General features: G+C 46.8%; 2 protein-coding genes across 3 annotated transcripts; both read right to left on the reverse strand.

Moving 5' to 3' along the window:
- Positions 1-18,410: 18,410 nt before the first annotated feature.
- Positions 18,411-91,136, reverse strand: JADE2 (jade family PHD finger 2). 2 transcript variants are annotated; one of them, XM_056502206.1, is made up of 12 exons: positions 90,746-91,136; positions 84,318-84,375; positions 81,844-81,929; positions 70,898-71,055; positions 53,842-54,011; positions 44,644-44,855; positions 40,152-40,319; positions 39,517-39,633; positions 33,642-34,103; positions 29,153-29,270; positions 25,111-25,239; positions 18,411-22,917 (listed from the first exon to the last, which is right to left on the reverse strand). In XM_056502206.1, the coding sequence occupies exons 2-12, from the start codon at positions 84,373-84,375 to the stop codon at positions 22,061-22,063; spliced, it is 2,535 nt and encodes an 844-aa protein (XP_056358181.1). In that variant the 5' UTR covers positions 90,746-91,136; the 3' UTR covers positions 18,411-22,060. The 2 variants fall into 2 exon arrangements, with proteins under 2 accessions (XP_056358181.1, XP_056358182.1); XM_056502207.1 differs by lacking the exon at positions 25,111-25,239 and having other exon boundaries at positions 90,746-91,128.
- Positions 91,137-136,557: 45,421 nt separating this feature from the next.
- On the reverse strand, positions 136,558-144,113 carry UBE2B (ubiquitin conjugating enzyme E2 B). The gene is made up of 6 exons (XM_056502332.1): positions 143,973-144,113; positions 140,992-141,072; positions 140,256-140,281; positions 139,150-139,239; positions 137,908-137,996; positions 136,558-137,123 (listed from the first exon to the last, which is right to left on the reverse strand). The coding sequence occupies exons 1-6, from the start codon at positions 144,014-144,016 to the stop codon at positions 136,995-136,997; spliced, it is 459 nt and encodes a 152-aa protein (XP_056358307.1). The 5' UTR covers positions 144,017-144,113; the 3' UTR covers positions 136,558-136,994.
- Between the last annotated feature and the right edge of the window lie 66 nt (positions 144,114-144,179).

The raw sequence follows: 144,179 nt of genomic DNA on the forward strand, positions 1-144,179 counted from the left end.
CTACTAAATTGTATTTATTTTAGGATTTTCCATAGCAAAGGAAAAATCTACTGTGATGCCCTTATAATTACCACAAGTACAAATAGTGTAAATTAGTCGTGCCAAAGTGAATCTCAAACTAATGACAGAAGTGGTCTTAATCTACTGGTCTCTTGAATTAAACCCCTGATGTGATACAAGAAATACAGCTTTGTGTTGAAGACATTAAGAATACCACTGCACTAAATATCCTGTTTTCAATTTCATTCATATTTGGGTCTGCCAGAAGACTTGCCCATGAAATTTCCAGGAAAAAAATGAGTTGACATTGCTGCTTTTGAAAACTTACCAGCTCATACCTATTGGCCAGTTTTAGTTTTGGTATTTTGAACTGGGACAAGATGGATTCTTTTATATGGTTTTGCTTTGAAACCTGGCCAATATGGCAGCTGCTGGCTGCCCAGGGCACTTACTTCTGGGATAAAATTCAGTCCCTCTTACCAGTTTCTGACTGCTTTTCCCCGCTTTAGAGTGTTAATTCCCCAAGGAGAAAGCAGATAATCTTTGAAGAAAGAGTGTTGCAGCACATTTTACTGATCCTGACTGGGAGCTGTAGTTGGTGCTTTCTTGTGCTGGGCAAGTTTTGCTCCTAATTTGCTAAATGAAGGTGGGGTTTCAGCCCTGTAGTCACCATTTCACTATGATGGGTTTGAGTTTCACTGTGTAGTTTGTTTTGTCCTTGTACAAATACAAACTGCTGCAAGTTGTACTGAATCCGTTTTACTTCCTGTTGTATATCTTCTTCAAAATATTTTAGGCCTTATGTTTCCAATATCCATGGCAGAAAATATATTTCTAACTGTTTTCATTTCACAAATAACTTTCTCTTGACCTGTGGGCTTGAATCTCAGATTTAAAGGCTGTAGGCACAAAGCAAATAAATGAGACTTATTCCTTGCCCAAACCTGAACTGGTATGATTGAATATTGATGATCAGTTCCCCACAGTCCTAGGTTGTGCATCTGAATAATTCAGAGACTAATTAATATAAATTGTAAATGAAGTTTATTACTGTAGAATCACATGCAAAGCACTAAGCCCAGTTTCTGTGTGGTGCAGTTCAGTGTGAGGGCATTGGATGACTTTTCCAAATGACCAGCATAGAGAATTCTGCATTTAAACTCGTGCTCAGCTGTAGAATGGTGTCTCTGCTGCATAAATCCAAACTGGAGGCAAGAAGTGGCCTCTCACCACTGTGGTGGTCCAGGACTGTGGAACAGTCCTACATGCCTCTTGTTTTTTTTCCTCTAGCTTTTTTCTGATGATGGTTATAATGCAGAGAACCACAGCTAAATCACTAGATGGTGTAAATATTAAAAGTACTACTTGCAGAGTCACATTGTGGTGTTGATGTGAGAGACTGGGGACTGTTGCCTGTGCTTATGGAAATGAAGCTGGAGGTGGAGATTTTCTGCTGCACTTCCACAGGCTGATCCATTGCATGGACTTGGAGGGGTCCTCTTCACCTGCTCTTCCAACCAAGTGTGAACAACAGCACTAAAGAAGGGGGTTAATCCTATTAAAAAATTCATAAGGAAGGGAGGTGATGGTGCATAAAAGTGTGTGTTAAGAATAATTCCCAGTGTTGTGGAAACTCTTGATTTCGTGGTTTCTGCTGTGAGATGGTGGCTGAAATGTGATTGTAATAAGGGCACGAAGAAACCTGGACCTTGTGTTATCCACCTGGGTATGTTGTTGGAATAGGTGATCAGTGCTCAGAGGAAGGACCTTTCTTCTGTAGTTTACATTCTGTTGTGCACATGAATGTGAATGCGTGTTGTGTGTTTTGTGTGAAGACTTCATTAATAGACGAATATACTGATGAGAATTTTCCTGGTGGTTCTCATCCCCACCACCTCCATATCTCCCTGGCCAATTATTTCTGGTTTTGACTGTGAGCAGTCTTGCTTCAAAAACATAGTGTTCATATTTGGGTCTGACCTTTTTTTTTTTTTTTTTTTTTTTTCACTCTTGACTATGCAGATTTCAATTGAACATCACTTTAAAACAATGTGAAAAAGAAAACTCATTAATAAAGATGTTATTTATGAATCGGTCTTTTTTTTTTTTACATTGCAACAGTTCCTTAAGAGAAATGAATGCAGATTTTTAAGATCCTAATCACTACTTTTGACAGTGGCCTGTATTTCACAGCAGTGACCCCAGCTGCTAGCATCTCTGGGTTGAATAAGATTTCTTTTGATTGGATGTAATTAAAATTGTGGTCTAGTATGTATTGTATAACTGAGAGGTGATTGCTGTATTTCAGTCTTGGTTTAATACATTTTTCAGCAACAATTATTGGCATTGGAGATGGGAAAGCTCTCCAAGCTTTCTCATTTATTCTCTGCCAGATCAGGATTATTTCTGTGTTCAGGTCCTGACTGATGTGCCAAAGGTGACTTGTGGCATTCACTGGAGTACAATACCTACATGCATGGGAGCTTTATTGTGTTTTGATAATTGGATTTGAGCATCAAATAGAACATTTGGCATTACTTATTATAAATAATGTCAGTTCAGGAAAATGATGGAGATGGTCTCCAATCCCAGTGAATTCACAGGTCTGCTGGAGGTCAGATTGTTTTTCTCTTGTTTGTCCTGTCAAAGTATTTGGTTGTTGCCAACCAAAGTCCAGTGTTTCTGTTGACTACAACGTGCTCACATTTAGGTCACACTATTGTTAGTTGTGAATTAAGGAGTTACATTTGAGCTTCATCCACTGGTGTCAGTGGGGACATGTAACTTCCTTGCACTAGGACAAACCACTCTTTGCACTGGTGTTTCTATTCTGAAATGTGAGTGCTCTAAATGTTGAAAAGCATAATTTATATAATAAACTGCAGAAGAAAAGCTAAAGATGAAAGTGTTCTTTAACATGTTGTCTGTGCATTTGTTATTGTGTTGTCCCATCCTGTGCTGGAAATACAAGCATTTGGAATAGAAAATAAAATTTTGCTTGAAATTTGAAGGAGTTTTAAATAGGTAGTTCTTGTCAAATTTCATCAAAATCAGGAAAAAAGTGTGCTCAGTACATGGTCTAGGAGTGAGTTTGGGTTTTCTTGGGTGGGTATAGTAATAGTTCTGTCTCATTTTTGCTCAACTTCTATTCATGGGTATATGGAAAAAAATTCTCAATCTGGAAAACTCTCTGAACATGGAAAAAATTGCATTTCCTTTGCTGCAGTTCTAAAATAAGATGGAAAGTTATGATCTTAGAGGTGACTGATGCTTCCTTAGAATCCAACTGCGCTCTAGGATTGGCCCTGTTGGTAGAATTGCCACCAACATGGAGTGGGGATTGCCACTGAGTTCAAACTTACCAAACTGAGTGTAGCCCACAGGGGAGTGTGCTAACCTGCTGCTAGAGAACTATTTTCCAACCCTAAGCATACGTTCTCCTTAGTATACATTATTTAAATTATTCTTTGTATGCATTTGAATTACAATTAAAAATTTGATGAGCAAGTATGGTAAAATAATAATTAAAAAAATATATTCCTTGTTTTTCTTATGACCCTGTTTATTACTGCACATGTTGCATCATAGTAAGAAGTCTTATAGTAATATTTTGGAGCCTTTGATGCCTTTCATTTCAGGCCCTCAGCTTTCAATCTGCTAATGCTGCCTTATCATCCTTGTGAGTAGAAGAGCTTTTGTCCTTGTTTTACCTCTGGTGACAGTGATGGCTGGAGGGATTGGGTTATGCTTGGTGTCTGCCTGAAGAAGAACTCTCACAGCAGCCTTTACTACAAGTCTGCACCCATAGTAGGTTTTAAAGGATAAAAAAACCCAGGAGTCTGTAGGAGAGAAAATTAAGAGCTTTCGCTTTACTGGCAAATAAATAATTACAGGAGATAGTGTGGGAGAAATTGAGATGTACAGCTACAGTAGGGATAGCAGCTGGAGCTCTGGATGCTGCCTGGAGAAACAGTGGTTAGGCAGAGCTAGTAATGTAGCTTTCCCTTTTTTAGAACTTATGTTTTGTTGCTGGCATTAGAGAGAAGCTTTTAGCATTGGTGTAAAGAAGGATGGGCGTTCCTTCAAAATAAGAGCTTTACTCAAGCATGTTTTTTGGAAGTGTGTCCTATCCACTGCTCTAACTCACTGCCTTGTCAGTGACAGCTGTCTCTGGGGAGCTCTGATGAACATCCCCAGAAGAAGGTTATGTATGATTTGACACCTGTAGATTTGTTCATGAAGAAAACTTCTTTTTGATGTATAGTATGTTTTTTTCAGTTCCCCTCTAGCCCTCCTATCTGCTATTAGCACTTCTGTAATAGCCTTTTGTTTCCAAATCTGTAATTTAAATTGCCTCCCAACTTTAAAAAAATCTGATTCTTTTTGTCCTAGGCTCTTTTTGGGGAGGGGCACTTTTTCCCAACACTTTGATGCTTAAAAATCTTGAGAAAGCGAGACCTCCACCAAAGAAGAAATTCTGCTTGTGTTTTCAGAGCCATTGTCAGGCACAATGCAAGAAAGAAGCAGTAGGAAGCTTATATGTGTTGTTTGCTATTATTATTTTGTGAGAAACAAGGAAAACCCAAAAAGTTAGTCTCTAGCTGAAGTTAACTGAGCTGCTATGAGTCTGCAGCAAAGAATGTGTAACAGATCCTCACACATGTGACTGTGGGATGAGTCTATTTATGTCTCAGTAAACATGAAATTATGAAATACACACCATGGAGATGGGTCTGGTGAAGTCCTTGGCTGACCTGGTCAACTGTCATTCGGCTTGCACCTCTCTGGGAGAACAAAGTGAATTTAAACTTGCTGCAGAACACTGTGCTGCTGAAAGATGTTTAGTGAAAAGGAAGCAGGTTCATGCAATAAAGCAAAGAAACCATCCTGTGTGTTATACCAGATAAGAGGGAAAATGCTGGGAGTTTCTGTAATAATATCTTAGACACCTTGTGGGCATAAGAGCACTTCACAAAAACAGCATCTAGAAAAAAAATCACAAAAAATAATTTTTCTTTTCTATGTTCCAGATCTGAAATAAACAGATGACTGAGACTTGGATCCTTTCTGCAAAATATTTTAAAAGTGCAAATCTCAAGATTGCAAAAGAAGGAAAAAAATACGTGAGAAAAATGGGTCATGGAGACTGCTTTTGCACTCATTAGATGGTACCAGTGGTGACCTGCACAGTACAAAGCTGTGGTGGGGAAGGAGCTGGTCCTACCCTGAATCCTTGGTTGGAGCCTTCTGGGATCCAGCCCATTGCCAGAGGGAGTGAGTAGGAGGCACTGGGCAGGCACTTGCTGGGACAAGGAGCAGCCTGTCTGTGCAGGCACAGGAGTCCTGGAGGTGGGAGGAGACCCAAAGCCTGCCCTGGGAACTGGGTGAAAAAGTCATACAAGGAGGGAGAGCAGAACTCCATCCAACCTGGCCCTGAACAGGGATGGGGCAGCCACAGCTTCTCTGGGCAGCCTGTGCCAGGGCCTTGCCATCCTCACAGGGAAGAATTTCTCCCTAATATCCATTCTACCCTACCCTCTGTTAGTCTGAAGCCATTCCCCTTTATCCTGGCACTCCATGCCCTTGTCAAAGTCCCTCTCCAGGTCTCCTGGAGTCCCTTATGAATAACTCCAGCTCTGTCAGCCTGTCTCCAGACCAGAGATGCTCCAGCCCTCAGAACATCTTTGTGGCCTTCCCTGGAGTTGCTCCAACAAATCTGTGTCCTTTTTATTTACTCCATTTTTTTATTTTCTCATTTTGCAAAAGAGGCAATCCAACTCCCACCTGCTTTTCAGCAAATGCCTGAGCACAGCTTGTTCAAAAACAGCTGGTGACCCTCTATTCACACACAACAACCCCCAAATTCTTGGAGCAACATATGCCTTCATCTCCCTCCTGTGCAATGCAGCCTAAAGGGCATGTGTTGCAACACTGCATCTGATGAATCTCAGCCCAACTGGACCGTGGCAAGGGTTTGCTGGTGCACTCAACTCATCTCAGCTGCAGAAGATTTGAGCCACGATTTGATTTATGTCCCACAGGGAAGTTCAGCATCAGGTATTTCGGGTAAGGTACTGAGTATAATTCAATCCTGACAGCTATGGGGTTAGAAGGACAAATGCTGCCAAAAATCTTAGTTTCTTTTCTTTATTGGCACTTATTCAGTTGCAGAAGGACAGGAGGAGAATTATTCAGGTCTTGGTGCATAGGAAAAGCAGGATCAAGCCTTTCATTTTGCACCTTTAAACTCTCAAGGTTCGATTTTGCTCACACAAAATTTGTTCATCCCTCACATGCTGCTGGTGCTGCATTTGCTGGACAGGAATGATATTCCTCTGAGTCACAGAGGAGATTCTAGCTCCAAAAGAGCTCCTTTGATTCAAATTTTTAAAATATATAGTTAGGATCTGTGTAAGACCTTCAGCGAAGTGGATAATTTGGATGGTGGCCTCCTTTCTCCAATGAATTCCTTTAATCAGAGGTGTCTCAGTAACCAACAGTTGTGTTTTCTGCCTTGTGGCAGTTTACGGAAATTGGATACAGGTATTTCAGCTCTATCATTTAGATACTTGACTCTCCTTGCAAGCATTTGTATTTAAACTGCAGACAGATTGTCAGTGAGATGTGATTCATGTGAATGCTCCTCATAAAAAACTATTACAAAAGCAAACAGAACTCCAGGTTCACTGAGGAATATGAATAAAACAAGGCTTAACCAGCAATGAGTCAATGCAGAAATGAAGTGCCTGTTTATTGGTAAATAAAGGCTGGTTGCCATTCCCTGCTTCTAAGCCCACGTGCCCCCAAGAGGTTTGGAAAGTGGTGATGCAAACTGATGAGTCACGTTTAGAACAATAGTTTCTTCATGTGAAATGACTCAGGATGAAAGGAAAACAGGTTTTTCAAGAAGCTGATGAAATTACCAAAAAAAAATTAATAATAGAACATCTTTAACCCTGAGTTAAAGTATATCTGTTTTTAAAGGGTAAGGTGGTGGGTGCCTGAGATCAGGGAATCAGGTTGTACCTGATTGCAGCTCATTTTCTACTTCCAGAGCATGCATGGGGATAACCAGAGCAAAAAACAATGAATACCATGTGTATGAACACCATGCATCTAACAATATCTCATTTAAGTCACCACACTGAAGTGTGGTCATTTGTCTGCACCGCAGCCCCTGCCCTCTCCTCTTTGCCCAGTGTGAGGTAAAGCTTTGGTCCTGCTGGGCAGAGGGCAGCAGGGCTCCCTGTGAGGTCTGGGGATTCTCTTGGGATGGGAGATGTCCCCTGCCATGGACCAAAGAGCCTCTTCATGAACCAAGGGCTCTGCTAGGGACAGTGCTATAAAAATAGCACACCTACATTATAGATGTGTTGTTATCTATATTATCTATATTAGAGATATCCCTGTTTCCTCCAGTGAGGGTGGAATATGCTGCTCTGTAGTTTTCATGGCCTCACAAATATCCATTCCATGTGTTTTGTAGAGTATTATTGCAGAAATTACTACCTTCCAAATATGAATGCAAGTATGTACTATTTTTTAAAGGATTTGATTAGAACAAATAGGTAAAGGGGAAGGCAAGCTACAGTCTGTCAATGAAAACACCATAATCAGATTAATCCAGCAAGCCAAACACCAGGCTTATTTCCTCTCTGTATTACATGTATCACATGATGGGTAGCAAATTTCCCAATACCTTTCTTCAGCCCTTTGTGTCCTGCACGTTGTGGGGTTTGTCTGAAGAAGGAGAAAGCTCCTGTCTTTCTGGGCTGCTGGCATCTCCCCACTGCATAGCACTTCATCCACAGTCCAGGTCTCCTTCCAGTCAGGCGTGCTCCCGGAAGGGTTCCTGCTCTCATTGCTTTCCTTCCATCCATAGGTGGCAGCAGGCTTTAAAATCTTTAACCTTTCAACACTGATGTTTTTTAAGAGTTCAGGGAGTTGTGCAACGATCTCCAGAACGGATTCTTTTCAAGGAGTGAAACATCCTTTGCAGCTGTTTACTGAATTGCGAAGACAAACACCAGAAAGTCAAACTCGGGAGATAGAAAGGGCAACCAGAGACCTATTTGGGGCCAAGATACCTTGCAAAAGGCAGCAATTTCATCAGATAAGCAGCTCAGGAAGACTAATGTGGTTAGCAGCTTTCCCCTGCAAAAGTATGTGGATGCAAAAAGCCGTGATGTGGATTTTAGCAGCTCTGCTCTAATTTCCTTCAGTGTGCCTCTGCCTGCACAGATCTGGGCATCTCTCCTCTCTGCCGTGGTGCTGCCTGGCTGCTGTCTGGGTCAGCTCCAGTTGGCAGGGCCAGCTCTGCATGCTGGGGACACAGGGACAGCAAAGACAGACTGCCTGCCCCTGCTCCAGCAGCACATGAATCACAATCTGCTCCATGGTGGTGGTAACTCCAGCTCCAAAGGCTGCTCAGGATCTCCAGGGTCTGGGCTCTCCACCCTGATGCCTTCACCTGCCACAGCGTCTCAATGACTGCCCTGGGCTGGGCAGTGCTGTGAGCCAGCCCTCCTCCAGCCTGCCACCCCAGCTCCTTCTGAGGATGGAGCAGGTGGAGGAAGAAGGTCAGCATCACTGTCTCTACTCACATTCATTTTAGGTTGTGGGTCCCTGCTTGAACTGCTCAGCACACCCTGGGAACCGTGGTGCCACGTGCCAAGCATACTCCAGTGGCTGACTGTAGTTTGCCTTTTATTCCCATGCGTGTCGTGCCAGGCTCACACAAATAAATCAGATTGTGTTGACAAGGACCAGCCAAAAGCCACGTGGGCTGGAGGCAGGGCTGAGAGGTTCCCAGAGCCAGGGCTCCCTAGAATGGGGCAGGGCTTGCTTGGAGGAGGCAATGAGTCAGGGCCACCTCCCAGGGTGATTAGCTGGGAATTGTTAAAGCATGGAGAAAGAAAAGCTCAGCAGCAGGTGCACTGGCCAAGGGTGAGGGAAATCCTCGACAGAAGTCATTATACTTCTGCAAAAATTAATCACTGCTTCAATTGAAGGAGGTATTCTTTTCCACCTGCCCAGTAGCTGATGGGGTGTTGCTGGAAGAATGGTAATGACTCACTTGGAAACCACAAAGGTGACAGGAGTTTTGACAGTCAATCCTAAGTAAAACTTTGCAAGCTTTACATGGTGCTTGTAAGATTAAATGATAATAAAATGGTAGTTACAGTAGTGCCTCTATGCATAGGGAGCTCTGTGACTTGGCCTGGAGGGGAGACATCCAAAGGAGAAGAAAGCCTGGGTTTGTGGATGGATGTCTTGAAGCGGTGAGGAAGCAGGATCAGGCCTTGTGAGCAGAAAGGCTGGGAGGGGACATGGTTGCCTTGCTGCCTCCTTCAGCAGAGACAGAGCCTATCCAGCTTTCCTCATGTGCTGCAGTTGCTGGGGCTGTGCTCAGCTGAACCTCAGGGAAAGGCATCTTCCCCACATTCATATCCTCAGCCTCATTTTCTGATCCTGTACAGAAAAGTACGCGCTGACTTAAATTTAACTTTTCCTAATAACATGATTGAATACAAGTTTTACACATCTGGCTCACAAAAGGCAAGGAGGTGATTTCATGTGGGGGTGCAATGCTGGTACCAGTGCTGGGATGTGGGGACAGAGGCTGCCACATTCCCTGGGCGATCATTACTCCACACCACTGGCAAGGGGATGTCCACAGCCCCTGCTCCACTGCAGAGCTCTGAAGTGAAGCACAACTGCTTGTTTACAGCCACGAGCTGGCTCTGCAGGCAAAATTACCCCTATTTTGACACCTCTCAGAAGCACTGAGTGATGGCTCTTGGAGAGAAGCAGCAGCTCCACTCACGCTGCCGTTGGCAGTTCCAGATGACAGGAATATGAAGGCTTAATTATGATATAATTAAGTTGAAGTGATCATCTCATGTCTGTTTAGTGTCTAACATAAAATGATCTGGTGATCTTGCTCTAGTTTGCAGTGGCCTTTGGTTGGAAACCAGCAGCGGGGGGGTGGGAGTGGGTGCTGAAATCCTGGGAGGACAGGGGGTCAGGGAGAGGAGCCCTGCCTGGCCAGTGCAGGCTGCTCAGGAAACTGGGCTTCTGCAGTCTTCTGCCTGTATTTGGGTGGCTTTTTACTTTCCCTCCTCCAGGAACTTCCCAGAGAATGATTTCTATGTCAGTCAGCTGTGAGAAGAGCAGTTCTTCATCTGCTGTAGCATAAAATACAGATTTGTGCATGACACGCAGTGGCTGACCAGTGCTGCTGCCTGGCCTGGGCTGGGAAAGGGGGAAGCCCTCAGCCTGGATCACCCTCCATGGTTCTGAGCACCCATCTGCCATGCTCCCAATACCAGGAGCACCAAAAAAAAAGAAAAGTATTTTCAAGAAAACCACTATTCAAACCCCTGATGTATACGCCAGCTTCTTGGTAGCTAACAATGTCATATTTCCTTGGAGGCAAAGTTCAGAGGATGGATCCTATCCAGGATGAGCACCTGCCATGGGCTGCAGGGAACCCCCTGTGCTGTGAGCACCCCAAAACTGAGCCTTGGTGGTGGCTGGTGCCACACAGAATCATGCAGGATCAGAGATTATTCTGAGTTGAAAGAGACCTACAAGTATCATTGAGTACAGCTCAGCTCACAAGTAAAGACTTCTCTCTCTTTCCATGTGGAACTGGATTTTTTAGCCTTAAATTCTAGGAACACAGTTTGTAATTTATAGATATTCAAGATATATTGATTATCTGAAGACGAAAAACTATATTTATAGAGCTATCTATCTATAGGTATCTATCCATATAGATTTTCATATATAAATACCTCAAGATATTCATTATAGATGTGCCTGTAATATACTTTTATAAGACTAAAAACGTTTATAATTTCAGGAAGGTGTGGATGCTGGCATTGGTGGGTTGCTCAGCTGCAATGCCTGAGTAGCTTCTGTGCCCGTGGGTGGGAGCTGACTAAGGAGAAGCTCTTTAACCCCACAGCTTCTGCACAGATTTGTTCCTTGCTGGTTGCTGGTGCCATCCAGCCTGGGTTGGTTGTTGTTCTCTCAGCAAGAGCAGCATAGGAAACATTAGGACAGGTGTTAGGCCATGTTTGTGTTTTAAAGGTATTTCATATTGGGGTTCACATCTGCCTTGGGAAAACCTAGAGAGGAATTGCAGGTGAGTGGGTGACATTTACAGTTTCAGCATCACACTCAGTAGAAGCCCATCCTGCTCAGGCTGGGCTCTGATCTATTACTCCCAGCCTCCATCTGTCCTGCTGCTCCAACACACCAAGGGCGTGCAACTACTTCCAGAAGATGTTTAGCTGTTCCCCTCTGGCTCAAGCAGTCCATGTCTTTATCCAAAGAGATGTCCAAGTGCTTTTTGACTCTGAGCTGGTGATACAGCAGCTTCTGGGCAGGTGAAACAGGGGCTCTGTCCCTGTCAGGTGGATTCTGCTCCATCACTACAGTAAATGCTGCTTTTTTTTTTTATTTTCACCATTTGTTTGCATTAATCACATGGGAAGTAACTGCTGTACAGCCAAGCAGTGTTTGTATCTGACAAGAGACCACAATTTCAGACTCTCCACCCTTCCCCTGTGGCTTTGCTGCATTGTTTGCTGCTCTAGTGATTCATGTGGAGTTCACTAAAAGTGCCAAAGGTGGGAGCCATAGCAGAGTTGTCCCTCCATGGGCACAGCAAGTGCCACTGAAGGCAGCAGGACAGTTTCTTCAGCTGCTCCTGGGCTATCCCAGGGGATGAAATTGCTCTGCAGGCACGCAGTGGAGTCCACGAGGCAATTCAAACCAGCCCAGTGGCACTGCACTCCCAAAAACACTTTCCCCAGCACTGGGATGCCTGCCCGGAGTCAGCAGTGTCCAGACTGAAGCAGGCAGAAGTTCATCATTCGGATCAAGCAGTGGCTTGCTGGGGCCTCATATTCCTGCAGGAAAGAGTAATTCCCTGTGCTGCTACCACAAAAGCTGTTCCTTCATGCACAGCCCTGTGTCACTCTGGGTCACCTCTGCTCCCTGTTCCTGAGACTGGTCTGGGAGAGCTGGAGTGGGCTAGGGAAAACCCTGTCTGCAGCAGGCTGAGTGCTGTTCCTCTATGAAGGTTTTATTTATTTATGGATTTATTTTGCCAGGTCCAGCCTAGTTCCCACCCACCAGCCTGTTGGGTGATGAGCCACCAGGACAAGCACACGGGGACAGCCTGATGTCATTTGAAAGAGCAGCGATGGCTCTGGTGAGTTCTGCAGCATAATCACCACCCATGAGTCTGAAGTGCAAATTTGCCATCAAACTAGAATTGAAAAGTCATAAAATTATTGTGGTAACATATTCACCCTGTATATATCACTAAGCAAAAACTCTTCATGCACAGACATAAGGAGGCCGGTGGTCCTCAGGCTGCAGTGGTGCTGAGCATCCTGGCATCCCTGGGGGTCCATGTCCTTATCCCTGTCCCCATCCCCGCTGCCGGAGTGGGAAGGTGCTCAGCAGGGCTGTGCTGCCAGCGCAGCAGCAGTGAGGGCAAGCTCTCCTGGAGCAAAGCCCCTTTCCACTGCAGCAGACCCAGCACGAACTGCATGGAGAGCTGCGTCAGGGAGGGGACATCAACCCTGGTTTATCTTCCTGAAGCCAGCTGGCCCAGATCGACCGCAAAAAAAACCCCATCCTTCCGAAAAGCAGCAAAGTGCCGCTCGAGCAGGGCTGGTGGATGCGAGGCCGGAAGGAAGCCAAAGCGGGGAAGCCAAAGGCGCTCGGCTCGGCCGGCTGTGCCCGGCCCGTGTGGGATCCTGCGGTTCTGCTCGTCTCTGCCCGGCCCGTGTGGGATCCTGCGGCTCTGCCGGCTCTGCCCGGCCCGTGTGGGATCCTGCGGCTCTGCCGGCTGTGCCCGGTCCGTGTGGGATCCTGCGGCTCGGCCGGTTCTGCCCGGCCCGTGTGGGATCCTGCGGCTCGGGCTCGGCTCTGCCCGGCCCGTGTGGGATCCTGCGGCTCTGCCGGCTCTGCCCGGCCCGTGTGGGATCCTGCGGCTCTGCCGGCTCTGCCCGGCCCGTGTGGGATCCTGCGGCTCGGCCGGTTCTGCCCGGCCCGTGTGGGATCCTGCGGCTCGGGCTCGGCTCTGCCCGGCCCGTGTGGGATCCTGCGGCTCTGCTCGGCTCTGCCCGGCCCGTGTTGGACCGTGGGGATCCTGCGGCTCTGCCCGGCCCGTGTGGGATCCTGCGGCTGGGCTGACCCCGGCTGCTGCTGTGGAATTGACTCGTGTTTCGCAGCAATGATAATGCTCTCGATGTCGCCAAGTGATGCCTTTGCTTTCCTCCCCTCCCCAGGTGAAGGTGCCAAAAGCCTTCCAGTACCTGATGGGCCTGCAATAATCCTGGAGAGGGACTTTTCACAAGGACATGGAGTGACAGGGGAAATGGGAGTGGCTTTAAGCTGAAGAAGGGTAGATTTATATTCGATACTAAAAGGAAATGCTTCCCTGTGAGGGTGGTGGGGCACTGTCACAGATTTCCTATAGAAGCCATATCTTCCCCATCCCTGGAAGTGTTCAAGGCCAGGCTGGATGGGGCTTGGAGCCACCTGGGATAGTGGAAGCTGTCCCTGCCCATCCCTGGAGTGGGATCCCTGGAGTGGGATCAAATCATCAAGAGATGAAAATCCTTAGCCAAGCCAAAGACTTTATGAAACTATAAAAAAGCACCAGCGAGCAGTCTCAGAAGCCAGTAATGGCATCCTATGTTCCCCAATTAAGAAGCAGAGAGTTACATTGAGTTTCAGGTCTCAGGTCATGTTTTCCAACAGGCAGCTGTGAGCCAGGGGCAGCAGTAACATCTCCCTTGGTGTCAGGTCAGCTGTTACTTCATCATCACTGAATATCCTCTAATGCTTGGGATGGAAAACACTGCAGATGCCTGTCAGGGGGGCTGGTGTGATGCTGGCTGGGAGCTGTTGTTGATGCCAGTTCCATGGCATGCCCTTGCTGCTCACAGCCTGTACTCCTGGAGCTCAGCTATTTACTCCTTTATTTGTACTCCTTCTTCCTGGTGTGTTTGTATGAGCCCGTTTTGGAGCTAATGTGCACCACACACAGAGCACTGGGGAGAACCTCACAGGCTTCAGATCAGAGCAGTGACCTAAGTCCTTATGGCTCAGCAAACATCTGGCTCTTGCTGTGCCAATAAATGTACCTTGTGCTTTGGCATCCTTGTGACTCAGCATAAAATATCAGCCATGGGTCCTTTTGCTGCTAGGGGAGAACTGGTGCTGAACAGATGATGCTCATGGCACAGGGATAAGTGTTCCCAACCTGCCTCTGTGATGCTGTGATGGATGTAGTGATGCTGTGATGGATGTAGTGATGCTCCTTGGCCCTGTGCTGCTCTGGAGCTATTCCCTGTGTAGTGGATTTAAAAACCTGACTGGAACCAACTCGTTCCTCATGGCTCTCCAGAGCAGTCCTTCAGGGGTGTTGGACCATGCCAGGTCTGTGTGCTGGTCAGAGTGACAACAGAGAGTGTGTTGAGGACTCCTGTGTCCCCAGCATGGCAGCTGGCTCAAGATGGCTTTGGGAATGCAGAGCACAAGGACTGGCATCCCTGCTGCTGTGCTTTATCGATCAAACTTACTGATTTTAAAGCTGAAGCTGCAAAAGTTGCTGGTATGCCTCTTTTAGAAATGCTTTATTTATCCTGCTTTCTTATTAAGGGCAGGAATTCATCCCTCGCCTGCCAGTTGCTCTGTGGAGTGTCAGTGTTATTGTGGTATCCCATACAACAAAAACCTATTTATAGCTGAGCTATAAATAATGGAACGGGTTTTGGTACCTTGTTTTCTGCAGGGAATTTTCTCTCTTGCAGGGTATTGCACTACAGCCTCCACAGGGAGATGTTTGGATGGATGCAGAGCATGTGCCATCCATTCCCACATGGATGGCTGGTGTCCTCAGCATCTCTCTCCTGAGAATAATTTTCCTCGGAATGATGGCTGCAGATGTGTTATTTTGCTTTCTTGACCGGCCTCTATTTTTTTTTCCCTGGAAAAACTCCATTTCATTGATCTAACACTCATGCTCAGTGTCAGCATTATAAAGTACCACTTAAAATATACACACAGGCAGTCAATTACTTTAATCTTTATTACATCTGGATGTACAGCAGCTACTCCTGAGGAAAAATACTGCATCTGATACTCAGCAGTGTGTGTTTAGCTGGGAAACACCACCCCAGCGCTTCAGGAAATGCCAAAATCCCACCATTTTGGGAAACTTCATCCCAGCACTTCACATACTAGCAGAGCTCAGACTCCCCTAGGGCTCATTCCTCAGGGCACCCACAGCACAAATAGCACCACCAGCACCTGACTTCTGATTTTGGAGTTGCATTCCTCTTACCACTTAATTCCCTTGTAAACTCTGCTGTTTCCATGATTTACACCCAATGGCTGACAAGGTCCAGGATCTGTGCCCATAGCACTCTCTCATGGATGAGGGATAGATATGGGCAAAGCTGTGGGCCCACCCTGTGCCCCAAAACTTGGCTGGGGGCTGGGCATCTCCCCACCATGACTTCATGGTGGATCTCTGGCATATTGGGCCATCTCAGGAGAAGAAAGAGCTCCTGCAACCCATATCAGTCCCAACTCATCCCCAAACTAAGCTGCTATTGGAAAATGTACCTGCTTAAACCCCCCACAAGTCTAGTTTTCACTTGTGAATTAAACAGTCATGGAATGAGTTTGTCAAATAGAGTTTTGGATGGGCAAGATGGCAGAGGCAGTGTTTGTGAAACCCTCTGGATCAGCCAGGGTCAACACTAGTTACAGAGGGATTTTTCCCTTGTTTTGTGGGTTAGTCATAGGTTTGTTTATTTTTTTAGAGATTTTTTTTCTTATTCATCTGTTGCAATCACAGCAGACACATCATTTCACAGCCCTACATGGAAATCCAAGACAAAGAAACTATTTTTAGTGCACAAAATGTCTCCTCTAAATGTATTAACTTTGGAAGAGTAAATATTAAATATGGTCTCATCACATCAGAGACATTTATGCAGAAGTACAGCACCGGCAGTTTTAATGGTTAGGGGAAATTATGTTATACCACCAGCACTTAATCAAACACAATAAAACAAGGTCTTACTGCAATTCTTTCAGCATAAGCTGAAGGAAAATTAATTCCTTTTCACATCTGTTGCTGATGATTTACTGACACTGGGGTGTATTTGACCCATTAGTATTTATGGTGGCACTTGCAATCAGTATGCAAAACATACAGGGACTAGCCTAACATTTATTTTGCAATTAAATTGAAATGATTCTTTGTCTTTTTGCTCCAAACCAAGGTATTCAGCACCATCTGTGATGAGGATACTATAGGCAAGCCCTGAGTGAGCAGCATAGTGAAGCCCTATGTGCTCTAACTGCCTACAAATTTATGTTTAGTAATCGTCTTTGGTGACTTTATTGAGGAATCATTTCTCAGGTTGGGCTGCAGGACGGTGTGGTGCTGCTGGTGGAGCCCTGTGTCCCAGGTCTGCCTGTCCCTGCTCTGTCAGCAGTGCCCCTTGTGGCTGGTGGCTCTCCTCTGATGATGGGCAGCAGGGTTGCTGCCTGGGTTTGGTACTCAGGATTTGGGTCCTGGCCTTGTGAACTCCCTCCTGCACCTCACTCCTTCAAAGCCAGCATGGGGTTTAGAAGGTGTCTTTCTAAACAGAAAGATGTCAGATATGAGCTGCTGGGCTATTCTTGGTGAGTTGGTTTTGTTGTCAGCTTGGTTATTTTATCTCCTGTGAAATGGGGTCTCTGGGAGAGGAGGCAACATACAGAAGTGATGCAGTCTTTTTAGCAGCCCCAAATTCTCTCTTCCTTTGCTTGCAGGCATTTCTGTTCCATTCCCCATGCCCATTTCCACAATACATCCAGCTAGACCATCCCAGACATCTCTGGTCTAATGCAGGTGCCAGAAGGCAGGGATACATATTCCTAGGAATGTGGCTAGCTCTCTCTTCCATAAGCCTTAAAATATTTTGCAGACAAAATCCTTATCAGTTTGTAAAGATGATGCCTCATGTCCCCCAGCATCAGATCTCTGAGATCCATCTGGGCTTGGCACCATCTCCTTGGATATTTTGGGGCTGGGAAAGGGGTTGCTGTTTCAGGTTAAACAGTTAACAGTCAGACTGGCCATGCTCTTTGCTTTATGGAATTGAACTCCTGAGTATCTCCCTGACTAGAACAGGTAAAAACCTTGCTACAGAAGGCAACTCTTGAACTGGCTTTTGGACAGGTTCATGCACGTTGCTGCGGGCATCACACCTGCACCAAGGGGCTCTGGGGACTAGACTGGAGTTTGAGTTAATCACTGGGGTGCCTGGAGAGCTGTGAGCAAGAACACAGCCCAGTAATAAAGTCCTTAGCTTGCAATAAACCAATCCTTTGCCTTTTCATTGAAGAGCTAAATGTAAGGCCATGGTAGTGGCCTCCACCTGCCAGAAGACCCATCTCAGATGAATAGTTTTGCTCTGTCTTCACTGTGCACTATGACCTGCCCAATAATCACTTCAACAAATTAAATGAAGTATGTTTACTAAATAGCTCATTTTCCTTCAGCAGTCTGGGCACTTGGGCAATTTTACACAACAAAAATGTGCCAGTAAAGGCCAAAAAAGGTTGAAGAGCCATTCCTTGATAACTCGAATATTTGCTGAAGCCAGCACCCTTGCCTGTGGCCTCCAAACCAGCTAAGCATGCACAAGATTTGGATCCCATTCAAACTTTTAGAGCTGTGTGATGAGCCCTGTGCTCCTACCACACTCCAGGTGGAGGGTCAGACCGTCAACCACAGCCTGTATCAGCAGAGTCACAGAATGGTTTGGGCTGGAAGGACATTAGAGATAATTTAGTTCCAATCCCCTTCCACATGCTGGGATGCCGCTCACTAGATGGTTGCTGGTTGATATCGGCAGGATACAAGGAGTGTCTTACAAACAGGAACACATTGCTGGAGTATTTTTGATTTCACAGCTTGCTTTTGCTCCCATGAATAGCAAATCTAGCAGTGTTTCCCTGCCTGTTAAACCAGCTCCTGGTGCAAGAAGCTGCTCCTCTGAGCATCCTGTCTCACAGCAGGACTTCCTCTGCGGGTTTTGCTCCAAGTCTGCAAAACAAGACTTAAATCTCTACGAGAAAGGTGGCTACCTTGAATAACAGAAACTTCCAGCCATGGGGAACTGTGAACATCCTCTTGCTTGGGCTTGCCCTTCCAGCTGTGACAAACATCTCCAGCTATGTTTCCCAAGAGCTGGCTAAGATTTGGCAATGGAAATGCAATGGAAGTTCAAAAATTTGCTACTCACAGGCAGAGTGGCTGCAGCTGCATCTCTGGGATGAGTTTGCTCTGTGACCACGCTCACTACACCGACAGCAGGTACACAGAAAACACTGCTTTATTGACTGCATTTGCCAACACATTGAGGAATGCAAAGGGGTTTTTTTCGTAAGCAATGGGCCATGGTCCCAATGTGTATTACAGCATACACTGTATCTAAACAGGATGAAAATAACGGCAGACAGAGCTATTCCAAGGCAACACAAATAGCATGCATAATACAGTCTCACACAGAACGAGTTTGGTAACATTATATTGCTTTAAGGATTAACTAACATGGGAAATGTACAAAAAGGAGAAATAGGTTTTTGCATTAATGAAAAATACATTTTTTCTCTACAAAGGAATTTCTAATACAAGAAAATAAATATTGCAACATAAGCCAAAAATAATTTAAAATTGCTCTTTTCAATATATTTTCAATATTTCTCTTTTGTATTAACAAATGGCACATCACGTTCTTTGAAACAAAGAAAACAGAAGGGTTTTTCTCCTCCTGTGACATTCATATCGTTTCCTGTAACTGATGTGAAGTGGGTTGTTTTGAATGTGGAATGGTGCAAACTGCAGGGGATTTCCTTAAAGAACAACCAAACCTCAAGCCCTGCCCTGTAGCAGCATCTTCCTGCAGCCTGCATCCATCCTAGCTCCATTCTGCATCCAACCTTGGGGTGAGCTCCATGGGACACCCCCATAAAACAGGTGCAAGGGGAAAAAAAAATAAAAAGGAATAAATCAAAAGTTGAGTGTGGGGAAAATGGGTGTGGAATGGGAGCTGTCCTGGGGAAACTCCCTCAACCATCAGGGTTGGGGCTGGTGTGAGGCTGTGCTCCATCAGGGAATGATGCTTTCTGCATCTTCATCTCAATAGTGGCTGCTTCTCCAAGAAAACAGGTGCTCTTACAGTGCAAATGTCGATTCCTGCAGTTTATACATCTTAAAAGATAACTTTTCTGTACTAAAATAAACTTTTTTTTTTTTTCTTCTCTTTCTATCCATTTCAAAATACATTTACATTAACATCAAAAATATTTTCCTTGTGCATTTTCTCTCAGAACACCAGACTCCCCTGCTCCGAGGACACTCCAGGCAGGGGACGCTCTGGGGTGGCTGCAGCTATCCTGCCATGGTCCAGCCCTTGCTCAGCCCCACAGCTCACCCGAGCCCTTTTCCTCCTCTCTATTCCTGCCATCCCGTTCTTCTCCCTGTGCCCCACCAGCACCCTTAGCTTGTCCCCCATCTCCTAATGGCAAAATGATGCCTGATGTTTTGGGAGTGTTTCAAACTGTTATTGCCCAATGCTGGAGGTTGGTTGTTCTTTAAAGTTTCCCCCTTTTTGCTTTCCTGTACTGAGAAGACAAGTAGTGCAGAAGCTGATGAATGGGAACTGTGTACAGTGAAATTTGTGGATTGCTTTTTTTTACCATAATTGAGTGAAGCACACGGAAGCAAGATTCATTAAAAGGCAGCATATTGATTATTGTTATGACTCGTATACTAGGATACTGGAGCTAAAGCTAGCAAGCCTGATAAGATAAACTAAGTCCTATTTACGGTATTTAACATTATCTGAACATACTGAGCCTTAATTAATGACATTTCCAACCTCAATGGATTATGCTAATTTATAACAAAGGTGGTTCCTGTTTTGTTGGTATTTTGCTGTTTTTTTTCTTTTTTTTGTTTTCCCCACTAATAACTTGTGTCACATTTTTCCTATGTGAGGATGATTCCTCCCCAGGCACGGTCAGTCTCAGCCAGGTTGGGCTTAGGCAGGGCTGGGCATCCCACCCGAAGCCCCCACTGGTCGCCGTGTCTGGAATCAGCTGGGCTGTCATCGCTGATCTTTGCTGCAATTTTATCAACAATAAGGACTTTGGAAGGCTGATAAAGATGATGACCTACTCTAAAATATCAATCGAAATAGTCTCAGAGTTTCAAAAAGAAAGCTCACAGTGAAATGAGCAAAAAGCATCGGAAACCAAAATGGCAGGATGCGGTCTTGGAGCAGCAGCATCCCTCGGAGCAAGCTTGGAACCTAACGCCGCAGCAGTGTGGTATGAGTGTGTCTTTAGTCCTTGGTTGCTAAATAACTTCCAATTTTTTTTTCATAATGACAAGTTTCCGGTTTCTGGCTGTGCTGCTTGACTGTCAATATATTTCTTTGGCATCCACAAAATTCTTTGACTGATTGGTTTGACAATTGCAAGGTTTTTTTGTTTAGTGATGGATTTAACCGGTTGCAGAAGTGTCCCAGGTTTGGGTTGGTTTTGTTTTTTTGTTTTTTTGTTTTTTTTTTTTTGTTTTTTTTTTAGTTTTTTTTAAACATTTTTAAAAAACAACAACAACAAAAGTTTCAGTGAATTCCTTTTTTTTTTTTTTTTGTTCCCTGAGCTCACACTGGGGTCACTCCAATAAAACACGTAGCATGACTTAACTGTGACCTTTGAAGCCAAAACCGAAGTAATGGTGCAATTAAGTGCAAACATGGAAATTCGCCTGACTTATAGGTAACATGGGCTTTTAAACAACATTTAAGGCTTACTGGGGACATTTTATGCATTAAATTACTGTAATACTTATAATGTCAGCTTCTGTGAATCACCCCTCCACAATGAGTCAACAGCTTGTAACCAGGATTTAAGGTTAAAAAAAAACCCAAACCAAAACAAAGGATGGAGAGGAATAAATTCACCATTTCCATTGTAGCATTTAGTAGGAAAACACAATGGTGGTGGCAAAAGTTGCCATTTCCCCTCAGTGACGGCACATTTGGCCTTGGGGCCATGGTTTTGGTTTGCAAGGGGGATTTCAAATGTGCTGCCCTGGCATGGTGGGACCATGGCAGCATTGGAGAGAAGCATGGGCAAAAAAAATTGCTCAACCTCCCAGGTTACACCAACCCTGACTCCCCATGGTGGTTTAAAAGGACGCTTTCTTCCTCCATCCTGCCCCACATTTCCATTTTCCATTTGCTGATCTATTCAACTGAGTAAATCACTTCAGAGTTTCTAAGAACCTCAGTGGGGACATGGGCAGAGAGGACTTTTGCATCCTAGCCCCTGGACGGATCCCAACCAGATGGAAAGGTGAGGGGAAAAATAATGACCAAGGGGTTTTTTTTTCCCTAAAAATAGAAATGTAACATTGCTCTCTTCCACCCCAAGCGTTTTCCTCCAACAAGCTTTTTGTGCTTTAGTCATTATTTATTTTAGAATCGCTTATTTCGCTTCCTTCTCTCTGCACACACAGGTGGGAATTTCCCCTCCCACAGCTGGCCACTGCTGGACCCTCTGCTCGCTCCCTGCTCTGAGGGCAACCATCCCAGGCAGAGATCTGCCCCTCATTAAATAATGCCCATTAATTGAACTGTCATCCCTGCAGAACGCATGGGTACCGGCACCCTCCACCCTTTCAGCATCCTCGACATCAGTCCTGGCGGGTGCCGGCTCGCGTTCCCAGGAAGTGGGGTCTGGCAGGGAGCTGGGGAGGGACCACTGCTGCCACAGTCATCGATGTTGGTGAAGCTGAAGCTGTATCTCAGGCGTTTCGAGAAGAGAAAGACAACAGTGCCGAATTTCCAACTATATACACATATTAAAAACCCCCCTCGTCGTGCTACCAGGCAGAAATCGGACATGGCAGTTGGAACTGGGTTGAGGCCTCATCCAGCCAGCGTGGTGGGAGGAGTTAGGATGCCAGGATGCTCATCCTGACAATGTCCTCGCCAGCCGTGTCCAGCTGGCCCCGCTGTGCCCGGCCGCCGCGGGACTCCCCGTCCGAGTCGCTCATCTCGGCGTCCGAGAAGTATCCGTCCGTGTCGGCGTCGAAGCGGCGCAGGGCAGCTCCAGCAGCGCTGTCAGCCTTGGGGGGCTGCGACCGCCGCGCCCCCCGGCTCTCCTTTGGTAATTTGAACCGCACGATGGTTTTGGGGCTACCTATGGAGTCAGGCACTTTGGCTGCGGGGCTGGGCTCCGTCTGAGCGCAGTGCGCTGTCTCCTCCTCCTCCTCCTTGCTGACGCAGCCCCGTGGCCCAGCAGGGGGATGAGGCTCGCTGCCTTTCTGCAGAGAGCCCTTCTTGGCCACCTTTTTGGCCTCGCCCGTCCCTTTGCGGTCAGTGGGAAGCTTTGCTGCCCCTTTTTCCGACTTGCTTGGTCTGGAATCCGGAGCGAAGGGCTTGGTGGGATCATCTGAAAAGTGACTGGCATTGTTAGTCCAGGGCTCCGAGCCCTCTGGGTGGCCCTCACCCACTGCAGAGGGGCTGCTCCTTGGCAGCTTTTTCTTAGTGTTCGTTCTCGTTCTGCTTTTCACTTTCTTTGTGGCCTCACTCTGCCTGAATGGGGACCTGAGGGAATGGTCCATCATGAAGCTCAGCAAGGTCTCCTCATCCTGGAGGAGCTCCTCAGAGAGGCCAGGGGTGCTGTCCTCATGGTGGGCGTTGTTGAGTGACCACTCGCTCATGGCCATGTTCTCCGCGGTGATCTGCACTGACTGTGCCAACCAGCTGTTGAAGAAGGTCCCATCAATGGGGAAGGAGGTTGACAAGCCTGGGAAAAACAAAAGTGGGAAATTGCCTCAGAAAGCAGAACAGCCATATTGCCCTCTATCACCATCACCAACTCCACCAAAACTCCCTGGCACTGGAGAAACACTCAAAGACCAACTACAACACACCACACCGGCCACAGAGCAGGGTTTAGTCCAGCACTAGTGCTGAACTTGGGGCTCACTGAGGTCACAGCACAACAATCCAAGCAGTCCCTCACATCCAACTCTCCACAGATCTCCCTGCATCCAAAACAAGCTTCTTCCTTCAGCAAAGATGACAAGCAATGACACATCCCAGCACAGGTGGAAACATTCTTGTGCAAAGGCAAAAGACAAACAATTCAAGTGTAAGTTTCAAAATATGGTGACAGAGCAGGACCTGTACCCAAGGTATGACAGGCTTTCCAAGACCAGCTGCTGCCAGGCCACCACCAGAGCCAAGCAGCCAGCATGGTGATGGGACCACTGTGACATCTGCAGGTCTGAGAGCATCTCTAAAGGCGTGGAAACTGAAGAAGAGGAGCAGAGATGAAAGCTGGAATGAAAAAAGCTGAAAGATTTCCTGATAATGATCATTGAGAGCAAGAGTGAGCACTGTGGGATGGGCTAATTGGGTCCAATTAGCAATGAGAAATGTGCACACCTACACAGGCACAGGCAATTTTAATCTCAAACAGAAACCCACAGGTTCAACAACTGATTTGGTTTTATGGATGGAGGAAAAATGAGATTTGATTTTGGATTTCATGAAGAGCTTTCCTTTGAAGGGTGACTCACACCCACAGTGTTTGCTGGTAGCAGTGACAGCTTTACATCACCCTCACCTGTGAGCAGCAACACAGGCTATGACCCTGCACCTCCTGCAACTCACCACAGCCTTTTTGGAGAGGACAGCAGCCCACCCTGACACCAGCTCAAGGCAGGGAAGGTGAAGCAGGAGCAAGGATGAACTTTGGGCACTGCGTGGTACCCGAACACAAAAAGCCCTAGTTTTGTGGGCAAGAGCACTGCCCAGCTCACCTTCCCCAGCCCTTCTCTGATGACAGCAGCCCCAAGGGATGCTTCAAACCCCACAGAAAATTCAGCAGGTTACAAGACCTTGCTGAAGCTCTGGGTCAAGCTGCCTGGCTTCCCAAGGTCATAGCCATGCAGCTTTCCTCTGAGATTCTCCAGCCTCCATTGTTTGCTGAAATTTCCCCCAGTAAATCCAAAACTTCTTTAGCAAAGAACAGAGCAGAGACAGATTGAGTGCAAAAGCTCCATTTCCAAAGGTCCTAAAACCCAGATGGAGATGACCAGAAAGCAGTGTAGTCAGACAAGCAATATGAAAAGCCGAGCAAGGCAGGGTGGTCGAGACTGCCAGACCTCCCACAGAAATGCTCTGTACCCCCTGGAGGGCTTTTTACAGCATCTCCAGACTAGCTGAGAGCCTCATAGGACCAGCACACCCCTGTGCCCCTGTGTGACAGCTAGGCACACATGAACTCATCACCTTCTGCCTCTGCTGGTGGAGGTGGCAGCACCCAAGGAAGTCAAGCAACAACCCAATTCCATGTAAAAACCACATGCATTTGTCAAGGACCTTGTCCAAAACAACCTTTTAGTTTTGTTTCTTTTTCTCCCCCAGCCCAGCCTGCAGCTGTAGCTGATGGGGATGAGCTAGAGGTGGTTGAAACATCCATGGGGTCAGGCTCCTCACTGAGCAAATTCAAGAGATGAATGTGCCTGGATCCTAATGTTCCTGCACCACTGGCACCACCAGCATGGCCATGTATATGTGCCATGGACAGTCCATGAAACCTCACAGCCCACGAGCTGCACTCACCATCGCTGCACAGCACAGGAGGCACGGGGGAGCAGCCCTGCCATGGGGTGGGTAAGTCTGATTTTATCACCTGAAAGTGAAATCTCGCTCCAGCAGCACATCACAGGTTTTGTAACACATTCTCCCAATCCTGGAGCTACAGGGGGAAATTTTAAATCCCCTGACCCTGCCAGTGAGCATGTTTCTGACCCAGTCTCTCTAGCAGGACCTGGATAATTCAGGCTGATTCCCACAAAGGAGAGATGGAAGGTGTGACTCCACTGTGTTACGTGCAGGAGGGATCAGGGGCTGGGACTCAACCCTGCTCCCCAAAAACAGGGAACCTCCAGCATCGCGGCTCAACTCTGCGCCATAAAATCAGACTTACCCAGCTGTCCCAAAACAGTTTCGTTGACCGATTTCCTTTTCTCTGTCTTCTCAGGACTATTTTTTCTACCATCTCTTCCTTTCCTTCTTGGGTCACTTTTCTTACCCTTTGTCTTCTTCCCAGTTTGTTCTGGCATTTTTTAGAAAAAAAGCAAAACGCCGTGTGAGATGAGGCATCAGGGATGCTGTGGTGAGCAAGTTCCCCTGGGGCACACCCCTGCAGTGGAGACCTGGAGCAGACCTGCAAACAACTCCAAGCCAAAGGGAGATCAAGGCCATTCTTTGGCCAGCTATAGGCTAAGGTCTCTACATGTTAAGAAAATCTGAATCCTGTAGGTTATTAAAAAAAAGGAGATTTTAGCCTTGGAGAGGAGTGGCCAAAGGAGCAGCCCCACAGAAGGCAGGTGACTTGCTGGAGACTCTACAGCCACAGATCTGGACCAGGACTTTGGGGTGAGGACCTACTAGGGAGTAACTCCAAATCCTGCTCAAAACCTTGCAGGAGCCATGGCAACCTACAAACCCGGTGCTGTGTCACCCACCACCAAGAGCATCTCCAGAAAGAGATTCAGTGGCACAGCCAGACTGACAGAGCAAAGGTACCAGCAGTTTTAAAGATAACCTTGATTTGATCTTTTGGCAAAACTGTGCAGGAGTGAAAAAAATCCCAAGTGATATAGGTACATGAAGAAGGAAAGATGACCAGGATTGCTTATGGAAAGTTAGGGATGCAACTCTTAGCTATATAGACATTCAGCTAAAAATCAGCATTTCCTAAATAGCTATGAACTTCTACTGGATTTATTCCTCTTGGGTAAACAGGACAAATACCCTATAAAAGTATAACTTGTATTCCCATATACTTTCAACAGTTTTTACTTACTCTGTTATGCCATTCTCCCCCAGAAAGTCCATGCTAAAACTTCTATTAATTTTCAGAGAGGGAAGGATATTGCCCTTAAACCAAATTGTGGGTGGCTCATGGAAATGGGAGGAGAGACAGGCAGTTTTTCAGAGTCTGGCCTATAGGCTAAAAAATTATCTAAGGAAGAAATCAGTTTATTGTGTCAGCCAGCAGCAAATCCTCAGCAGAGAGGCCATGGGGTGGACAGGTCAGAGGGAATAACCTCTGCCAGCAGCAGTGGAAATGTACTGGGTGAGCAGGGGAGGGAATTTGCATTGCACCTGCCTGAGTCTGAATTAACAGAGGATTTACAGTCCTGGAGTTGCCAGCCAGGAACCCCTCCTGACCAAAGGACTTACAGAAAGAAAGAAATGCAAAAGCAAATTTGGTATTTGCTACGTTCCTGCCAAGTAAAGGGAGGAAAGCATTTTTCACTTTGCTTACAAAATCAAAAATCTAACTTTGTTTAGACAGCACAATGGGGCTAAAGAGAAACCCGAGCAGCACTTTTTGAAGAGGAACCTGTCAAAATAGTAGCCATGTTTCAAAGCCAGACAGTGTTTACTTTCCACTCTGTGCAAGAAAAACACAGGGAAGAGAGGAGGGTTCATTTTACACAGGCAGTTCTCAGCAATTTTATTAAGAATCTCCTGCTTAAATGATCATTTGACAGCAGGAAAAATAAACCCCTCCTGTTCTGAGTTTTGTGTGGGAGACAGTCCAAAAAAGCTTTGTGCCAAAACCATCTTTGGAACAACCCCAACAGATCTCGACTGATGGCTACCATAACAGCAGTTAAAAACTGTCCTCATCCTGGTGAAATAATGGAGACTTCTTCCTTTCTCTCAGGAAACCCAGCTATGGAGAGCATCCTGGTCAGGAGCTGTGGGGGAGGATGCCAATGGAACCATTCCCCACTTCCAAAGCAGTAAGTGCTTTGTAATGCTGGAAAAGGCAGCAGTGAGTTATCCAAAGCTCTGGCTCCAATGGATGCTGAATATCTGAAGCTCCTGGTGTGGTCACTTGGCAAAGGAACTCCTCCTGAGCTCAGGACACTCTACAGACTGATGCCAAAAGGCACACAGGTCCCTAATGTCCCCCTGGCATGGGAAGAACGCAGATGCCCAAATCACCTGGAGATTCCAGGACCAAATTCCTGGAGCTGAGCTGTTTCCCTGGCAGCAGGGACTCAGAGGAGCTGGGTTTCAGAGGAAGCAGCCAGTCCCTGCTCAGGCTCAACCAGTAAGTCCATCCCAGGAGAGACAAAGCAGCTCAGCTTGGTCAGTTCAGAGTGGAAAAGGAAAGTGCAAATACCAGCCAGGTAGGGCAGGAGAGAAGAGCATCTGCATCACAAGATCTGAAGTGATCCTGCACACCAATCCCCACCCAAGCCACCCTCCCACTGGGTGTTTGTCTCTGATCAGTCACCTTTAGGCAGAACAAACATCATGGGAACAGCAGCCATGCTTTTCTTAAGTACACCCATAACATTTTTGGGATGGGCAATTGCACAGCACCAGCACTGGGCAGTGCAGACAACCCCAAAACACCATCTGCAGAGCTCCAACACAGCTCCCCACCAGTGGCTGGCATCTGCACCCCACTGTGAGGCTCCCAGCTCACCTACTCCAGCTCTCCCTGGGAGGAACAGACAGCTCCCATCCCACTGCTGCATCAGAGAGAGGATTGGGCACGTACCCCCAAGGCATTTTGGGGATACAGGTCCCCAAGGGCATTTCCAGTTATCTAACACCTTGTCTGCAAGAGAGGTGAGTTTAACAACCTGTCCTGGCAAACTACCCTGTGCCTATCTCCTTCTGAGAGTTGCAAATGTTGGGCTGGGTTTGCCCAGCTGAGCTAAAGAGCATCCTGAAGTCCCCTGTGATGCCTCCAACACCCACAGAACCTGGCAGTGACAGCACATGGCAGGTGGTGCTCCTGGCAGGAATGCTGCTGGCTGGGGTGCTGAGGTAGGGATCCAGCTCAGGAACAACACCTGCATAATACCCTGGGTGCAGGGAATGGATGTGCAATGTGAGGTCTCCATTGGTGGGAACACGTTTGTGTGTGCTCTGTACCTCTGGTCCAGTAAGGATGTGCAGAGAACGCAGAGTATGACAGGGACTGGGATTGACAGGACCCACATCACCCCAGGGCACACCCTGGGGTCCCAGCCACTCCTGTGCCCCACTGCTGCCTGGCTTTGGCTATCAAGAGGAATTTGCATGGGCCTGAGTCACAGACATCTCAACACACACATTCCTCAGCCTCCAAAACTTTAGTCAAAGGAGACTTTTGTCAAGGAAAACTCTGCCCAGACAGTTCCTGAAGAAACCCCAACCATGTGATGGCTTCAAACACAACTCCAAAGCCACAAACACAACAACCGTCAGAAGCAGCTGCCAAAGCACCAGATGCTGCTGCTGGAAAAACTGTTCTGCAGCCACAGGGTCTGGTCTGCACTGCCACCGGAGGCAAAGGAGGAGGAGGGAGCAGGAGCTGTGGGCTCCAGCACTGCTTGTGGAAAAAAAAAAAAAAAAAAAAAAAAAAAAAAAAAAAAAAAAGTAGGACAAAAGGAAACCAGCTTTATTTCAGCTCCTTACAGAAGTTGGCAGAGTCTTTGCAGTCAGCAGCATGATCTCCACTAATGGGTGTGTGAAGTGGGGAGCTGCAGCTGACCAGAGCTAAAGGAGCTGCTCTCCTGGAGCAACAGATCCCCCCAGCAGCTTAACCCTTGATTCCTGACAGAATGCTCAAAAGCATCTGCAAAAGAACCTGTAGCAGGGCTTCCACCCTGTGCCACGGAGACAGCTGCAGAATGGTGCTATCTCCTCCCAAACAGTCCCAGCTCACTCAAGTCACCAAATACTGTCTTAGCATCCCCACCTAAGCAATGCTTGGTCCTTCTGACTGATTCCCCTGGAAGGGGAGGATCAAGAGGGATCTGTGAAAACCAATAGCTCCAGCACTCCAATCACCCAGAGTCTGGCTTTACTGAGTGTTTCTGAGTCAATATATGAACAGTGCCAAAATAATGTATCAGGGGAGGGGGCAGCTCTGCCTTCCATGGTGAGGGGAGCTGGGGCACACAACTTGGCTTCAGTGAGGACAGTGTGAGAACAAGCTCTGTGGTACTGACCTGGGTAAAGATCGTTCTCAATAAGCTTCATCTGGAGATGGAAGATCTGCTCCTGCAGTTTACAAATGGTGTGTTTCATTTTCTCCCGTCTCGTCACCATGTAACAGAGATTTCTAACCTACAGAAACACAATGAACAGTGTCTGGTTTAGGCAGGGTCAAAGCAGGTCCCTTCAAGTTTTGTTGCTGCTCCTGCTGCCCAGGGAAATCCCCACTCCCTGGGATTTGATGCTTTTCACCCCACTGTCATCTGTGCTGCACTCCCACCATGGCCCCCTGGGTGACCAGGGCTAGCAGTGAGGACTCTTGATCCAAACTGTGTGATGCAGATGGAAAAAACCACACAGTGAATAATTCCAAGCCTAAAAGTCTCTGTCCTAGCTCCAAACAGCCAGGACCCCATGATGGGGAAGGAAGGCTGGCTGCCTTCTTCAGCATGGGCACTGGAAGTCTGGGAAGATGCTGCAGAAGGAGCATTAATTACACAGTCATGCAAAGGTACAGCACCAACCACTGTGCTTGGCCCAGCAGCTGCATCAGCCATGTCCTGTTCACACCTAACATGGTCCCCTGCACCAAAAATATGCCAAATTCTATCAAGCAGCTTGGTGCCCTGAGTCAATGCACTGGTTCTCATCCACACATTGCACCCCTTGCAAGGAGGGATAAACCCTCTTCCCACAGCCAGTGCAGGGAAGGGGCTGAGATGGGATGGGGATGTCAGAGCCTTACAGAACTGCCCTAAAGCAGGTACCAGGAAAAATCATAGAAAATACAGCAAAATACCCTGGTGATGCTGATGCAGGCCAGCAGCAGAAGCAGTCCTCTACCTCAAATATGGCCCTCCACATCTACCTGCAAATCACTGGTGCATTTTGTCCCAGTTCAAGAACTTTCATTAACTGGGCCAATGGGAGTCGGAAAATGTTCTTTTAAAGTCCCTTCCAACCCAACTCAACCCATTCTATGACTATCTGAAGCTCTAAACATAAACAGCAAAGCACAAAATATAACTGCTCATGTGAGCCAGTGCAGCAGCAGCTAAACCCTGCTGGTGATAAACATCCCCAGCAGCACAAGATGACAGAGCTGTTGCTGGTAACTCCTAGCACCAGGCACTTGATGAATTTCAGTGCCATGCTTCTGCCAGCCCCATGTAAGGGTGGCTGGAGAGCCAGGTTTTGGCAGTGCTGCCACAATGGACATCAAGGCTTTTGGAGCAAGCAGAGGCTTTCAGCTGCAGAGCAGAAAATGCTAATAGCAGCTAACATGATTTGACAGCATTTACTCAGCTTTCTGATGCTCTGACAGAGCAAAGCTGCCTGTAAGAGGTAGGGAGGAGTTAGCCTGAACAGAGGAACATGCACACAGCTGTGTCCTCACTCACGTGTGACCCTGATGTCTCACATTCCTGCCCCTCCTCATGCTCAAACCCTTCTCTGCAGAGAGTATTTCCAGGCTTTGAGGACAGGAGCCTTTGTGCCTCTCACAATGACAGAGCAAGCCAGGACATCATCCCACACTTACTTTGTACAGCCACCAAAGGCTGTACAGCCACCAGTTGTCCTGCAGCCAACCCCTAATACTGTCTCACTTCAGACATTTGGGAATGTTCAGGAAAAAAGGAGGAAAAGATGCTCTTTTTTTTATTGTTGAATCCCTAGCTGTAAATACAAGGCAGGTAGTTATATAGTGTATTTTACTATGCTCACTTTTTTTTCTTTCTGGATTGGAGAAAACATCAAACTATTTCTTTATGAAGAGAACAACTGCTTCTGGCAACCTGACTCTCCAAAAGTTTGGCTGTATCTCTTCTCTATGATTTGATATTCCTGGAAGAAAACATTACTTTAGCTTTGCTTAGAGACTGCTGGTATTTACCCACACTTACACAGCTCAACACTACCCAGTGCTGCTTCCCCAAGCCAAGTTTAGATGCTGGTGTGAAAGTCTGGAAACCACAGCTTTTTGTTAAAGCTAATTTAAACACACAGTCCTTGGAAAAAGCTTTTTTAAAAGGCAAAGATGGTTAAAAAAGGCCAAAAATAAAATGGGGAGACTGTATTAGGATTCCCAGGTAAAACCAGGTAATAGCTTTAATTTGCTGACACTGTGAAGTGCAGAAGTGTCAGGGATTAAGAAATGACAGAGGGAAACACCATTACTCTGGCTGTGCCCATGTCATCTGCTCTTGGTTTCTCCCTCCCAGCTCCTGGATTCCTATAACATTATCAGCCCCAAAATCACTTCTGCCAGATTAATTGGTGAAATTGCTAAAATCCAGGATGACGTCCTGTGGACATCCTCTGGAAGCCTTCAGAGCCTTTCAGGCTGCTCATCTCTGATCCCAATTCGATGTGATTCCTCACTATTTGCAAGTGAAACAGGGTGGCTGTGACCTGCAGGTGCAGGATCAGATACCTGGGATGCTCTGCCCACAATTGGATTTAACCCTCCATCACCCATCTGAGCACTGGACTTTGATCCAGCTGGTGTTTATTGTTCCACTCCTGGAAGCAGAACAAACAAACAGCTCTTCCAGGGCCAGGCAGTGAACTCTCCTGGCAGGGAGTTGCTAAGCAGAGGCTGAATGCTGATGGGCACACCCCATAAAGCCTGGAGGCAACTCTGGTAAATGAGAAATCTGGTAAAACACGTAGTTTTGACACAAAGAAATCAAAGAGAAGCTGCCGTGGGCAAAGCATGGTATCCAGGGATGCACAGTGGTTCAGTGCTGCTGGAAAAGCCAAGCTGGGAACAAGAGGAAGCAGCAGGGGGCAAAGCAGCCTGGCTTAGATTTACAATATAGAGCAGATGAGGGGAAAAAGTGAGTTGAACTTGTCACCCTCGGACCAGGCAGATGCAGCCTGTTGCTGGATGCACTAAAGGTCCCACTAATGGTAGCACCAGCCCAGCCCAACACAGAGATGGAAATGTGATAAGTAAAGGCAGAAAAAAGGGGGGGACAGACTAGCAGAGGGATGACAATGATGACCACAGGATCACAGGAAACAGACCAATAGGTTCAAACCCAACTACTTTCACACATAAGAAGGTTCTCAGGCTCAAGATCCACACAGGACGTGGGTGCAGCAAGGGACCAGGGCAGGCTGGTCCAAAGCTGAACCCCCACCTGGACATGAACACAGTGCCCACCCACACTGCCTTTCTCCCCACAGCTTCAGTTATGCCACAGATCCAGAGCAGCTTGAAGAGGGGGTTCAGGAACATGCAGGGGCAGCATCCCCACCACCTTCACCTCCCAGGGAACAGCACATCACCTACAGCACCCTCAGCCCCTGCTCAGGAAACTGCAGCAGCACTTCCACCAGCTCAGAGCAATCCTACTTTCCTGCTTTCTCCCTTGTTCCTAGAGACTCTCTAAGCCTTTCCATGGTTTTTGCACTGTGGGTGGGGGGTCTAAGAGGGACCTGGACAAGGGCAATGGATTCACCCCTGTGGAAGGAACAGGAGAGAGGGGACCAGGCAGGGCTTGGGTCTTAAGCAAAGGAGGAGAAGGAGTTTGGGCTGTGCATGCCAAGCATCCCTGCCCTGCCTGTCCCTGTCCCACTGCTGCTGTGTGCTGTGCCCATGTGCCTCCCCAGCAGCAGCACTACTGCACCTGTCCCCTCTCTGCCATCTCCCCTCAGGTTCTATGTGTTCTTCTTCCCCTGTGCTTCTTCCTCTCACAGCTTCCCACCTTCACAGCTGCTCCTCCTCTCCAGCCTCTGCCCCATCCCTGCTCATGCCCCCTGTGCAGCCATGACAGCCAAACCCACAGGCAGCTGCACGGAGTGGCAGCAAGCCCTGCCCAGGGAGCTCTGGCACCATCTGGGCACTGCTGCTCCACCAATGCTCCCTCTCACCCAAAAAGCTGCTGTGGAGGCTGCTGCTTCCTCTGCTGTGGTTGGGAGCATCATGTCCTGCACCACTGGGAGCATCAGGTGCCTGCATCCTCTGTCTGCATCCTCTGGCCTGGCACTCTCTGCCAGCTCCCTGAGGAGCTGACCCACTTTTGGCTGCAGCAGGGCAGGGGATGCTCAGTCCCACTGGCCCTGCTCTCACTCTGCCTTTCACTCATCTTTGATGTTTAATGTAAGTAAATAATGATGTGTTCCCACGCCTTGCTGCTGCAAAGCATCTGAGAGGCAACACAGGATAATTTTGTGGTTTGAAGCTATTTAGTGGACATAAGCTGCAGCATCCTCTGCCTCCCATCCACCCAGCCCTGCCAAGGCACCTCTCCCTGCAGACATTTGTTCTTTTGAACCCCTGGCTGAGATGAACACCAACTTATTCCATCAATGTCAGTGTTTTGGCAGTGATGATGTACACACACCGAGCACTGCTGTGTTTCTGAATGAAGATGAAAGAACAAAACAGTCAGGGGAGTCAAACTGAGTCAGGAGGAACAGGGCTTGTGCTGTCTGTGGTGCCAGCAGCCCTGCTGGAGCATACAGGGGCACCACTGAAGGAGAAGCTGTACTCACCCTCTCCAGGTCTTGCCTGAGGTGCATGAAGAGCTTTAAGCGTCGGTAGAGAACATCCTGCTCTTGCTGAGCCAAGTTGTCCACTTCATCCGTTTTTGGTGTCAGCAGCGGTTTGTTGGAGTTTGCTTTCCTCTTCAGCTTCCAGTACTGGTAGACAAAATCCACCAGAGATTCACTTAAGTCAAGGTTCTCTGCCACCTCTGAAGGCTTCACGAGCTCATAGAAGTCCTCCTCCAGCTGCTGGAGCTTCTGCTTCCGCAGCGTGACCTTCTCCAAGTCCAGCTGGGCTTGGTCGGGCTCTGTCCGTGCCTCCTCGGGCAGTTTGGTGGCCCCGGTGCTGTGCTCGAGGCAGAAGGACTTGAACTTGACCTCGTCGTTGTCTGCCAGGATGGTCCGCATGTCCAGGTTGTGGTCGAAGGCGCAGGTGACGTGGAACGCGGTGACGCAGGCGGGCATGGAGCACTGCAGGACAAGGACAGGGCTCAGGACACAGCAGGCCAGGGACAGCCAGCAGCACTGCGGGCACAGGGCACGCACAAACCCGGGACACCAGCAGGGAGACGCTGCCACGGAGCGACGCAAGCTCCACAACAGGAATTCCTGACGGAGGAACTCCTACACTGCCCCAGAGACCCAATGGCCCAACACCCAAACACAAGCAGAAGAATCCCAGGGTTCAACAGGTGACATTTTCCCACCTGCCCTTTTTTAATCCACCTCTGGAATGAGCCTTGCTCATCTCTCACCTACCGTAACCAGAAGCTTCCAACGGCTCTTCCAACAAGACGTGTCAAAAGCTAAAGAACAGCACAGGACAATGGGATGCTCCCAGACTGCCAGTGGACTTCTCCTGATGGAGAAATGCTCACCTGTATTTCACCCTCAAGCTACTCCCCCTCTGTTACCCATCTAAAGCCAATATGTCATTTTTACTGGAAGCATACAGAATGTGGCAAGGTTTAGGAGTGAACATGGGATCTAAGAAGCAGCCAATGCTCCTAAATGCCTTCCTCCTCAGGAAATTACACAGCCTCTAACTTGCTCCATTTAAAAAAGAAAGAAAAATGCAACTGGAGCAGAACATACAAAATGAATGCTTTAGAACTTGTACAGTGGCTATGATGCTGTCAACTTGCATCAGATCAATTTTTAAAATTATTTTCCTAACTTATCTCAGGCTTAAATTACTTTGGATCCCACAGGCAACAAATCTCAGCCTGGTGTCCCACAGAGGAACTCCCACCAGTCAGCACTGTGCTCATGTCCATGTCAGCACCTTCTCCCCCTCTATTCATTAACTGCTTTTAATGGCTCAAAGTATCAGGTAATTATTTCAACCACAATCCATTAGAAATCAGTCTATTCCAGACGCTAGTGACCAGTTAAACTGCAATCATGAGACATTTTAAGTGGGCTATTACTGCAAGCACTACTTTGACATTAACAGAAGAATAGTTCTTGTGGGGGATGAAGATGCACTTGTGGCCTGAAGGACCAGGTGGAGGCATGTGAAATTTCCTGAATGTTGATAACAAACCATTCAGTTTTACTGGGGCTCTGCTGCACCTTAATTCTCAAAAAGAAAAATATATTCTGATAGTAGTTGAGCAACAGAAGTTTTACAGCTTTTTATCATCATCCCATCCCAGGGCTGATGGACCCCAGGATTAATCAGCCCTGAATCCTGCTCAGGCACCAAGGGGTAACTTTTGACGTTGCTGCTTTTAGATATTCTTCCTTCACTTTTTTTATGAGTCTGCTGGTGATCAAGAAGCTGCCAGGACCAAGAAAGGCATAAGCAAGCATTGTCCAAATCCTACACTTCCAAAACTCTCCAGGCCCTGCTCCAAAGCCTCAGAAAGCAGTGGGAAGGGCTGGTTGCAGCTCTGGCTGTACCAGCATGGCTCTGGCAGCAGTGCTGGGCACTAACTGGCAGACACCACAAGCAAGTGGATTTTGAACTCTGACATCGTGCTTATCCTGTTTAAAAATGGCCATTTGGTCCTAATTTCAGTCTGAAATTCACAAAAATATCTGGTAACTTGCAAAACTCCACTCCTGCTATGCTGCTGGCACTTGCTTGTGGCATTATGAGGGACCTACTGATGCTCCCTGTGCCAGCTCTCACCACCATCACGGGCAGAGGGTGCCTGCTCTGCCACCCTGGCCATCCCCTGGGACAAGCCCTGTCACAGCCACACATGCAGCTGAAGCACCATCTCCATTCCCAAGTGTTTATTTTTGGAAAGGAAGGAGGGACAGAGGGAGCCCAGCCTGATTTGCAGCTTCCAGATTTACTCGGGGTAGTCAGCATATCACACGCTGGCTTTTAAAGCACACACGGTGCTGTCCCTTCCCTTCTGTTTCTGCCATCAGTGCTAAAACAGCATTAAAAACACGCCCCTGTCTTCTGCCAGGACAGTATCCTGTTAACAGGAATGACCATCACACCACCTTAGGAATAAAGCAAATCCAGTGACACTCATCCTGGATCTCTCTACTCCAACAGATGGCAAGCAGCACTTGTCAGAAACCGTGCCCAAAACACAAACAGAAAATAATTAGGCAGCTCAGCTGACAGGGCAACAAAGAAAGATACCTGGTCAGCCACAGTCACTGAGGGACCCTGGACAAACTAACAATAAAAACATATTGATCCATCCCAGAATGGTGCTGGAATGAAGCCACTTGTGGCGGAAGGGAGGGATCAGCCACACAGAATAAACCAGCCTCAAAAAACTGGAGCAGTCCCTGCTCTGCTATTGATTGTGCTTCAGTAACTTACAGCACCTTTCATTCAAGAATTTCAGCACACTTTGCTTATCCAGGCAAATCCATTTCCAAACAAAATTCTGAGAGAGAGAGTAAAAACTGCCCCAGAGATTTAATGTGGGCTCTTAGTCCTAAAATCACTCTTACTGGGAAGAAACAGAGAGATGATTTTGGTTGCCAAGGGCATTCAAACAGAAGCTGAGCAGCCTGCAGTGGTGCTGGGCTGCAGTTTGGGCTGAGCGGAAGGAAGCGGCTCCTCCAGCAGACCTGCCAGGGGAGCTCAGGAAGGAAAAATTAATTACCGGTGCTGAACACCTGCCAAGCCATCAGACACAACACTTCTGCATCCTTAACAAACTACCATGTGATTTCTCGTGACCACAGATGGTCTGGAGCCTGGTAGAGCTTCTCAGCTAAAAAAGGCAATTTCAGCCTCACAGGCTCCTTGGAGAATGTGGGACAGAGGATGGATGGGACTGGGCAACACACTCTGCTCTTATCCCTGATGCCACATGCTGCATTTTCAGGACTACAGGCAGAAGACAGCTTTGGGAACCACCAGTAACCCCAGTGGATGAGGACCAGTGGCACTGCTTGCTTAATGCAAGCAGGCAGCAGCTGGCAGAGAAGTGATGATGAATGGGGGAGTGATGGAAGGACAGCTCCAAGGACTTTTTCTACAAAAAGCAACAACAAAAGGAAAGCTGGAAGATGATGACAGCAAAGATTGTGCCCTTTGGAGAAGCTTGCCAGCAACTAAGAGAGCCCTGGCATTCTGTGCTGCCTCAGTGAGCTCTTCCAGTTGCTCTGAGAAGCAAGGAGGGAGCAGAGTTCCAAAAACACATGGTCAGGACTCAGGCTGCACCACAGCCTGGCTCCTGGCACTCTCTTTTTCATCTCAGAAATGCAAACAAGAAAATTCCTCCTGCATTCTTGAGCTCTCTGGCATCTCCTGATGTCTGACCACAAGAACCACCATGAAGCAATGACCTCCCCTTAACAGGAGTCAGGCAAAGGGTGTCTCCAGAGCTGCATCCCTACACAGCATCCAGTAGTTTAGGCTCAGTTCCAGTCCCACCAAGTGACACTGGGCTCACAACTCTGTACCAGAAAGCAAGGGCTGAGTTACATGCAGCAGCAAGGGCAAAGGCATGGACAGCAGTTGGGAGCCTCTCCTCAGGCTTTTCTAAGTTTCTCCCTTTTAATGGTCAAATTTGGATGGGGAAAAACACTTCCACACACAGAGCTCCCTACAAAGACTTCTTGTGTTTGTCTCTGCAAATGTGGCTGAGGTGGGTGTTTTCTCAAGCTGCCTCTGAGATGCCCTGCTGGGATGACAGTCTTCTACTTCCCCAGCTTTCATAAAACCCTCCTGGCCACTTGGAAAACCCCCTCCTGGAAGCAACTTCCTTCCTTCTGCAGATCTGCCCACCTGCAGCACCTGATTGCTGCTGCCAGGAACAAACACCCAGTGCTTTTGCAGAAAACAACATCCTCCTTTCAGAGCTGGGCCACAAACCCAAAATGCTGACAAGGGTAGATCCCACCTGTATAAACAGGCACTAGCAAAAATATGTTCATAAAATATGCTCCACAAAATATGCTCCATAAACATAAGCTTTTCAAACAGAGCTCTGTACCATGGATGAGTACAAAGTGTATTTATTTACCTATGGGTGTTAATTTACCCCATAAATTTTTAAATAAAGGCACTGCCTGCTTTTTTATCACTTCTCCCCCTTTTCCTTGAAGCAAAACCATCCTGCACATGGCAGGGTGGCCTCGGCAAATGCTCCAGTGGCAATCTCATGAGGACTTACAAACCATGAGCTGCCAGCACATGAGGCAGCAAGGCTCCTGTTCCATCTCAAGTGACCTTTAATGCAAATCCATTCAGTTCCTGGGATCTCACAGCTCCCATGTCATGATGGCACTAAGAGGATGAAGCCTGAGACACACTGAATTCTTTTTGATGCTGCCAAGCCTGTTTGCTTCCTTCCCTGCCCCTTTGTTCTTTGAAAGCAGTTGCCATTCTGACACAGTATCTCCATCTGGCAGGGTGAATAAGCACCCAGAGCCATCAAAAAAATGAGTCAATACGACAGATTTAAAGAAGTATTGTGAGATTTCATTTCAAACTATGAGGATTACTTTTAAATAGCTGCCTTTAAGGTATTAAATCCAAGATGACAGCACAAACACAGGAGAGCCTGCAGAGCTCCTATCCCTGCTATTCTTCTGCCACCAGCCAGCAGCTCCTGGTCCATGGTCACTGCTGCAAACACTGACCTCCACCATGCAGCTCCTGCTGAGGTTAGGAGCTGATCACTTAGGACAGGGACACATTCCTAAATTTCTCTCAATTTTTCAAAGCTGTCTATCCTCTGGGACCACCAGGACATCACACTGGACAAGCAGGTGGAAGGAGGGGTTCAGCAGGGCTCCCCAAATGCCCTCACACCAAGAGTGCTACATTTTAGATGTTCCCCAAGAACAGAGATCATGGCGTGGGAAGCTATGTCCCACTTTTGCAATGGAAAAGCCTGGAGAATCCTGCTGTCTATCTGCAAAGGCAATGTCTGTCTCTCCTGCTGTGGGGAGGGCAGGCAATCAGGCATCTGCAGTGGTTTGTATAGGTGTGGCAAAACAGAAAATGTGGAAATGTAATATGTGATAAGTACTTTATCTTCTGAGCCAGCAGGTCACTGAGGACTATCCAACCCTGATATCCCCACAACTGAAAGGCTGTCCTAAGGTTTGTGAAATACTTGCATTATGTATCCCATGAGCATCTCACCTTCCTGGCAGCCTCACAAAGCCCTTCTCCTGGAGGTTTCTGATCTAAAGCAAGGTCATTTGCAGTCCCAGCAATCAGCGTCACTACAGCAACACCACCGTGTTATACAAAGAAAGTTCATCTAGATTTCTAGCACTCAGTGTATTAAATGATTGCAAACATCTGATATGCCTGACAGGCTCTTGTCATTAAGTTTACTCAGAACAGAAATAAGTGTCATTCAGACCATGTCCTTTAGCATCTTAAGACTCTCCAGTGGCTAATACAGGTACAACCCTGGAGGTCTGAATTTCTTCAGTTACATACCTGAATGCATGTCCCAGTGCACTCCTTGCAGAGGCTGCAGGACAAAGCCCATCTGCTTGCTGGGATATGGGAGATCTTCGTAATGGGTTCCATTTTTTCAGGACATCCAATGCTAACCTGGCCACAAGATAGAAGACAAGTTGTAAATATAGGCTATGGTCCCAAATCTCTTGTAAGGAGGTGTCTGTGGAAGTCTGAATGAGGGATGGATTATATTTCTTATCCCTCTGGATCAGGTGTAATTTGGAAGAAAACCCAAACCCCCAAAACCAGAAAAAAATCTGGAAGATACAGAAGGAAAAATTTATGTTGGTTTTTTCCTCTGCATTAATTCCTCATCTGAGGCGTATCTCAGATGGGCATATGAAATCAGCTTTACTCTGCTCAAAGGTATGTCCCCTACCTCCTTGCACCCCAATTGACCTTGCACCCCAATTCTCTGTTCTCCCTTAACTGGGTGCCCCTTGGCTGCTAATTAAACACACGGTGTGATAATGCTGGCATTGCAGCTCTGGCACAGCTTGACGAGCCAAACTGCATTTGTTCTTTACACCACTAAGGAACACCCTGGGCCAAGACCTGAAACCAGGACTGTGCCCACCCACATGCCAGGAGGAGGATGGAAAACATCTTACTTCAGGTATCCATAAGGCACAGCTAACGTGGACCCATTTCGTCCCGCTCCGGGTGGGCTTCAGCGCTCCCCCCCTCTTGGGGCACAGCAGACACTTGGGCTGCACCCCGAGGGCACAGGTCCGGCACAGCCAGCTCCCAATGGGCACCTTCAGGATGCCATAGCACGCCTGGGGAGACACAGGGACAAGGGTGTCTTGGCTTGCAAAGCAGAATGTAACACAAGTTATGTATTCCATCACCATCTGTTAAAAACCAGGGGCAGCAGTGTTCTTTATCTTTTCCACAGCCTATCCTTCCTGCAGGGAGATATCTCCTGTTAATGGGCCATTGAGTCCCAGTGCATGACTGATAAAATTACATCATCCCATTGGGAGATGCTCCAGCCAGGGAGAGGAGCCAAGCCTTTCCTACCTAGATAAAAACTGAGATTTGGAACTTTTCCCCCTGGATTCCAGAGGAAAACCAGACCCTTCTACATCATTGCTGGACCTCTGAAAGAAAACTGCCCCTTCTACAGGAGCACTGCTTCAGCTGCACCACATCTGTCACTGCAGGAAGATGCAGCCACCATTTAATCAGACTGCTACCAATACCCTGACTGATTAGGTGTCAGGTTGTATTCTGACTCTGTCACTGTTTTAGGTTTTTTTTGTTGTTGTTGTTTTGGTTTTTTTGTTTGTTTTTTTTTTATTACTGTAGTTTTATTTTTTTTCCTAGTAAAGAACTGTTATTCCTATCCCCATATCTTTGCCTGAGAGCTCCTTAATTTCAAAATTATAGTAATTTGGAGGGAGGGAGTTTACATTGTCCATTTCAAGAGAGGCTCCTGCATTTCTTAACAAACACCTGTCTTTCAAACCAAGACAAAGGGTTAATCCAGCAGTGCAGGATGAGCATCCTCCCAGATCTCCTCTGTCACTCCCACCTTTATCACTGCCACTGCACCCCAATAAACAGCAGACTCAACACTAAAGCCACACACAGGGAGCTTAAGTTCTTCCTTACTACCTTCCCTGTTTTCACATGGATGCTCATGGCAGATCAGTGTGTCCTGGGTTTTAATTAAAATCTAAGTACAAAAACGTGCTATGCATCATGCCAAGCACCTGTCTGGCTCCAGGCTGGGGGTGGGCAGAGCCCTCACCAGCAGCAGATCCTCAGTGCAGACATCTGCCTGCTCATGCCCTGCCCACTCCTGACCCACGATGACTCGGACAAGAAATGCTGTGCAGAGACATCTTCTGAGGTTACTGAGGGCTGAAAAGCCACAAGCCCATGATTGAGAAAGTTCTGTCTGTAACCACACTGGTTACAGACCCAGCACAACCCAAGGGGGAAGCAAAAATAACTATGGGAAGGTAAAAAGGGGAAGCCAATAGTCAAAAATGTAAATGAGACAGGAGGAACCAAAAAGGGTAATAAATCTTAGGACAACACATCTAAAGAGGGCACAGACAAGTCTCCAGCCAAGAGTGAGAAATGAAGGTCTCAGGCTGCATATGGAGCTCCCTGACCTGCTGTGGTTATGCAGGACACCAAGAAGCCAAAGTGTTCCATAAATATTTCCCTTCCGTACTTGGGGAAGAGCCAAATGATAAGCCATATCATATAATGATAAATACTTTCCACTTTGACCATAATTTATGACTGTATTAAACAGCTACTACTAAAACCAGACAGGTTTTAACTGGAAGGTCCTGATAACTCACATTTAAAGGGTTTTCAGAGGGCGACACACTGCCTTGGGCACTAACACAGGGCTGTGTCCCTGTTTAAAGTGAGGAGATGTAATTAATTCTGCATCTGGCTGCTCTGACATCCCTGCAGAAGGCAAACAGCCAGTGCTGACAAGAACCCCCAGCACTCAGGCTGCAAATTGAGCCCAGGCATTCACCAGCTCCACTTGTTGAAGTTTACCCCCAAAAAGAACAGCTTTTTCTCCTACTGCTGCAGGTCACTGTCACCACAAGTGAGAGTGCTGGGGTGGGGACAGGAACACAGGGGGCACATGGAGATGTGTGAGTGTGGCAGAAGTACATCATCAGTCTTTAGTGGCCCAGAACAGACTACAGTGCGACTTTAGGTTGCCCCAAATCACAAACTGACTCTGATAGTGGTTTCCAAGTGGAAAAAGCCACTTTGTGAACAGGTTATTGAGATAACAAGGAATTAAGAGAGGAAATATTATTGCTTTGAGACTACACAGTTCAAAGAGACTTAACTGTGTGTTTGACAGTGCCTCCAAATCTCATAGATAAATAATTTCTGGAACACAGTTTTATAAAACATGTGATTGAGTACCAGTCAAGAATCAGTCTGGTATGTACTAGCAGCAGAATGAACTGGCAGGCTCATCTCAAAATCCAGGGGAAAGCAGGAATTATGACCAGGTGCCCATCTCTAGCAGACCCTTGGATCTTGGTTATTTATTTCTAGTGATTTTAGAGCAGCTGAAGGTGCAATTCTGCTCCTGAGAAGCAAATACAGGGCTTCTGTGCCAGACAAGGAGCAGCTCTAGAATCAAGGTGCATTATCAGCTAAACACACTCTTCCAAGTCCAGTACCAAGCAGAAGCTGCTCCAGAAACATGAAGCCAGAGGAATGCTGCATAGGAGCAGCATAGCTATTTTTATTGCTACATCTATCTGGGGTGCAACATCACTGAGAACAAGATGCCAAAAAATCAGGGAGGATGCCAAGCCATAGACAAGCTTGGTGTGGTGCATGGAACAGAGGGCGGGTTCAGCCACGTGCCCACACCAGGGAAAGGGAATTCAGTGATGACAGGCCCATGGCATGGTGGCTGGAAACTAGGTGGGTCATTCCCATGCTAAACAGAAGTGTGATGTTGTCACTGTGAGAGCAATGAACTGTGATTTAGCAGCGGGGAGCACAGTTCCACCTTGCTGACAACTTTAAAAGGACAAATGCATGTGCTTTCTGAAAGTTTCACTTCCTAAGAATTAAATAATAGCAAGCCTCATGTCTTGTGTTATGCAGATGAAGTGAGTACCTGGCACCATAACCCACCACCATGTGTCTTGAGCCCCTTCCCAATGGGATGCAGGAGGACAAAGCATGGCTCTGGAGGATCCCATGGCACCAGTACCTATATGCCCCCAGGAAAGTGTCATTCCCAGCAGGTTTTGGACCTGGTGCAGGTTAGATAACCATGATGCCACGTAACACCCTGCACTGTGTCTCTGGACTTTGTGGCTCAGGGTGTAAATTGGGGCAGAGATTAAATCACAGGCAGCTTATGGGCTGGCACAGGGCTTAGGGCTGGACTTTGCTCCCTAAAAACAAGTGAAAATCCCTCTTTTCTTTCAAAAGCCTTGAAATCCAGGCTGCTACATCCCCTTCTGCAGCACTGGGGCTGCTGCTTAAAGTGGAGCCCACAGCTCCCCCTGAGTCCCTGCTGTGGCTCATGTCAGCTCACAGCCTGACATTGCCACTTGGGCTTGTTAAAAAAGAACCCAACCCTGAATCATTCTGGTATTTTGTGGAATCTGATTCACTGATGGAAACCATTCAAAACACCCACCTCCCACAACTATAGATATCTCCAGTGCTCTCCCACCTCCAGGAAGCACTGATGGAAAAGCTGCCCAAAAGATGAGCAAATGGCTCTCTTTAGAACTTAAAAAAACCCAAAATCGTTTGCACAGAGGGTGAAGCCCAGGTGCTGCTGCTGCCATCCCAGCACCATACAGCACTTTCCCTTGAAGCACGACCAGTAAAACCTCCCTGGGTCCACAAGGGACTCGGGAGACCCTCACCTGGCTGCCTTCCCCTTTTCAAGGTTTCCCCAAAAGCAGAAGGCCCACAGACTCCCCCCAGCAAGAGCCTGAAACATTTGCATTCAATTCTAAAAATAAAATTATTTTCCTCCAGGCAGCAAAATAAAATGAAATCCCACGCTCACAGAGTGGGGAAGCTGGGACAGAAACCCTGTGATGGGAGACTGCAGTGGTGGAGCTGGAAGGTCCAACCACTCCCCAAATAAAGCAGAGGAGGAGGAAGCTGGGGGGCCTGTGCAAGCCTACCCATCTGGTGAGCACAGGACTGCAGACCCACATCCCACCCAGCCACCAGCCAAGGCTGGCACACAGTGCTGGTCACTTGAGGGTGCTAAAGATCCCACTGGAGCTCAATACATGGGGTAAAGAAGAATAAGCGTATTAAAGGATGAGGAGATATAAAACACCACAGAGACCAGAGAATAAGGAGGAGAGGGCGCTGCAGCCTCTGGCTGTGTGTTTCTGTGGGCCTTTATAAATGGCTGGGGGTAAGAGAGTAAGAAAAGCAAGTTTGCTGTCTGCCAGCTATCCAAGAGCCCACTGCTATCCCCACTCCTCTGGAGCTTCACTTGAGATCCACAAGGACAGAGTGATGAGCAGCCCAGGGGAAGGGAGGCACCCAGAGTGGGAGGGCACCAGAGTGTGATGAGCAGAGCCAAGCACTGGCAGCCCACCCCGCAGCCAGGCTCACCTGGTGCACGCAGACGTTGCACTTGTCACAGAACACCATCTCGTTGCCGTCCTCGCCCTCCGGCGAGCGGCACACGTCGCACACCACGTCCTCGTCGTACTCGATGCCCAAGCCCTCCTCGGTCTCGATGGCCATGTTCATGTTCTCGTAGCACATGGTCTCCAGCTCCTCCAGCACTCGCTCCAGGGTGATCTCGTCCAGCTCAGGCTTCTCTGCAAGGCAGAAGGCAGAGCATGAAGGCAGAGGCACCGATGCAGCTCCCACTCACCTTCGGGGAGCGCTTTGCCAAGGGCTGAGCATCTCAATGGCAGCTCGAGAGGCAAATCCACAGCGACGGCAAAAGCGGCGCTTTGGAAAACGGCTGCTCCTAACTCGGGATGCAGTTTGTATTTCAGAGACAGTAACAAAATATTGCTGCTGGCTGGGAGGAAGGAAACCCATTCAGCTGAAGCAATGCGGATAATTGGGGCTGACAGTTTCAATGTTCAAGGAGACAAGTTCTGCAAAGATGCTTTCTGCAGCGAGGGCTCAGACAAGCTTTGGCAACACAAAGTCTGTGCTTTAATTGTTAAAACTGAAAATTGACCATTTTAAGGCCAATTAACCATAATGTAAAACTGAAGCCAAAGGTAGAAACTGAGGATAAATGAGGGGGTGTTTTTGTGTTTGGGTTTAGTGAAATCAGGAGGTCAGACCCAAGTGGGTCTTTTACTCTACCCATACCAGAATCTTTAATGGAGAGAGGTGGCAGAGATGCTTTACCAGAGCTTTCTCCATAGAGACAACCAGGAATAAAAAGTCAGTAACTAAGAGACATTTTTTAGAGCAGCAACCTCTAGGAGTGGGATACCCAGTTGCCTTTAGACGGGGCATGCTGCTGCCAGGAGCTCTGCAGCCCCAAAATGGTGCCACACTGAAGGCTGGCCCCAGAAGTGCTGCCTCCCACCTGCACACAAAAATCCTTGTATGACAAATGCAACGTGAGGTCACTCCAGGCAAGGAAAAAAATCTGTCAGGAGCAGGAGTGAGGTTCTCAGTGACGGGTTAGAGGCAGAGGTAAGCCCCCATCACACTCCCAATGAGCACTATTTCATCACAGAAGGCACAGGGACAACAGAAGTACCAGCAGGATGCAATATAAAACAATTAAACTTTGTAGTTCGTAAGTGTGAAATACCCACAATAGGTCAGACAGTGGAGGAGCCTGACTGACAGCCAAACTGCTGTCCACCCTCCTTGATGCAAAGCACTGGAAGAAAATACCTTATTTATGAGCAGGGATGGAGAAAAAAGGCTTGAGGAAGAACCCATAAGCAGCAGTTACTAATTAAATGTTCAGTGAAAAATCTGGCATCCTGGTCATCTCTCAAACTACAGTGTGATGTCCCTATTCTGGGCTGAACCCCAGGGTTGGGTTGCAGGGGTCCCAGCACCTCTGCTGGATGGGGCTGGCAGAGGCTGCATCTTTCTCCCCATAGCCACTTATCAACCAAAAAAACTCTGTCAAGGGGGAAGCACCATGTAGGCGAGCTCGGCGTGCAAACACACCATTGTCTGCCTTTTTAAGCTCTTCCCCAATGTTTCACTGGCACGGTTTCCCTTGGCTTGACAAGTCCCTGCAAACATCCAGCCTGGCATTTTACATGTCTATGTTGAGTCTGAGATACCATCTAAAACAGACAACACTGCTCCCTATCACAGCCCTTTCAAGAGCTGGAGCTGCTGCTGCAGCATGCCAAGGAACCTGCTGGTACCTGCTGGATTCCGGAGAAGCTCCGCGAGGGGCGCGGGATCTCAGCCCCAGGCTGGCACAGGCTGCCTGCCGCCTCTGGAGCTCTGCAGTGGGAAACATCCTGCAGCAGCACAGCGAGTTCTGAGCACCAGGGCTGGGATGGAGCCACCATCTTGCTCTTGGTATAGTTCCAGCTGGATGTCGTGGAAACATGGAATGGTTTGGACTGGAAGGAGACTTAAAGATTTTCTCATTCCAAATCCCCTCCATGGGCAGGGACAACTTCCACTATCCCAGGTTGCCCAAAGCCCTGTCCAAGTGCTCCCCTGAACACTCCCAGGGCAGCCACAGCTTCTCTGGGTAACCTGTGCCAGGGCCTCACCTCCCTCACAGGGAAAAATTTCTTCCCAATATGTAATCTAAAAATCAATCCTCTTGCAACTCAAAGGCATTCCCCCTTGTCCTATCGCTGCCCACATGTTACAAAGAAAGCCAGACATTATTTTTGCCTTAAAGGAGTCCCTTTACAAACACACCACCTGAGCTGCACCTCCTCAACATGACTTTATGTGAGTACCAAACCAGTCCAGCAAAAATGTTCTCCTCCTGGTCAGGGTTTCAACTCCCCATCTGTGACTGTGAGCCTGGGCACCAGAGTGCCAGTCTGGAGTTACTCCATTCGTCCCAACAGTTTGAGCTCCACTCTTCTGGAAAGCAAAATGATCATCAAGGTGCTCCCAGTGCCTTTTCTCCACACACTTTCCAGAGCCACCCTGTGCTCATGGGAGAGGGCAAGCAGAGAGCTGGCAGCTGCAGGCAGCATGAGGAAGGAAAGGGAGGGGGTTTTCCACAGGAATCATGAACCCGACCTTGCCCAGGGTCAGGGTCATGCTGGCATTGCCACCGTTCCACTTCACCTCCTGGAAGGAGTGCAAAGGAGCAGCACCCATCCCACCTCCTGAATTTTCCACGATCACCTGCTTAACCCTGGGAAGAAAGCTCACAAAAAAGTTCAGAAAGTTCATGTTGATTCCAAAACTCCTGTGCCAGAGGCAGGCCAGAGCCCAAAGGAGAGCAGCACCTCGGCGGGGTTCCCTTACCAGCTCTGTGCCACGCAGCTGTTACAGCACTGCATGGGGAGCGTGGATCCATCCCTCACACACACACACACACACACACACACACACACACACACACACACACTCAGGCACTCTCACACCCCATTTAGGTGTCATTACATCAGCAATGCCTTTGCCAAGCGCCATCCCGAATACCTCGGAGCTGATTGAATCGACAATTGCCCTTGATGGGGATGAAGCGATTAATCGTTTATGAAACACTAAACAGTGGGGCCTGGGGGTGAAGTGCTTTTTCCGTTTGTGCTCCATTTATCTCCTTCTGTATCACATCAAGTTTGTGCTACTAAACTCCATTCATAAATTTGTCATCTTTTTGGCGGCAAAAACTCTCTCTTTATTGATCACGGCCAGCTAAACAGCAAACAAAAAAATTCTCCGCCAAAACTCCCTTGTGTATGTGCACAATTGACACTATTATTGTCCCTAGAGAAGGAAAGTTAAGATGCAGACAACTGATCTTGGCTACAATGAACAAATCCAGGGATGTCCACATTTGGGACCAGCACCAGGTCAGTGGACTCTACCTGCTGACCAAGAGAACAGTATTTTCACCTGGTTAAGGTGTGCCAAGGTCTTAGGCAAAATAATAAAGCTTTTCTGAGCCTCCACAGAAGACAGCAGTGACAGCCATAAACTTCTTCAGAGTTTCAGTCTGGAGGGACACAGGAGAGGTGAGGCTTCAATCCTGCGCCAATATAATCCCCAGGTATCTGGAGCCATGTTCAAAACACTGACACAGCAGGGATATGCCCATCACCCTTCCAGAAGGCCACCACATCCTTCCCTTCTCCATTAACACTGAGAGCATTAACAATGATGGGTTTTGATGTGGCCACCCATCCTCCCTGGGACACCCCAGTATTGCCCCACAATGGGAAGGGCTGTGATCCAGGGAATGTGCCTCCCATGGCACCTCACATGAGAAAAACTCTTCCCTCTTTACACAGGATGCTGCAGGGTAGCACCTTCCCAGCTAAAGGAAGCACTAGAATATGTGACATGCCTCAGAAATGGAGAAGCAACAGATGATGATGCACTATAGGAGGTCTCCAAATCTGATTCATGGAAACAAAACATGAAGGAACTTTGGTCCAAACAAAAAAGTTTTCCTTGTGTGTCTGTGTCAGGGTGTGCCATGATCCCTGCAGCCCCAGCATCCCCATCACCTCACAGGGCTCCCAAGGGGCCAGCCCAGCTTGACATAACTCAGCCCTTACAACTGGCCATCCAGCATCTGAAACACAGCACTTTAACCCTCTGTGCCAAAGGAACTGGGATTACTGGGCTGGCACTGCAGCACAGCCTGGGAGAAGCACCGGGCACATTCCTTTACACAACGCCGCCCTCCGTCACAATTATTCCTGTAATATCGTAATTTATGTGGCATGAAGGAGCAATATTCTTCTGCTAAATGAATTCTCAGCTACTCCTTCTCGTGGTGTGAGCCAACTCACTGCACAAGAGGAGGAAAAAAAATAGCTGGAGAGCCACCTTTCACAAAATAAAGACCTATTTCTAACTGAACTGTGCTCCACTAATATCAATTTACTGAAACAATAAATCCTTTCCCCCTGTGGAGAATACCTGGAGATAGAAACAGCTCATGAACAAACAGCTATCAGGACTGCAGGCTGTGCCATTTGCTGATTCACAGACTATAAACCTGGGAGTCTACTTTTCAGGAAATACATATATATAAACATAAGCAAAATTAATGCTTTTTACAATTATAATGAAAAAGGGAAGCAATAGTGAGATGATGTAGGCTTGTCTCTGACTATGTTAGAAAACCTGAGGTGAAAGAATGACAGGTCCCTGATGGGATGGGGTGTTCACACATGACACAGGGACTACAGATTCCAGACATCTCCTTCCAGCTCACTGGCCCTCCAGCTTGCCCAGGGCAAGCAACTTCAAACCTGCCTGCTTTGGCACTTGTGGGGACACAGCCACCCTGCCCCAGGCTGACTGCCCCCCTGGGCATCCTTCAGGGACATCAGGGGATGACAGCCAACCACCTGAACACCACACCAGATTACCTGGGACTCTCACAGCCACCTCCAGCCCACCACCTGCAGACACCCAGCCCTTGGAAGATGCAGCAATTGTGCATTAATCTTTTATCAATGCTATTTACAAACAGATCCTGCATGTAAAGCGTGACCAGCACACATACTGAGCATCCACAGTGAAACCTCCAGACATTTTGTTACAAACACAGCCTGCTAATGCACTTAAAAGATTTACATGGACCAATTATCACCCTTTCTGCCACCCACCGACATCAATTATTGCTCAAATTTAAGATGATGACAAAATGTTTCAGAAGCCACTTTAGAAGCTGCTGCCTCTCTGCAGCGATGCTTGGCTCTGACAGGGCTGTCCCAGAGCCCTCCAGATGAAAGCCTCCTCACCCCATCAGCAGCAAAACTGGAGTATTGCTGGAAGCTTCCACAATTACTACCAGGAGTTTATGGAAACAGCAAAACAGTCACTTGATGTAAAACCTGATTGTGCTGACAATGTGGAGGAAAAATGCCTTAAGACTCTCCCACTGATCTCCAATCCTGCTAATCTATGTATTAATACACCACATACAAACAATTAATACATTCATTTATACATTGATTATTTATATCTGTGAAGAGCTAAATAAGCTCAGCTCCAAGGCTTTGTTTTAGAGGGAATGGCTTCAAACTGACAGAGGGCAGGGTGAGATTGGATTTTAGGAATAAATTCTTCCCTGTGAGGGTGGTGAGGCCCTGGCACAGGCTACCCAGAGAAGCTGTGGCTGCCCCATCCCTGGCAGTGCTCAAGGCCAGGTTGGATGGGGCTTGGAGAAACCTGGGATAGTGGAAATTGTCCCTGCCCATGGCAAGGGGCTTGGAATGGGATGAGCTTTAAGGTCCCTTCCAAACCACACCATTCTAGGATTCTGTCATGGGGCAGCTCTGCACAGTGGGACATGGACACATGGTGGTGGGTGGCAGCTGCTGGGAAACAGGCTCTGCCTGGGGAGTGCCAGCTTGCTGCCTCAGGGTGAGAAAGGGGCTCCCAGAAGCCCAGAAGGATACACAGTGGGATGGGAGCAGCTCAGAGTGTGACACCCAGGACTGCCAGAGAGGGAAGCAGAACTGACAGCAGCCTCTGCTCCACTGAGCACATCTTGCCCGGGGTGCTCCACTGACTCCAGCTTATTTCACATCTACTTGACCAATCTCACCTCTGCCAAGGGAGGTATCATCTCATTAGTGCACAGACAGATCTCAAGTATGCAGCGATGAATTCCCCCCAGAGCTTCAAAAACAATCCATGTGACCTTTGCATGTTCCTGCCATAAAATACCAGGAACACCTCCAGCTCCCAAGATAGAAGCTGTGGTGGGCATATGTGAGCAGAATACACCATATGGATTAAGTCAAGGGAATACTTAGAAACTTTGACTCTCTGCCTTCAGCAGAATTGATTCCGACAACAATTTTAGCAATTTCTTGAGGATTTTCTGTGTGTTTATGAAGTGCTGATCACTGCAAAAGGATCTTTCAGCCTTGGTCTTTGAAGTCTCTCTAGCTGCACTCTTACAATAGCTTTGAATTTAGTAGAGATCACAAAATATAGCATAAAATGTTAATATAAAAGTGAAGACTTATGGCATGGTTCCTGTCTAAAAGGACAGGCCTGAGCTGCCTGGAGTGGCATGGACATTAATCTGGCTCCATTCAGTCTTCTTCAGATCCACTTTTTTTACAATCTCATATTGCAGCAGCAACAAATAAAACACTTAGGCATGCCTAAATACTGACTTCATCTGTAGCACACAAAGGTGCTTTAAACAGCACATTTCCATTGAGTACAGCAACAGCTACTGAGGCATCTTACTGGGGGGTTTAAAACTATTTAAAGCTGTTTCACGTTTAAAACTATTGCTTTTCAAGTAAAACCTTTGTTTTCTGGAGTAATTCCACTTAACTGGGAGAGGAGTCAGCAGGCAGAATGCAGAGAGCTGGAGCTATCTGGAGGTTTATCTGATCTTGGTGATAAAATTCCATCCCTGGGGTGACCTAAAAAGGACTGGAAGAGGCATGTGCTGTGTGCTGTGTGGACCCACGAAAGGCGAGCTGGATGATCTCATAGGTGTTTTCCAGCTCTCCTCCCTGAACATCCTCAGGAGCCAGTCAGAGATCAGGATCCTTCTCTGTCATTAAATATTTTGGGAATGACATATTGTGCCCCTGCACAGCCCAGTAACAACAGTTCAGCCAAACACCCATGAGGAATTTAAACTTCTGCCTGCCTCCTAAATTAATACTGGGAGATAACTCCTGACTCCTCTGAATGGGAGGAGAGGCTGCTGTTCTCTAGTTAAGTCATGTTAATGATCTTGGAGATTAGCAAAGCAGGTTTGGAAATCTCAGCGAGTCATTAACAGTGTCATTAATGTCAAGGGCTTCCGGGAGAAAGTGCTATTTATGGACTGCCTTGGGACCAACCCAGCCAGCAGCAATCAGCCCTGGGTGCTGAAGGGCACCCAAATCCCACCCTGGATTTCCCATCTGGGAAGCAGAGGGAGCTAAGCCCCTGTTCTGGACAAGCCTAAGCTAAGCAGCAACAGATCTGCTACAACAGCTTTCCTGTATGAGCACCCAAACCCATCACCTCCACTGGCAGGAAGATGCATCCCCTCAAAGAAGCCTGATGACCTCCATGCCATCCATGCCATGGATGATGTGACCACAGTCCTGCAGCCAGGAGCATCAGCTCCCATCTCCCTGCTCACCTGCCAAACCCCCAGCTCCCTGCAGCATCAGGGATGGGGTATTAATCAAAGCCACATCCTTTCCAAGTCACTGGAAAAAATGTACTAGCACTTGCACTGCTAGAGAAGTTGGGAGGACTGGGGGAGGGGGCAAAATACCAGAATCTATTGGGCTGAAGCTGTGTCCACGGTGGATTTCACATGCCAAACACTGGTTTTCAAAGGCAGTCTCTCCCCAGCATATTTAAGGCTCAGCCAGTAACGCCAGTGCTCCCTCAGTGACAGGACAGGCTGGAGAAGCAGGGGATGGGCAGGGGTGCTCTCTGCACTGCCACTGCTGAGATCACCTTGGTCCTTATCACCATCTAGAGCTGGTGATGGCAGGAAGGCTCAAGGGCTTCCTCAGATTCTATGGTTTCATCCAGCTGAGCCCTGGACAAATGTCTCCTAAGGACACTCCTTGGAAAAGGTGACTGGCTGATAAATGATGAGATGGAGGGAACAAACCACAGCTTGCTCAGAATGGCTGAGGGTCAGCAGCAAAGCACTGCCTGTCTCCTGACCTGGGATGCTGAGGTTCCAGCCCACTCACATGCCTGCACAGAGCAGGGGTATGGCTGGGATGAAGCCCAAGTGCCCCTCCTAAACCCAACTCACTCCCAAGGCAGTGCTGCTGGAGAAGGCACCACTCCACCCCAGCACCTGCAGGTTTGGCACATGCCAGCCCAAAGGTGACATGGGGACAGCCAGCAGCCAGCTCCTGTCTGGCCTGGGGCAGGGAGCTTCCAGTTATCTCAACCTTCCATCACAGGAGCTCCACAGGAGCTCTGCCCACTTCATTTGTAGAGGCTTATGAAACACACACAAGGGGTAGTGGAAATAGAAACAACCCTTCTCTGGAGCCTAGAGACAGTTCTGATGGCCATGCAGCTGTGGAGATGGCAAGGGAAATGTAGCAGGGGATACAGGGAAGGCACAGTGAGGTCAGAATGATGCTGGCTCTCAGCACAACCCTCCTGCTCTGCAGTGCACTATCCCATCTGCTCAAGCACCTGATAAAATCCTTTTTCCCACTCTTGAAAGGCCTTTGCCACCCGAGACTAACCCTTCATGCAGGCATGCTTGAGCCTTCACTGACCTCACAGGGTGAATGCTTTATTGAGTGCTTACTCTTACCTGCAGAGCAGTAGCCAGACCACAGCAGCTCCTCCCTAACAAGGACTGGAAAATCCCTCCACTGTCTGACAGGACTATACACCCATGGGTCTCTGCCAACAAATCTGCCCATCAGACCATGCTAAGCACTAGTGCCAATGGTCAAATTCCAAGCTCAGGTACTTGCACTCAACCAAAATCCACTAAAGGTTTTGAAGAATGTGCAGTGATATAACAGCAGTGATGAGGGCAATGTTATGCTGTGGTATTTAGAGATGCCTGGAACAGGAAACAATCAGGACCAGCATTTCTGACAATTCTTCTTCAAGGCCTTTAGTTCCACATGCTGAACATCCACTGTGGGACACCCAGGCCAGAAAGAAAAAACAAAAACAAACAAAAAGAGCAACACTCACCCATCTCCTTAAGCTCCATGTTAACCAGTTCCAACCAGCAGGCATCGAGCTCGTCCAGGTCATAGCGGCTCATTCCTTGCAAGTAAGTCCTTGTAGCTTCTGAGATCTCAGAGCCAGGCAGGCTGCTCGGTGAAACCTGGGAGAGTGAGCTCTCCAGCTGGGGGATGATCCTGGAAGAAAAGAAGGGGAGGCTGAGGAAGAGCTACAACTCAGAAAAACACTCTTTCTTGCCATGGAGGGTGAGACCACACTGGGTACACGACTCTGTGAAGGAAAGCAAAGCCAATGCACCTGAAGTCAGCTCATAGGCTGGCACTGACAGCCCCAGCAGAGCAGCTCCAGCAAGTGTGTTCCCATTCATCTACAGAAATTAAATCTTTACATGAGAAAAATGAGGTGCAAAGGAGATGATCCAAGTCCCCCAGCCATTAACTCCTCCACGGACAGTTCCAGTGTGCTGTACACTGCAGTGCCACAGCCACACCGTGCTGGGCAGCACTTTGGCACACTTGGTATTGGAGAACATCCCATGGTATCCTGTGAGATTTGTTCTGAATGCTCTCTAATCACAACCACAGGGATGGGGAGAGGAGCTGCCTCATCTGCTGACAGAGAACGACCAGGCACTGGCTGTCAGCTCTTCTGCTTTTCCTTGGCAACTCTGCAGCAATATGCATGATACTTGCCATGCACATGTCAGCAGTGTCATGCCTAATGACATGCAAGCAGAGGACAAGCTGGAAATGAGAAGCAGGCTGTGGTGCCAGCTGACAGATCTTGGCGAAGTTGGGAACTGGAGCTTGCTGAAGTATTTGCACAGATATTCTTCCCCTGAAATCCAAAGGCACTTGACTTTTGCCAGAAAGATGCTGCAAAGAAACAGCAACCAAACATGAACTCGCTGCAGCACCTCAGCCCCCTCCAAACAGCTTCTCCCCATGCAAAGCTGGAGGACCCAGCCCTGCTCTTGCACCAGTGCCCACCAGGAAGGCAATGATCCCCAGATCATTTCATCAGCCTTCTGTCCTGCTGTGTAAGCTCATGTCAGAGCATCGAGTGCCTTGTGCTCTGTCATGTGTCTGGGGCAAAGCCATGGTGTCCATCACATAACCAGATGAACTGTGGTACCAGATGCTCCAAGATCTGCATGTGCCAAGGAGAGGCACTCGAGCCCAGCTGTCCTTGGGAATGAGATCCTACCTGCCTTGAGCAAGCTCAGGAAGGAAATCCATGGCAGGGCAGGAAAATGAACCTGAAGTTTCTACAGACCCAGACATGTAGTTTAATTACTGTCCTCTGTGGTCACAAACACTGGAGGTACTTCCAGAGCCACCAGCAGGAGAAGCAACAATTTATGGCTCAGAGGGAAAACGTCAAGAAATGGGTTCTTATTATCTCTTCTGCTTTACTTTCCCTACCAGTAAATTGCAAATAAAGATGTGACCCAATGTCCTGTGTCCCAATCTCCAAATTTAAGTTCAAGAACTAAAAAGAGCCACATGAAAGGGCAGCTCTAGTCCCCACACTTTAAAATAATCTCACAGGAATCTAGGACAGGACTTGGGGATTCACTGACGTGTCTAATGCAGACAGCAGTAATTAACACTGAAACTAGGCATGCTCCAGTCACAGCTTCAGGACTGGCATCTAAAGATGCCTAAAATCAGAGAACCACAGAATAGAAGGGTTTGGAGGGAGCCTTGAAGATCATCCAGTTCCTCCTCCCTGCCATGGGCAGGGACAACTTCCACTATTCCAGGTTGCTCCAAGCCCCATCCAGCTTGGACATGTCCAGGGATGGAGCAGTCAACAGCTTCTCTGGGCAGTCTGTGCCAGGGCCTCACCACTCTCACAGGGAAGAATTTCTTGCTAATATCTAATCTAAATCTGCCCTCTGCCAGTTCAAAGCTATTCTCCCCTGTCTAGTCACTACACACCCATCTAAAAAGTCCCTGTCCAGCCTTTCTTGTAGCCCCTTTAGCCACTGGAAGATGCTATTAACAAAAAGATAAAGCAGGAGCTGCTGGTGCAACATGCATTGGTTCATGTCAGACCAAACCTCTCCTTCCCATGAACCCAAGTCCAAGGTCATCCCTGCACAGAAACAGAACCTTGGGGTGGGATCAGACAGGCTGGGCACAGCCTTGTTACAGCAGAGAAAAAACCAGCCCTCCACCTGCAATGAACACTGTGGTTGGGAGAGCTGCCTGAGCAGGCAGGAGGTCAGGGCCATAAGCCTTCATTAAGCTGAGTTACACAAGCTGCTCAGCCAACAGCCCCTGCAACAGGTGATGCTCTGACAGCGAGCCAGCCCGGCGCTCGGCATGGCAGGAGCAAAGAGCTGCTATTTTTACCCTGGCACAAAACTGCAAAGATTTATGCTCTGTGTACATACCACAGGAGGATCCTGAGCAGGTCACTTGCTGTACTGACAGCACTGAAATGCACTGGGTGTGATAAGGATGCTGGTGTGACTGCAGCAATCCCACGGGGTTATCTCACACACTGCCCACCAAGAGCATGTGTGGGGCACAGCTCCTGCCTGAGCCTGGGCTCCTCCACTCCCACCTGGCCACACAGCCTCCACCCCCTTTCTGCAGGTATCTTATGGAGAAGTTTTGCTGAACCTGATGCTCAGAGGCAGGAGAAAAGTGACTCTCCCCTTGAGTCATATACCCACCTGCCCAGTGCACCCCCCACCAAAACCTGGATTCATGTTTAGACTCTCAGGCCCTGGCTCTGCACAATCCCTGGGGATGCAGAGATCACAGGGAGCCTGGGGGCTCACTGATGACAGCAGCTCCAGCAGCACCCAACGTCCAGCTTTTTCTGACACTGTAATTAAATACAGTTTGCTTTGGTTTAATGGGAACTGGCACTTAAAGAGTGACATTTTGCCTCTCACCACATCACTGATGATGAAGATCAGGGTAATGAAGATATAAACATCTAACAAGCTCACCAGCACTCTGTTAAAAGGTTTGAAAAGTGCCAGTGCAGTGATGGCAGGTGCCTCTCCCCATCTGGGAACACAGGGATCAAGGAGGGATGATCAGGTGCTGCAGCACCTAGCAGTCACTTTTCCACATGGAATAAGTATTAATATGAAAAGTATCATCTTAAGAGGACCACTAAACTTTACTTTTGAAGTTTCCCCCCCATAACCCCATGCTGATCTGACAGCATGGGCTGGGATCCCTTGGAGTTAATTCAGACTTGGGGATTCTGGGACATGCTTGTGCCATTTTCTCACCACTTCAAGTATCAGCAAACACAGAAGGTCAGAAATTAAGAAACTGAAACAGCTGCTAAATTATTTTTTATACAGTGAGAAGCTTGCATAACCCTATGAAGACCTGCTGGAAGCTTGGTCCAGATCAGCTCCCTGACTCATCTGCAGCAGTTAAGCATCTCAGCTAAACACAAGGGTTTTATGGCTTGCAAACAATTCAGCAAACCCTAAGAGAGCCTGTGCCTGTTCCCATGAACATCCTCCCACCCCGAGGGGAGCTGGAGCTGCCAGATGCTGAGGATCCCAAGCAGGATGCAATGCCTGGAGGTGCACAGTCTCCCACTGATTCCTAGATTTGCTTTGGTGAATAATATCAGATTCCTAAAAAGCAGCCCACTCCCTCCTGATTCATGCTAACGACCTGCAAAGGGCTTCTTGGTGCTGAGATATAAAGATCAGTGACTGCAGTGACAGTGCCTTAGCCTTGGAGGAACTTTGGAAGGAAGAGATCCTACAGCTTAAGACAGGAGAGCAATCCTTTGGGAAAGACCATGCCCTGCCTCAAAGCAATACAGAAAACAGACCAAGCTGGGCACCCTTCCTCACCTCCAACAGCTTCAAGAAGCTGGAGCCCAAAGCTTTGTGCTGTCCAAACACTGCAGCAGAGACACAGCAAGAAAAAGGGAACAAAGCACAGAGGCTGCCCTCACCAGTGTCTGTCCATCTCCTGATGGGCTCCAAGAGCTGGGAATGTCATCAGGGCTCCCCTTTTGTGCAGAGACAAGTCTTAATCCGTTGGGAAACCACGTTTCCAAATAGCTGCTCAGTGGGCAAACAAATACCCAGGCTGGGTGATGAGGAGTCTGCACACAAAACCAACCCACCCAAACTCCCTGCACCATCACAGCAAAGAATCACAGAGGCAAATCCTCCAGACCACTCACAGAAACTCAATTACACAGGAGGAGCATTTACTCCTTTCATATATCCAGCCAGTCAGAGACACAGTGTTTTTAAAAAATTCTGTATCAGTCAAAGGCTCATTTAAACAAAGGGCTGAAAATTTGGATCAGCCTGAAATTCACAACAAACCTGAGGCCATTAGTCTGAAAGTGGCTCTCAAGGGCACTTGAGGAAAAGGAGTAAGTGGACCCCAAAACTCTTGAGGATCACATCTATCCCTGGAGAAGATTACACAGTAATAAAATATACTCAGTGAATTCCCATGGTTAATCATCTCTGTAAACTGAATGCTTCACTTGGCTGAAGGGAGAAACCTTTTTTTTCTATATACTCCCTTTTAATATATCAGATAGAAATAATTAAACCTACATAGTATTTCTCATCTAAAAATACTTAATTTTATTACAACGAAGGCTTTAATCAGTCATCTTTTCTTCACCTCCATTCCAGCCTAAATTAGTCTTGTCCAATGTCCATAAATAAGTCAGCTTTGGAAAGTCAGTGGAAAGGTATCTCTGCCAGACACCTTCAGTGGATGCTGACACTGTTACTACTGCTTATGGGGGAATTCTGTGGCACACAACAGCTTTAAGAGGGCAATTTAAAGGGATGATTTTCACTTTCTGTTTATTAAAATAGTATCTAGTAGGTCATTTAGACCGATGTCCCATTTTCTTATGAACTTAAGCTAACAGATTTTATAGATGTTATTGCCTCTCAACAGCAGAGCAGAATTTAAGCGAGAAAAAGTTCCTGGGAGTATAAGGGTGAAGGATGGGGTTGGAGATAGTGGTGGATGGTCACAGTAATGAGCCACAACCCACACACAAGGGTTTCTGACCCTCAGCATACTCACATCCAGATTTACTGACCATGTTACTCCTACTTCTTGTATTTTTATGGCTTCTAGTAAAGGCTATAAAACCATGAGCCAGAAACTATACTCCCAAAGCTGGGTTCAAAGAGGAAAGGGAACCTCAAGAAGAGAACACATGTTTAGGTTTTAAATTAACTGGCCTGATGTTCAGACCTGCAAGCAAGCTGGTCTGACCAGCTGGATGAGCCTGAAAGTGTTTTTAGGATCCAGGTCTTGGGCTAACCAGAGTCTGTTAACACATCCTCCCGTGGATGGAGAAGAGAGGGGAGGGAGCAGCTGGTCCCAGAGAGGGAGGAGAGAGGTGGCACAGAGTATCTCAACAGGTCACTGTCACCAAACCCTTTTATGTTAAAGCAAACAAGAACCTGAGCAGAATGAGATGGCACTGATGGGACCAGTCTGTGCAGAAAATAAACAATTTGCAGCATTTCCTTATTGGCTGCTGGAGCCAAAACCCCTCCAAGATTTGGCAACAGCTTCTGAAAATCCACAAAAATTCATCATATATACATCAACAGAGCAGCAATGAGAAGGGGAATCTGTGGGTCTGGGAAGGGAAACCTGTGATGGCTGATGGCCCAGTCTGCCACCCATTTTGCATCATCTGTAGGCTATCTTCATGGCAGGGGCTGTAACAAGCAAAAAAGGTTGACAGAGGGAACTTAACATCTACTCTTCCCTTGTACATCCATGCTTGAGCAAGCAGCTCAGTGCCACTGTGCAGTCTGTCCTCACTGCCGTGGATGGGCACAGTGGGTGGCTGGGCTGGCACTGTCCTTTGCCATAACCTAAAACCTCCTTTAAGTGCTTCTCCCAAAAACCTACACAGGCAGTTACATTCACAGTCCAGCCATGAAGATCCCTTCAGCTTTTACTTCTGCACTCAGAGAACAGAGCAGCTGAATTTGGACCCATAACAGTAACAGGAGCAGCCGTGCCCAAAACACAGCCCTGACTGCAGAGACATCAGTGGCTGATGCTCAGCTCCGTGGAGGCCCCTTTGTGCACCCAAGTGGCACTGAGGATGTCCAGGAAGGGGTTAATGCTGGTTGCAGCAGCATCCTGCCCTCGCAGCACAGCAGCCAGTGAGTGCAGCTCCAGGTGACGTAATGCCTGGGTGGCTGTGCAGGCTGCACTGCCATCCCTGCTGCGCTGGATGCGGCAGGGACACGCGGCAGGGACCACAGCATGGCAGGGACACGGCATGGCAGGGACACAGCACGGCAGGGACCACAGCATGGCAGGGACACAGCATGGCAGGGACACGGCATGGCAGGGACCACAGCATGGCAGGGACCACAGCATGGCAGGGACACGGCATGGCAGGGACACACGGCATGGCAGGGACCACAGCATGGCAGGGACACGGCATGGCAGGGACACACGGCATGGCAGGGACACGGCATGGCAGGGACACAGCATGGCAGGGACACAGCATGGCAGGGACACACGGCAGGGACACAGCATGGCAGGGACACACAGCAGGGACCACAGCATGGCAGGGACACGGCATGGCAGGGACACACGGCATGGCAGGGACACGGCATGGCAGGGACACAGCATGGCAGGGACACAGCATGGCAGGGACACACGGCAGGGACACACGGCATGGCAGGGACACGGCATGGCAGGGACACACGGCATGGCAGGGACACACGGCATGGCAGGGACACACGGCATGGCAGGGACACAGCACGGCAGGGACACGGCACCACAGGGACCACAGCATGGCAGGGACACAGCATGGCAGGGACACAGCATGGCAGGGACCACAGCATGGCAGGGACACACGGCAGGGACCACAGCATGGCAGGGACACAGCACGGCAGGGACTCTGGTGTGTGCCAGGGACCCCACTGTGTCCCAGGGACACTGTTGTGCTGTGCCAGGCATGGACCAGCCCGGGACACAGCTACACCCACCATCCCTTCAGCTGCCACTTCTGACACTTAGTGCTACCCACTGACTATCACAAATTTTCATTCTCAGCTTTTAAAGCACCCCCAGTCACCGGGAGCATCTGACCCGTGAGCAGCACAGCTCTGCAGGGCACAGCCTCAGCACAGCCTTGCAGCTGCTGGCACATCAAACTCCTTTGGCTCTGGGACCACTCAAGGGCTCTCTCTCTGGGCTTGGAAATCCCCCTGTGACAATGCCATTCCTGCTCAGAATGTTAAGGATGGGATAGGGTGGCCCCTCCCGAGCTGCTGGCAGTTTAGGATTTACATAGGCAGCTTCTGGAAGTTTTACAAAAATGCAGCTGAAGCTCCCAATTACAATAAACAGGTGCACTAAGAAAAATGCTTACTTGTTCCCTCCCCATCTGAAATCTCCCTTTGTAACAGCCTGCAATCACAGTGGGTCCTTCCAGGCCCCTGGAGTAACATAATCCTCTAAGGAGAAAGTGATTCACTCTTCTTTGATGTGATAAAAAAGAGGAAAAGAAGTGCACAGGAGGCACTAAACAGCCATCTTGTAAAACCCAGACAGCTTTTCCAATTCCATTTCTGAGCTGTTTATCACCAGATAAAAAGCCTGATACCCAGCAGACTAGAGGAAGACCAGTGCTGATGTCCCTGTTTTTCTCACGTTTATATTCCAGCCTAAATCTCACTGAGATTTAGCTCAACAAATGAATTATTTAAGTCTTAACTCTGATTCAGTGCCCAGAGAATCATTCTGATGTAGATGGGAATTGGGAGCTGGTACAGAAGAATTCAGGTGCAGAGCAGTGTCTGCTTTCCCAAGGCAGAGAAGAGCACCACAGCACAGCTGGGCTCATCTGCACAGCTTCTGTGAGAGGAGAACCACCACTGCAGGGACACAGCAATGGCTGGGCAGTGGTTTGCTGGTGGCTTGATTGGAAAAACAAAACGCAGATGTTTTTCTGGTTGACTAGACAAAAAACAGCGTCTGGGCTGAGAGCAAAACACACACATAATTTCTCATGCTGTGCAAGGATCTTCTCCATATTCTTTTCCCCCTTTTCTCTCTGTGCCATTCAGCTCTAACAGCAGTGTTGAAGGCAAGCAGGGCAGAGGCAGCCCCAGCACCCATAGGTGCTGCTCTCCCCCTTCTCACAGACCATCACTGACACACCTGGTGACCCTTCAGGGACCCTGTCACACAGCAACCTTCTCCAAATCAAGCCTGCAGGCTGCCAGTAGTCTGATCATTTCCATTCAAGCAATATATGTCTTGGAATTGGTACTAGAGAAGCCAGAGACACTTGATTGTATGTTTTCTGGATATAAAAAAGTAAAAAAAAATGTTGCTTCTTTATGTAACTTAAGCCAAGCTACTAACATTAAAGCATCTGGAATTAATTATCCCAGCCAGATAATGCTTCCATAATTACTTCAGTAATGCAAACAGCTCCATTTGCCTTTGTATCCAACTACTGATGGAGACCAGAAACAGAAGACATGATCAACGGTGGCAGCTCTGCACCTGCCATGATCTGAGCACGAGCCACAGCAGATCAAAAACTGGGCAAATACCCCTGACCTTGTTACTCACAAAGCTGAGCATGGGAAAGCTCAAAATACAGATTTGGGCACAAGATGACAACTCCCATCCACCAGCAGGGTGTCTTCACACAGATCTCCTTAAAGAAACCCAGCCCAGTGAAAGCAAAGCTTTGAGGAATTTGAAAAGGCAGCACCCGGACTCTTGTAATGTGCTCTGGATCTTTGAACTAAAGCTGAACACTGAAACCCATGAGGACAGCTCTGACACTGAGTCCCTTGAAGCAGCACACAGCCCATCCCAGAAAACAGGGAGGGATCTGTTGGCCTCTTCCACCATCCACAGGCAGCCACGCTTGTTTGGGTGCACTCTGTGAAACCCCAGAACTGGAAGGGACTTTTAAAGGTCACCTAATCCAAGCCCCATGCCACGAGCAGGGACACCTTCAACTAGATCAGATTTCCCAGATCTTCTTCAAGTGCACTGAGAGAAACCACCTACCAGATCTCCTCCACCTCCCCAAAGTCCTGGCAACATAGCAGCTCACTTACCAGCAATACTTAATCTAAAATCAACACTATTACCCACAGCAGCACCAAGAGCTGAGCAGCTGTTCCTGCTGCTGGCTATCCCTCCTCCCATCACACTGGGGAGCACTAAAAGTAATAGTCCCTTGCATTGTTCAAAGGGGACCCAAGGTGCACTAAATCACTGAGAAGTGATTTCATTAGTGCTGTGGTTGCAAGCCCAGCAATCAGAGCTGCTGGGGTTTGCCTGGCTACACACTAAATCCGTGGTTCTGGAGGGTGGGCAGAGGCAATGGAGTGGGATGTGGAGGCTCCCAAGGCTGTACCAAACCAGAGTCGGTCCCAGGAGCTTTAAACCTTGTTACACAGCAGCAGGAAATCAAGCTCACTCCTTCTATACATTTGCTGCTGAAGTACACTTGACTTTCTGTGTGCTTGATCCAGTATAAACCACAGGCATCCACTGGGAGGATTAGCAAACATTCAAAATAAAAGTCCAAGAGGCTCAGAATGAGGTAAGAACAGACTGGATTAACACGTTTCCCATGGCAAACTAATAAAGGTGAGGACTTGCTGAAAGCCCACACAAGAACTTGTCAAGCAGAGAGTAAACCAGAAATGATGACAAGTAACAGGCAGAGTAAATCACACTTACTCCTTTGCAAAGCACTCACAGGCACTGGGCACGAGCCAACAACCCTCTGCAGCACCAGTACCACCCTCTGCAGCACCAATACCACCCTCTGCAGCACCAGTACCACCTTCAGCAGCACCAGTACCACCCTCTGCAGCACCAGTACCACCATCTGCAGCACCAGTACCACCCTCTGCAGCACCAGCACCACCCTCTGCAGCACCAGTACCACCTTCATCAGCACCAGCACCACCTTCAGCAGCACCAGCACCACCTCCAGCAGCACCAGTACCACCTTCAGCAGCACCAGTACCACCCTCTGCAGCACCAGTACCACCCTCTGCAGCACCAGTACCACCTTCAGCAGCACCAGTACCACCCTCTGCAGCACCAGTACCACCCTCTGCAGCACCAGTACCACCCTCTGCAGCACCAGTACCACCCTCTGCAGCACCAGTACCACCATCTGCAGCACCAGTACCACCCTCTGCAGCACCAGCACCACCCTCTGCAGCACCAGTACCACCTTCATCAGCACCAGCACCACCTTCAGCAGCACCAGCACCACCTCCAGCAGCACCAGTACCACCTTCAGCAGCACCAGTACCACCCTCTGCAGCACCAGTACCACCCTCTGCAGCACCAGCACCACCTTCAGCAGCACCAGTACCACCTCCAGCAGCACCAGTACCACCTTCAGCAGCACCAGTACCACCCTCTGCAGCACCAGTACCACCTTCAGCAGCACCAGTACCACCCTCTGCAGCACCAGTATCACCCTCTGCAGCACCAGTATCCCCCTCTGCAGCACCAGTATCACCCTCTGCAGCACCAGTACCACCCTCTGCAGCACCAGCACCACCTTCAGCAGCACCAGTACCACCCTCTGCAGCACCAGTACCACCCTCTGCACAGCCCAGGCCCTCTGCTGTCCTAGGTGTGATTCACCACATCCTAAACCTAAACTGGCAGGACAGACCACCCTGGGCACAGCCCATCCCTCCCCACTGCCTGCAGGGACAAGGGTTGCCTGAGCAGCTCTGACTGGAAGCCTCCCTTCCCCAGTGGCAGAGCTGGAGACAAAACTCACTGATGTTACATCACTGGGATTATTTTGCATTCCTGGATCAGTGCCACTGGCCAGTCCATCCTCACCACAGCCACTTGTCACTGTGGGGGTTCCCAGGAATGGGCAGGGCCAGGAGCCTTTGTCTCCCTACACATGGCCCAGGACTTGTGATCAAAACCTTTAGGCCTAGGGCAATTGGTATTTTCATTTCTTTTGATCAGAGCACACTCTCTGAGGGAAGTGTACATGTATTTCTGGAGCATACCAGAACCCATGCATATTTAAGGGCAGGCAGCCACAGAATGGGGATAACCAATCCAAGAAATAGCCCTTTGTAAAATCGCCAGCATGCCATCTGCAAGCTCCAAACTCACACATTTTTCATGATTAGCTGGAGGGAAGGGAAAAAAAAACCCAGGGGAAAAAAAAAGGATTATGTTAAAAAAAAACCAGCTCTGCTCCAAAAGCTACTCAAACTGCTGCAGAATCCTGCCTGCCCCTTCTGCAGCAAAGCCCAAGGGAACAGCTGATGAGTCAACAGCCAGCCTGCACCGCCGAACCCAGGAAGGGAAGTCCGAGCTGAGCACTCAGAACAAAGTGTGCTGGTTCATGGAGTACACTGAGAACACAGCCCCAGGAGCCACAAGGACACAGCCTGGCTGCCGGCCAGCCCTCCCCGGGACGGGGACAGGTGACGCCCAGGGACATGTGCACCGTGCCACCCTGCTGCCAGGCCAGCCTGGCCAGCCCTCCTCAGGCTCCACACTGCAGCACACACTGCTCCTGCAGGACTTCTCCCTCGGCTGGAATCGCAGCACCCAGCCCCGTGAGGAGGAGCTGCAGTGTCTTTTCACTGCAAGATGGGGGCAGGGATGTGTCCCAGTCCTACACCCACTACTGGTGCACCAGTTCATTCTTCTCCCCGCCTCATCTCCAGCACTGCTTCCCACAGACAGCAGCTCCGTGTGCCTCCTCTTCCAATGACACTGGCATCACAAAAGCACCACCTGCCAGCAGCTACAGACCCTGGGAAAGAGCTGCTGGAGACATGAGGGCATGTCCTTACGGGAGTCCAGTGAAGAACAGCACAGCTCGGAGGAGATGAACACTGGAAGCGCCACACCACCACCACCCAGCCAGCCCTGCACCAGCTGGACGGGTTCCCACGAGCACAGCAGGAAGCTGCCTGACCTAGGGAAGGGAAGAGGGAGGAGGACAGGACAGGGTCAGGACAGGGACAGGGACACAGCCACCGAACCCACGGCGTTCGCGCTGGTGCCGCCATTGCTGAGCTGGTACTGCCGAGGTTGTGCCTTCCTGTTACCACAGCACTTTCTGTTTTCTGTTAAAACAGGGCCACAGCAATGATGCAAGTATAGATCTGCAATGCCAAGAATATCTGGGAAGCCTGCCAGCAAGAAGCAGCCTTCCTGCTCGTCCTCCTGCTGTGTGCAAATTCACAGGAAACAGAATCTACAGCACATACTAATGTGGCTTAATGCGAGATCCAAGAGCCACCTTGAGATCCTGCTTGGATCCCTGTCAGCCTGGGGAAGGAGCTACATGCCAAGAACATTAAATCATTAAATAAAGGAGGAAATAAAACCTGCACAGGTGCATAAAATCCTACGTAGCTGCTGCTGCTTTACAAAGTGATGCTCTGCTGTGCAAGCTCAACATGCTGCCAGCATCACCACCAGTAGGAAGAGACAAGTCCAGGTCAGGACCTGGCACATCCACTGCTCAAAAATGGCTTCACAGCCTCCTAGGAGCACCCATATCAACCAGCAAAGTCCATATCCTTTGGCGTTTATTATGGTGTGACTCAGGGAATACAAAGCTCATCTGAAACATCTTGCCATTTACAACAGGAGAGGTACCCAAAGCCCTGATGCTCCCAAATGTCTGATAACTTTTACCTTTACTTTACCTTGTTTAATCCTGAAGCTGTACTGAGATGAGCCAACTTTGCATCCAACAACTAACTGCATCCCACATCAGACTGAGACCTTGGATCTGGCTCTCCTCATGCTGGAAATTTCTGTGCCTCTGTTTACACAACTGTAAAATAACTGCAGAGCTCACACAGGGGCTGTAAGGCTCAGCTCTGACTGGAGATCCTTCCACTCTGGGCTCTAGCAGAGGTGGAATACTCCTGGGATGCACTCCTGGGATGCAGTGTCACCAGCACTCACATCACAGGTGCATGAGCAGGAGACACATGGGCAGGGGATGCCAGCCTGCCTTTGGAAAGGAAAGCTGCCTTGACTACTCACTGCTCTGACAGCTCCCATCTGACTGGAAGTGTTTTTTTTCTCCACACAGGAGCCCCTCAAGCTCCGGGCAATTCTCAGGCGTGTCGCCATACAAAATAAAACTCTTCTGAATAGCCATGAGCCAGAAGTGATGGTGGAGAGGAAACAGCTGATCTCTGTGCTGCCTCTGATGACCGTGGCATCAGGAGGCTGCCAGCAGCATCCTCCTGGGATAATAAGCCAAGATATGCTGCAACTCTTCCCTCCCTGCTTTCCTCACAACTGCACTGCAATTTGTGCTAACCTAGAAAGGACCCTCGAGTTTAAGGTGGCTCTCAGTGGAGGCATTTTGAGACAGCTGCTTTCTGGGGAAAGCATTCCTTAAAACACAGCTCTTGCCTTCTGCCTCACCCCCAGCTTTTGACATTTTACAGCTCCAGTAAGACAAAATGTTTTAAAAATCTAATTTTCAGCTTTAGAGGCACAAAACCTAGAGGCAGGGTGCAGGCAGGGAGAGCAGGTTTTCAAGCAGCCAGGCACGAGATGAAAAGAGCAGCAGTGTCTGGTGCATGGCACCTTTCAGATGAAATCCTTCTCTGGAGAGGGAAGTGGCTCCTGCTCACCCCATGGCACAATCCACTGGCTGCTGATGGCACAGCCCAGGAACCAACTCCTGAGCATCACCACGATGGGCTGGCTATTATTTTGCAGGCAGTGCTCGTCTGCTCGCCAGCTCCCGGGGATCTAATGTCTTCTCTCCAGCCCCCCCACCTCCCTCTAGGAATTTCACATGGAAGTGGCTGTCAGAAGTGACAACATCAGGACTGGATTAGCACAGGAATCCCTCCCTAAGGGCAGGATGCTCTGTTACACCTCTGAGATGGGGGAAGGAGAGCTGACAGTGAGGAGAGCATCAGCTGCTGGGCTCCACATTTCCAGCCTACAAAAAACATCAATGCTGGGACTTTTTTCAGCAGATTAAAGGAATTTGGATTGTCCACACCCAGCACAGAGAGGATGGTTGGTTTAGATTAAATTTTTGAGTAGGGAAAAAGAAAGTTTGGAAGCAAGGGAGGAAAGCAATGCCAAGGCCATGGGGCAGCAGCCACAGGGTGGGGTGCAAAACCAGCAGCTCAAGCAGGACCATCAAGGTGCCTGTTCCTGGGATGGAGACTGGGGTGAGTTAAAGCAATTAAACAGGGGAGGTAAATGGATTTGTAAGGCTTTTTAAGGCTCCTTTCTTAAGGCACGTGAAATAAAGTCATCTCTTGTGAAAAAAACATTTGACATTTCTCCAAAACAGGGCAAGATGCAAGGAGCTGTCTAACCCTAGAGATATCAAAACGACTGCAGTCTGCACTGCCCCTGGCAGCCCAACACTGCCCTTTCCACCTCCCATTCTCACATCAGTGGTCCAAGGGAAAACCCTGAGGGCAGGGATGTGGCACTCCTTTGGGAGGCAGAGTTGCTCAGCAGAAGCACACCACCTCTGCCTTCTGGCGTGCATGTTGTCCTGATTAAAAAAAAAATCTGGCAGTGTCACTGCCTGTCCCTCTGGAATGTGCATCATGGCTACAAACCAGGTGCAACCATTAACACTGCTGTAAAATGAGCTCTTCATTTCACTCCCATCACATTGGGGAAGGCAAAATATCCCAAACAGGCATCTATCCAAGGACAAAGCCCTCCAGGCCATGCCTGCTGTCCAGCCAGCAAAGAGAGATGCAATTGAGACACAGTGCAAGGCAGAGCAACAGAAGAGGAAAGAAGAGGAAGCTGAAGCTGTGGGCAAGCAGCACAACCTCCAAGCAGCCCAGGAACAGCCTGGGATGAAGAGGGCATGACAAACTAGAGGGGCTGCAGAAATCCACCTGGGATTAGCTGTGAGTGATGGATCAGCAATGAGTATCTCTGAGAGGTCATAGAGAATGGGTCAGATTTCAGAATTACTGACTGGTTTGCATTGCAAAGGATCTTAAAGGGGTCATCCAGCTCCAATCCCTGCCATGGGTAGGGACACCTTCCACTACCCCAGGTTGCTCAAAGCTTTGTCTGGGCTGGCCATTCTTTCAGAGATGCAGCCACAGCTTCTCTGGGCAACCTGTGCCAGCACCACACCACCCTCCCAGGGAAAAAGTTCTTTATAATATCTGATGCTTTAAAAATAAAACAAACTCTTTGTAGAGCAAGGCTTGAACTCAAAACAATGTTGAAGTACTGAAAAAAAAAACCAGTTGGAACTATTTCAGGAGGTAATTCATTGAGGATTATGGAAAAGTGCCAATTCTGAGAATAATCAAACAAGAAAAATAATCCCAAGAATTAGGAAATTCTTCAGAGGATAACCTGACACTGGAAGTGAAACTTCACACTCATGGTGAGTGGGCAGCACCAGGATGTTCCCTCCAAAAACCAAAGGGGGGACACCACCCATATCATTGTAGTGATGGGGGTGCCAGAGCAGGACAGAGTGGGATGGGCACCTGGGAGGGAATGATCTGCTCCAGGAGTCACTCTAGGAACAGACATGTACAAAAACATGCAGCAGAGCTGCTCCAGGACCCCCAAATCAAAGGGCTTGGAGACAAGCAGAGAGGCATTTCCAGCCTGTCCTGCACCCCAGAAAGCGCTGGCTGTGAAGTCTGGGATGCCAACCCCACTGCTGGGAAGCAGCACTCCCAGCCCTACATGGGCACTGCCAGCCCAGGCAGTGCCAAGCTATCACTTTTCAGCTGGAAGCAGCCCCGGCACGAGCCCTCAGCTGGGAAGCAGAGCACTGGTGAGGCCAGACTGCGGTTAGCTATCAAAGACAACTAAAAAAAGATATTTCACACACAGGCTTTTTTTTCCCCTTCTCTTTTTTTTGGTTGCTTTTTTTTTTTTTTTTTCCCAAGGATTAAATCAACTCAACAGCCCCCTTTACAACTTCCCTTTTGATGTGTTCAGACTCATTAAAGTTTCATTTCTTTCTCTGTTTTCCCTGGGGGAGGAAGGGGAGCGTACACAAAAGTTTATTTCAGAAGCGGGGTCGGCAGCTGCAGAGCAGCAGATGCTGCTGCTGTGGGACCAGCAGAGTCTCCACCAGCCTCTGCTCCGTGCCCAAGTCCCTTGGAAAAACACATTCCCTGCAGCAACCCCGCTCCCATGAGCAGCCCCAGCACCATGATGCTTCACCAGTGTTTCTGCAGGATGCACACACAGTGCCACAGGTCACAAAGAGAACACACAAGAGATGCAAAGCTCCTGTAAATGCTGTAGGGAGCTTTGGGTCTGATCCTGCAAGTTCTGGGGTCCCTTCCCAGCCTGTTACATTTCCCCCACTGGCAGCACCCACCTTTCCCCCACAGCTTTGGCCACTGCCCTGGGATAATCCCCCACACACTTCAAGGGAGTAGCAGCTCCCCCACATTTCCTTCTCACCTGAGCAGCTGTTTAAGCATCTATTTTAAAACTCAGTTCCCTATTTTAAAATAGCTAATGAGCCCCCGATCTCCACTGACAGATGTCATCTCAACAAGGTCTGGGAGATATTTCTGTTTGCTGGGCTCCTTTTCCCAAGCCCTGAATCTCAGCATGCCCAGCACGTCTCCAATCCGCACAAACATGGTAAAGAGGGAAGTTTTTAATTTAAGGGCCAACTCCTGCTCCCCCCTACTGTGAAATACCAGTGGTACAACCACATGCTCCTAGACAGAGAAGCATCAAGCAGCCAGGCAGAGCCTGGCATTATGTGCTGTTTTCCGTTGTTATTTATCATTCCTTCAATTTTATCCAATCTTTTTAAAAATTTCCTGACCAAGAACAAACAAGGAGCTGTCCCAGTTGGCCACTGCCCAAAAAAAGTCACGCACGTGAGAGGAAGTTTTCAGGATGCAGTGGGAGGTCCCTGTGCATCCCTAGGATCCTGAGCATCCCCTTTATGTGCTCTCTGAGATGGTGTGCACCCCACCAAGGCAGAGGGAACCCCACCTGAGAGAACAGGAGAGGAGCCCCCGTGGACAGAACAGATGGAGCAGACCCTGCTCACTTACCTGACCACAGGTTCAGGGATGGCCTCGGCACTTGCTGGCACCTGGACACCCTTCTCCCACTCCTGCCTCCAGGGATCAGCCAGCACATAGTACTCGTCAGGGCTCAGCTGGAAGGAGTCAGGGATCTTCATGGCTGTGATCAGATCCGTCCGGAACACCTGGGCAGGAGAAAAGCCATCCTGAGTGCATCTGGGGGCACAGGGGGTGTCCCTGGGAACCTGCCCCCAAGGCACAGCACAGGGAGTGCCTGCATCACCAGTGGAGTGGCTTCAGGGTGTCAAACTAAGCCCCTGCAGGGTAAGTTTTGGGCAGGAGGACATGGCAAGAGGCAGGGACTCCCCTCCAGCCAGGCACTGCCAAGAGCCCAAGCCCTGCAGCTGCCACCCCTTCAAGGCACTCCACACAGGGCACTCAGGAAATCCAACCACAGGCTGTGAGCTTGGACAGGACACAGACCAAAAATCAAACTGAACAAACAGGCTGCTTTATCTTAGGGGATTAATGGTTTCAGCACAGCCACACAAATCTACTTCAAATGCCAAGGGATCTACAGCAACAGGGCTTCTCCACATTTGGCCTTCATAGGCTACAAGAAAATTACATTCTTGACATGAATGAAGATGTGGGACACACAGAACCACTTTGTCCCAGGCACCTTCATATCCTCCTCACATCACCTCACCATCCTGAGCACCTTTGGGTCCCCTTCAGGTCACCTCACTGCCCCAAGCACCTTTATGTCTCCATCACATCACCTCATTGTCCTGAACAGGGACACACAAAAGCTGAAGACAGAAATTATCCAGCTAAAATGTGATCTAGGTGCTGCTTACACATCCACAAACACAGATTTTTCCTGACTCAGTAAACACCTTGTGAGATCAGCATCCTGCAGGAAAATCCTCCAGTCCTTCAGTCAGTGAATGGCTCATTCTCCATCTCACTCCTGGCCCTGCAGCATCTTCTCCCAATGTACAAGGATGAAAAACTCATTCTAAAAATATCCCTCGTGGTAAGTAAGGTTTTCCTTCCAGAGGGCTGCCTGACAGCAATGACTTGAGCAATCCTGCCTCTTGCAGCATAAAAATAAATTGTAAATGAAAATGGATGATTTCTCCTCTCTACCATCTGCTATTAGCCAGAATAATAACTGCCAATACCAGCAATCCTGCCTGGACACCATCTCACTCCATCCCTGCTACTTCTGCATTCCTTCCACAAGTCCCACATGGATCAGGTGTTTTCTTCAGATATTACTTAATCTCTTCACAGTCTGTTCTCCAAATGAGAATTGCTTTGTCAGAATCACAAGAAGTAATACAGTACAGTTTTACATTTTTTGATACAAAGATAACCCACTTTGGAGAATATTTGGGAACCCAAATCGACTGAAATGCAGGAAACTAGACATTAACTAAGACCACTGAGACCAGTATTTAGGTCAGTTTGTTTAATCCTCAGAGTCTCAGCTGCTAACCCAATTAGAGTTAAATACAATATATAAACAACCTTTGCTATGTTGGGACCTCTGGATTTTACTGGTACTTTCCTCCTGATGCAGCTGTTTGGAGACATTTTTGGCTATGTCTATATAAACCTGATTTGAGTTGGTTAGACACAGTCTTGGCATACTCTTCAACAAACATAATTAACAGTCTATATATTATAGTCAGCTCAGTTTGGGAAAGATCAGGGTCCTACAAGTCTCTGTGTGCTACAAACACATGGTTACAGACACCACAGTAACCTTTTAACACACTCCTAGTGTGGGAAATTTAAAAAAAAATATTAAGACAGGCACTATTTAAACATGAGAAGGGATATGTGAGATATCACAGTCCCTCCAGCAGTGTGGGTCTGTGCATCCAAATGAGTGCAGGAATCCCACTGCAGTGTGTTTTCTAAAACAAAGGGCAGAAATACACCCTGTTCTTGACAGCCCTGCGCTGACAGGTCACAGCCTGGTCAACAACATCTCCTTCACCCAGTTCCAGTGCCCAGCTCCCCTGGGGACAACATGAACCTGAGTAATCCCTCACTCCTCAGAGCTCCCAGCTTGGGTGGGTGAGATGCTCCCCTGTGCCTGAACCACACAAGGCTGAGGCCACCATGGGGACCACTGCCACCTCCCTGCTCTGGCCACCAGCACCATACAATCACTGAACCACAGTTCAGTGAAGCTGGAAAAGCCCTACAAGATCATCAAGTCCAGCTGTCAACCCAGAACTGCCAAGCTCAGCACTAAACCATGTCCCCAGGAGCCACAGCCACATGTCCTTTTAATTCCCTTCAGGGATGGTGATCCCATCGCTGCCCTGGGCAGCCTGTGGCAGTGCTTAACCACCCCTTCAGCAAAACACTTTTTCCTAATAGTCAATCTAACCTTCCCCTGGCAACAGCACAACACTGTTACAGAAAACACAGTTTTGAAGACACATGCACTTGGGATTTGTGGCAAAGCCAAGCAGGAATGGTTTTCAAAGGTGCAGGGCACCCACAAGTTTTCTGAACAATCTGAACTGGATCCTGCTGACATGTGAGCACCCTCCTCCCTAAATGCCAGCTCAGTTGCCTCCTGAGGACACCTCCTCTGATGCTGTGGTGTGCAGGAGCTTTGCATCCTTCCTTCAGGCAGGCAAATACACCCAAAGCTGCAGGATGGCAGCATGCTCCTGCTTCCACCTCAGTGCACAGACCAGCAGCCAGCTCCAGAGCAGTGGAGAACATGGGGCTGCCCCTTCCAGGACAATCACCTTCTGGGAGGGTCCAGCCATAGCATGACCCTGCCCTGAACCCACCCCAGCACTCACAGCAGCTGTGGCCCTCCCAGAGCCTTACCCCAAGCAAGAATCCTCATTTTCTTCTGCTAGGTGACAGCAGTGAGGTGATAACACCAGGGCTGGGCACCCATGGAACAGTGCCAAAATCCTGGCCCATCACCCCCCCCTCCTACTGATGAAAAGGGAGATGGAGGAGCCTGCACAGCCATGGGGCCACTCCTCAGTGCAATTTCTCCCCTCTGCATGGTGCAGATCCCAGGCTCCTGTTTTCCTGCATTAAGCCTTCCCCAAATTCATCCCTTTTGGCTTTTCAGCTCGCATCAGCATAGAAGCTTAGTTTTAATTTTAAGCCAAATAAGCATGATTGTATCTATTTCCCTGAAGATAAGGAGCATCACAGGCTGGATTTGCAATCTCACTCCTTCATTTATTTAGTCCTTCTTGGAAAACAGATAAGCTCACCCATCCGACGGCAGCACGCGCGCCCGCACTTTATCACAGTGACGCCTCTGTCTTTTCATGAAGAACTGGATATGCTCAAATTATTAACTATCAAAGCAGAACACTTTAGAAATGATAGAACAGCACAGAAATTGTAAAGGAAAGCAGATCAGTTGTCTGGAAATCTCCCAACAGCTAATACGCTCAAATTGTAATCTAAATGTCTTTTTGTTTTGAATTGTCTGGGATTAGGGTTGGGAAAAGACTCAATTATTCTACTCAAACTCTTCTGAATTATTTATGAAAACCAAATAAAGGATAAATTGGGCACTGATGAACCGAGGACCTGGCGATGAAGAGAAAGTTGGGTACTAGAAAACAAGCAATTTTCCCTCAATAGGAGTGTTTACTGTTTCTCCCCGGCCGTGGGAGCTGACAGATTGTCTGCTGCCCTGCACCCGCTCCCCCTGCCACCAGCACAGCCCAGGCCAGGCTCTGTCCTTCACTTTCAGCCCTGAATGGGATCTGAGTTATTATCTATCGATCTGCCAGCAATGGGAGAGACCAAACCAAGACGTTCCTTTATTAACTCTGCTTGCCCATGAACCTCACAGAGGTTTAGTGATGCTCAGAGATGCATCAGACCAGTGCCCAGGGCCAGTCTCTCTCTTTGTTACTGTCAGCTTTAAAAACAGGGAAAAACAACATGAAATTTCAAAATCCCAAGGTATTTTTTCCTTCATATTTCCAAAAGAAATGGACAAGGAGTCCACACCAAGTCAATATGGTTGTGCAGCCTCAGACTCCAGGCAAAGTATGGAACGTGGAGAAGCCTTAATCTCCCTTGTATTCCACAGGCCAGGCAAGCCTAGACTACCCACCCCCACTACTTCCCCATCCGTGGTGTTGGACTGATTCACCAGTAGAGCCAGTCCTGGCAGTCCAGCAACATGAGAATTCACTGGGACACCACAGCCATGGTGCTCCCCAACAATACATTGGTATTTTTGTAATTTCTCTAATTTCGAACAGATTTCTATTATTTTTATTATTATTTCTATTATTATTCAATAATTTATATTTTGAAGCAAAAGCTGCATTGCTTTTACCTCTCAAAAAAACCAAACAAACCCTGAGCTAATTAAATGTAATATCCTCTGATGTTCACACCCCAAAGTGTCGCTTGGATCCAGCCTGGCATTGGAAGGATGCCCCTGTGGGTATGGCAGAAACCTGCAAGGCAGGGGTTGATCTGGCTCCTCCTTGAGCCCCTGGCACCTTGTACATCAGCTGCTCCACCCTGGTGAGGATCTGCTCCTTCTCCCACTGGACACACCCTGCAGCCTCTCCCTGTGCCCTGTGACAGCTGTGTGGTGTCTCTGCGAGCTCTCCATGGACCAGCATCAGTTTGTCCAACAGTTGGACAGCCTCAGAAAAGGTTGTACCCTGGGAGTGGGGGTGCCTTGCCACAGCAGGAAGGAAAGCTGACATGCCATGAGGCATCAGAAATGCTGCTCCCCATCCCTCCATTAGCTAGGGACTCCCAGGCTGTGCTGCTTCCCAGCATTCTCCCTCTCCACCTGTGCCCCATCACCATCCAGGCCCTCTGAGAGCCTCTCCACCACCTTTCCATGCAATTCTCACATCAATTTCTAGGCTCTGTGATTCACTCACAAACGCCTTTTAATGAACTGGCCAGCAATCTCCCTGCCATTCAGCTCCCACTCCATGTGCTCTGTCAAGGACTTGGCTTTTCCAGTGACTGTACTGCAGTTCTGAGCCTGCCAAATATCCCCATTGCCCCAAATAACCCACCCAAAACACCAAACTCAGACCCCATGGTCATGACTTCCACTGGTACAAACCAGCCCCTGGGCGAGAGCCAAAGAGCCGGATCTGTTCTGGGCTTCAAACTGAAATGAAAAGGAACACTGGTCCAGCCCTGGGTTTAATTAGCTCTCCCAGCAGCAGCCAGCCCAGGGACTGCTGTGCTGGATCCAGCCTCAGCATCCCCAGCACAGGGACTGGGCTGCAGAGCCTGCTGAAAAACCAGCCCAGCAGAGAACAGAGCACAGGGACCAGGCAGCCCAGCCCCACACAGATGAGCTCCAGCAGGCTGCACCCCTGCTCACCAGGCTTCCTGAGCTGCTGGGAATTCTGCTGCACATCTTCCCCTGCATCTGCACCCAGCTGACTTCGGAGCTTTCAGACCTTGCTCTTGGGGCAGAGGAATAAGCTCAGCCCCTCCTCCTTCAAGTCCCAGGATGGGATGCCATTTTTTTAATACACAATAACATCTCCATCCCTAAAAAGTTTTAGTGAAAATAACTCTTTCCAAAGCACTTCATGCTGCAAAGCAGCAGCAAAAGATGTGAAAGAGAGGCCCAAAATGAAGTGTGTGCAGAAAACACAGCACTCCCAAGGGTGAGGGCAGGCAGGAGAGGTGAGAAGGGACAGCCACAGCCTGCATCCGAGATCTCACCTCTCACTCCCTCCTGCAATCCTCCCTGATGCCCTCACACCCACATGTATCTCACAGTGATGACCCTCACACCCACAGCAGCACACAGGATCCCATGATGACCCCACAGCAGGGGCATCAGCAGGTCACTGCAGGCAGGTGTGGGACTGCTTCCTGACACTGAGACAACAGCTTTTCTTCAGGTTTTGGCTCGACACTCTTTTTGCCCTCCCTGACTGCAGTCCTGGCAGCTGACTCCTGCATCCCTCCAGCCATAACCACCTTCCTCCATCCACACTGGGACCAGGGAAGTCTCCAGCTGCCTCGTTAACAGGACTCACTCCTCATTTCCAGCCAGCTCAGTTAGCCCTTCACTCTCTCAAGCATAAAATTGTTTGTTTTAGCTCATGAGTCATAAGGATTTTTAGAGGAAAACAACGGGAACAATGGGAGCCCTGAGAATAGGTTTTGATTGTCTAGATATGAGATGGCACCTCTGTCAGTCAGCCCTGGCTGCCCCACCCTGCTCCCCTCCGGACCTCCCCATCCTACATCCCAGCCCTTTCCAAAATGAGAGGAGTGTCAATACTCAGTAGCAAGGCTTTGAAATGTGGTGATGCCAGGAGTGTGTGTGCAACCAGATATTATCTGCCTGTGGGGGAAGAAATCCTGGACTCCCATGTTCATCTGGGGAGCCAGCCTTCTATCTCTTCATCTAGTCTTGTTTCCTCTTGAAATGCTGGATGTTACAGATTCAATGAACAAGAGAACTCAAAATAGGAACAAGAAGCATTTTTGTCCAGCCCTTCTCAGGATTCAGAAGACAATGGTTTTAATCTGTTCCCCCCATGCTGGCAAGGGAAAACTGACAAAGCCAAACTGCAGTCAAAGCCAAACTGCAGTCATGCCTTCCAACAGAGAGGGATTTTCTCTCCATCCAGCCCCATAAAAGCAAGTCCAGTCTTGCTTGGCCACATCCATTAAAGCTCTTCTCCAAGCACAGAAGAGTAGAGGAACTAAATTCACATTGCACTGGGTCATTATATACCTAATGCAGGAGAAAAGAAACATGATCCAGTGCAGTAAGAATTACTTTTTAGAAGGGAAAAGAGTTAAATCCTTGTAAAGAGATATAAAAAGGCGCCTTTCAAAACACGGAAGTAATATCTAAACAAGGCAAACAGAAAACAATGTAAATTGTATAAATTTGTGGTTTCCCTTACATCCTAAGCCCTGCCTGCAGCTGCAGCCCCCTCGCCTCCCGAAGGTCTGGAGTGAGGGAGAAGGGCAATGAGGATGTCCATGGGATGAGCAGCACCTGCACACACAGCCCAGACTGCAGCTGAGAAAGGACAGCTGGAGGGCTGGCAGGCAGGTGTTCTGCACAAAAATACCCAGGGTTTTACCCCTCCAAAATATACTCCAGCAGTGCAGGTGAGCACTGTGGATCTGAAATAGCTCTGCAGGTAATGACTAACACAGCAGCTAAGGCAGTGACTCAGAGGCAGCATCCCAGGGAGTCCCCAGGCCACTGATGGCTGGGAGCTGGCAGACAGAACCAGCCACTATCATTACACACTTGCCTTGTTCTTAGATTCTCTCCTTAGACACTGACAACTGTTCCCTGTCAGGAACAGGAGAGAGCCTTGATGACTGCAGTCAAACCAGAGGCTCATGCTCACATCCCCAGCAGCTCTACAGCCAGGGGCAGGATTGTACTGATGTGCCACTAACAGAAGCAGAAATCCATCCTTCAGGCATGTCTTACTCCCTGCTGCAGACTCAGACCCACGGCAGGGATAACCTGAGGGAGCATTCCCTCCTTCCAGCTCCCAGGGTGGAGAGCACGACCAGCAGCTCCTTGCTGTCCTTACCCAGGGAGATGGGCACCAGCTACCATGCTCCATTTGCAGTCAAGTTAAGAGACAAACGAGCACTAATGAGATTAATTAAAATCGCCAGATTGGTGCTGCTATCACTGCAGATGCAAGAGGCTGCTGGCAGCTGCCCACGTTCATCCTGTGCCTGCAGGCAGAGCAGAGCAGCACAGCCCTGCCCAGGGCACCACCAGCATCAGGTTTAGCCCCGAAGGCTCTGCTGCCCAGGCAAGGGGCAGGGGAGGACAAGTGTCACCTGGTGGCTGGGACAGTGAGGAAAGAGGCCGGGCAGAGCCCCGTGACAGGCACAGATAAATATAATCACCCTCCCTGGCAATGGCCCCTCCGCGGATGTTTACAAACAGCTCAGTACTTTTCCATGTTAAGAAGCTTGTTTTTCCAGATGCCTTGTATCGGATGGTTTTTAATGTGTATAGTTAATCCCTTCTCACAGAGTCTTTCATAATAAACATCACCCCCTGACCTGACTAATAACTATGTAACACTAATGCTTTCAGTTTTTTTAATCTCCTGCCCGGGTGGTCAGGAGGAATTCAAGTTTCCCTGGGAGCTGCTGTCCCATGGGGACAGCACTGGAGAAGGGCAGGACAGGTTGGTGGGTGCACACACACATGAACCCCGTTTCCCCAGCCCATCCTCCAGCATGGCCAGCCCTCAGGTCATGCCTACACCCATGCAGCTCTTGATGGAGCCACAAGCCATGTGTAAAACTGGAGTTTGAGCTATTGTTTGAAAAGGTGTGTCCAGACCCAAAATGGCTGGGGGTCCAATATCTGCTAATACACAAATCCTGCTCTCCCTATTATTCTCCTGTGGCTTCCATCCTCAGCAGAATGTGAAGTAGTTTGACAGTGGCATAGTTTGTGTTTTCCATTTCTCAGTACTTGCTCCAACAGGACATGGTGCCTGTCCCAGTGTATGCCTGAAATCCCCCAGTGCTCCTGCAAGGATGTGCCAAACCCCACAGTGTCTCACAGATGACAAGCAGCTGATCCCACACATGGACCAGCCACACTCATGGGCTCTCACAGGAACAGAAGTTGGGTCACCCATGGAAAAGTTCAGAAGATGCTGCTGGAGAGGAAATTCATACTGGAGTGGCCTCCAAACCATCTCCCAGTACTGCTGCAGGTCCTGGGGTGATACTGTATCCAACCTCCGACCATCTCCTGACCCCTCAGTTCCAGCTGGTGCTGGTTTCCAGCAGACCCAGACACCATCAGCACAGGGGCAATTCACAGTGAGGGAGCACAGCTCAGATCTAGACTGTTCCATCTGCTTGTGTGCCCACCATGCTTTTGTAAAAGGTGGTTTGTCAGCTTGAGCATCCTGGCCAAACTCCAGCCTGAGTAATCACATATCAGCTCCCCAAATTCCCCTGGAGTTTCAGTTCAGATAAGCCAAGAGGTTCACTTTCTGTCCCAACTGTTGCTAAGCTGGGCACTGCTCAGCTTTTGCTCCACTTTATTTGCTCCACAGCTACATTTCACTGAGAATCTTCCTCAGTAGAGCAGTAAGCAGAGAGATGAGCCCTCTGCAGGCATCTGATGTCTCCCAGGTGCCATGGACTAAGATCTAATTTTCACTCCAGCTGTTGTAGAGCAGCAACTTGGATGCAGGTCTTACCATTCTTCAAATTCAGAAGCATTTTCACTTGGAATCTTATCTTGGACTTATATTCAGTAACAGCCATGTAAAATCATAGATGACTGATTAAACTAACTCATAATAAAGACAAAAGTGTGTTTTTATATGGGAAGAATTTTACTGGGCAGCAGCAGGGTGGCACCTATGACACTGTTGTGGCACAAGTCACATCTAACATGAAGCATCTCTGTGGCAGGGACTCCTGACAGCACCTAAAGGGCTCACCCAAAGCCTTTATGGACACATCAGGCACAGGGGTGGGTAGTCATTTCAGAGGGGTAATGGTGCTACAGGAGCAGGAGATGCCCAAAATGCTTCACTTTCCAAAGGAGGATTCAGCTCACAGAAATCTCCCCTGCACCCACATTGAGAGACACATTTATAACCAAAACCCAACATTACCAGTGCTAATATTCAATTTTCCAACAGCCTTGTTAGCAGTCAGTGACACCTGCACCCCGGGTTCTTGCTCTCTGGAGTATTTCCAACTAATCAGCTGGCAGTAACAGCTTTCCAGTCCCCCTCTTTACCCAACTCACAAATAACTCTGACTTTTTCAGTCTGTGTCCTTTGCCAACACAGATATATCAATGTAAACCTGTCAGAGCAGAAAGAACCAAGTGCAGCTGTAATTCAGGCAGTGACCACAGGAAAACCTCAAAATCTCTACTCAGCTTGATGCAAAATGAGGATGTTATGAGGTTTGTGCTCACCAGGCCACAGCATCAGGAGAGATGAAACAGGGAGGACTTGGGGAGCTCATATGAGCCATGCCAGCTTCATCTGCTTCTAAACTTAGCACTGTTTGACTCCAGACCCCAGTCCAGAGGGAAGGGAATGTGAGAACAATGTCCCTCTGGCTTTGCTCACGCTGCTGCTGAAATGAAGATGACCACTGCCAAACACTGTGGTTGCTACAACAGCAGCTCATGCCTGGTATAGTTTCCATGGCTAGTGGAAATGTATCCCAGGCACAAAAGGAAAACAGGACACAGCAGCACCCCTCCCAGCACAGTCCTGGGGACAGAGAGCTCCTCCCACCCAAGGGCCAGACCCAGCACTGCAGAGCCAGCAGGTGAACCTGAGCAGTGTCCCCAGAGCAGCAGCACTGGCAACAGCAGCAAGGGGAAACCCTGCAGCAAGGTCAGACACTGAGGGCTCAGCTTAATGTCCTCGAGCCTCGTGACGGGGAAACCAGCACAACACAGTCTGCAACTCAGCTGTGCTTTCATTTCACAGCTCTCCACGCCTCCCACTCCTTCATGGGGAGCAGGCTCCACATCACCCTCCCCTCATCAGTGCTATGACCTGTGCCATTAATAAAAGGGCACCCAGGAGGGCACCCAAACCAGGCAATCTTGGTATGCAGACACCCCAGAACTGCAGGACCTCCCAGTAACACCACCAAACTTAATTTCTCTTTACCTGCCTCAGTAGGGATGGAGTGGGCTCAAGGACCCCAGTGGTTTTGGGCACAAGGACCTCCACCTTTCACCAGAGATCCTTCTTGTGTGTTCCCATCAGCTCCCTCCCCAGGAGAGATGGAGAGGACACTGCTGTTGGCAGCTGTGGCTCTGCACCATGGGCTCTGGCTTCTCAGGGACTCTTTGTCCTGCACCCCCTGTCCTCAGACAGCCATGGGCACAATGGTTCCACATCTGGGCAAGTACAGTCCCATGGGGAAACTCTCCTTTGGGAAAAGCCTGAAACTCCACATACCTCAGAGGGTTTCTTCTCCTTCTGCCGTGACCAGGGGGATTTGGTATTCGGAATTTTGGAGCATCTGGAAGTGGATGTGGTGTGACCTACAACAAGGCAACAGAGACAGGTTACCTGTGAAAGAATCAAAGCTTTTCCTCACTGCTCCAGCCTCAACCAACAGTCTGGGTCAGCACTAAGATGGAATTAGACCTTGGCATAGCATTTTTTCTTGTGCAGTATCATCACCACTGCTGCCACCCCCAAAAGGGAATGCCTGAAATGTGCTGGAACCACTGCATTACTGATCTTTACTTCCAACCCATTTGTGCCATTATCACTTAAATGTAAGACTGTATTTGTTAAGAATAAATAACAAACTGATTATTGGAATTTCTGCATAATAATGCTCAGTCTTCTGTACAGAGGACCCCTCCATATTCCAGTACACAAAAATGTTTCTGTGAGGTTGCAACAAAATAACTATCAAAAGGCCTATTTAACACTGATTTTATCCTTGGAGGGCTAAATAGGAGGAAACAACACTGTGCACATAAGCAGCATCCAAACAGGATGGAGCCATGAACGTGCAGACTGTGGGAAGGGCTCTGGCCAGGAGCTGAGCTGACTCAGGGATCAGGCTGAGGTACCACTGCAGTGGGAAACATCTGTTCTTCCACCAGCTCAGGCAGCTGAGCCCATAGGCAAATTTCACATGCCTATTTTTCCTGGCAGGGGAAGAGGCACCAGCTCAACCTGTATTCTTTACTTGCAGTGCACTTTCTTGTACTTCACAAAATGAAGACCAAATATGGGGGCATCACCTGTTCCCAAAAGGCAGCTTGTTTTTTGAAGTGTCAGGCCAGATGTTATTCAAGAGGGTTCCATATAAATGAAATTCTTCATAACACTTCAAAGCATAACAGGGCTGTGTAGACAAAGCCCAGGGCAGACATCCCTCTGCTGCAGCCCCATGGACACGCTGCTTTACTCAGCAAGCTGCTCCAAGAAGTGCAGCAGCAGCAGCTCCACAGCTTTCATGGAGAGATCAGCCACTGATTCCCACCTAGCCCCCTCTTCTCAAGCTACAGTGTGATGCTACAGCTATACAGGCTTGGATAACACAACTACCCTTTCCTGGCAGAGGCACGAAAAAGGAGGTCACCACTCTGTTTACAACTATCCAGCAGGAGAGCATTTGTCAACAGCTTAGATATCACCTGCAGCATAAATATCCAAGCCCAGAGAGATAAGGCCATGTTGTTTAATACCATGATTAAAGATGCCCTACCCCCGAAAGGCAGGGAAGCCAGCGAGCACAGCTCAGCTCCATAAGCTTTTGAGCATCTGGGGATTAGGAAGCGGGAAGTTTGGAGCATGGCTTCCAAAACAAACCCCTTTCTGAGATAGAGATGTTTCATTTTAGGAGAAGTGAGCAGTGTTGACAGAGCCTGAAACATTTCCATAGGCACAGCTCAGCCCCCAGGTCCCCCAGGGCTCCAGCAGGATGGGGGTCCCCACTGGCAGCTGAACAGCAGGTTCCTGCTGGCAGTTGTGGTGCAAACTCCACTCACACTGACAATTGCTTTGGCTAAAGCTGTGGGAACAGCAGCCAAACCCAGCCAGATCAGCCTTTCCATAACCCCCTGTAATATCTCCATCATCCTGTTAGGAAAAAGCCCAGAATTTTAGTATCTTTGGTAAAATCCCTTTTGTTCTCAGATATCCAGCAGCCAGATCCTGTAAAGTGTGGAGAGCAAATTGCCAGCATAGCCCAGATGAAATTACTGTGACATTTGTAGGAAACCAAGAGCAACTAGTAAGAAACTCCAGAGTCCAGACAAGGGATTAGGCTGGTGCCTTGAAAGCACTGCGGTATGTCTGCAGCGGGTGAAACCCTGGGATAAGTGGGAGAGGAGAGTGCTCTATTTATAGCCAAAATTCAGCACATTTGCACATGTTTATTGTTGAACACATGCTTCTGTGCCTTCCTGAATGAGGATGAAGTGAGGTAGATGCTGAAAAACAAGCGTGGGCTTGCAAGTTCTGCTGGCTTGAGCCTTACCCCTTTCCCACATCATTCCTCAGTTTGCAAAAAGGGAACAATGCAGCTCCAGTTTTACTCTGACTCCAGTAAAAACTTCCCTTTCCTCTGGTACGACCCAAATCAAGAGCAAACTAGGCTCAGGCTGCAGCTCACAGGAAAGGACAACTAATCTACAAAGAGTGTTTGCTGCTTCATTAGCAGATCTGCAATCAGCAGCTCTCCTCACCCAGACTCCTGACACAAGGGAGACACTCTCATCAGTTAAGAGGAGCCACAGCCAAGTGTTTAAATAAATTGATATCAGCTTGCTGCTGCATTTCTGATAAACTCAGTCCTGCACACTATTCATTGTGCAGACTTCCCAGTAAATGCAGTTTCCAAAGTAATTAGTCAAGCATTTTGACTGCTGGAGGTGAATCTTTTCAAAGCTTTGAATTAAAGGTCTTACTGTCAGTGGTGTCTGAGTTATCACTGCTGATGGAGTACTTGCGTCGTTTTTCTTCCATCTGTAACAAAAGAAATTGAACATTACACTTTGTGTCCAGAAAACTCATCTCAGCACCTATCTGCTATCTGAATATCTGCACACCCTCTTACCCATCAACAGGCAGTCTTTATCCTCAGGACAGACAACTACCCAGAGGCCAACAAAAACAAAAGAAAACAGTTCTCTTGGATTTTTAAAAAAAACTTTAATTGTCCTTCTACCAGATTTCTCACTTCCAATAGTTACAGTGGGTGCATTTGGACCACTCAGTTTTGCATGGAAATTTGTCTATGTAAGATTTGCATCCAAATGTCTCTTCCTCTGCAACAGCACTGACAAGGGAGGGAGCTCCAACAGGGACCAGAGGATGCCCTACCAGATGTCCTGTGAACCACCTGTGCGAGCTGCAAAGTTAAGAAGTGTGAGGAGAATGGAAACTGCACCCTCTCGGTATGTCTGCAGGGGGAAGTAAGAGCATCCCAGAGCTGAAGAGAACCCCTGTGCACCACAAGCCTGGGGTTTTACCCTCTGACTCATCTTCCCATTCAGCCAGTATCCACTTGTTTTAAGACTTGGGGAGCACCTGTCACACAGGCCAGCCTGAAGCACTTCCCATCACTGTGCCCTGCTCTGTCAGGAGCTGCCCCTGGCAGCACTGCTGGCACCAGAGCTCCCATGGCTGAGCAAGGGCTTCTGCACAGCTGCCATGACTTCTCCATCCTCTGAGAGCTAAAATCATAGCAGTGGGTACCACTGCACTGGTGAGGAGACCTGTCTCAAGCTCAGCTGATTTGCTTTGAGATGCTGAACAAGCCACAGGAGCGCTGGAAATCAGCAGGTTCTCCTGAACTCACCCCTTGGGAATCAAGCAGTCAGAACTCAAAGTAATGGATTCAGGAAAAAAAACCAGAAGAAAGACATTTTAACTTTCTTAGATCCAGATTTTACCAAGGTGGCTGGTGGCTGACCAATGTGGCCCCCAATAGAGGGCTTGGGCAGCTCTGGATGGAAAGGGCTACCTGTGGACCAGATAGCTATACAACAGGCAGTAAGCCAAAATACATCCACAAAAACAGTCTTAAACTCATGGAAATCTTCCTTCCTCTCTGAGATATTTTCTAAGAATCTCAATGTTCTCATATGCCATACCCACTATTGCTTCCACAAATGGTAAGTGGGAATGATAATGAAACACTGGGTTTGGGTGCTTTGGTTGCAGCAGGTACAGGCAGCACAGAGACTAGGATAGGAAGCTAGAACATGACATTTCCCCCCAAAGATCAGGAGAAGTTCCACATAAGCATATAAAAACTTTGTAATAGCTGTGCTTTACAATATATGTGCTATCACAGCATTATAAGGGTAAATACTACAAAATATCCTAAACGTTTTAACTATCAGTGTTGTGGTAAGGCATTGCCCTGTCAAAATGTGACTTAAAACACTCCCTAAGAATATGGCAATATCAATACTTTTCCCCCAGTGATTCAAGGGGAAACAGATGTTATTAAACCAGCCTTGTTCCAAAAAGCCATTAGATTTAGCTTGGGGGAGATGAAATTGAAGATACTAACTGCAGCTTACTTACTTTTAGTGAAAATCCTACCTCAACCTTTTAAACTGGTTCCTACTGGTCTGAAGTGGCAAACAGACATTTGGAACACAAAGACAGAGCAATGCTTTTATTGATTCTGGAGCTCCTGATCACAGAAATTAAATAAGCCAAAGCCAAGAGGAGGGAAAAAAAACCTGAGCTGAAGCAAAGGAATGCTATTGACAGCCAGTGAGATTTCCCAGGTTTCCCATCTTTGCTTTTACAGCAAGACAGCATCACTGACATCACTCTCCTGCCAAGGCAGGGAAAAAAGGTTTGCAATCAATGCTCAGCACAGGTAGCAGGAGGCTGGCACTGGTTTTGGCTGACATATATGAGATGCACTGATCATCTCTCTAACTGAACCTGGTCCCTGCATCCTGCTTCTGTCCTACAGCTGTCTACAGAATTAACACACTCTCTACGTAACAAGATTAATTGATATTCACACACAGAAGAGGTTCACACTGCAGGTAAAAATAGTGTCTGTACTTCAGCAAATCATTTTGCCGTTGTTTGGCAGGATCCACGACAGCCTTCTCCAAACCAAACTGCATTAAATTTCTGAATGAAACTCTGTCTTGAGAAAAGAATGGACATCTTCTGAACAGCAGCACTGAAAGGCTGGGCAGGGGATGGCACACAGGGTACTGTGTGCCTGAAGGGAGCAAAAGTTTTGGCCAAAACCGGGCCATTCCAGGAAATGGTTACAATTCCAGGCTGTGCTAGGAAGATGCTGTTTTCTGAGGGCCTCATCTTGAGCAGCCAAACAGTAGTAAACCCGCCAGCACTTAAGAGAGGAATTTACTGTAGAAAGGTAATTGGGCCATTTCCCCATCTGTATCCCAGGGTTATAAAGTGTGATGGTGGCTGAGCATCCTTTTGGCACCGCGGGTGGGGAGGAGGGGGTGGGGGAAGACAGGACCTACTGCCCAACATCCCTCCCAGGGCTGGAGCTTCCAAAAGCTCCCTAAAGCTCTCAGGAGCAATTCAGCTGGTGAACTACCGAGCAACTTAAATCACCACAAAATATGGTCTCTGCTCCAAAATTAATCTTTTGTTTACATTAGAAGTTAATTTCACCTTTAACTGACCCATTCCCCACATGGCATCATTAATAAAGTCCTAAACAAATACCAAAAAAATTTGTAATACTTTGAAAAGGTCACTATTAGGTCAAACTTGGCCCAAAATCTAGTTTTTAGAGAGCCAGAAACCAAGTGAAAGGTTTCTATGCAGGCTTACTTAAAAAATTCAAACAGAAACAGATGTGGGTTTCTTTTATAAACAAATGAACATCCCCCTGAAGTGTCTGCAACTTAAATCCACAGGCACAGCCCCGGCTAATGCCTGGAAACCAAAAACTGAACTGCTTTCAAACCAACACATGTTTAGCATTGCCTTTGTTCAAGCTGAGAAATGCAGATAAATGCTAAACCAAGGAAGATGATGGCCCTTCATCAGCCTAAACAAATGTAAATCACTATGTCCTTGGACAAATTAGCACCACGATTTGTGTTAGAATGGAGATGATGGCCTGAGGCTGTCTGGTCCTGCCTCACAGCAGGGGAAGATTGGAGAGGAGCTCTTGGGAATGCAATTTTGCCCAGCCCATGCAACCTGGGAGAGGTGAACACAACTACTGCTGGCACACAGAGATGCCTGTGCCCAGATCCTGAGCTCAGCTGGGCACACTGCAGGGACAGGCACCCGCTCCCATCCACACTAAAAAGAAATGCCTCATCCAGCCTTCAGCTGGTACAGAAGTCTCTCCCTGCAGACCCCTCCACCAGCCCTTGATGTTTCCAAGCTCCCTGCAAACTCTTCTGCACATTAAATCCACGTGCGACTCGGGTATTTTTTGGTGGCATCCTAGCACCCTGTGCAGAGGCTGTTTCCACAGTTGCCAAGAACGAACCATTCTGAATTGTGGCAAGCAAATAGAGAAATTCATACATGCCTGTGCTCCACACTTCCACAGGGAACAGGCACAGAAACCTGCATAAGTTGCAGGTAAAAAAAAAAAAAAAAAAAAAGAAAGAAAGAAAAGAAAAAAGGAAAAAAAAAGAGAAGTATTAGGTGATCAGCTCCTCCCAGGCTCCCGCGGGTGAGGGATGCGCTGCGCTGGTCCCCGCGCCGTCACCTCTGACGCTGTGAGCAACACCGGCTGAATGATGCGCTCTGTTTGTGAGCTGCAATGAGACTGCAGAAAAACCACTTCCCTGTTTGTTCTTCCAGCCCAGAAAAGGAACACAAACAGAACATAGTGCCCCCAGCGGCACGCACACGGCTCCGGCCGCCGGTCCCCGTCCCGCAGCCGCCCCAGCGCGGGGGTGACACCGAGCCCGGGGCTGCTCCTCATCATCCCCCCCGCGCTTCCCCTCTGCCTTACAGCTGCTCTTCCTCTGTCTAGGAACACCAGCCACTTGTTAGGAAGTCCAATAAAAAGGGTGGAGGGCTGGAACATCCCGGTCTGTACACCGTGGGAGGGTTGTCCTTGTTCCATTGCCTTTACCTATGAACAAATTCTGGAGCCAAGCGCTGCTACAGGAGGCTCTGAGAGAGCAGCAGCATCCCCCAAATTGGCACAGCCCCAATTTCACAGTAAAAGAAGAACAAACTTTTGGACCAAAGGATGCACAGCGGCGGGGCCAACAAGACCTGCAGCTAATCGTGGTGCTCAGCCCCAGCATCTGGGAGGAAGCTTCTCCTAAGCTCCCTGCTAGCCCTGCGAAGTGTAAATGCTAAGGGGCAGGATCCTGGTACCTGCAACAACCATTTTCTGGGCAGCAGGAGCCTGCCCCTGCCTGCCGGGGCTCGTCTGTCCCTCGCCTCCTCTACAGGCTGCTGCCAGCCCCAGCTTTCCAGCAAAAGCCCAGGTGCCCAGGTGAGGAGCAAGCCATCCCTCCTCTCCTCCTTAGCAACTCTGCTGTCTTGGCTCCCCAGGGCAAAATTTAATCTCATTTCAATTTAAAACAAAACAAGCCCTCGTTTACTTCCTGTGCTTTGCCTTTCTCCACCTCTACAAGGGGATTTTTTTTCTTTACTACTCCCATTTATAACTTTACTTGCCTCCTCTGACTCGCTACCTTCTAATTACCTATTTTTTGCTTTAGCAAGCCCAGACAGAGCACAGGTAAACAGAAAGGTTACTGGGGGCACTGGGGCCACCCCTGCCTTCGTGGGGGAAAGTGCAGGTGGGGACACAGGGCATGAGAAGGGGCACCAGGCACAGCTCCATGCCCAGAGCCAGCTGCCCCATCCTGCAGGTCTCTTGATTATAAAAAACTCAGAGGAAATCAACAGGAGCTACAGACACTCCAATCTTTTGTAAAAGATGAAAACCCACAGAAAAGTAAAGACCAGACCTGGTCGGAAGGACCACCCACCCATCAACTTTCAGAACTTGGCTGTCAAACACTATCAGCAGCCATCAATACTTTAAAGGAATTGCATCTCCCTGCCTACAGACGTTTACCCTCCATCCTTTGCTCTAAGCCTACATTTTTGAACATCAGCCTCAATTTTCTTAAGAAAAACAAATTTAACCTTCGATTTAACCTTTCTGCAAGCTATTTTTACTCCTATCTCAAGCTTATTTTAACCCCAGTAGCCAATAAACGCTTAAAGGTCAAACACCATTCCTAAAAGCTGGGCTCCTTACCCCTGGGGAGAAGGCTGAGAGCAGATTTCCCCCCACCCCCCCCAAGCAAAATCTCCTCTTAGATATGTCCGAGCGATCGGAGGGTCCTGGCTCAAGCCCTTCAAAACAATTTTCACTGTGGGGGCTGAAACGGCACTGAGAATTTCCCCTGTGAAAGCCATACCATCCTTTTCTTCCCACTCAAAAAGCGCTCAAAATGTATAGGTATGGAGAGAGAGAGTTTTTTTTTTTTTTTTTCCCTAATTGCGATCGAGGTTGACAATCCAGCAGCCTCCCGCCTTTGCAGCGCTTCCCAACTTGCAGCTCGCTCCCCCCGGGCGCGGGGCGGCGCGGGGGGCGCTCCCAGCCCAGCATCCTGCCCGGGAACGGGCTCGGCAGGTGGGCAAGGGGCAGCAGCGCGGCGGGGGCGCGCCGGCTTCCCCGCAGGATGCAGAGGGAGCCTGCGGAGGGGGCAGGTGGCCGGGAGGAGCAGGAGGGGCGGCCCGGGGGGACAACGGCGCGGCGGGACGCGGGATGTTCCCGGGCTGGGGTGATGCCGCGGGGGGAGCGGCGGGCCCGGCAGCCCCGGGACTCGGCAGGCGCGGTGCTGCGGGGGAAGGCGGCGGGGAAAGCCCCGCGGTGGGGAGCGAAGGGAAGGGAAGGGGGGAGGAAGGGGAGGGCAGGCGGGAGCCGGCAGCCGCCACGCCCCCGGGCACCGCCATCCCGGCCCCGCGCAGCGCAGCGCTCCGCGCCCGCGGCCCCGCCGCTGCCGAGCGCGCTGCCGCCCAGCGCCGAGCGCCGCCCGAGCCCGCGGGGCGCCGGCCGTCCCCTCCTCTCCCGGCGGGCAGGGCGCGGGGCGCTGCCGCAGTCATTAATTCGGAGAATAAAGGGGCGAAGCGAGCCTTGGAAAAGTTCTTGTTTACGTCCCCGCCGCCTCCCTCCCGCACTTCCAAAGGAGAGTGACCACCGTGCGCCATCCGCCCCGGGAATGCTGTACATCCCCCGCCCGGCAGCCGGGGGAGGGAGAGAAAAAAAATAAATAAAAAAAAAAAAAAAAAAAAGACATAAATACAGCAAAAGCAGGGGGAGCTGCAAAATAACCATCCGCTGCAAAGCCAGCCCGCTCCCGCCGCCACCCCGCCGAGCCTTTACCTTGGCCAGGAGTGTCCGCCCGGAGTTGCGCCGGTCTCTGGGGTGACAGGCGGGAGGAGGCGGGGGCGGGGGATGCTCCCGCAGTCCCCGGCCGGGAGAGCCCCCTCGGCGGCTCAATCCGGTGTCATTGCCGGGGCCGCGCCGCCCGGGCCCTCCTTAGGAGCGCCCGCCCGGTAACTCCATGGATGCGGCCCCGCTCCCAGCCGAGATGGCCGCTCCGCCGCGGCCGGGCGAGCCCTGCCCGCCTGTTTCTCTTTCTTTTTCACCCCGCACTTCCTCCGGCGCTCCGCGCCCCGCCGCCGCCCGGGCTCCGGCTCCGGCAGGGAGGCGGGGAAGCGACTTTCGGAGCGGGGACGGATAATGGTGGCGGTGCTTCCACCCCCCCCACCCACCCCCCCCACCCCCCCCCCCGCCTCGGCCGCCCCAAATCTTCAATTTCTTCGCCTTCTCCCCTCGCCGGGCGCCGCGGCAGGGCCAGGTGCGGGCAGCGCGGGTCCCATCGCGGGCCGCGCCGCCGCCGCCGCCGCCCGCCCCGCGTCACCCCCCCGCCGGCCGCCGGGGCCCCATGGCGCTGCCCGGAGCCCCAGCGCCGCTCGCCCGCAGCCCCGGGTCCCGCAGCCCGGCCCTGCACACGCACTCACACTCACACGCACTCACACTCAGCTGCCCGCCCCCCCCTCCGCTCCCCCTCTTCGCGCTGTGCACACGCGTATACGGGGCGGCTTCGCCAAGCTTTAAAAAAAAAAAAAAAATAAGCTTACACTTAAAAAAAAAAAAAAAAAAAAAAAAAAAAAAAAAAAAAGCCGCTTTTGGCGCCATATTAATGACGTACTTAAAATTTGCCATTTCTCCTGCGTCAAAAAGACGGCTCTTGCCCATCGCGGGGCGGGCGGGGGCCGCGGTGCGGAGCTGCTCCCTCCCTTCCGCACCCGCGGAGCGAAGTTCCGCGGCCGCGGGGCTGTGGGAACAGCCGGGCTGCGGCGACAACGCGGAGCCTCCTCCCGACACCGTGGCCGAAAAACGGCGGGGCTGAGGATGCGACTGCAACAGAAGAGCCCCCTCGACCCATGCGTGTGTGTGCATGTGTGTGTTCCCCCCAAAAAACTTGGCGGAGTTCCCGCGGAGAGGTGCGGAGCGGCGCGGCTGCCGCCCAGCCCCGCGCGGGGTGACCCTGCTGTGCGCTCCCCGAACGCGTGCTCTGCACTCTGGGTGCTTCAGGGCTGCCTGTTGCCAGCTGTTTTGCGCAGGATTAAGAACAACGACAGCAGTGCTTTCGGGATAGAAACGGCTTCTTAAATTAAAATAATAATAATAATAATAATGATTGGATGTACAGCATGCATCTTCCCCAGCTCCCAAGGGCCCTACAGAAGTTGGCTTGTACTGTTTTAAATCATTGCTGCAGAAGATTAAAATTCAAGTTAAAGACTCTCTTTCAGTGACAATCTGCCATCATCTCTTACAATTCGTTAAGATGGTCAGCCCTAAAACTGTGAATTACCAATAGTAAACCATTAGGATCCCCGTTGTGGCTCCTTATAAATTACCAAACTTTAGTGAATTAGACTGTAACTTTCTGCCTTGGCAGCCTGTGCTGGATGTTTTCCGAATGTTCCAAGTCCTTTGGCACTTCCAAGGATGAAAGCAGAGTAGGAGAAAAGCATCACTTTGGTCATTCTCGGGCTTGCTGTCGTTCTTAGGATTAACACTGGAAACAGGGTCTTGAAATTTGGCATGAAGCACCCTTTTATGGTCTTTTAGATAAATCCACCCAAATTTGTCATGTTACTGGGTTTTGAAGAGCAGTTCACTGCACAGCAATAAACATGCCTGGTTCTGGCAGCTGAAATCTCTCACAATGCTGCTCTTGGGGCACCTGCTGCTTCAGGCTCTCAGAGCCCTCTCAGCAGCCCCGCAGGGAACAGGCTAAAAAGCGTTTCCTGGGATTACAAGAGCAATGGGATTCGTGAGCACATCCCCTGTCTTTAAGTCCCTGACAGGACTTCACCTACAGATCCCACCTCATCTACAGTAGGCTGCCTTAAGGGATATTGTGAAGGTCACTGTGTTACCTGGTCTAGATGTCAGAAATGTCCAAAGCGAGGCATTCCATACCAAATTCTGGAGGTTTTCTTGTGCACACATACTCTAATGCAGTTCTTAGTTATACTGACACAATCTGATTTCTCTGTGACACCTGCACAGGATCTGCTCTGTAAGCCAAAAAGGAAACATATTTTACCCAGATCCTCATCTTACCTGCATAACCAAAGTCTGCCCAAGGAGCAATGCAAGGGCTGCAAGGCACAGATTGTGACAAAAGGATAAAGGTCTCCCAAAGAAGCAGATCTTTCCATGCCCTTGCCACGGGGTGTTTAACACTACAAGTCGTTAACCCAAATTTTGGCTGCTGATGGCTGTATTGCCCAGACTGCGGGTGCATGGCTGGAAACCTTTAGCCTGAACTGCTGACATCCATCTTTGTGCAGCTGGAAGCAGTGGGTGCTGTGCTTGCATGTATGAAGTGCTGTATCATGTTAAATGCTCTGAAAACGCAGACGTTAAGCTTTTCAGATGGAGTACCCTGAATTAGTCAAAACTGACCTTAATCCATCCATGTGTCACTCTGACCCATCTTCAGAATGAGTGTTTGGAGAGGATTAATGAAGGTGCTGAAGCACTGAGGCAGTGTAGTGGAAAGTGCTATAGAAAAAGCCACGAGGAAATGAATAATTCTGTCTTTTGAGGAACCTGCAGGTCCCTCCTCTGGTCCTGTACAGCATGCTGCATCCTTACCACCCTCTGGGCCATTTCTCCAGGATTTCTGGTGTACACTCTAAAGAAAGTCACAGCACAGCAAGGCAGGTCCACAGCGTGCCTAGTTCCAACCTCAGTATGTTTTTACCATCCAGAACATGAGCACCTTGCTCTGCTTTGAAAACTGCACGGAGAAATATTGGAGCTGTATTTTCTATAGCTGTGACATCCAAAAGTGGTCAGACATGTGAATAATGCGCTGAAAAATGTGCTCTGCCTAGGCTCATGTGCTGAACAAAAGCATTGCTGAGCCCCTTGCTGACCATCTCACTGCACACACAGCCATGCAGAAGGAAAAGAGTATCTGAACATGCAACTAAAGTCTTGCTCTACTTCAACAAAAGGGTGTAGATGAAGTTGCACTGACAAGAGTTTGGATATTTCTGCTTTTTAAGTACTCCCCTTAGTAGATTTTTGGCTACCATATATGCACACTTAAAAACAGCTTGTGTACAAATGTATAAATGTGACACACAGAGACAGCACCTGATGGATGGTTGTCCAGAAAGGTCATGTATATGTTATGTACAACACTTAGTTTACATAGTATGATATTTATGTAACACTTATGAAGATTTCTGACAGGGTGTTGCAGGGTGTTGTCAGTTGGCATTTTCTAAGAGAGGAAATAAATCTAATAATAAAAACAAAAAAAAGCATTTTGGAAGAAACAATACTGCACAAATCCTTTAAAAGGACAGAATTGTCTGCACAACAAAGGCTTGGCTGATTGATGCTAAAATAAGCAGTTATGCAACAAGTAAGAAATACGATCTCCAGGGAAGAAACCAGCAACATTTCTCTTTTATCTTCATTCACTGGTGCTTATTTTTGCAAACCTGAAAGGAAAAATATAGGCAGCCTTTCGATGATGAGCATGCAAGTAGAATTAACAGATGTTTTGAAGTGAAGGACAGAGTCTCTGTGAGTTTTGTATGAGTTCTGCAGAGTTAAATCCCATCACTTATGCTGAGTCCCCCAAAATACTGCAGAGCTATCACCTCAGGGCTGCTTTTCCACCTTGGAGGAGCATCCTGCTGGAGTGATTAGGTGTGAATATCTGGATTTTAGGGGTGAATTGGCTCACCTTAGAGCTTCAAAAGTGTTAAAACAACTTCAGGAGAACAAGCATATGAAATAGTTCATCTTCAACACTTTGATTTAAAAAAAACCTCTCAGTAAGAGTTGAGGCCAGTGAAAATCTCAGTGCAGACAAGAGAAAGGAGGAAAGCCCAGTTGCCTTGTTGGCATCAGATTTGATTACCATAGTACAGGAGAACCAGACAGATGGGACTGGCCCATGGGAATGCAAGTAGTCCCCAAAGAGAGCAAAAATCCAGTGTTGAAGATCTTTAGAACTGTTCTGTTTTCTGACATTAGCTACTGAAAAAACCACGAGGGAAGCTCAGCTGCCTTAGCCCATTCCTGCTGCAACACCCAGCCAGACCACCATGAGCAGGGAGCTGCTCCAGTGACACAGAGCTCCTAGAGATCCCTCAGAAGCACCTCACAACTTGGAAACAGCCCAGGAGACACACAGCTGCTCATTTACTGCCTTAGATGCCCTCTTCTGAGGCCTCTGGTAGCCAGAAGTCATCAAAATAGCCTCATGGCTGCTTTAATTCCTTTTGAACACCAGGGCAGTGCACAGTCATTCCAGGAGGGCAGCACAAAGATGATAAGAATCTTGCTGCATCCATACCCCAGTGGGGTCATCCAATATCCCAGCTATAGTCAGGATATTTAGTTTTTATTAAAATATGTGTTAATTTGGAGAGTAGTAAGCAGATACAGCAGAAGGAAAATTAACAAGCTCTGTTCTAAATTACAATAATAATCATTCGTATCTTCGAGAATGAACTACGACAGATCAAGGGAGAGATGGCTGCTATGGTCATTATATAAATTAATCCCTTTTCTTTCTCATTCATTCTGCATAATTCTTTTCCTCTCTGAAGCTAAGGAAAAACACTCTACCTAGAGGAGAAAAAAATTGATTTGGCAGATCAGTGGATAGTGAGATTTTGTTTGCAGTCTCAATTACCTTCAGTAGCTGGAAATATGGTATCAAAATAAACTGTAAATTAAAAAAAATAGATATAGCATTACAAATGTCCTTCTCTTGACAGATAGCTCAGTAATTCTCTGTGTTCTAGCAACAGCTGCTTTAATATCTTTTCAAAGAAATGGCAGCCTCACACTGTCTGAAGGGATTACCTTTAAGGAATGCATCCATAAGTGGCTTTGTGCAAAGATACTCACATTCTTGTGGGGTTTGCACTGCATTTTTTCTGCCAAATTTCAAGATTCCTTTTTTGTTGATGTTGCTGTTGATTTTCCTGTTTTCTCTAGATTTGCTGCTATTGCTGAATGCATCTAATACATCTCACATTTCATGCATTCCCCAGACTGGAAGAGCTGGGGCTTTTGGAGGGCTCTTAAAGGTAGATTGGGGAAAAGGAGGACCATCAGTAGTCAGGTGAACAGCTTCAGTGCCCATCCTGGGACAGGAGAGCTGCTGAAGCTCACCTCTTCTGAGGGATCCTGGTCTCAGACTCCCTTCCTGGCTGTCTTTCCTTTGCTGCCTTTTTGCTGGCTTTTCACACTTTCACACATGAGGTGGTGAAGGGATAACACAACTCCTTGGACCTCACAGGGCTTCATATTGAGATATTGGCTGCTACAGGCAAAGCTCTGAGGTTCTGGGTGATGGATGGTGAAAATGGAAGTAGATTTAGAACAGTTCAGTTGGAAGGGACCTACAAGGAATGTCGAATTCAGGTGCCTCAGTAGCTCTGCTTTCCCTCCTGAAAGGCTATCCCACAGGCAGGACAGGCCGTTGCAAGCCTTGTCCTGCTCATTCCCACCCCACAACACAGGAAAGATCAACAGAGGTGGAAATGCCCATGTGCTTTACTTCCTGAGCAGGCCAGCAGAGCTTTCCCCCTCCTGCAGGTGTCCTTGGGAGGGAGGTTCACAGTCCAGTGCTGTCTTTGTACCTGCAGATCCCACCACACAACATGCAATTACTCTCCCAATTTAAAAAACAAAAAACAAAAAACAAAACAAAACAAAACAAACAAACAAACAAAAAAAGAGAGATATTAATGATCCCAGTCACAACTCAAAGCCCCATTTGAGTGAATGGTACATATGCTAAACAATGCATGCATCAGGACTGCATTACTCCACATTTTATATGATTCCCTTCAGACATTCAGTTTATAACCAAGTTGACTATTTCCCTGTATTTCTGTGGAATTGGAGGGTGTGAAAAAGACATTTCTATTTCATTGACTAAGTTCCCAAGGGGAGAGTTTATGAAAGTGCAAGTGCATAATTTACTGCCTGACAGGATGAAGATGGTATCTGGTTTTAAAAAAATAGTGCACCCTGAAAAACAAAATTGCTAGAGCAGACATTTGTTTTCCTTAAGTACCATATTTTAGAAGCATTTAATTTAGCTTAGAAGCACTGTTAAAAATATATGCATTGTAAATTATAGCTGTATAACACGATATTTATCAGATAATGTCACTGAATAGTCTCCTGTTGCAATATAAATGCCATGGCATTTATAGAAAATAAATGTTGAAGTAGTGAGCTTTCTTTTCAAAGTGGAAAACCATTATCTCATCTGAAAGCCATAAATAAAATTATGAAGGTTTGCTTACAGGGTTGGTTTGAACCATAGGGGGGCTGACATGGACACTCCATCAGTGTTCCCATGCAGCAAACTAGCCTGGATAATGGAAGCACATGGGATGGGAAACAACATCTCAGAAATACCTGAGAGTAGCCAGAAGGACAAGTCAGCTGCTAATGCATTTAAGGAAAAAAAAATGAAGATGGAAAGTTGGGGATTTCTTGATATACAACTTAACATATTTATGAGATTCCTGCAGCACTCTCCTGGCTTCATGAATTTATCTTTCTGTGGTTCTGCTCCTTTAACCATTTTTTGAATGGTTCACATGGTGTATTGGTTGCTTCTTTCTCTCTCTGCTGTCTTTCTCTGCATTTCTCTTTGGACAAACCAGATCCACTGATCCTCTTCAATGATCATACTCATAGCAAATTACTGATTATCTGCCTTTCCATGCTCACTTCTTTCTCACATACTATTTTCTGCCCTGTAACATCACACAGTCAGAGCTGAGGCTGGATGTGCTGAGCTGAGCAAAATCTCTCATCCTTCTCACCAAGTTCCTCATCCATCCATCCATCCATCCATCCATCCATCCATCCATCCATGCATCATCCATCCATCCATCCATCCATCCATCCATCCATCCATCCATCCCATCTCCCAGTCAGAGGAACAATGCACACCTGGCACAGCTCAACTGGTCCATTGTCAAAAGCACTTTATATGATAAATTATATGATGAACACCTAAGAAATATGTCTAAAATAACTTTTACAAGAAGTGGCTGGATGGATGGACAGCTGATTCACTGACACATCAGCCATGGAGGAGAAGCAGAACACATCAGCAGAACACATCACACATCAGCACCCAGGCTTCTGGGCCACATTCAGGACAAGATATGTCAGTCTTGATAGCTCCTTGGAGAGGGGATCCCATACTGAGCATTTCCCACCTGTGAACCCTGAGGACCTCTAGGCTATGCACCATATTAGTAAAGTATCACAGCAACAAGAGAATAGAGACATGCTAGATGACCAATTCTGTTGTCTCCTGGGATAGGATTACAGCCCTTCTGAAGAGGGTGCTACTGATTTGAATTTAGCTTTTCCCTTGGAAAGCAGCCACTCCTCTCTAGCCCTTCCAGGCTGCTGAGCAGCCCCACGTCTGTCTGAGCTCCATGGATGAGCTTTGGTCAGCTCCACAGATGACAGGCAACCACTGAAGCAACAATTCCTGCATTTTAGCAGGACTTTAGCAGATTGTATATGCAATGCATCCCCACTTTATAGTGGTTATAATCTTCAAATCAATCCTACCTGGCAGCGGAAGTTTAACATTAATGACTTTCTTATTATGGATGGGAAAACCTTTCAGAGCTAATGAGCAGAAACAAGATCACTTGGCTCCTGGCTGAGGAGGTGACTCCACGGTCACCACCAGCACTTGGAGCAGAGCTGTACAGGGCACAGCCCCAAGAGTCTGCCTTTCACTGCCTCTGCCTTTGGAGCTGAGGCCTGGGTGCAGAAAATGCTTTGAGGATCTCAGCTCCTTAGAATAAAGATATCAGGAAAAGGTTCTTCACCCAGAGGGTGGTCACGCACAGGAACAGGCTCCCCAGGGAATGGTGACAGAGCTCAAGGAGCATTTGGACAGTACCCAGATTCCCTGAGGACAGCACCTTCAGGCACATGGGGTACTCCTGGGGTTATCCTGTGCAGGGCCAGGAGCTGGGCTCCATGATCTGTGCGGGTCCCTTCCAGTGCAGGGCATTCTCTGACTCTGAGTGCTGTCAGCAGGGAGGAGGCAGCTACCTGTCAGTGGATACTGCAGGTGCATAATCATTGTTACAATTTGTTGACCTTTTAAAGGCCTGAGAAAGGCAAGGCCTCAAGGCTTCTTTTCACCTGATTCCCAGCAGAATCCACTGACAGCTGCCCATCACCCAGCCCTCGACCCAGATGCATCACCCTTCCCTGCAACAGGAGCTGGGACCATGGTCCCAGGGGAAGCCTTGCACTCCCCAGCAGGGACAGCTGCTGAACTGTGAAATGGGGGGGGTTCAGTTTAATTTTATCTTGAGAGCCAGGAGAAATCAGGAGCCGACCAGTTACACATTTAATTTCCAAGCTGGCCCCACAGGGAGGGTGAGCTGCTGCCCCAGGCTGCCAGGCATCCCACGGTGCCCGGGGGCTGTGGCATCTGCCCTGGCATACCTCGGGGAGCAGCAGCCCAAGCCTGGATGCTGGAGGAAAAATAAACAGCTCCAGTGAGTCACAAAGGCAAGCAGCATATGACGGGGACAGGTACTTATGCAAATAGACTGTTAACACCCAGCCAGACAGAGCTGATAAGCCTCCTAGGCCAGCTGGAGGCTTCTTCATCCTGCTGGGGGGAGGAGGAAAACAGCTCTAGGACAACAATAGAAAACCAAAAAGCAAGAGCAAGGCAGCTCTGGAAAGGTTGCACAGGGAAGCCTGGTTTGGGTACCAATCTGCTGCACCCTGCCATGCCAGTGTGTCCCTGGGCTGCTCTGCTTCCAGGAGCATCCTGCCATGCCAGTGTGTCCCTGGGCTGCTCTGCTTCCAGGAGCATCCTGCCGTGCCAGTGTGTCCCTGGGCTGCTCTGCTTCCAGGAGCATCGTGCCATGCCAGTGTGGGTTAGTGTGTGCTGTGCTGCCATCACTGAGGGGGTGCCCATCCCCTGGGGCTGCTGGGCACCTGCCAGGACACATTTCCCCACACACCCATGGCAGCAAGGTTCTCCATCCTGCAGCCAAGTTTGAGACTTGTGAGGCTGTGGCACAGGGGCTGCATGGGGACCTGCCTTGCCCCCGTTTGGAATATCTCTGTAACTCTTCCCCCTGCCCTCTCAGCTGACCAACGCCCTCAGAAACATGAATGAGAGGCAAATTATCCTTCTGCAACACTGCCGGGGATCCCCGAGGATCCCCATGTCTGACCTGGCTGGGCTGCTGATAATCAGATAGAGGGGTTTAAAATTATCAAGCCTAAGCAGCTGAAAACCAAACTGGAATAGGTAATAGGGTCAGAAAGCAAACACTGCAGGGCAGCACGCACACACTCGGGTGGGCTGAGCTGGGAGCTGTGGTGCATCCTCAGGATGCTGCCCAAAACCCAGGGTCTCCCAAGCCCTGCACTTTTCTGATAGTGGGAAAGCTCTGTAAAGGACCCCAAATATTTCACAGGGAATCCTGAGAGCCAAGTGGCACCTTCTCCCCTCACTGCAGCCATCACCAAAATCCTGGGTCAAAGAAGAAAGGGTTCTGCTGCCCCAGAGCTCTGTTAGTCCCAGCCCCAGCAGTGCCAGCAGCTCAGAAGATGCAGGACCCCTCCCTGCTCCTGTAGCATCATCACTCACTCCTCCTTCACTGTCCCCATCCCGTGCTGGCTCTGCCAACACCTCCACCTGCCTTGTCTGTGGGCAGGGAAGAGGGGACAGAAGCACCAAGGAAAGGGGAATTACTAAGTTTAGGAATTTGTTTTGCCTGCTGCTCAGATTTCCAGCTCGTTTTAATGACGTAATGCTCCAATGGTGAGAAGCCTAAGTTTGCCCTTCCTGTGGTATTCCCTTAGGAAAAGCATATTACTGCAATGTAAAACTGAAAATTGAAACAGGCTGGTGCTTCACCAGAGAAAATGCCTCTCCCTTTTCCCTATTCAGTGAGGCAGGGATGAATGTTGTGAGGTTTGAAAGAAAAACTGAAAAAGCCTTTAATTAATCCCTGGAGGCTAAACCCTGCCAGATATGGACAGGATTTCTCCTCTGCCTCCTTTTCAGAGCAAGAACACGAAGCTGCCTTCCTGCTGCAGCTTTCTGGGGGATTCTCAGGTCCCTGAGGAGGATCCAAAGGATTTTTCAGAGCTTTTTTTATGGAGAGAATGGCTGCCAGAGAAGTCTCATTGATGTCCCAGGACAGTGAGGAAACAAGGAGCCTTTGCTCAGACTTTTGGAAGGTTTTACCTGCTGGGAGGAAACTTTTTGAGTTCAAGGTCAGGTCTGTTTGTCTTCCCTCCTGACAGACGTAAACTGTTATGCAATATTCAGGAAGTCACTTTTATCAGACTCAATTCAATTTCTAAGATTAAGAGCATGGAAAAACAAATACTAGTGCTGGATGGAAAGTGCTGGCACTAACCAGTTCAACACTGCTTGGGCAAGGATTGCTAATAGGGTATCTCTTATTCCCACAGATCAGTAGGAGCAGGTCACAATATGTGCTGCTTTTTATGTGGGGCTGATGAGGAGGAAGATTAACCCTTGCTTAGAGGGCAGAAACCATAGCAAAGTTTTTTTTGAGAGCAGCTTGTATGTTTGTTGCTGCAGCATCTGGGAGCATCCCAGGATGTAAATTCAGGGCTCAGCCCTGGCACAGGGCAGAGGATTGCTTTGTTAACCTGTGCTGGACACCTTTGCCCTGGTGCTTGGCAGGGATGTGGCTGCAGACAGGTAAAAGCTTTGCTCACAAGAAATTTGACTTGCAAGGGAACAGACAAAATATAGAGCATGTGCAGTTTTCACAGAGATCATCACTTGGCACAGCACAATGGCCTCATTCAGAAAATGCACTGGGAGAAGGCACTGGAGAAAAGAAATCTCACCTTACAGAGGGAAAACTCTACTAAGCAAGACCTAGGCTGGTCTTATGATCCAGAAGTCCTGAAGTCCTTAAAGAAAAGCACCAGGAGCTGCAATGGAGAAGGATGGATCATTTGATTTTGTAGGTCCATGCCAGAGATCACACCAGCCCCAGCCTGGAAGACATCCCTTCTTTCATGACACTTTTTCCAACCAAGGCCCTTATAAAGTTTCGGTAATAACTGTTGATATTAGTTCAGTGCTTTCTGTTGGTACAGGAAAAAAAATTTGAAATTTAGCTTCTAGCACTGTGAACTCCCTTAATTCAGTACCTTGTATATAGATATTATACATAGAGAAAGTTAAAATGTAGAAATGAGGAGCTCTGGCACTTGATAAAAGCTAAGGGAGAGCCTGAGGTTTGAAAGAAAACCATTAGCACTAGCAGATTTGCAAGTTCAGCTGTGGGAAGGACCACAAAATCCAAGCACATACTATATATCTTCTTTTTATTGACTGCTTTGTGGGAAGCTGCATTTCTTTTTTGGAGTTGGGAGCTACATCTTGCACTCTGTGTTGATTTTGATTATAGAGTGGTGGTAATTAAACCTCTGGAGCATTAAGTTACCATTTTAACCAAATGCCTGCATTTTATCTTGATGGGAAATTGAGAGTGAGACTCAGATTTTCACAGTAAATAAAAACTGTTGGCTGTTTCACAGATAATCCTTTTCCTCAGCTTATGTATGAGAAAATCCTCCTGTACAGTTTCTTCCAGCCTTTTGCAGAGGCACACACTCCTTGAAGAACCTCAGCAGGAGCCCTGCCAGCTTCTGCACACAGTTTAGCTTGTAAAATAATAATTACAATAATAATGTGCCTCCTTAATGACACTTTTAATCCAGAGACTAGTATCCTTATCTCCATGTAAGCAAACAGAAGCCTGCAGAATTTTGCTCCAGCGATATAAGTGTGCAAGGTCAAAGTCAGGAGTTACCCAGCACCCAGGTTCAGTCTATCAGCAATATCCACTGCCTGTCTCTGAGGTAATGCTCTTATCTACAGAGAGATAGGGAAGGTGCAAATCTGGTTAATTCTTAGACAGTTCTGTGCTGACAGGCACAGGTTTGCCTCCCTGCACACCTGTAGGAATTGGGCAAATATACCATTTCAGTTCCATTCAGTTACTGTCACCATGTCCCGTCCTGAGCCTGCCTGAACAAGTGACTGAAACAGGTGAATCTCTTAAACCCACAATTTTACTGCAATTAGCAGCAGTATTGCTGGAGTAAGGCTGAGATTCTTGGCAAAAGGCTGCGAGGCTGCAGTGTGTGCTGGCTGCCTTGGGTGCAGGCAGGGGCATTAAGAGCTCTGGAGATCGGTGATTCTGATAATGAGCAGTTGCTTTGCAGAGGATTGGGCTCAGCCCTTTCAAAGCCAAGCTGTTGCCACAGAGTCTTTCATCCTCTGCTTTCAGAGTAAAGTGCATCCTCCCTTCCCAGAGCAGCAGCAGGTTTACCACAAAGTGTTTGCAGGATTTGCTGTCTGCAGAGGTAGGTATTAGTCACCCAGTGGCTCCTTATGCAAACGTGCTGCCGTCACTGGGATAGAGAGCCAGGAGCTGAATTGGGGCTGCTGGAGATGCCCATCTGTGTGTGATTCCAGAGACAGCCACAGGGTTCCTTTGGGGCCGTGTTTCTCAGCAGGCAGTGTTCCTGCAGGTCTGTGGCTTCACTCATCAGACTGGGAGCTGCATCTTTTGGAAGAGACCAGAGTCTGAGGCTGCATCACTCCACCTTCCTCATCACTCCCCCTGCAGCCATCTGTTGAGAGGAAACATCTGTCATAGCAGTGGGGGCAGGTACAGACTCCTGCACACCTCAGCAGAGCTGCTGGCTGCACAGATCCCGGCAGAGCTCTCAGCAGATGCCTCGAGCACACAGAGCTGCTCCCTCCTCAGCATGGTCCCTGTCACCTGGATCAGGAGTGGCTCTGGTCCTCAACATCCCACCCCATCTGCACGAGCAGTTTGGGATCTCCTCCCAGGCAAACCCCAAGCCAAGGTTTTTCCAGAGGAGGGTTTTTCCAGATGAAAACACAGTTGTTGCTGGTGTAGTTGAGTTGGGAACTCAAATAGAGTGAGGTGGCTTCCAATTTGAAGAGGATCACGAAGAAGTAATTTATTTTGGAGAAACCTTGAAAGAGTACAAATTATTCAATTATTTTTATCTAATAAAGGTAATGAAAACTGAAGGAAGTGTTGCTAGTGATGCTGCTGGATCCAGGATTTCACACCTTCTTCCCATCACACCATACTGAGATATGATGCCCTCCAAGTGTAACTGATAAATCCCCCAACTCATTTCCAACTGTTCTACATCCTGGTTTTATACTCCCAACAAAAACAAATTTTAAAAATCAATAAAATTCCAATAAATCAATAAAATCCCATTTTTTTTTTTCCAAACCAAGCAAACTAAGGAAGGAAAACAAATCTATTAAACATTACTAGATGGAAATATTTAAGGTAAAAGAAAGAAAAAGCTGATTATCTTCTCCATTTGACAGGGCAAATATAAAAGTGTCTTCTTTGAACAATTCATCTAAGCATTATTCTGCGTTCTGACATTAAGGGAAATGGTGGCTGATTGCATCTTTTCCCAGAAATGCTAAACTGCTCTGGTGGTTTGGAAAAACATAAGTAAGAATCTATTTTTCAATTATTTTTCTTTTTTTCCACAGACCACTGCCATTTTTTATTTGAGTGATGGCCAGAGTTATAAAGGATAAGCCACCACAAGACAAAATTTTCTCAGAGTATTTTTCTGCTATGAACCTCTGGAAATATCAAAAGAAACCTAGTTTGTGTGAAGCCCATGAGAAGAACCAGGCTGGGTACACCCACAGTCACCAGTGTTTTGTGACACTGGGTAAGTTACCAGAATCAGTAATGATATTAAAAAAATAATACACTAATAAAAAAATAAATTGGGGAAATACTCAAATAACTCAAAAAGATTGCAGAGCAGTCCAGTCAGTGTTTTCCACTCCCCTACATCCCCCAATCAGTCAGGAATATGTTGCTTTCTGCCATCCTCCTTCATTTTCTATTTCCTTCTCACCCAAGTGATACCAGGCTGGATTTCTTGGAACTGTGCCTCAATTTTGCTCTTTTTTATCATGTCTAAAACTTTATTTTTAAAAATAATCTCCTCCTACCTTCCCTCTTCTTACAACATTTATTACAAACTTTAGTTTTAGCAGCTACCCTCAAGGCCACATCAGTTCACTCCACAACCACACCAGTCCTTCAGTTACATAATTTACGAGCCTTCTACTCTTTATTCCTGTTACCTTTGCACATCTCCTCTTACCTGGCTGAAGCAACAACCTACCTACACACAGCCAGCCACAACCTTTACCCCAGCAGGCTCTGTAATCCTTCTGTCAGCTCCTTCCCAAGCTCAGACTCACATTCTGCCCAGATTTCTTTTAAGCCTCCCTGATAAAATCTGAGCAGCCACTCCTTTCTCCCCCTTCAGAACTATCCTCACAACTCACTTCTGCCAAAAACCCGGCCAAACTTAGCTCAGGCTGTGGCTGGGCAGCATGAAGCAGTATTGATAACAGAGCATTCCCTGGAGGGAAGGTGCAGCAGAGCTGGGAGCCACCAGTGAACTGCAGCTGTCACTGGCACAGAGCAGGGGGGAAGAGATATCAGACTGATCAGATAAGGGCCTGGAGTGTCAGGACAAAGGGAATGGCATCAAACTGACAGAGGTTGGTTATTACAAGAAATTCTTCTCTGTGGTAGTAGTGAAGCACTGGATGCCCAGAGGAGCTGTGGCTGCCCCATCCCTGGAAGTGTTCAAGGGCAGGTTGGATAGGGTTTGGAGCAACTTGGGATATTGGCAGGGGTTGGAACAGGATGTGCTTTAAGGTGCCTTCCAACCCAAATGATTCTGTCATGATTCATTGATGATTGATTAATCAGTATTACAGTTAAAATATCCTTTATGTAGTAGAACACTTGAATTAGTAAGGATTAAGCACAGATGGATGAGATAGAAATCTCTCACATATCTTTCCAGTGATTCTAGTACATGATGAATCTGAGAAATGTAGCTGAGGTGTGAGGACACAACCAAAGTTATGGTGCCAAGGTGGGTCTGTACTGCTCAAATGTCCCTTTTCCTGTTGTCATGATGTGGGACAAACAGTAGGTCCCACATGACACAGGGCCAGGTATGTTCCCAGAAAAGCTGAAGCCATGAAGCCAGGTAAGAGGCTTGGAGTATGTGCCAGAGTGGATGTTGCTTTGATTCCAGATAAAGTATTGTGTGTAAAATATTAGAGGTGGGGAGATGAGTGAATCACTTGGCTTGAGAGAATTGGGACTTACGAAAATCCTGATGTGTTCAGTGTCCAGGTACCCTTAAAAAAAGCTGTTTCTAAATGGTCAATATAAATTGTGGGGGTTTTATAAGTACAAACTATGTAGTTTCTGTGTTCTTTGTAGATTCTGTGACAAGAGTGAAATACCAGAGCAGAGAACACTGAAACTGGTGGTGTCAGGTATGGAGGGAAGTGACCACCAGCATGCTCAGAAGCTCCTGCAGGTCCCTGGTCCATCCCATCACAAAGCTTAAACACAGAAGCATGTCAGATTCCCTGCACTTAAACCAAACTTCATTTCCAACAAAAAACTCCCAGAGTTTTCAGCCTTAACTCCGAAGCCAAACCCATATTACAGCAGCTAAAATGTCAGAGCTAATTAAGAAGAGGAAGCCATGCATAAAGCAGCCAAGATGTGCATCTGCCACCAAGGAGCAGCCCCATTCCTGCAGTGCTGCCAGGACCCGGCGTGCACACCACGTCCTCCCAGAGGCAGGGAGCTGGCTGCCAGTCCTGGCCAGCCCTGAATGACATGCTGGACTGCTGCCTTCCCTTTGGCTTAAAAAAAAAAAAAAAAAAAAAAAAAAAAAAAACAAGAAAAAAAAAAGAAAAAAAGAAAGAAAGAAAAATCAAGCTTTAAAGCTATGATTTTAAGTGATGCCCGGGGGTATGTTCAAGGAACAGCCACTACCAAATTCCACCCTGCCTGCTGGGGCACTGTCAAGCTCTGATGGGGTTGCACAGCAGATAGGAGTGTTTGGGCAATTAGTTTTAGCCATCATTATATAATATTGATGCCATATTGACTACATATATATATTCTGGCACAGGGACTGGAATTACATTGATTTATTTAGTTGATAGCATGCACCAGTGCCAAGCTACCAGGTCATTGATCAGCTGCCTGGGCTGAACTTCAGTGTGTAATTTCCAGCACAATGTGACTGATCAGCAATACCATAACTGGTTGCAAATGTCCTTCCTTCTATCTGTTTTGTTAAGTGGCTTTTTCATTAACACAGCAGAGCCAAGAAAATAAACATGACGTTACTATTGGACTGCAGGCAGAGAATAGCTGAGAACTGGATGCAGATTGGGACAGGACTGTGCATTATTTTCAAACCAGCACTTCTCACTCATTTTTTTTTTTTTGTTATAAATTTTCTGTTTTGCTGCATATAGGGCCTTGATTGCTTCAGAAGAGATGGCCTTTGGCTAGAAGGGACTTGGCCAGCATTATGTTCAGTAAAACACAAATTTATTGAATTTCATGTCCCCAAAAGCCCTAAGTCAATAGGTTTATTATTAGGTGAATGATGTCTCTACTTGGAATATGGCCCTCAGATATCCCTGCTAAGAGAGGAAACTCAGTCCAGTCCCTGGGAACAGGCTCTCTGCTCCTTACAGCAACATCCAGGCATCTGAACGAGCTGGAAAACTCAGAACTAGGCACAGAGACTTTAAGGGAGGTGGCACCTCCCTCCTGGGCCCCAGATCCAAGGCTGAACCAAGCAGTGGGTCCCTTCTGCAGAGCACCATTCCAGCTCAGCCCTGCTCCTGCAGCACAGCCTTGCACATCTGCAGGATCACATGGAATGAGCCTTGTTCTTTGAGAGAGCAAAAAGTGCCAGATATGAGTTGCAAAGTTACTGAAAATATTGACTCAAGCGTTGTATCTGTAAGTGCAATTATTTGAACAGGAGAAAGACAGAAGTGAGCTGCTGTGGCAGCAGCTATCCCATTAAATAGCTCTGTGTATCACCCAGATTATTGCAGACCCTTTCTGATTTCCAACAGATACTTAAATCATTGTTTTCTGGGTGTGTAACTGCTCAGTACCTGCTTTTAAATGCTCTTTCTCCTCTTATTTTACCCTGTTCTATTAATGTCAGCCTATTTCTGGCTATATTCTAAACATACATAACTGGGTAGGGTCTGAGCAGGAGTGCTGGTTATCTGGTGACTTCACAGCAATGAAACATTATTGCAGACCTTTCACATGAGTCACCACAATGCATTAGAGGAGAAAAGGCAATTAAAAAAAAAAAAAAAGGTAAAAAAGAATAAAGTTATTGAGTCAGGAGAGAAGAACCAATCCATTATTTTTCACTATTTTCAGCAGTTTAGGACTTTATACTTTGATACTTTTCATCCACTGGACACTGCCAAATAGAGCCATTGTTTCTCTCCTGCTAGCTCCCAGAAAATATCTGGCAAAGATTTACTACAGTGTGAATAAAACTAAAGACTAAGCTACTTAACCAATGTGTGTTCTTTGAAGTATTGGATTTAAATCGCCAGGATACCAGCATGTTGCAAACAGGCACACTTCATTAATGATGCTGGAACATTTCCTCAAATCAGGATGGAAGTGTTTGATACCTATTGCTTTATTTTCAGTTCAGTTCAGCTGCAGGTTTCAAGGGGCTCTGCAGCACCAGCTCTGGGGATGATGCACTTTGACTAAAGCAGTGGTGAGCAAGGCATCACTCCCTACCTGCTCAGGGCATGCAGGCCTGAGGACTCTCATTTTGTCTACACTGTATAAAGAGCTCAGCATAGTCATTACTCAGCATATAACTAAAAGAAAGAGGTTTGTAATTTGGTTTATTCAGAGGGTTGTAGATTATTAGCATTTACTATGCCCTGGTGCACATACAACCCAGGGAAAACACCCTTCATGTAAGGGCCTGTCCTGCAACTTCTGCTCAGAGCATTTGCTCCTTGAGTGGGGTCACAGAAACCATCACCCTCATTAAAGTCATGAAGCTGCAGGCACCCTCCCTAGTATTTAATTTTGGATGTGCTCTTCAGTGCTCTGGTGCCTGGACCTGCTGAGCCCTCACCCACCTCCCATCCAGACCTGGCTCCTTCCCACATTGCTGAGCTGCTCCTTCCAAAGTTTAAATCCCAATTTCACAGGACCTCTGCCTCCCCAAAGTCCAGAGCAGTGTTCCCAGCAACGCACACAGCAAACCAGAAGGTTGCTTTCCCTGCAAAGGGCAACATAAATCTGCCCAAAACTATTTGAGGGGGTACATTAATTGAGCTTTGAGTTTTTTCACCTCTGCTCTTTGTAGGGAAGAAGGTTGGTTTGGTGTGCAGCTATTCCAGAAGTTTTACATGAGAGGGAAGCACTCACCAGCTCTCAATGATCTGTCAAGGGCAGTGTCTGCTTCTTGGCAGGAGCCTCTGCTGAAACACCAGCGAGCACAGCACTGCTGCCAGTGACTAAGCAGTTTCTATAAATCAAGCTGCAGCAGAGTTCAGAAGCCTAATATAATTGAAAATGTACAATAATGATAATATGGTGGTTTTAATGGTAAGAAGGTCACAGATAAGTATAATAGGCATTCTGATGCTGAGACTTGTAGCTTGGTTTCAAATAATTTTAACATTCTGTTTGATGGCTAGTCTTAGAGCAGTAGAAACTGGAATTGAGCAATGCAATTCAAACACAGCAAAGCTGTAATCTGATTTTATGTCCTACTTCTAGCCTTGCTGCTTCACCTTTTCCTCTGAGCTCTTTGTCTCTCCCACGATGAAGTATTTGTCATTGCCTCTTTGGGGGGTGGAACCAGCTTGCCTGCTGGGATGCCAGCAGTGCTGCTGTTCCCCATCCTGCTCTATTTAGCAGCAGAGGCCACCACAGCAGGTGGATGTTCATGGCTTGGCTGTGAATGCCCTCCCCAGTGCCACAAACACCCAAGGCTTTGCATCCCAAATGCCTCACAATGCCCCTGCAGCTGGCACAGGATGAGTGCTGCTCATTCCATTTACTGAACTGTCTCATTAATACTTTTATATTGGTGCTACTTAATCCAACTAATTGCCATCATGTATCAGCAGCACATTAAGGCCCTGGGTATAAAGGACTATTGTGCTGCACCAAACATAATCCTTCTTAAAATGTCCTGTGTTGGTACCTGCCAGTTTTCCAAGATTCCATCTGTGTAACACACTGACAGGGAAGGTTTTGCAGCCCTTTGATGTCCATGTGCTGCAGCAAACGTCTCCAAAGCAGGCACAGCTTTGCTCTGCCAGCTCCTTTGGGGCAGGAATGGTTTGTTCCATGTGTGTTCAGTACCGAGCAGTACCAGACCCGTGGCTGGAAGTGATAGACGTTGCCAGAGCAAGGTTAATGAAAACCTTATGAATGGCTGTCTTCACACAGTTTCACTGGGAGAAGCCATTTTCCTGGAGTTTCCCCACATAGTCTCAAGTGCAGTGTGGTTCAGGACACAAGCTCTCCTCAAAAGAGCTGAAAGTTCAGCTTTGGATGTTCTTTTTGAGGAGGATGGGGAGGGATGCTGAGCACCTGCTGATCCAGCTCTGCCCAGACCATTCATTAGACCTTTCTCCTGGTCTAGTGTAAGTCTGCCTGCCCAGTACAGGGGGGTTGGAACGAGATGATCTTTAAGATCCCTCCCACCCAAACCATTCTGACTTTATGATTAGCCAGAGTTGTTCCTGATGGCACAAACAAAGCAGGGACTTTGGTGATGCACAAGCTTTGCAATGGCCTGCTGTGCAGAACTAAAGAAGGAAACACCTCTGGATGCATCAACCATCCCACAGCAGCAGTTTATCCATCAGCTCAGGGAAAGATTCCTGTACCAACACCAGCCCTTTGCCCAGCAGTCATCCTTCACTGCCTGCATGCACAGTGCATTCCAGTGCTGCTCCATCATTAGGGAATAAAGAACTTAATGCATAATGTGTCATCACCATATTACCTTGCAAAAAAATGTCATGCTTATCAATTATCCAAATAGTCCAGCCCCTACATCACACTCTTGTCACATAGTCAAAGATCTGAAACTCAGACTGGAAAATAATCCAGCTGTATGTCACTTCAGTGTGGTGGTTAACTATTACCATGCATAATTTGTGGGTGGGGAAACTGAGGCATGGAGGGAGAGCAATGTGTGTGGCCAGGGGGAAGAGCCTTGCTGCTCCATCCCATGGTCCCATGTGTGCTCCTGGGGAGCCCTGCACTCCACTCCTGCCCTGGTTCACAGGGCCTGGCTCTGGCTCCCTGTTCTCAGTTCCTGATTGAACTAAGAGCAGCTGTAAGAATTAACCAAGCCCTCCACCTCCTGTTAATCCCCTGCTCTGCCAGCAAGTACACCACCAGGATTTAAGCAACTAAAACTAAGCCTAATTTTCTGAGTTCCTGGATGTCTGCATTGAGTCCAGAGATATCTGAGGTTCCTCAGAACTGCAGAAAATCAGGGCATTGCTCTAGAATTAGTATTTATGTCTCTTTATTTAATCTTAAATGAAGAGAATAGCAGAAGCCCACGGTATCCTACCTGAGCTGAAACTCAGATGAAGACACTGCAGTGGGTTATAGGAGATCCTGCAGAAATAATTTCATTTCCGTGTGCCCTATTTCCACATCTGTGAAATGGGGATAACAAGACATCATGTTGGGAGGTGCTGAGCCACGAAGAGTTATTATGGGAGCTGCAGAAGTTGCTATAAATACCTGAGGAACGAGGGCATTCGGTGTTACACTAATAGAATACAAAGTCTATAAAAGCCTTTGCATTTTAGAGATGAAGGTTTGAGATAACTACAGGAAACTCAAAAAAATCCTCCCAGAGCTTTGTCCACAGGCACTGATGTTCCCCTGCAGAGAGGGCTGGTGGGAATGCAGTTTATTCTTTACAGGGATGGGGATCTGAGAGCTGGTGACTGCTTGAACTTCACTTGCACAAGGAGAAGGTTGTAGTTTCAAAAGTGAGCAGCAGGGCTTTGGAGCTCACTTTCAAGTTCAAATTAGGGCAGATTTGGAGACCACAGACATTTTACCACAGTTGGGCTGGTCTCTTGGCTTTCTCATGAAGTCAGGTTGTGTCAAGTCCTCCTCACATCACCCAAATGGTACAGAAAAGCTTTAGAAGAAATCCATCCCAGGCTTCCCACGGCACCTCCAGCCCTTTCCTAATTTAAAAAGGTGCTCAATTCCTGCATAGCTGTGACCTCCTACTCCTTGGACTTAGAGACTCTCCTGCCAGATCCAGCAGATGTAGACAAAACAAATGGGTGAATTCTAAGAAGAGGGGAGGAGAAAGACCTGCCCCAGCACAGGTGGTACAGCAAGGCTTGTCTGGAATCACAAAGCTCCCTTTAGGTTATAGAGCCTGTTTCTGTGGGCAGCCACAGCTGGCAAGTTTGTGCAGCACAGCCTGGGCTGGGAGGCAGGCTCAGGCAGGGGCACAGCTCCACCTGGTTGTACCTCCTCTCCCAAGGGGTGGTCAGCAGCCTCTCCACCTTAGAAGCCCCCAGTATCTCCCCTGAGGGGCTGCAGCAGCTTGGCTTTCCTCAGTAACCCTTCCCAGAGCTTTGGAAGAAGCCCATGGGCGCCTCTGCACTTACTGCAAGTGAAAAATGTCTCTGGAGGAACCTCAAGACTCCTGCAGAACTGAGGATCAGAGGGATTTGGAAAGGCTAATCCCCTTCTTCCTCCGTGGCTGTCACCCCTGTGCAGGTTAATTTAGCAGCAAAAGAGTTTACCATTGAGGGGTTTCCCCATGCTGTGCTGGTGGCTGTGATGAGAGGCAAAGAAGAAAGAACAGGGAAAAGCTGTCAATAATCCCATCTCACCACTGTTACCATCACCCCTCCTCTATGTTATATTGGCAGCAAAAGGGAGGTGCCTCAGGCAGAAAAATTCCCTGAAAAGTATTTTGCTACCCCCGACCTTGTCAAACAATATTTGTTCCTGGTGAGATGTTTCATTTCTCCAATTCAGCTGTTTTCCCAACAAATGGATCTACACTTTTCACTGGTTTCTTCTGCAGGTAAAAAATTGACTGAACACACTGATTTCATGAGCCCTCTGGAGCTTCAGCAGCTCCTTCAAAGCTGCAATCAAATGTATTTATTGAGACTATATGTGAGAGAGATTAAGATGAATTGTGAGTCTCTCCCTGTTAGTTGCAGGGTCTACCTGACCATCCTGCATGTGCCAGTCAGTGGGAAGGAGAAATTAATTTACTCCTAGAGCAGCCATGGTTAAAATGTGCTGGACAAGGTCAATTTGAAGTGCTATTCTGGCAGAGTAGCTCCCATTCACATGGGAAGTGCTCAGTAGGAGGGGATGAGATCAGTGAGTGCTGGAGCCACTGAAAAAATATGTGAATGATTCCTGTTTAATTCCTCTGGGCTTAATTCTTATTAATTTGAATATATTACTACATAAAGGATAATTTAACTGTAATATTGTTTAATTAATCATGATAGAATGGTTTAGGCTAGAAAGGACCTAAGAGCCCATCTTATCCCAACCCCTCTGCCACACTTTCTTCTAGAGCAGGTTGCTCCAAAGGGGCACTTCCAGGGATGGGGCAGCCACAGCTTCTCTGGGAAGCCTCTTACAGCACCTTACCACCCTCACCTCACCCTCAGGGAAGAATTTCTTCCTAATATCTGTTCTAGTTAATTAATTAATGTTCATTAAGGTGGAGGAGTGAACTCAAAACTGATAAAGTACACTGTTAGATCTGCTGGAGGAAATCCTGAATGCTCATAAATCCACAACAACAGGAGAGCCCCAAGTCCTGTGTGGATAAATATAACTGTATATCCAGAGCCACAGCCTGGGAAAAGATCAGGTTTTGAGCCAATCCCCTTAAGTATTAGATTGACATATCTGGGGGGAGGAATATTCCTGGGGAACAGGCTTTTGTGCACACACCCACCACCACATCTCCTGGATCCTCTTGTGCAGCCTCTCAGACAGGGAGAGACTGAGCCTGCTGGAGACAGGGTCAGGAGCCAGCTGGACCCCAGCATGGTACAGTCTGAGACCTTTCACACTCAACAGAAGCCAATCTCAATCACATGCCTATAGCTAGGGAAGAACCAGCTTTTAGAGACTTTGACTGCAGAGTTCAGTTACAGCAGAAAAAGCTGACCAGAAAGAGCCCCAGCCCCTCTCCTGGGAAGAATTCAAGGCAGGGAGGGTGCAAGGGGCAGCCTCACATTCTGAGGTGGAGCAAATGAAGAATTTGGATCTAAAAGCCTCCAGACTCTGGGGGAGTTCAGGTCCAAATCTGTGCTTTCCAACTTCACACTTCTCCCTTGTTTTGGTATCTCGTTTCACTTGGCTCTCTGGCCATGTTTTTCAAGAGGCAGCCGTGGAAACCTATTGGTTTCAGTTCTGTCTAATATTCTGGGAAACAGTTCAGAAAGCTGGAATTTGACCAAGACTCTTGTCTAAGCTCCGCTGGATCCTTCAAGCACCACTGTTAGCCTTCTAATAATAATGAAGGTTCACATGTCAGAGCCATGGATTCAAATCTCACCCTTAAAGAGTTGCTTATCACAATGAGGTACTGCACCATGGGCTCTCTTCGAGGCACCTCTCCTCTAGAGACATCCATTTCCACCTATTTACAGAAATATAGTTCATTGTTACAAACCCAAAGCAGAATCAGGCACATCTGATGGCTGCAGTTCCAGTGTTCTGGGAACACTGCTCAAAACCTGTGTGAGCCTCAGGGTGACTTCACACTTCTCCTGGCCCCCCATGTCCAGCCCAGCCCTTCCTCAAGCACCTTAAGCAAATCCACCACTGCCATCCAAAATCCTAAAGCAATTTATTTAAATACGTATTTAAACTTCCAGCACATGCATGTTTCCTGTTATTTCATCAAAGACTTGGATTTCTTTTTGGTGACATAATTTGTCAATACATGCAGTTCATAACAGGAAAAAAGGTTGATCAAAGAATAGCAGGTAAGTCTTATTTACTGACTGATAACAAGCTAAATTGCTGCTATAGCTTTGTATTAGCAAGCTCCACATTTAGTGCTTTTATCAGCATTTCAGCTGCAACACACTCTTCAACTCTGGATAGAAAATTTAATAATCAGAAAAGAGGTTTCCCCCCACCCCCATCCCAACAGAGCTCAGTGCAGTGGTAGGATGCAGAAGGCTGTAACTTACAGCTAGTGATTAAACCAGACAAAATACTGGGTGTGTAGCAGGTGCAGAAAGATTGGAGCAATGCTCAGCTGGCTAATGATGAGACAACAGTGCAGGTCTGCAGTCCTCACAGAGAAAGCCTCTAGCTGGGAGGGGAGAAAAGGCAGCAGAAATGGATGTAAGTATAAAAGCAAGCTCTGGGCAACAGTAACTGTCAGAATTTAGATTCAACTTCAGTTTGGGATAAACCCTCAGTTATTTGGATTGATCAGTTCAATTTTGCAGCAGAATAAAATGCATTATTTTCATATCATGTAGCCTTCTTTAGGAAAATATCAGACATTAGAAGGCTGCTTCACATATCTTTCTGACCCTGCCTCCCTTCCTGGTAATCCCAGCATTCGTGGGTTTCAGTCTGGGGTGGGATGCCAGGGGGTCAGGCAACATCTTCCAGACTGACAACGTATACACACAGTACCTGTGTTTTTAATCATTCATATCACCTATAAATACTATTTTTGTCTTTTATAAAATTCATAATACTTCAGGGGGACAGGGCTCTGGGAAGATGTGGTGGTCCTGTGTCAGCTGGAGTCTGTGGTGGCATCTGAACACTCCACATGACTTTGACCTTCCCATTGCCCTCCTGCACCCAACAAAGGGAATGTCACACCCCACACTGCAGTAGTAAACCTAACCCACCTACACCCAAAAATAAAACCTTCATTTACCAGCTAGAAGGTGGCCCTGGACAGCATCATGTTCCCAGCACAAGCCCTGTAGTCCTGGGGAAGAGTCATACTTTATTGAGTTCTTCAGCCTCTGTCACAAGTCATTGTACTGAACTTTAAACAAAGAGATTTAAGGTTTAAAAGTGCTTATAGGGATGGAAGGCAGGAGCCCAGGCTGGTAACAATCCCAGCAGAGCCCTCAGTACCTGACCCACAGGTCACAGCCAGGCTCAAGCAAGAGCCCACATCATCAGGGCAGTTCACAGAGATGGGGCAGCTCAAAGGGCACAGCACAGGTCAAGGTGAGATCCAGGGAAGGTAATCCAGGTCAGACCCCATCCAGCAGTACCCAAGCAGGTCCATCATGGCAGAAGGTCCACAGACCTGAACCTGAGAGAGGGGATGCTGGAGCCCAGCACTCCCTGACACAGCTCAGGAGAGATGGAGGGTCCTGGGCTGAGTTTAGATGGGCTCCTGGGCAGAGGCTGAGGAGCTGAGAGGGACCAGCTGCTCTGGTCATTAATGTCTGTTAATGACCTGACCCTGGAGCCTGTCACAGTGACAACATTCACTTTCCTACAAGTGAAGAATATGTGGCCATATCTCTACCTTGCATATGACAATACCCAAACCTGCATCTGTACTGTGCCTCAGATATTGCTAAATCCAGCCTGGCCAGGGTTAGCAGTGTATTGTAAGGCTCTGCTTCTAGTTTTCTGTATGAACTGTAAGAAATGCCCAACAGTCAAGGTATCTGTGAAGGAAACATGCAGTGAGACTAGGCCAGCTCCTCCCTTATGGCTACATCAAAGGCAAAGCTGCTCCCTTTAAAGGCAGACAGGAGACTTTTTTTTCTGGAGAAATCCACACCCTGACTCCTAGGCATATGTGCAAGGGTGGGTTTTCAACTTGTGACTTAAGTGACTTGAAACAAATCAGATGTTGAACCATATGGGTTTGGGGCTTTTTGAGACTGTAAACTTTTTTCATTAAGGTAGAGGTAATGATGAGGCAGCTGTGTGCTGCAGAGCTGCAGGCCAAGAGGCATGAGGACAGACAGGTGGAGTGGGACAGAGGGTGATGCCATAAAAATATATGGGGAGATAAAACTGCAGAAGGTGATTGCATGCTGCTGGGTCTGGCGTGACAGGAGGACATCACATAAAGGCTGAAGGGCAAAGTCTGCTCCTTGAGAGGCACAGTGCTGAACAGCAGCCTGAGGGCAGTACCTGAGCTCTGCAGAGCACAACAAACACTCTTGCTCTTGGCTTCAGTTCAGCTGAGCAGTCCAGACAGGTTGGAGGGAGCAGAGCACACACCATGCCTGGTGCAAGTGCCCATTACTCTGTACAACTCCACAGCTCGGCTTGTCAGCTGTGCACTTGTCATTTATCTTTCTGCTTACTGCTGACTCTCTCTACTGTGCTCATCTTTGCTTCCCCCACACTATTGCATTGTGCTTATTTCAAAAACAAGGCAATTGTTCATTCTCTACAGTCTCACCCTTTTCCATTCCCTATTTCCAGTGGTCTCCATTAGGTAAGTTTGTCACAGAGCAGTTGAGAACAGTAGACTTACAGTAAAAACAAAAAAAAACCAACAAACAAAACCAAAACCCTCCAAAACAACAAAAACCAACAATCAAACACCCACACCAGAAAAAAAAGAGAAAAGAAGGAGTCTGTGTCTCCTTGCCTAAGGTGAGCCTGCAATGGCAAGACATCTCACTCCTCACATCTTTCCTTGTGTTCATGAATGGCACAGACACAAACAAGTCATCACCCTAGTGGGGTGTGAGCCCCTATAAGAGTTCTTGAGAAGTGTGGGGAAATTCTGATCTTTCTCCTTTGTTTTATACCTTATATTGATTGTTAAACTTTACAGGGTCTTTTAAATTGCTGAATATTAGATTTTAATTTTCCTCTAAGTTGTTTTTTAAAGAAATTATATAAGAAAGGGAAATTCTGCAAGGGACAAAAAGCAGAACAGCATCAATGTGTCAGAAACCTTACTGACATCAATATATTTGGTATCTCCTCTTTTTCTTCTATCCCCATGGCCTTTTATTCTTTAAAATTAAATTAGAGCACTGTGACATGACTTGTGCTTGGCAAATCTGTGTTGGATGTTGCTCATCTTATTTTCCAGGTATGTGTCTATTTGCTCCAGCATTTTTCTGGATTTTGAGAGTAATCTGCCTGTTGTACAATTCTCCTGATTTTTTCTCTCACCTCTGCCACCTTTTAAAGACAGGCAATACATCAGTCTTCTGGCATCACCCCAGCCCATCCAGGAATTCAGAGATACCATTAATAGTTCTGAGATTACAGTTTTTCAAGGACTGCAGGATTAAGTCAGCCCCAGCCAATTTCAAAATCTCTAACCTATCTAAGTATTCTTTAACCTGATTTTACCCTAATCTGTGCTAAAATATCTTTTCCTTAGTATTAATTTAGTAAACTCTTAATCACTATTTACTTTTTACTGAATATTGTGGTATAGGCATGAATTCATAGAAGCACAGAATCACAGAATGGGTTGGAATGGACCTTAAGGATCATTTAGTCTAAATCCCTCAGGAGGACAAACCTTTCATTTGCTCTTCCTGACATTATTAATGGGCTTAAGGACTATTTCTTGTTGACATTGATGTCTCTTGCTGGCTGCATTTGGTTTTCTACCTTTTTCATTTGAATTCTCCCTTATGTATTTGAGCTAATTCTTTATGATAATTTTCAGTAATCTTAAAATCACAGTTCTTTCTTCTGATGTTGATAAAGAATTTATTATTTAGAAACTAAATTGCATTTCTTATGCTCTCTCTAGGATAGTACATTCCTGCCTTTTCTCTCCAATGAAAATCTGTCCATTCTCTGAATTTATTGAAGTTGAATATTTTGGGGGTTTGGGTGTGTTTTTTTGGTTGTAGTTGGTTGGTTTGAGTTTATTTTGTGTTTATTTTGTTATCAGCTCCTTTTACAACAAACAGCTCATGAAAGTGGCCATGGGAGTCAGAACTCTCTTGGCAGCATCACCTGAAGAGCTGAGGGTTTATGGCCTTGCTGTGGGGCTCAGGAAGCTGCAGACACAGGCAGAACTTTGCATTGCTCTGCAGCTGGGGTTGCTAGAAGAGCCTGTGGTACCAGATAAGGGTTTTCAGACTGTGCTATCTGCCTAACCAGCTAAGGCTTGAATAAAATGTTCATGTTGCCAGAACTTAGTCTGAATTTGCAATTCCCTGGCTATTCATAATTTTTTCCAAGGGTCATGAAGAGTGTATCATTGAGCTGGCAGTGCTGAGCCTGGGATGCTATACCAGGAACTCAGCTATAAGTCTGCTTTACCCATCTGGAGCAATGGAAATGGCCTTAATTGAGGTTATAAACTAGCTCATGATGACATTTCCTGCCAGTTCTGTGTATTATAGAGAATATGCATGCACTAAAAGTTTTAAATAATTTCTGAGCTGGAACAGAAAATCAATCTATTTAAATATGTTGTTAAGAGCAAAAGGTTATTGAAAACTGCCTGGTACTTTCAGGAGCAGAGACTCAATGGTGTGTACAGAAATATCCTTCACAAAGTTTCTTCCCATACGTTTTGTTTGAGATGCTTTTGGGGCAAGCTGAGAATGGCCAGTTCCCTCACTGCATCATTTTCTAAACTTATATCAGCAGCAGGTTTTAGTCAGGCTAAAGATCAAAGGCTTTGATCTCCAGTCATCTCAGCATAACTAAAAGGAAGCCACATCTGGAGAATTTATCTAATTCTGCGAGCTATAAATACATTTGATTTTGGTACTAAGCAGTTAATCAAAAGGCTGAAAGAGAATACATGTGACAACCTGCAAAGGTTGGACTGTACTGTAGGAACTAATGAAATGCCTTCTGATGCCTATTTCTGTGTCTAAGTAAACCACTCAGGGGTTTAGCACTTTGTTATGGTGAACTCAGTGCCGAGGACACAAGCCTTCCAGAGTCCTTAAGAATTAAGTCACTTATTCTTAAGCAAATATAAATTTACTACAGGGGAATAGCCCAGAGACTTTCCTTGCAAGATTTTAAATCAGTCCACTCTGAAGACAGGGACCTCAGGATAAAACTTGGATCTAGGTCTGAGTCCTGAATTTTTCATTCTCAAAATCTGGATCAGCTTGAAGTGCCTGGATTGCAGCTCTGATTTTTCCCATTTGCTCAAAATCAGCCATAAACAGCACCAAGTTTAATTTAATCAGGCAGCACTTAAAATCTGTAATCAGGCTCCAGTGGTGACTCCCTGCTTCAGCCTCTGAAATACAACTGATTTGTGCACAGAAACACCGAGACAATCAGAACTCCTGATCACTGGATAAGCCCCTTGTGTGATTATTTTTAAGCTTATGCACTTTTGCTGCAGGCTTGTCAAGATGTGTAGCTGCTTTATTTGAAGGCTGCACCTAAATGCTTGTGGCAGATCTGCAGATCCTGCAGTGGCTGAAGGATGTGTTTGCAGGTCAGTGGCCAAAGCCTGTGCTGGGAAATGATACAGCACCTGATTGGGAACCAGCCCCACACTTTGTGAAGACAAAATGGAAAAATTAGTAATGAGGATCCTCAAAAGATTCTCCCAAACAAGCATCTTGCCCTACGCCTGCCTGTGCTGCTGCTGGTTCTCCTTGCAGGGCACCATTGCCAAGGAATTTCCATGTCTTTTACCTGCCAGACCCAAGACCCAGCTGCAAAAAATACCAAAACTCAGAGAAATAATTTTCTTTGTTTCATCTTCGTTTCTCTCCCTTAAAACTCATTTTCCACAAGTAGGGAGGAAAGGCCTGTAATGAAATACAAATATTGAGGAGCAGCCCAGGACAGCTTCCAGTTTCCCAGCAACACAGACACTCATGATCATGACTATTAAGATTTCACCTTTTAAAGAATCTCCTGTCTATGGCTAATTTTACATAATGGGCTTTATTAATATTGATTATGTCTCAAACTCATGTGTGATGTAGCTAAGACATGCAGTTTTGAGGCAAACCCCAGTTACATGATTGTGAAATGTGTGAGGATTGTAGTGAAGTCAGAAGTACTCCCCTCTCCTGACACCCTCATCTTTGGGACCAAACCCAGCCCTGCCTCCTCCCCAGCTGCAGGGATGGCTGCTCATGTTTTCCCAAGGAAGGAATATGCTCTGTAGCTTCTCATAGCATCCTCCACCTGGCACAAACAACCATCCAAAGCTGAACAGTACCTCCAGACCAGAAGAAACTGAGTAAAGAGTATTGTGCTGGAAATAAAGCATGAAAAGTCATGTTTGGGAAACAGTCTCACCATACTTTTAAGCTTCTCCATGTTTTATAGAACAATATCAGAGCAGGACTGACTCATTTACAAAGGAAACCACTTCTCTCTTCAGGAACTTGAGAGAGGCTTGTTTCACTGATCTTGTTCCTGCCAAATACTTGCTACAGTGAAATACTCAGAACCACACTTACTCATCAGAGGATCATCCTCTTGGGAAAATATCTCCTCACTTTAACAGGATACTTTCCTTACTTTTAAAGCAGGATATTCACAGATCTCTAATTGGAATTCTCTCGACTATTTCCCTTGACCATTCACACCCATCACTGGGTAATGGAAATTTGATTACAGATGATTTGCACCAGAAGAAAATAAATTTAATGCTTTCAACTGGTATGTGTACATGGAGTCTGTCCATGCCACTTTTTTCATTATCTGGCTTAGAGTAATTAATTATTATTAAACCTTGTGTGCTGAGTTTGGGCAACCACTTTCAGCAGAAGAGAATTCTGGGTGATGAAAGGGCCATTTAGAACTTGGTCTCCAGGGTTTATTTCACCAGATTTTTGCATGCTTCTCTGACCAAGTTTGCAGTGTGAAACCCAGGGGCAGGGCAACAAAGTTCTGCTTTGCACTGGTTTTGAAAAAAAGAAAATGAATCTTAATATCCTAAAATTTATCCCCAGGGTTGCAAAGAAGAGAGTACTTTAATTGGTGTAATGGGTGTTCAATAATTAGTAATGTGAACCACTGGAGAATAATTCCAGTTAAATATTCTCTACAAGGGAAAGTAAACATGATGCAAAGGCTGCAACTATAGATACACCTCCCTAAATAGGCTTCCTTTGCAGGATGGAGTCACCAGACTGAAGACAAAAAAAAGCCACAAGGCAGTCAAAAATAAAGATGTCCCAAATGTGTGGATGTGTTGGTGAACAGGGTCACACAACCTGCTGTTCTCCAGCCTAGATGTGTAAATCCCCACAAAAAACCATCCTTTCACTGAATATAACCTGAAAGACAGTTTTATGGGTACCTCTGTACTGGTGTCTTATGGAGCCCAGATATAAAGGGAGCACTGAGGATGTGGCAGCCCTGGCTCCTGACGGGTGTGGAGAGGTCAGCAGCCCCTCCATCCCAGGAAGATCTCCCACCCAAGATGCCTGCCCTGACTTACACAATGTTAATTGCTTGGGAATGGCCAAAGGAGGCCTCTGCTCTTGGAGTTGTTCTAACTTCACATGGTTACTTCTCATGAAGTCTTTCTACTTACTTCTCATAAAGTGTGAAGTGTCTGCTCTGGTCCCTGTGCCTAATGCCAGCAAAGCCTGACCAGTGTGAAACACCAGCCAGAGGGAATTTGGTAGAATTTAGAAGCTCTGAGCTGGGGTCAGTATTTTATTTGTGTGTTCTCATCCATCATGGTTCATTCCTCAAGCAGCTCTACAGTCCATGAGGGCCAAGACATTGCTCCCAGCAAGCAAAAGATCCTCATGGTGGTGAAACTCTAAATGGCTGTTTTATTTAGTATTTAAAGACCACTCTTCCTTTTCTTACCCTTGAAACCCCTCTGATCAATACTGGAAGGCTTATGACCAACATAAACCTGGAGCTGCTCTAAGTGTGTCTCTGCAGACATGGTTTCTGTGCACTGCTCAGGAATGAAACTCCACATTCCAGCTGCTGTAAGACTGCTGGATACTCAAAACCACCCTCACTTAAGCTCTGAGTCAAGGGTACTTCAGTTTCTAGTTTAACCCTTGAGAAATAAAGCCTGAGGCAGCACTCTGTGTACAGGGCTCTCAGGGGAAGGCTCACAAGGTATTTACTCACTCACAGGCTGAGTGTGCCCACAGATTTAAGTGGCATATTAAATGTCTGCAGGTGATTCTGAGCCCTTCAGAACCCACATCATCACTTGGCTTCTGCTTTTATTTTGTCATTTGCCTCCTGGCCTCCGTGGGCACGGGCTGCTTCATGATTCCTGCTTGCAATGTTTGCAGCCTCTCCTCCCATCACCAGATACCTCCCCTCTTCCCAGCCCTTAAGTACATATCTGCCTTTGCTCCTTTCTGCTGGGGCTTTTCCACTGCTGTCAGTCACTTGCAGAGCCCAGATTTCCTCTGACTTTCACCCAGGTCAGCATCCTCACCTCCCTCCAGCAAATCACTGAAGTAATTGACACTGGGTTGTTCCTTTCAAACTCTTTAAGCTCAGACCTGAAGCAGACAACATAAATTTTGAAACAAAGCTCTGACTCTTTATACAGTGAGGCATTAAATAATACAGCAGCCTCATGAATTCAGGCAGAATCCATAACTTTGATGCTGCTGAAATATCCTAAGCCTTCACTTTATATTTACACGCCTTGATGCCATAGGAAGCTGATGACTCTCCGAGGGCTTTGCTACAGAAGAAAGTTGTATTGCTGCAGAACCTAATGTGCATCCACAAACTGATACAGCTCGACTGGATTGAGGATTGCACTGACAATGATTTCCATATAAAGTGGCTTATTATAGGTTAATCAAATGTGGTCCAAACCAAACCAGGAAAAATTGATATTAACTTGTATTGATTGAAATGTAGAGATTAGGTGTAGCAGGTGGCTTTCTCCTGTAGATGTCTCTCAGCTGGGAGGCTGAGGACAGCACAGTGAGGTGCCAGCACAGGGAGCTCCATCTCCAGAGAGAGATTCTCTGCCATCCCTGCAGTGCCTTGTCCTGGGCTCCAAAGGTTGGTCCTTTCCCCTGGTGCATGGCCCTTTGGTTGGTGTGGAGGTGCTCATGCTGTACCCCAACATCTGCCTTCACAGAACTGCAGTGGTTTTACCTTCACCATACACACCTTGATGGGAAGATTGTACAGAACAGTGCTCAGCTGGAGGGAGCAGATAAGAAGCTACTCTTTCTCTAATTTTTGTGATTCGTTCATTAATTGATATCTATCAGCTCCAGATCCTTCAGATACATCAACACATGTAATTTTAAAAGCTCTAGGCACCATATAAAGCTGTAGGTCTGTGCTGTTAGACAATCACACAGTATACAAATGACTTTGCCTCAGTAACTCTGAGTTGCAATTTTCTATTCTATCTTTTGCTACAGAAACAACACTTTTGATCTAGGTAGTAGCTGACACAAAGAAGAGTGGCTGAGGAGATCCCGATTTGAATGTGTTTCCCTGGTTATTTTAGGGACTTGTTGAGTAACAGTGTGAGGAGAACCCACTCTGTTCCCTGTGAGTGTTTGGAGTCTGTGCTGTGATTAGTGGTACTTCACAGCCTGTCTGTGAAGAGTTCTGCTAAGTTTTCAGACTGAGTAAGTCACAGAATTATACACATTTCCATAATTATGCATGTGTATGCTGATGCATTTTTATTAATTGAGTAGCCAGCTGGGAAGTTCCATAAGTCCTAATATGTACAGGCCACATATTAGCTAAGAATGACTGAAGAAACATCTCAGGGATGTGCTGTCATCTGGTGTTAACACCTGCAGAAAAGACATTTGTACAAAACAGAGGAATTGGGAGGACAAATCCATCAAGGCAAGACACAAGGAAGCCCTTTGCCCCAGGTCCAGAGTGGGAACAAATGGAAATAATTCTGAGGAGTGAGTAACTGAAATTCCTGTTACAATGACTGTTTTAGCCATAAGCTAGTGAAGAGATGAAAAACTGTCATCAGAATGAAAAGTGCTAGAAGCAGCAGAAACACATGCAACAGCAAGGTTAGCAATTGGGTAGGAAAAAGGAGAAAAAAACTCTGCAGAATCTTTGCTCTCAGCAAAAATTGAAGGCAAAACCCAACAGATTCTGTTTAAAGAAATCGTTTACAGCGATTTTCTTTACTCCCAAGTTAAAGTGTGCATGTTCTCATTCCAGCTGAATAAGGGAGCCTTTTTGCTGATGCAGAACACATCTTACTAGTTCATTTTCAGTACAATGCACAGAGAATTAAGTGCACAATTCCTGGTAACAAGAATGGAGATTGCACACGTCTCCTTCCTTCCTGCACATCACAGAATAAATAACCAGGAGTGTAGGTCAGAGAATGCCAGACACATCACTCTGGCTTTGGTTATCAGGAGTTGGAGGGCTGCTGCTAAAATCTACCCTAAAACAGAGGAAATATTTCTCTGTATAGCAATTCTTTCTATCTACCATTTACAAGAGCAATGACCAGCCTTAACATGCAGCAGCTGAATACAAATCAGGCTGTGAGCTCTGTGCTGTGCAAAACCATCAGAAATAAATGCCTGAATTTTACCTTCCCAGGAAATCATGTCAACACCAGCACAGCCAGGTCTTCCTTCCAGTATAAGCTCAATCAGGGCACATTTCAACTCTGATGGGCTTTTGTAAATATGGGACTGACCTTTATAAGCATGTGACATGGGCTTCAGGGGCTTCAATATCCTCCTGATCCGCAGAGGTGATGAGCTCCTTCCGTGCTCACTGAGCTCATGGGGATTTAACAGTGTGCAGGCTCTGAGCTCAGCCCTAAGCGCTTGGTTCAGCATCTGTGATACAGGCATGACACTGATCCTGGGCTTGGATGGGTCTAAGAGCAGAAGCAGAGCTACATTCAGTCATGCAGTGGCAGGTGGGCAGGATGGAGGGGGGCTGTGGAAGTGGTTTTTTCTTGCAGCAGAAAGGCAGAAAACATCTTCTTAGCAGGTCCAAAGGAGGGCCATGAAGATGCTGTGAGGGCTGGAGCACCTCTCCCATGAAGGCAGGTTGGGAGAGTTGGGGCTGTTCAGCCTGGAGAAGAGAAGGCTGCAGGGAGATCTTACAGCACCTTCCAGTACCTAATAGGAGCTTATAAAAAGGAGGGAGAGGGATTTTTAATACTGGCAGACAGTGGCAGAACAAGGGAGAAGAGTTTTAAACTAAAAGAGGAGAGATTTAGATTAGATTTAGATTCTTCCCTGTGAGGGTGGTGAGGCCCTGGCACAGGTTGCCCAGAGAAGCTGGGGCTGCCCCATCCTTGAGTGCTCAAAACCAGGTTGGATAGGGCTTGGAACAAGCTGGAGGAAGGTGTCCCTGCCCAGGGCAGGGGCATTGCAGTGAGATGATCTGTAAGAGCCCTGCCAAACCAAATAATTTTATGATTCTATGAGTATTGAGAAAATAATTTATGACAAAACTTCCAGCCTGCTGTAAGATTATCATGTCTGTTGGTTTATAGCTTCAACTAATTGAATGTTTTCCTTTCTCAAGAAAAAATGGGAGTGTCTCCCTGACTGGACAGAAGGTACTGGACCCCTCTCTGGAACTGGGAGTAGCTAGGACAGGGTCCCTGCCACTTGCAGTATTAAAGCCTTCCCCTCCCTGGCACAGAGGGGGCATGGCCAAACCACAGATTGAAAATGGCCCAAACTACTCTTTAGCCCTGTCTAGGACATGAATGGTCTGGGAAAGTGCTGCAGCTACAGCTCATGGTCTCCAAGCAATGATTGTGAGGCTTCTAACTGGGACTCTGAGCTCAGTCCGGCCTTTCTGCCCATTTTTTTTAAGGAAATCACTAAACCAAGACTCCCTTTTACCAAGTAACAGAAACCAACACAATCTCTTTGGTTTTGATTGAAGATGATGGGGATGCTAGATAAGACTGGGTTTTGTACTCATCAATGTCTCTTTTGAAGAGAAGGTTACTGGGTTCAAGTACTATAAATCTAGTTTCCAGAATTGGCTGAGAAGAGAGTTTTCCAGTAAATAAACTGGGATAACTAATTCCTGAATAGTACCATATAATCACAGAACAGTTTGAGTTGGAAGAGACCTTTTAAAGGTCTTCCAGTCCAACTGCCCTGCAATGAGCAGGGACATCAATGACACTGGATTGGTTGCTCAGAGTTCTCTCCAACCTGACCTTAAATGGACCTACCACCTCTCTGGACAACCTGTGCTAGTATTTTACCACCCTCATTGTATAAAACATCTTTTTTACATCTAATCTAAATCGACCCTCCTTCAGTTTAAAATAATGAGAGGAGGCTGCTTTTGGTGTAGAGGACACACATCATCATTTCACTCTTTGCCTATAAAAACAAAACCAAGGAACAGAAAGATAAAATTCAGCAGTGAATTGCTAAAATGTGCTGTATTTCAGGCTCTCATCAAAAGCTGCTGCTGTGGCATGCCCATGTGTTCATACAGTGAGGGCACCCTGAGACTCTGCCAGCTACAAATTGTGTTTTGCTTGCAGCTCCGACGAGGAATCATTTCCGTAGCGAAGCAGAGAGTGACCCTGCCTGGAGTTCCTGCCTCTGAGTCTCTTTGTGCATCTATAAATAGCAAATCATCAGCTCACCTCCTCTGAGCTCATCCTCCCTGCCTTCCCCTCCTGCCTGCTTGTTGAAGCTGTCACCGTGACTCAGATGTCCCCTATCAGATTCCCTGTGCAGGGAGATTCCCCATACATTATATGGTATCATGAAGTTATTAAGCTCCTTAGGTTTATATCACCTAAGCTGCTTAGGTTTCTATCACCAGCAGTGATACCATGTTGAAGAACCTGACATTTGAAGCAATGTAATTACAATTTAAGGTCTCAGAGCTCCTAAACACTTAAGTTAACAGAGAAGGTCTGCATCACTTTGACGACAACAGTGAGTGAAAATGAAGTGTCAAAATTGTGTAGATGAATGTCATACACAAAATGAAGGACAAACATAAGCTGTGACCATGTAGGACTGCAGCATTTCACAGATTGTCCTGCACAATTCCCTAAGACAGCAGGCATCAATCTATTTCACTTACATCCAGCCTCCTGTAAATATTATTTACACTCTAAAGCAAAATTCTGTTATTCTTTGCTTCAGAAATGCATAGATAAAAAAGATATTCCTCATTTTAATCCACTTAATTTTCAGAATTTATTTATAATTGCTGAAATGACTGTAACTTCAACCTAATATTGCTTTCAACCCCCTGTAATGGCAATTACTCATGTATTCATCAAAGTACAGGATTGTTTGCACTAGAAATCTCCAGATAACCTGCTTACTCAGAGACACTAGAGGTATCTGTCAGGCCCTAATACTTCTTTTCCTGAATAAATGTTTCATAGACTCCACACTCAGAATGTGAAAAGAGTAAAATATTCTTTTGATCATTTGTTTGAAATTTTTGCTTCATGCTTTGAAAATGAATGTAATACAGCATGCAGTTACTAGTGAGACAATTAAGCCTGGATAAATTAATATACAGAGATTTAATTATATTTTGTGGTCTTTCAAGTGATGTAAACCCAGAGTTTCAGTCTTCTCCTGTATACATCTATCTTGCCAGGTTTAAGGATGAAATGTTGCTGAAGATGCTGCCCAAACATTCCATTCGAGCTGAATGTGGGTGCCAGAGCCAGACACAGCTCCAGCCTTGAGGTCCAGGGCAGATGTGGAGATTTTAACAGTTTGACTCAGTGATTTTAGAGGTGTTTTTCAACCTAAATGATTCTATGGTTCTGTTCTATGTCTGTATCTCTACATGCCTAACATTTTACCTACTAATATTGCAGTGGGTCCTGCCCTGCCTGTACCAAATTCAGAAACAAGAAGTCTTGTGATTGACCCAGAGGAACTGTTTCTCATAAAATTAAATTCCTAGAGAACTGTGTATTTGTTAGTATGACCCACCCAGGAATGCTGTGACATGAATACCTACAAAACAGCAAGGAAGGTGTAATTGCCAGAGCTGTGAGTCCATCCTTTCTTAGGTGGATGTGCACCAGTACAGCTGGAGAGCCAGGCTGCTCTTCATCTTGACCCTCATAGCTCTCACCTGCTTGGTAAGCAAATACAGTTTGCAGGGAAGAACAGAAACAAGCAGCAATTTAACTTGTGGTGCTTTACAATACTTTGAGAAATGCAGAACTGCAGAAAAACAGAGGTGAAGATCACCCAGCCTATGAGAATTGTATTGTATAATCTGCTTTTGCAGCTGAAATACACACACTGAGGACAATTTGGCTTTCTACTTCAGGTGTGCATATTTTTAATGAAATATATAAATTGCCAAGCTTAACTATTGATTTATTATGATGTTGGTTGGCAAAAAGAGACAAGCAGTTCTCCTGGCACTAATCATGATTTTGTTATTTTCTTCCCTTCTGTGCCTGACTGTTCCTTGTCATTGCCTGCCTTACACCTGTGCTAGAAGCCCTTTGGAGTAAAGACAAGGCACTGGATTTGTTTCTGCAGGGACCATGTAGGCTCCTTGCCATGACTAGGAGTCTAAGACACTATAATAATTCAAATAATGATATGCAAACAGAATCCAATGTCATGTATTGAGAACCTGTTTCTGCTCTGCTTTAAAACACCAATAAATAAGGATTTTCCTTGTGTTGTCACTTATTTTATGTATTTTTATCAAGGAAGCCAGTTGCAGCAAGTAGAACCCTGAGCTGGTTAAAGCTTATTTTAAGTTAATTTAAAATAATATGCTCTCTCTCTCGACCCATCCATCTCTACAAAGAAAGAAGCAAGCAATCCAGGACATTCAAAGCTAACAACATTCAGATGTGTCTAGACATAAACAGCAATTTCTAAACCAAGAATTTGCCTCTGGAGCCTTTTCAGTAGGTCTTCAAATAGAAAATATTTAAGGGGTGATCATGATAGTATAATTTCTCTTTGTTTGAAGCATGGATGGAGTGAATGTGTCATAAGGCACTAAGAAAGAACAAGAGGAATTTCAGTGAGATAAAATGAAAGGACTTCATTATAGACAAGACCCTCACTCTGGTTAAATCAATCATAAATCTGTTGACTTCAGTAGCCAAGGATTTAATGACACAGCTTCAACCAAAACCACTTTTTAGCACCATATTGTACAATCTGAGGCCTCATTTTTTTTCTGTAAGTTTATACCCCAGAACTGCAGGATCTGGGCTCATAAGGGACTTTCAACAACCCTTTGAGCAATATCCCAAACTTCCAGCATGGGAAAACTCTTTCTAAATATGAGTCTACCTGGGATTTCTTGGAGTATTAGTAAATAATTGGAATTTCAGTGCTAACAAGTTGGTGTTTTCACAAACTGGCATTAAATGTATCCTCAAGAACAACACACCCCATTATCCCCAAACACAAGTTTGAAGCAGATGAACCACAATGAAAATACTTTAAAAAATAAAATTAAACTAAAATTAAAATTTCACTGAAAATACCTAACATTTAATTTTGCTATTTCTTTATACAGAAGAGCAAGCACACAAACAAAACTGGGAACAAAAAATGGAGTTCTCCAGTCCAGTCCTTTTCCCACTTAATAAAGGGTATGCTTTGCTACCACTTAATTCAATGGCAAAATTCCTTTAGGTCTCCATGGGAACAGCATTGGGTCTATAATACTTAACTGTAAGTACCAAATTCTATAAGCTTTGGCTGAAATTTAGTGTCCTTTTAAAGATCTCTGTGGATAAAGAACTTCAGGCTCTGGAGTCAATAAAGTCAATGAAGCAGCTTTCACAGGCATCAAAAGTTCACTTTCAAACTTTCCTACAAAATAGTTACTGGAATTTGGGGGAAGGGAGCACAAAGAAAACACTGTAATAACTAACACAATGACCCTTTCAACAAGGCAGGCGAGCAGCCTTCTTAATGAAATTGGACTTAATGTACGTTTGGACCAGACAGTGAAAGAAAATCTCTCACCAGCACATCACAAGGCCAATAATGTGTAAACAGATAATAGCAAGAGCTGTGTGGTTCATAATTAATTCAGAGGAGATGGCATTTCTGCCTTCTTCCTACTTTGGTCAGTCATTGAAGACAATTTGCCTCAGCCTGTGTGAAGTATCATGTTTCAGAATGAAATCCTTCATGTCCCATCATGATAGCACTAACATGAAGTAATAAAACAACAATATTTACATTTACTGGACATTACAGTTGTCTAGAAGAATTCTAGACAAACCCCTGAATCCATAATCTTCTAGTCATGCTCAAATCAATTTCAAAATTGACAGAAATATAAAAAAACCCCAGAAAATAGAAACAAAATTATTTATAAATAAATGGCGATGATAAAAATTTAATTAATAATCTAACACTAAGACTGAGCAGTCAAAAGTTCAACAGGGCTTTGAAAACAATGTGAATGTGTTCACTGATTTTTGCAAAGCAGAGGTTTATCCAGGATAAAAACCTCATTGGGTCTCAGATGCCTGGGTGACCTTTCTCTGACCAGCTCATTCCCTGATGAATACATATCTAGGGCCCCCTTTATGCCTGAGGTTGTTGCTGTGCCAGGTAGAACCTCTGCTCAGGATTCAGAATCCTCCCCAGCTTGGTGGCTCCCAGCTCAGCCTATGGTATGTGTACCAAATTGGCAGCTGTCAAAATTATTCAGCTTAGAAATGCATCAGACATGGTGGTTAATGACCCAAACTGAAAAACAAGGCAAAAACACAGATCTTTTCAGGTCTAGGGGCTGAGGGCTGAATACCCTGTGCCACAGGTGGAGGCCAGGGCAGGGACCTCAGCCCACCTTCACCACCAACAGCCTCTACAGCCAAGTCTCTGTTATCAGGGCCATCAAACCATGCCTCCCTTACTGCAGTAGTGTGACCCAGCTCTGGCACTTCTTTAAGGGCAAAAATAATTTATTTTATGACCTCACTGAATTCCTGACTGAAACACTGACATACTGGGATTTTAAAACAAACTTTCTTCTAGTAACATTTGCACCAGTTCAGAAAATCCCACGCTAGGTGCTTTGACCACATTCTGGATGCTGAACAACATCCCCTGTTTGAGAGGAGCATGTTTGCTTTCTGGCAGGGTACAGCTTTCACACAGACCACAGCAGACACAAGCATTAAGAATGAATTCATGCAGTCATGGAGGCTGAATGTTACCATTAGTGGGACAGTACCAAATACAGAAGATACCTTGTCTTAAAAATCTTTCTTTTCAGTGCAGAAATAGAGGACAATGCCAAGAAACCTTTAGGGAATAACATAATTTACATAGCTTGTGATGCTAATTACAGTCATTATCAGAAAGTCTAAGAAGTTCTGTCTATATTTTGCTCTCTGCTCATGGTAGCTGAGCTATGAGATGAACTCAAGGTGCAGTAACAATGCTAAGCAGAAAATCTCCTCAAACCTTAAAGCCCATTTATTTCCAAACACTACTGTCTAAAGTTTCTATAATAGCTCAAAAAGCCCTCTCCTATGTACATACACACACATAATCCAAGATATATTATTTTCTGGAAGACTCATATCTTTTTGAATACACAGCAAAAGCAGAGCAGCATGCTGCTAATGGGGTTTGTTCATTGATTCGACATTATTTAATTTTTATTTAGATTTAGCTCCTTTTTCTCTCACCTCTTTCACCATCATTAATATGAAAAGATTTCCAGAGATTACCTGTGAAGATTCATATTCAACAAAACTGTCCACTTGCCTGCAATAACACATAAATCTTTGCTGGTCTTCTAGTTTTGGACTGGTTTTATCCCCAAAACTTTAATGAAATAAAAAGAATGCCTCCTACATCATTGACTGCTCTGGCTACATGGTGTTCATGTGGCCCAAGGCTGGATCCAAAGGTTTATACCAATTTACACTTCTAAGGAAGTCAGGTGTGCTGAGAAGAGTCTGATCCATTGTCAGGGTGACAACACAGGACATGCACATTCTGTTCTCTGCTGAAGCTCTTCCATTAGAAAGATTAGCAAAATCAGGGAGAGGAGGTCAGATAATTGTTTTAGTACTTAAACAACAAATTAAACAGAGTGCTGGAGCTGGCACTGCTCACACAAATGCTGCCCACTCACCCAGTCTCTGGTCACTGTTTTCCACTTGCAGCCTAACCAGCCACTCACCATGGAGCCCCATCCAAAGCAGAGGTGGAGAACCTCCCTTGCCAACTCACACATTACAGCAGATTGCCTGCTGATTATACCTTTCCTGTTCCAGAAAACAATTCCAAACAAATAAGGCATAGTATTTGCCTGGGACAGCTTCCACAAACAGTAAAACCTCAAACAAAAACACAGGTTGGGAAGTCTGGCCGGATGAGAAGTCTCTTCCTCTCCTGGTGCATTTTTATATACATCAAAAGCTATTCTCATAGACCCTTGACATGTTAAATGTGAAGTATTTAACTGTCTATGTTATCCTATCTATTTTATTTTTAATATCTCAATGTCCCTATAGTGATCAGAAAATCTTCCTTTATTTCAATATATTTTTATTAGGCATCTCCTAATCTCTAAATATTTAAAGCTTTATTTGTTTGACACGCTGAATTAAATGACTATTAATACAAAACCTCCCACAAAGAAGCTGCAGATATAGTACCTCAAGCTGTGATTTCTTCACTTCTCACAGCCTAAGGCCTTGATTCTTCAATTACACACATTTATCTGTACTGTGGTGAAGAATCCCAATGGGACAACTCACACTAGTGAAGTTAATCACATTTGTGAAGATCCAAGTCCCATAGCTCTGGCTTGGGACTGCATTTGGATGAGACATCTTTAGGGAACTGAGATCTGAAGCAAGCAGCACAAGCAGTGCAATGTTTGATTCTTTTTATGAATAAGGTGTGATAAACCTGAAGGCAAAGGTGTTCTTGTACCTGAAACTCAGGCTGGGGAATGCCCAGGAATGGTTCACACCCACAGCCCCACCAATGACTTCCTGACTGACACAAGAACACTGCAAACCTGGGTGCCTCCAGATGTCCACCTGTAAAATGCCATGGAATATATAGGAAAAAAACTCTGGGGTGAATAATTTAAAGACATCTCCACTGTGATTTTCAATTTTTATACGAATCCAATGGAAGTGATTATGAACTATTTAATATCAATGAATGAAAGCTCCACGAGAAGGTATAAATCCAAAACTGTGAACCCATCAGTCCTTCCTTAATTAATCCCACTGTCCTAGCAAGCCTAGTGCATTACACTTAATACATTAAAAATCAAGCATCCCAGTGTACTATTTAAGAAGGTAACTGCCACAGTTTATGGTGACTATTGAGTGCTCTTGTGAATCAGTGCACTTGAACATTTTTGTCATCACTCCTTTATAGAAAAAGGGCTTTTATCTGTCCATTACCCACTCCTGACCTGGTGTTTCAGCACCCACACACAGCTTTGGGACAGCCTGCAGGGCTGAGCCCAGGGACCAGATGGTCCCAAAAGGAGGGTGGTGGGAGCAGGAGCAGTAAGGAACACAGAAGCCTGAAGTCAGTACATCTAAATCCACTGGAGATGCTGAACATGGGCATGTGAAGGCTGCAAGAGCAATCTGTGGTCCTGAGCAGCACCAGTGAGCACTGACAGCTCACACTGGTCAGGCTGAGCAGGACATTGTGTCCTTTACACCATGGCCTCTGGCCTGCTTCCTTCTGCCTGGTAATAAATGTTTTCTAGCAAGTTTTAGCAGATTTTAACCTATGCTCTGTGATTGTTTTTAATGTGTAGTAGTGGAGGGCTCACAGAAGTCACCCTTTCCTCCACACCTCCTGGGGATGCACGTGCAGCCCCCAGCTCCTCCAGGATCCCATCTCCAGAAACAGCAGTTCCTCTACACCAGCACCTCCCCACAGGTCATCATGGAGCCTGGATTCTCACCATTCTCACACAGCTTGGAGAGTCATCACACTGTTAATGTGGGAAATCTGTATGGGAATGCTCCTCCCCACCACACCCTGGGATACAGCACCTCACCTTTGTCTGAGGGACAGCAAGCAGGACATTTTCCAGCCAGACTTTACTAAGTAGTGTAGGCTTCAAGTTCTGCCCTCCACAGAGAATGCTCTCAGAACCTTCAGACACATCTGTCCTGAACAGTGTGGGTCCCAGCACAGGCAGCTTGCAGTGCTCATCATTAATTAAACCCTGTTCTGCTCCAATTTTGTTTCTCACACATCCACTGCCTCCATCCCACAGACACAAAAACATGTTCTGAGCATCATCAATCTATAACTGGGCCAAACTGGCTGCTCAGGAATAATCAAACTAATGTGAACACTAATGAACAGCAAATCTCAGCTGATGCACATGTCAAAGGAACAAAAATACTGAAAGAGGCAAATTAAAAAAAATAAATAAATAAAAATTGAAGTTTAGATTAATTCTTAGAATGAGGAAGCTTTTCCATATTATATTTATGAACAAAAAAATATTTGCATTGATGTTGTTTTAAGCCACATAGCACCACTTTGCCAGTGTTACTGTAACTTCACTACAACCAAAAGCAAATTGGATCCTTTGGAATTTCTGTTATTAATCAGACATAGATTGAAAAATTCTTAAACACAAATTCAGTAATTCAAGGAAATCAAACTGACTTAATGAAAGCAAAGTTATTACACAGCATTGATATTTTTTGAGCCTTTGCACACTAATGCTTATCCAAGGCAGAGTAGTTTTACTGCACTAGCTGCTAACAGAATCAGGTTTTACAGTATTCTCAGTGCCATTTCTATACTTGAGTGCTGCTCCTAGAAATCACAGACCTTTACAAGCAGGTGTGAGGTGTAAATTGATATTCTTGTTCCAGTGCATTGAGAGCAACTTTTATTAATGACTGCTGCAAATAAGCAACATTTTCTTTTCTAGGTAAAATCAATTTCTATTGTTTTTTAGGCACCAGTGATCTGTATTTTGGTATGGGATTTGGGGAGTTCAATATATATGTAATGCTGGCTGGAATTACAAAGTTGATATGATTTTAATGTGGAAGAAAAAAATGGCTTAATTCTTTACTGTAGTCAGTCAGCCTGGTTCACAGAACACAGTAAGAAATAACCACCACATCAACACTTAAAAAGCAAAGCCAAAGTTCTTTAAACTGTCAATTTAAGAATATGTGAAGCTTTTGTGATACAGACATGAGACCTGACCACATGGTACACAGTCAAGCTTTGAAGAGTAACTCCATTAAATCTGCAGACATGTTTTCTTCTGTTGGTGATTTTTTCCCTACCCCCAAGGGAAACTAATGGGAAACTTCTTTAATTATTAGAACATATTCAAAACTACATTACAGAATCACTGTGTGAATATAAGACAGATTTAGATGACATTTTCCAGGTTGGTAAAATATAGTATTTCAGAAAAATAAAACTTATTAGAATACATTATCACCAAGCCTGGTTATATTTGCAACTCTGCTGCTGGCTTAAGGTGAGACTTTCAGCAAAATAGTTACATCTGTTTCTCCATTTGTAATTGGCAGCTACCAAAATGTCTCTTCCTCATACAACTGAGGACACACAGAATCAAGTCAAGGCTGAGGTGCAGAAGCAAAGACATGCCATGAAGACAGTTGCATTGTGGATCAACTTTTCTGTTTGTAAAGTGCAGGGTATCAACAGCATGGACAAAAATGAGCCCTTGGAAAAAGATGAGCGTGAGAGCAGAATGTCTTGCACTAAGGTTATGTATTTAACAGTTTTACATGAAATATTCATATATAAAAACTTTAAGTGCTTTTCTCCAATTTAAAAATCTAAAGAATTCAAAAATAAGGCATTCAATGTTTGAAAAAGTACAGATTTACAAAATGTGTATATTCTGTCATGAAAACTCCACACCAACATTATACACTTGGAAAAAAAATACAAACAGGATATATTACAAATTTATGTAGCAATAACTTAGTTCTTACCATGCAATAAAAAGGACATTAATTGAGATACACAAGCTTTTAGCTTTCCCTAAACTGGAGGGCTCAATTTTGTTTGCAAACGAGTTTTTATGCAAATTCATAGAACTGTGGCACTTGAAACTTCTGGTAGCCTTTCTATTGAGAGTTAAATTGTACATAAAGATTATGAGGATGAAGGGTAACACAGAAGCTGTTACGAATCATTCCAACTTTGTTCAACAATAGCTGAAACTCTTTTCTCATATTCACGTTTGTTCTCCTGGTAAAGTTGTGCTGCCTGACTGTTTGCTGGACTGTTTGGATTGGGTTCATCAAGCAGAGACTGGAAAAAGGGGAAAACAATGTGAGACAAACCAAAACATTTCAATCAGGAAAAAAAAATCAACTTACTTTCAAGTCAAATGTGTTTCAGAGGCAGACACAACTCAGAATAGCCCAGTTGAAAAAAACCTAGTCAAACTCATGGTTAGGTACCCCTAATTATATTAATAACTAGGGGTGAACCTCAAATTACACCCTGCATAAGCATCAGTGCTGCACACACTTGTAGCTTCACAAACCAGAGACAGTTTGTGCTAGTCAGCATTATAGAGCTAACTGACTATTTGGTAATTACATTTCTACTGTCATTCAGGACTATAAAGAGGGGCTTACAATGTCTCCTATGAAGCAGCACTGTTGGAAAATCAGAACTATCACACAGGAGCAAAAGAACTGTGCATTTCCACTGTGCCAGGCCATATTTACTTATTCCAAGTAGTGTGGCTCAGCAATATTGTCCCTTTGAGGGCTTCACAGTAAAGTTAGATGTTTCAAACACGGGGAAAATTACTGCATCTGATATCCTATCTTGAGTAAAACCAGCTAAAAATTAATACAAACCAGTAACTGCTTTCCTGTTCAAAAACACATAATAGCAGTTTTGTAGCTCAGAATTAGTAATTATGTAGCATCTTTGCCTTTATTTGATCTAAAAAGTGCTTAGCTCAGAAGGATTTGAAGTTCCCCTCAATACTGATACCCAGCTATCCCCATCACTGAGCTGTGAATTCTGGAATAGAGACCAACAATAACATAATTATTTGGTAAAACAGATGCAAAGTTACCTGAATTGAAGTTAAAATAGATGAAACATCGTATGTTGGACTCCAGCGATTCTGAAGAATATCTAAACATATGCTGCCATCTGCATACACTGTAAATACAACACAGATATCACTCAGAAACTGTCAGATTCCTGGCACTGTTCAAGGCAGAGCTATTCTTCCAATTCAGTCCATGCTTAGATTAATGCTTTAGCAAAGTTTCACCATCTTCTCTGACAGACTTTAACAGAACACCTCTGAGGGAAAGAAGGAAGGTCTGAGGATTATGGCATTAGCACAGGAACGGGCAGGCTTGGTGTTCTGCTCCTCCAGTGTGACTGATCCACATTCTCCCAGTGGAGAGGCCTCCAAGACAGCAGCAGGGCCTTCACTGCAGGAGTGGAATCACTCACAGCCATCACACCCTGAACAGCAGCAGCTCCTGCTCCATTTTCACATACCCTACACTCACTATGAGAGGCACTAAAGCAGAGAGTAGAAAATTCAGAGAAGTGCCTGAAATCCTACTTCTGTCTGGATACCTATTAGTCTTAATGGAGCTCACATGGACCCAAGACTTACTGCTCAAACTTTTACACCTTTGTTCCCCAGCTTGTTCCCAACAAATTATAAATCTAGTGGCAGAGAAACTGACCTGCACAGTAGGTGAGGCATAATTTCTACAGAGGAGCAGCAGGCAGGGTTTTCTCTGCATGCATGTACTCAGCAAAACCTATCAGTGCTGGGGGAGGAAGCATGGTGCACTCTCACAGCTGCCCTCATCACTGAGTTTGGGTCAGACACCTTCTCTATGACTGAGCATCCTCATTTTCTTTCCTGTGCTAGTCCTGGTTGGCATAGAGCACCAGATGAAAGTAAGACTTGGGTGAAACCTCACCTGGCAAGAATAAGTAACACTTGGCTCCATCAGTCCCCTGCAGCTCATGACGTGGCTGCACAGATGCAGCTGCTGTTACATGGAAGGGGGCAGGAATCTGCAGCCAGAACTGCTTCTTTAAACCAACCTAAGTGCTGCTGCTGCTGAAAATACTCACAGGCTTTGCTACTGAGACTACATATTGATTAGTAAGAGGTAGATAGCTGCTTCTTAATAGCATCATAACTCTTAATTTTGCATCAAGAGTTGCTGTCCTAGACATCTACTTTGGAGATGGATATTAGACATTCTGGAGCTTCAGAAAATGCATGACCACAGTGTAATATTTAATGAGTATTACAGCTAAATAAAGATGGTTTACTCACCATTTGGATGGAACATTTTTGATAAAAACCTAACAGTTGGAGGCTTATTTGGATATTCTTCAGAAAATTCTATTACTAGTTTAAAAGTACCTGTCCAAAGAAAGATAAATACAATCAGATAACTAACAACAAAATAACACAACCAGGAACATAAAGAACAAATTCATTTACGTGCTCTATGATTTCTCCTCACCCTTACATAAACAAATAACACAGAATCTGATTGCTTTTCATATATTTCAAGTGATAATTGAACCACTGCATAGAGTAATAAACCCAGCAGCAGCGGTTGGGTAGGAGCTTGCCCCTCACTGCATACATGGCAAAGGCAGCCATATCCAACATTATCCCACTTTTCCATGACCCAATATGCTGGGTCCATGGACTTGGGTGACTTTAAGGTGTTTCATTAAGGCATTGTGGTGCCAGCAAAGAAACACTCAAATTTCATAATCAACAATCTCAGTCTTTGGAGCTCACAGTTGATTCACTGGAAACCTTTGTTATGGATCAGTGAATAACTTCTGTAACTCCTCCAACCCAACACAGAGAAAAACCCATCTGCTGCCAATTACTGCAATAATACTATAATTATTAAACTCATTATTCCTCATATGCCTAAGGGAGGTTCATTACACACTAGCTTTCATGTTTATGTACAAATTTAGGATTCCCTCAACCTCACTGAGTTCTATATTGAAAACAACTCATGGTTTTTCACCTGTTCCTCATTAGGAGAACAGTGATGAATCAAACACACCAAAAACATGAAACAACAAAAGCTCTTGTTGAGCTCAGCTGCAGAGATGTGCAAGCACACCTGGCATGTCAGGCCAATAAGCCCTGCTAAAAGCTCTTGTGTGCATGTATGAAAAAGCCTTGATAGAAGCATTACTTCATAGTTTTCTGACCAACCATGAGCCAGCGTGACAAGACACTTCTTAGATCAAGATACATATTTTTATAGCCAATAAGCCTCACTCCTTCACTTACTTGGTTTGTTTCAAATTATACTCAGATAGCATCTATTATTTTCCAAAAGGAGAACAATATTAGTACTGGCAACATTATTAGAATGACAAAGAACACAAAAGTTAGCAACTCACCATCTTCAAAAGGTGTCCCTTCTGGCCTGAGAGGTTTTAAAAAGAAACTCCAGTTAAAAGTGACCATTATCTATTTTCACACAGGCACAATAAATGTATATCTTCTTTCTCATCCCCTCCAAGATATGGGTAGAAGCAATAATCTAAATGCTTAGAGAAGCATCCATAGGCAATGTCTGAGAGGTTTGTTGTATCTAAGACACTTCCCACAGTCACTCTGCTGTTTGGGATATCTATTTTATCATCATCCCAAGCAACACATATGCTTTTAGATGACTAGATTGGAACAAATAAGCAGATTATTAGCAAGAACAGTTTAGTCTTATGAAAGCCACCTCCTCTTCCATAGGACAGTAATATAATTTCCCAGACAGATCTTGTAACTTGTCCTACTAGGATTCAATCCAATCACTAATACATCTGGATTTAATGGCTGAGAACATGTGGCACTTATGTACTTTAAAGAGGAATCTTGCTTTTTCATAACACAGTATAACCTATTTATCAAGACACACGCAGGCTTTTTTCAACAAAAAAGCTGAACAAATTTAAAACTTAATTTTTTTCCTTCCTAACCATTATCTGTGAAAAGATATTTTTACCATAATACTTGGCCATTTTTTTAAGTTTACTGACTTTACTTACATGAAACAAGAGAATAACTGCAAAAACAAAACTTCAGGTTGTTATATTTAGCCCTCTGATACCGAATGCCATAGTGACCAAAAACTCTTACCCAAATATAACTGCATTCCATTGCATTATATTATTCTCAGATGGTGCACCACTGACACCCACAGGAGGGTCCTCTTGCAATCTAAGAATACAAACATAGAATCACAAGTCATATATATGTAATACTTCCACCTGCAGATATAATCTACCAGTAATATCTACATCTTGTAAATATTTTCTCATTCCAGATCAGAAAAGCATGACATGCAGATTATCAACAGTCCAAAAGACAGACCTGCAAGGCAATGCACATCAAGATTTTCTCGTGTTTTAAACCGAGACACAAGGGCACAACAGGTCTGCTAAGTGTTCAGGGAGCAAAGGATTAACTGTAAGAATAACTTATAGCACCATGGACAGCTGGGATTTATGGTGCTACACTGTGAACTACAAGAGAGCAGTTGCTGCTGGCTGCCACAGTGAAGACGAGAACAAGCTGCAGTCACAACCAAGAGCTGAGATCCAGGCAGCAACAACACAGAGCACTCTTGCTGGGACTCAAGGCAAGTCAGCAGAGCTTTTCCTGCATACCCAGATCCATGCACGAGAAGTGGCTAAATTTGGTATAAGCCTATTTGATTGACAAGCTGATTGCTTCAAAAGGGAGCAAAGGGGAAACCTGTGTGCTGCTACTCCCTCTTATCAGTCTCACAAATGTTTATCTCTAAAGCAATTACATGAACATTTTAAATTTTTAGTTTCTTAATCCTTGGACTAGGGAAAACCATGTTATTTACTGAAAGCTCCACAAACTTGAACCAGAAATATGTACTGCAGCCAAAGGGCAGGATCCAAATGCCCTTCTCTGCCTATCACTGCATCCACATTAAGGATCACTAGACCCTGAAGAATATACACCAGCAGGCCCCAATAAATGCACCTGATCAAATCCCCTCAGTGACAGCTCCTACTCCCCTCACCAGTTTTGCCTCCAGAGCTATGCAAGAATAAAGAAAATGCAGTGACTGCCCTTGTCTAAACAACTCTTGAGTGTTACCATAAGCTTTGATAGCATCAATAAACAAGGCACTACAAAAAGCTCTGCAGACCAAGGGACAAATTCAAACAAAATGCCACGTGCAAACACAGATCTACTGAGAGCTGTCAGCAGCACAGCCAGGCAATCCTCCCTGCACCACCTCAGCCTGGGGTAACACCGTGTATTGTGCAAGGATGCTGAGCAGTGGTGCTGCCCAACAGAGCAGCCCAGAAGCTGCTCAGAGCCCCTCTGAGCTCTGTTTACATCCCTGCTCTTCGAGCACACCCAGTCCAGACAGCTGAGTATCAACAGCATAAAGCACCTACTATTTTGGTCAGGGAAAGCAGGAACAGGACTTCTTCCTACGTGACAGCCAGGCTGCAGGCCAGCAGCAGTGCCTGAGCATTAGCCTGGTAAATGCATCTGGGAGATGACTGCTTTTTAGATCAACTTCAAAGCACATGTGCACCCTGCTTGTCACAGAGTCTAACTACAGAAGGGATCTGGCAAGGACTGCAAATAGGACTAATCCTGAAAGTCCTAAACAGCAGATAAAATGTGATACTATTATCAGAAGAAAAAAAAAAACAACCACCCTATTTTTTTTTCACTGCTCCTGACAATCATGGTATGCAAAAGCAGTTTATATTTAATTAAGTGAATCAGAGTTCAAAGCACACTGTCTGTTATTTCAGTATGAAGTAACATAAGAAACAAATATATAACTCGCAGCACAAAAGACAGTAAAACAAAAACTGACATGAAAAAGTTACATCAGTTTTGGCATACCAAAGTTGCATATACATGACAAATAGATTTGATTTACTTTGTCTACTTGGTTATAATTTTCCATAGTTTTAGAGTCTTCTCTCCAGCCTTAACGTCGAAATTATTAAACCAGTCCTTGTACGAATATAAAGGCATAAAATGCATATCTGATTGCAATCTTGAAAAATTAATTAGCCTGAAAAAAAATCACTGGTTCGGTATAACCAAATGCAACAAAAAGTCTGAATATCCTGTTTTGATTTGAACAGGAATCAAGCAACACCCACTTAGCAAACACCAACACGCACACAACAGCAGGGGTGGGCTCCACTTCCCAAAAACCTCCTACTGCTTCTAAATTCACGAATCAGGCATTTGTCGCTGCTGCTTTACGTGCAGCCACGTAAAGCAACTACAATACACGTCAAATGTTTACTGATGTGTTTTCAGGGGCTGGTATAACATAGCTATGCTAAAAAAAGAGACACTATCAAAGCTGACTCACCTCCAGCTACTCCTGAGCGACCCAGTCTGGAGAACTCTTCCAGTAAATCTTACAAGGGAGCCCTCCCCACCCTGTTCCACACTCTAAGTGTGTTTACGTGTCGGACTGGAAATAATTTATTCCAGAGTCAGTGGTTCAGTCATTAACATTTAGAAGAGTGCAACTAATAACTTCTCCTTTAGCAGCTCGCATATATTACACAAGATTCCTCATGACTGCGAACTTTAAATACAGCATCATGTGCATAAAAACATTAAAGGGTATTTTGGTTCTTAATGCACACAAACGAAGCGTCCGCTAGTTCTTTGCGCTTCGTTTTCAGGTGTCTATCACAAAAAACTTATTTTCAGAGAGACCCTTCGACCCGGAACACTTCTGAATTGAGCCTGACCCACTCCAAAGCCGAGCTGGGGTCCGGGCCGGGGGCACGGCTCAGCCCGGGCCTGGCAGCCGGGGCACGGCGCCGGCAGCGCCCGCATCCCCCCGCCATCCCGGGCACTCCCCGCTCCGCAGCCACCCCTCCAACTTCTATCCTCACACGCCCTCAGCCGCCGGCGCCCGGGCGAGGCGGCTCGAACAAAGCCGGTGCTGCCCGGCGGGACCCCGCGCTCCCCCGATCCCCCGGCACTACCGCTCCCCGCGGGGCGCGCCCCTGACCCCGGGGGGCTCGGTGCCAGCCGCGGGCCCGGCACAAAGGCGCGGGGCAGCGGCGGCTCCGGGCCCCGCTCACCTCTTGAAGTCGCGCATCAGGCGGCGGCGCGCCGGAGTGGACATGGCGGAGCCGCGGCGCCGCCTCCCGCCCGCGCTCGCTGCGCGCCCGCACAAACAACCCGCAATGGCGGCTGCGTGCGAGGGGCGGGGCCGCGCCGCGCGCACCATTGCGACAGCGGCGGGGGGGAGGGCGGACCGCACCATCGCGCAGCGCGGGGGGGGCGCG

The sequence above is a fragment of the Oenanthe melanoleuca genome, chromosome 13 (genome assembly GCF_029582105.1).
Source record: "Oenanthe melanoleuca isolate GR-GAL-2019-014 chromosome 13, OMel1.0, whole genome shotgun sequence".
NCBI lineage: Eukaryota > Metazoa > Chordata > Aves > Passeriformes > Muscicapidae > Oenanthe > Oenanthe melanoleuca.

Coding starts and splice junctions, on each gene's coding strand:
- JADE2 (XM_056502206.1), bottom strand. CDS start 84,375: ATGGAAGAAAAACGACGCAAGTACTCCATCAGCAGTGATAACTCAGAC. Junction 34,104..39,516: donor GCACTGGGACATGCATTCAG/GTATGTAACTGA, acceptor CTTGTCCTGCAG/TGCTCCATGCCCGCCTGCGT. Junction 22,918..25,110: donor AACTGTTTTGGGACAGCTGG/GTAAGTCTGATT, acceptor TGTTTTTCCCAG/GCTTGTCAACCTCCTTCCCC.
- UBE2B (XM_056502332.1), bottom strand. CDS start 144,016: ATGTCCACTCCGGCGCGCCGCCGCCTGATGCGCGACTTCAAGAG. Junction 141,073..143,972: donor CTGATGCGCGACTTCAAGAG/GTGAGCGGGGCC, acceptor TTGTATTCTTAG/ATTGCAAGAGGACCCTCCTG. Junction 139,240..140,255: donor AGGGACACCTTTTGAAGATG/GTGAGTTGCTAA, acceptor TTCTTTGGACAG/GTACTTTTAAACTAGTAATA.